Source organism: Chenopodium quinoa, unplaced genomic scaffold (genome assembly GCF_001683475.1).
Source record: "Chenopodium quinoa cultivar QQ74 unplaced genomic scaffold, ASM168347v1, whole genome shotgun sequence".
In the NCBI taxonomy this organism is placed as follows: Eukaryota; Viridiplantae; Streptophyta; class Magnoliopsida; order Caryophyllales; family Amaranthaceae; genus Chenopodium; species Chenopodium quinoa.
In genome coordinates this window covers 1415934-1538901 of record NW_018743946.1, presented here as the reverse complement: position 1 = coordinate 1538901, position 122968 = coordinate 1415934, and the positions used below count along the sequence as shown (strand labels likewise).

Here is a 122968-nt window from a genome sequence, read left to right as displayed (position 1 = left end):
GAACAAATCAAGGTATTTAACTTGAAAAAAAAAATTTGATGAACAAACAATAACATCTTCATTTTTATTTACAATTGAAATGTTTGGTTATATAATATTAAAGGTACATTCTTTTTTCCATTTTATATATAGTCTCTTTATATTACTCTTATATTTTAAATGTTCATTTTTATATAATTCAATGTTCAGAAATAAATGTTCTTTTTTTTTGTAAATGTTTTTTTTCTAGTAAATGTTCATTTGCTGGTCACGACCTCAACTTGCGCTGGCTGAGCGCGATCTCAACTAAAACTTGCGTCGGATTTGGGTTATAATACATCGTTAGAAAGCTCTTTTCAAGCCCCATCCAATTAAATAATAATTTGAACAGGATTATGGAACAAAATTATTAGGTTTGGACGTTAATAATGTTTGGACACGAAATGAATGATTTTAATAAAAGACACAAAATGAATGATTTTGGGTTTAAGGACACGAAATGAATGATTTGGCTTAAAACATTTTAGGTAAGGTTAGAAGTGGTCAACGTTTAAGGAAAATTCACAAGACTCTTCAACTCTTCATCGAATTCGATAATCAAAGACGTTAAAGGTACTCATCACTTGGTTTATTTTGAGGGAGACACAATCAGGTGTCTATAGAAGCCCCCACTTTGACTGAGTTTGGAGAAATTTAGGTTTTGAAAACGATAGTCAAAGTATATCGGTAGGGACGGAGAATGATTCATAACGTCCTGCGATCCTAAATCATTCTTTATACGCGGATACTTATAGAAAAACATTAGTTCTACATATAAATAGTCAAGAAGCGCGTATCTAGGGGTGATGACACTCTACTTTAGGAAAAGTTATCAACAAAACTCTTGAATGATGAGCGACAATCCGATTCAGGTAAAGTTGTCAATGCCACGTAACAATCCATCCTAGGAAATGTTGTCATGATGAAACGACAATCCGCATCTCAAAAAATAAATCAAATTTGGCAAAAGTTACATGCCAATGCTGTGCAACAATCAGTCATGAGAACTTTGCTACGATTGACAATCCATGCCTAGGAATATAACTCTTGAAAAAAATCCACCTTCGAATTTTTCCAATGTTATGCGACAATCCTTTTAGGAAAATATTGCCACAATTGACAATCCATGTCTTGTTGGAACATTTACAAAAAAAGAGTCGATCGAAAATCCGTCTCGAGAAAATTTTCCACTACTAAAATGAATGAATATCCGCGTTGGGGAACCTTTGCCGAAATATTAAGGTTAAATTAAGACCGACGAAAATCCTTTGGAAAATTTTTCCATAGGGAACTGGGTGTATGACAACCCAATCTCAGAAAAATTGCAAAGGATTTGATGAATGTATGACAATCCGAACTTTGAAAAAAATTCCAAACGGAAAAGGATTACGACAATCCACTCTTGGAATCATTGCCAGAGGTGACAATCCAATCTTGGAAAAATTGTCAGTAAAAGAAGATGCGTGACAATCCACTCTTGGAAACATAGATAAAGGAGATGACAATCCAATCTTGGAAAAATAACCAGATGAAGAAGGTGCTTGACAATCCACTCGTGGAAACATTGTCAAATTGAGATGACAATCCAATCTTGGAAAATTGACGTATAGGCGATATGGTTTAGCCCTGCAAAAAAAAGATCAAATTTTGTCAAAGGACCTTGACAGTTGGTTTGCTTGAGGTTGACTTAAGGCTTGGTGTTACTGGACTTATTGTGTAAGACATAATGTACTTAGATCGTCTTGATATGTAACTCAACGTACTCAAATCAACTCGATGTAGTGTATGTTGTGTGTACGACTTGCATGTATAAAGTGTTGACTCAACTTGACTTAGTGACACGACATGACTCAATGTACATGACTCGTATATGCATTGTGTTGTGATTGTGCTCATGTAATTTGAAAATGCAGACAAACAAAAATATTGTGTCATTTTTGTGGAGGGTACCGACCTTCTCCCGAAAAGAAATACGTGAAAATTAATGAAGGTAGAGTGTCGGTGAAAAATGAAAAATCAAAACTTCCTCACAAGGAAAAGAGAAGAAAAGAATTAATCAAGTTATGGTGCATGTTGAATGAGCTTAATCAAGTTCATACGTTGATGTTGTATCTCATGGTGCAGGGATTGTAGCATCCTAGGCTATCTCGGTTGATGACTTGATAATGAAAGTATTTGGTAACTTAGGCGCAAAGGCTAAATACTATATACTTTGTGATGCGATGACGATTATGAGTGATGAATTATTCTAAGATGACAAGGCATGCTCCAAGATTGTATCAAAATTTCATGACATACGGTTCCTAAGGTAAGGATTATTTGGATATGTATTTGTGACGTGTGTGAAAGTGACACTAAGGTTAGGTCGTAAAGGCTAAGGGTGTGGAAAAGAAATTCTAGAAGAGTCAAATGATGGTGACTCTTAGGCTGGGTGGCTAATGATGTAGGGATCAATCTCCCAAGTCTAGCTCTAAATGGATAGGGATGAATATTAGAGATCTCTTGATATGATCGTGATGTGAGTATGTGATGAATATAAGTGAATGAATTTTTATTACGGTTGCAACCCAATGTGAGGTTGCCTACGTATCCGTTAGAAATCAAGTCAAACGTAGCTCTAGCCGAACCGCACACAAGTATATGTATACCTCAAGGATGTGTTTTAAGGGTTGTAACGGGTTTAGGCTAAAGCCCCCAATGTGTGTAATCTTGCATTATTTGAATCTTTGTATTTGTATGCTTGAGGTTTTCCCACTTTTGAACTCTCTTTTATTTGTTTTTTGCATTTGACATTTGTATTTGAGTTTTCTTTTGTATAAGTGTGGGAAATCCCGATCATGCGGTATATCACTCATTTGGCATTCATGTTTCTCAGGCACAGTACGGAGCACTCGATAAGAGACACAATCTGAGACGTGTTCATAACAAAGACATTGGAACACTTGCCCTTTTGCGCACTTCTATTGCTTTTAAACTTTTAAAACTTTCTATGGTAAAAATCACTCAAACTTTTGTATTTGGTTTTGAAAATTACATAAGTTGCACACAATCCCATCCCAAGGTTAGGTAAATGTGGGTGGAAAGAATGAAAGGTCTATTGTTAGACAAGACTCCAAGTGGTTCATCAGAAAGGATTGTATATTTGAAAGGGGTGAAGGTGATATAATATGGCTTCAAGGGGTGCCTCAAATCATTAGCATACCTTGTACTTAGTTTAGAGTTTTTTTTTAATGTAATGTAATGCAATGATCATGCAAAAAAAATTACATTTTATTAAAATGGAAAGGATAAAATCAAACTCTAATAAATCTAATGAAAGTGAAAGGTGCCTATGCTAAACTTATTAAGGGGAAAGGAAACCAAAAATAAGAGAAGAAATCATGAAATCTTATCATTGAAGCTTGCCTTTTCCTTTGTGCTTATCAACACTTAGTCTTCTTGCCAGCTGGAGGGAATGGAAGCTTGTTTGCATCTACGAGGTTTTGTAACCTATAACATTCATTTGTGGAATAACCATTGCCTCAATGGTACTTGAAATATGAGTTGGGATTCCATCTTAAAGATCGCTTTTCTGGCGTTGGATCTTCAGTGGGACTAATAGGTTTTATTAAACCTTGACCATAGAGACGATCAAAAGCGACATCATAAAGTATTCCAATATGTTTAAATTCGCTTTAGGGTTTCTAGAATTTTGAAGTGTCTTTATCAAGGGCCTAAATTTCATCATTGATGTTGTTAATATAGTTGCTATGGGAAGAAGCAAAAGAAATATTGTCGTTCTTCCTGCCCTTGCCATTGTTTTCATTATGACTAGCCTTCAAGAGGTCATTTTAGATGTTAATGTCTATGTCATAGACAACTTTGAAAGTGCTTAAAGGTTGATATTTTAAATGTTTTTGATATTTGTCTTGAATATTTTTTATGAACATCCTCACGAATTCCTTCTCTTTTGGGACAGTGATCATCTTGGTAAAAACTTTAATTTCTTCGTTCTACTATAGAATTTGGTGAAGCCTTCATTGTCTTTTTGCCTCAAGATTTCTAGTTCTCTATAGTAAGTTTCAACTTGAATATTACACTTGTATCTATCAATGAAAGCATGTGTGATACCATCCCAAGTAGTAGTTTTCTCGGGGTCCACATAGAAGTACCACTTTTGGCACACTAAAGAAAGAGAGAAAAGTAGGAGGAAGGCCTTCTTATTAACCCCTTGATTCCCATGATTGTCTGAAAAGCTCTTAGGTGAAAATAGATATTGTTTGTAGCCTTGAATTTAGGTATGTCATTGGCATCGAACTTGTGCAGAAGAAGTTGACTCGAGTGGTGAGTTCCTTGAGTATATCAGCAAGTCCATTGAAAGCTTGTTTAAGTTGGTCAACTTCTTCTTGACTGGCAATTATTTTGAACTTTCTTCTTTTGAATCGGTCTATCAAAGAGTAGTACTTGTATAAAGGTGTTTTCCTTGATTAACCGCCCTTCTCTCCTTAACCAAACGCTGTAAAATTAAACAATTGACTCTCGTTATCAACTACTTTACCCAAAATTGATTCAACATTCATAGAGGAAATATCAAAGTGTATGAGGGGAATGATGTGTATGGGAAAAGCATATGAGACGAAAGTGTGTGAATAGGGAAAGTGTAAGAAGGAAAGTGTGAGATATGTAATGTATGGAAAGGCGATGTAGATGAAAAGATATGGAAGAATTCGAAAATAGAATAGACCCTCACCTCCATTAACGGAAAGTACGAATCATGCAAAAAAGTTTCAGTTGTAGATGTGGGTGAAGAAAAGAAAAATAGTGGAGAATGCAGGGTGTGTCTTGTGTGGTGCACATGAAGAAACCCCGGAACATCTATTTTGGGATTGTGACTTGCTTAGAAAAGTGTGGTTCGTGGCCCATTAGGAATCCAGGTAGAGGGAAATCCTCTAACTGATGCCTGGACAAAAAAGTTGTTGCAGTACCTCATAAACTACGACAAAGAGATCAACACTTTTGACAATTGCTACTTTTTAGGCAATCTAGGTTCATAGAAATGACTTTTTCAGGGAGGGGGCGATACCAAACCTGAAGAATATAATGGCAATCTTGGAATACTCTCTGAAAAGGGTTACGGTGAAAAAAGACGATGATCTAAAGGGTACACCAAAGAAAAGCAAGTCTACGATCCAACTTGAGTTCAGGAGTAGAGGAAATGTACCAAGGATTATACCTACAATGCTAATAATGGAAAAAACAATGATTAGAGACTGAAATTTTGAAAAGAGGAGATAAGCTGATTAACGCGATAAGCGCTTCATGTAAAATTAGAAGCAATTTTGTAGGTATTAGCAAAGCAGTAAGGTATAATTCTAATGTGGAAGTGTGGCAATGAAGTAATCACAACAATCAAGAATCCAGCAAGTTCATCCTAAGAGCTTAGGAATCTAGCTTTGAACATTAATGAGTTTATTAGTGAGTTTGTCTTTTTTTTTCTTTTTTTTTTTTGGCATCTATAATGTCCTTGGAGTCAAGTGGAAATTCTTCATGACCTATAAGTCAAAGCTAAGAGGAAGCAGTTCCAGAGTTTATTCTTGTTTACTCATCCGAATATAAAACAAATTAATCGTTATAATTTTATTTCTTCTTTTCACTGCTAGAGGTGTTAAAACACCATTGCCTCTAACAAAAAATCACCAATGTTGTAATTTTTTTTTATCCACAACCAATAATCAATGAAAATATATTAACTATATAAAAGTCTAAACTTAAGACATTATTTCTTATGAACAAGTCATTCGTCTTTTGCCCTTATTGCATCACTTTTACACATGTGCCCTTGCTTTACCACTTGTGAAAAGGATGTCATCTAGAGATGGAAATGAATGCTTATTGGCCAGGCCCAAAAAAAAGTGTTAATGTTTTAATAATCATTAGAGTAGTTAAGGTTCATACATATAAAAGTGTTTTTGATACTTGTAGGCATCGTTCAAAGTGCGCCTAAATTAAGCATGTTGTGAATATGCTTGGAACTCATAGGAAGTGGGAATTAACATTATACAATTAGGGACAAGGAATGTAGGGAGCCACCAACAAGTTTTTAAGGAACTTGTAAACCGTTTACGGATCATTTAAGGCAACCACGTTAAGGGACAATAATGTAACAACGATTGACCCGTGAAGGTTACACCCCCATTCATAATACATGAGAATACTAACTCCATATGGTTTGGAACCACGAAAGGATGATCGGGGGTGATGGTACGATGTAAGGCATGGAGTCAAATGCATTCGACTATATTGGCCTCTACTCGATTCTTAATTTCTTATTATAAAAAGTATTTCCTGCGATCTCAAAGACACACAAACAAATATTAGATTTGCTCCAAACTATAATTATGCTAAATTGGTTGAATATATTAATGCACACATAATTCTAAAATATTCGTGGTCACTTGATTAAACAATAAAATTTAAAAGGAACCTAAACCGGTCGTCCAAATTATCTTATTAGGTATGCTTTCAAATTACAGGTTCCCTTTAAACATGCAATATGGTGATCAACAATAAACAATAGAAAAAAATCAAAATTGGAAGCAATTTAACAATAATATCATTAGTCAAATCAAATCATAATAATAACCCTAATCATGATACTAGCAATAACGAATAAAAACAAGAGTACTTTAGTGATTAATTACTCACTTTTCGCTTTTCCTTGAATAGCTACATCATGAATAAATTATTAGTAACTTCAATAAAAATATAAATCAAATTGAAATTAAATTAAATAAAAGTAGAGTTGATATGGTCCAAACACTTAGTTAACTCTACCTTTCACACCTTGGTTTAAGGACGGAACCTCAAGTCAAGTATAGACTCCTTGGAGTGTTTAAGGGAAGTGTTGTGGAAGAATAGGGTAAGCTAGTGTTTATGCTAGGGCATAGAAGAGAAAAAAGAGAATGCTTTCATTATCCGAACTGAAAAAATCAGCAGGTTATTTATAGAGGAAATGAATAGGAGATTCCACGAAACCCTAGAAGTGATAAGTGCCGCGAAAAAACCCTAATTGAGCACCCCTTCACGGTTTGTGTACTGTGACACGGTATTGGGCACCGTCACGCGGTATTGTCCACCGTGGCACGGTATAGCGCACCGTGACACGGTGTACACTTTTGCCTTAAAAACGTCCAAATTCATTTTTTAAACCTAATTCTTAATAATTAAGTACGGTTTTTTCAGGAGTCCTTTTAGAGTTTCAGGCTTATTTAAGTTTATTATTTATTAATCGGGCTCAATTGATAATAATACAAAATGAATTTAAAAGGTTCGGGCCAAAATATGAATTAGACTATGCTTTGACTAAACATTATTACTGGTCTGTTGGCTATATTGTGAGCTTTGTTTGATTAAACATGTACTTTAAGCACACTCGAAAATAAATACACGACATGTCCAATAACGGCGGTGAAATGTTGTTCATCATCGGGTTTGGTTTTAAAGAGACATTTTTAGATGTCTACAATATTCCGCGAGCCAAAATAAAATTTACTACATGATCACATATTCTCACTTATTATCTAAGTGTAATTATTAATACAGTTATGTAACTGAAATATCGAACAACATTTGGGGTTCATAAATATAAAGTTACATAACAAATAAATATATCGTTTAAAAGTATAAAGTAAAATATTTCACTTTATGGAAAAATTCTTCCCGGCTTATTGTGTTCATCGTCAGAAGCACAAATTTAACATTAGGGGGGCCACCATCTTTTTTTTTTTTAAGTAATCAAATATCTTTTTTTATTTTTATTTTTTATTTATAACACTTTAAATTTATTATTAGACAATATATTAAAAAAAAAAAAAATAACGTGATTGGAACCTCATTTCCTAAACTAACTGGGTTGTCAAACATATGCTAACATAACAAGCGAAATTAATTTTTATAAGGAATTGGCCTACGCCAGCCTTCCTTGATTCTGCCCCGTACAACGTTTTTATCTAGTTGTTGGATTCCTTTGTTGGTGGTTGTCAATTCTTCCTCCACCTTCAAAAATGTAAAATGTAAACTTCATCTAACCAACTATTAATAGACATACTTTTCCTTATGAGCTAAAATTTGGTTTATGAGCTAAAAACCTAGATACTTGGTACTCCCCCCGTTCCTTAATTAGATGTCTACTTATGAAATTACACGGGAGTTAAGGAACTTGGAGCCCCTTAAAATCCATGATTTAGGAGCACAAAGGGAATATAAAGACATTTATTGCCGCCTTTGGATAAAATAAAATAGAATGAAATTAAATGCTTGCACATGTCAGCAATCCTTTAAAAAAAAAAAGAACCAATGACATTTGTTTATGAAAAATAAAAGGATCAATCAAATTCATCTAATATGCTCCACATTGATTGCAATTGTTCAAATGGGAGAATGAAAAAGAGATAGAATAAAATGTTTCTGTACAACAATAAAATGTTTCTGTACAACCACTAAATGCCAAAAAAAAAAAAAGTCAGATCACACTCATTTGAGAACAATTTGGGGTCATTTTCGAGAATAAATTTGGATAATTTGGTAAAATAAATCACTTACTATAAAAGGAAATATTCATCTAATTTTGAAATCCTTAAAAAGGAAATTAGACATCTAATTAAGGTATGAAGGACGTATAAATTATCATTTAAAAACTAAGTTTAAATCATCTTGTTTTACGTAATATGATATTTGTAATTTTTATCGAAACACTTTGTTTATATTTATATGAGGTAATTAGTAAAATATAATATAGTCTGATTAATATCTTACAAAAAATAAAAAAACTTAAAGGTTGAGTTAAATTTAATTTTTTCAATGCGTAATAAATGTTTGATATTAGTGATTGGAAATATCAACTCTAATGATAAATTTTAAACGTTTTGAGTTAATCAAATTAGAGTTTAATATTGTTAATTCAATTCACATGAAAATGACTTAAAAGTGTTAAAAATATTAGTATTATATACTTATTTCATTATCGACCTAGAAACTAAGAGCCAATAAGTCTAAAATTAAATGAACTGAAAATTAACATGATTTATTATATGTAATTTATTAATTTGTAATGATTTCATGTAATTTGTTATTGCACATATATTCCACATTTATGTGTATATTATTTGACAGATATAACTATATATATGTATTTTCAATGCAAAACCACATGATCGATCTAATTAAGTAAGATTTTACGATTCTATTTTGACTAATATATATATTTGTAGTTGACATCTTAATAAGATTTTATAATTCAATTATTGTATTCAACATATATATTGATAATGTTATTGTTATTTGTATGCATGTAACAAAATGAATAGCATATATTTCACTTGAATATATATCTTATAAATAAACCTTAAATTAATTGCTTAATATGCAATTTTTGGCTTCATATAATAAAATTATACATTATTTATGTTAATCTGAGTTTAGTGAAAAATAAGATCGCAAACTTTCTGAATTATTTCTTCGGAAATATTCAACCCTATTTCTTTGGTGCGTAAAGAAATGTTGGAGCGTCACATTAATTCGGATGTTGTTGACGAGATATCAACTGAGAATTATGATGATAAAATTCATGCACTAAATAAGTGTCATTCTCCCTCTGCCCACTTTATCACTTCTCTTTCCCACTTTTTCTCATGAATATTTTATTTTTTTAACTTTTCACACACTCATGGGCTTAAAAAAAAACAACACCACTTTCTCTCATACACGTGGCAGTGCCTTATTGGGTGTGTTGACTATTCTTAGTTATCTATACACTTCAACTACTCTTTTTTTCAAAAATAAATAAATAAATAAATAAAACCTAAATATCAAGTTTTTCCTTTTTTTTTAATTTTAGTTGCATGACCCTCATTAACTACAACAAATTACTTTGTAATTGCTATGGGCATTTGAAAACTTCCTCATAGGCTTTTTTTACAAGCTCATGAATGGAAAGCCATTATTTCAATTTTTACCATAAAGTTTATGAGTGAGAGTGCTCATAGTTCCTCTCTATTGCAATAAAATTAAAAAAGTTAGCATTCAGAATTGAAACAAATAAATTATCGATATTGGTAATTACAAGTGAAGCCTATAATTTTGAAAGGGTTAAAGTAAATCATTACATACAATATAGGTGGTGGTTGAGAAGATATTGATAGAGTCATTATTCTGTATTTTCACCACACTACTTTGAATAAGTTGGCTTTTTTATTTTGCAATTTCACTGCTAGAAAAGTGTTTGAAACATGGTGAATGTCAATTTTGAATGTTTACTTACTAATTTTTTACTACGTATATTCTTATGAGTTTGATTGTAGTAATACCTATTTGTGATTATAGGTATCGTTTATTTCAAAGTTGATTCATGCTTAATCAATGTGTCCATATGGGTCAAAATCAAAAACAGATTTTTTTTCAAGTCAGCTCGGGTCAATTTTTGACACCTCTATATGTGATAGTCATTGCAAAAAAAAAATGTATCTATGTTTCTAGGAATCTTCATGGCTTTCAACCATTAGTGGGGATGGTCTAACGCGAATCCAAGCCAAAGTAACGGGTAAATGCAAGCTTCTCTTATTAATTAATAAGAGATATATCTTAAGAGGATATATTTGAAATTTCAACCAACTAATTAGGTTTAATATTGTAATTTGGCTAAGAAATTGAAGAACTGAAAAAGGAGGATAGAAGCTCACGAATATCTTCAATTGAGAAGGATGACAACACTTCCTTTTGGGGTTAACCTACCCTTTTTTCTCTACTGTTTGCTTAGGATTTTCGTTTAATTCGCCGCCAGAAATATGGTGGTGAAAAGATGGTTCGAGATCTACTTCAATGGAGGAACAATGTATGAAAAAATGGTGGAGGAGACCAGCTTCAATGGTGATTCACAAAGTAGGACAACAAAGTTGAAGGGAGGGGAAGAAGAATAGGCAAAAAATTAATTACAAAATATAGCAAAAAAAATTAAATAAAACAATTTGTTTTATTTTCAATTGTGTAGTTTTAAGAAACAATTTTGTTTATCAATAAGAGAAATTGGGGTTGCCGCAAAGTAACATTGATCCAATTATCGTTGTAAGAAATGGAACATAGAGTGAACGAAAATGACGAAGCCTTTAAAGTAGCATGTGAATCATTTATCCATAAGTAGAAACAATCGAATTACATATTCAAGCTAAGGTTACACAGATAATCAATGCAAGTGCTTGTCCAGAGCATGTAATCTCAAAACTTCAAGGCATCTTGGGAAACATTAGGACATTCTTCACTACTTTAATCGAAAAAAAATATCAATTTGCTGAAATCAGATTCACACCATCAAGCCGCACCACTCTACATCATCGTATTCCAGCATCAAGTCACATTGGGTTCCGTGTCAGGGTCTCCTACACAACACTAACAAAGACTAGTACACACGCCATCAAGTCACCACTCTACACTCGTTTGTTCCAACACCAAGTTATGTTGGGTTATGTGTAAAGTTCTCCCACACAACACTCGCTTGTTCCAACACCAAGTTATGTTGGGTTATGCGTAAATTTCTCCTACACAACACTACCAAATATTGGTACAGAGGTATCAAATGCGTTTTTGCTAAAGATTTTTTTGCTAACTTTGGGAACCACACGCCTTTATGATTTGTTTCACAAAAAAACCGAATTCGCGAGCAAATAAGCAATCAAATACTTTATTAAATTTGCAAAACTATATGGAACGAGTAAGAATGGGAGTGAAGGGAACTAAGGGATCAAATTGAAAATGACTATAAAATTTGTAAAACCGTAAAAGATGCGATAATGTCGTAGAAAAAAGATGCATTGTCAATTTATCATGCAATTCTTGTTTATACAGCCACATTAGTATTCTTAGATATACACATTTAATCAACCAACTATATTAGAATTTAACTTTACTATTCAAAGACCTATAACTTATAATTATATTCTAATAGCCATGCATCAAAAACGTTTTTTACTGATTACTTTTTACTAAATAGGGAGCGCGGGCATAGCACGTGCACCTACGACTAGATACAAAAAAGCACATCTTCGACCATCATGGCTTGGTTTGTTGTAAGAAAAAAGGAAGATATGAAGTAGACGAATTTTTGGTGGGGCATGAATGGGATGGAAAGAACTCCATATGGTAGGATTTTATCCGTAATATTGTTAATTCTTAATACCTACAAACACCCCCCCTAGGAAAACTTGCCTAACCCCCCCCCCCCCCCCCCTAAACTAAATTACCATTATAGCCCTTCTAGATACTAGCTTTTTCCATTTACTGCATTTTTCTTCATCCTCCATTTTCTCCATTTTTCTTCATCCTCCATTTTCTCCGTCATATATATTTGGAAATTGCACAATTATGAAAAAAAACCTTTAAATTTGTTACAATAATCAACAATATACGAGATGAAATTGCACTATCGAAAGGAAAATGTCAAAAAAAAAAATTGTAAGTTTATTTGTTCATCATTATTATTTTTATTTTACGATTAAACCCTAAGTTTTTTAAATTTTTTTTATGATTTTTGTTTATCATAACTAATTAAGTGCAAAATACAAAATATTGTTAAAAAAATAAACAAAGTAGTAATATGAAATTTCAATAGTAATTCATGATTTCTTATTATTTTTATTATAATAATGATTTCTTATAATTATAGTAGAATGATGTTGGTATACTCTATTGTAAGTTGAATTAACTTGTGGTGTGTGTTATTAGATTATAAAATTGAATGATTTTCGTAAAAATTGTTTAAAGGTAAATTTATTCCCTATATACATCGGTTTAAAAACTTATTTCCACGATGTTGTCCACGTGGGATTGGATAGAGCTTCTTAACTTTTTTCTGTTTCAACATAGAACCGCTAACTGTAATAGCGGTTCTATACATTAAAACTGCTATCATCGTTAGCGGTTCTAATAGACAAGAGGAAGTGGAAAAGAAATTATATTGTGATGTTATTTAATTATTGGAACCACTAACAATGTTAGCGATTTTAATGTATAGAACCGCTATCCCCGTTAGCGGTTCTATGTTTAAATAGAAAAAAAATTACGAAGCTCTAACCAATCCTACGTGGACAATATTGTGGGAATAAGTTTTTAAACCGATGCATATGGGAAATAAATTTAAGTTTGAGAAATTTTTAGGGAAATTGTTCTTATAAAATTACTAGACAAAAAAAATAAAGAGAGTTTAATTGCTGTAATGTTATAGAAAATTTGATTTATTTCGTAGGATTAGAAATATATATTTAGTTTGTAGCGATTTTTTTTTAAATGTTCATTTTATTTTGATAATGTTCATTTATATATTAGTATATGCTATATGGTCAATCACATATTAATTGATAATCATTAGAATTCTTCTCAAATTAAATATAATAAGAAATTTCAATTTAAATGGACTCCATGTTCATTTGTAGTAGGATTAATATTAAGAATTTAATTGCCAAAAAAAAATTAAATAATAATAACTGAAAATAAAGACAAATTATCAATTTTATTTATGAAATTGAAGCATCAATGTTCAATTAATATTACTTATTTTAAAAATTGTTATTGGACGAATTTTGGCTAATGTAAATGTAAATTTTCGTTTTAGATGGAAAAAAGATCACTTTAGATGGAATTCATGTTCACTTTTATCATTTTCAAATTAAAATATATTTATTCTCTTTGCGTTATACGTTCATTCTCAACGTGAAAGATGTTCATTTACATTCTAATATAATATTTATTTTTATATCTAAACATATTCATTAAATAATTTTAAACCTTTTCATTCTTTTTTTTTTTTTTTTTATGCGAATGAGGGAAAAAACCAAACAAAGAAAATAAAACACAACACCACCACCATCCATGGCAAGGCCACCCCAACTTATTCCTCTCAAAGAGTGAGCTTTATTTCGATGGGGGGTCATCGAAATAGACCACTCTCTCTTGAAGGCTAACCCCCAAATTAGCAAGCTTATCTGCCACTTTATTCTCCTCCCTATAACAATGAACAAAAGAAAAAGAAGAAAACAGATTACAAAGACTACGACAATTATTGGCGATGTGCATACATTCTCCATGTTGCTGATTTGCATTGTAAATAGATTCCACGCAAGCTTTGTTATCCATCGGAATAATGAGCTTCCGGATGCCTTGTTTATTTGCCATTTGCAATCCTTATATTTTTTCATACTCACATTAAGGGTCCGCCTGGAATGAGGTTAATTAATTAGCTCAGTAAAAATTCCTCCCATTTTAAGGGTTAATACATTACCCACACCCCATAGGGTAACAACTCACCTAGGAAAGCCCAACCTATGTTTCATCTCTCTCTTCCACCTGTAATTGTTAGGGCGTTTATCACTTCCATGGAAGTTTACTCCAACCTTGTTTCCTTCACATTAATCTGCATGCAACTTTTAAAATCTAAGTAAATTATAAAATTGTTCATTATTCTTTAATTAGGCATTTGACTTTATTTTTAATTTCAATTATACTTCTTTTTTTTATGAAAATATTCAATCATTATCTGATCTTTGACTTGATATCATAGTGTTTTTTCCTTCTAGTTTTCGTTTTTGTATTTTTTTTTTCAATGATAAAATAATATCTTAAATCCATTTTTTTTCTTGGATCTTAAATTCAATTTTGATATTATTTAATTTATGAGATATTTTTTGTAAATATATTAAATTATTGTAATTTTATATATTTTATTTTTTCAAAAAAATGATTTGTTGTATGATTTGGGATTAAATTCAATTTTTTCCACTGTATAATTCTAGCGATTTTAATGTTTTTTCGGTAAAAAAATAAAATAAAAAATTTCTTTAATATTTTTTTAGCAAAGTGAATTACGAGTGATTTATTACCCTCCTGTCAAACATATGAAAAAATAGATTTCCAAAATATTTCCCCCTTAATCAGATTCTTGGTAATGTGTTCCCATTAAAATCTACCCCTATAATTTTTACACCATATCTAGGCGGGCCCAAACAAATATTTATTTCAATTTTTAATACGGCCTGTTTGTTATCATGTTAAAAAATTGATCAATAAACTTTTATGTTTGTTCATTCTAGTATTGAAGATGTTTATTTAAAATATCAATATATGTTCATTTTCATGTTGAAAGATAGTTCATTCATATTTTAATACTTGTTCATTCTTGTATTAAACATATTTATTTTTTTGACAATGTTCAGATTTGTTTTTGCAATTGTTTATTTCATTATCATGTTTTGTTTATAGTGTATTTTGATTGTTACTAATATTTTACTTTATTATATCTTGATCTCTTATTACACAAGATAATGAAATAAAATAAAATAAATTAAACAAAAAAAATTTGAAGAGAATTATGTATATATTGAGAAAAAAGATATGTATCAAGAAAAGCTGGAAAACGCACAAACATCAAGAAGTCAAAAGGGGTTGTACAGCCGCATAGCAAGGGGCCAAGGGCAATTATTCTATGTACTTTTTTTTATATCAATGTTAAATTAAAAGACAATATCATTTTGTAAGACACGTATATGTAATATTTACATGGAAAAATTGCCTGCAATAATCCGACCTTTTGCCCGTCCGCTGAAAATAATCCCACCTTTGGATTATTTTTTAATAATTCCACCTTTACCCCCAGTTTTTTTTATTGGTCCCTACAGGTTACCTTACCTATTGTAGTCGGTTTTGGGATGACGTTGCTTCCAATGGTTATAATCCTATTAATTTCCCTTTTTAAAATTGCCAGCTCCTCAATTTCATTTCTCTTCCTTCTTCGTTCTCTGTTCTAAAAAAAGCTCTCCTCTTTATACTCTGAATTTCATCTTCGAATTCAATTTCTTCTCATCTAAATCTGTCACAAATGGCTAGTAGGAGGCATAATGGTTCAAGTAGTTCTACGTCGTCAAGAAATTTTGGCTTGGTTTCCCCAAAATTGAAGTGCAGGTGTGGTTTGGAAGCAATTACTCGTACGGTTAAGAATGGTGAGAACGTGGGGTTGAAGTTCCATGGATGCCCTAGATGGCATGTAAGTTCAATGTGTTGTGCGAAATTATATGCATTTGATTAATTAAGATAAATTTAGATAATTGAATTGGGCATTTGAAACTAGGGTTTTTATTCTAATTGAATTGGGGATTTATCATTTTTTTCAGGAGGATGATTGTGGCTTCTTTAAGTGGGTTAATGTTAACCTCAAAGATATTGATGACCTACGATTACAAGTGTTTGAAAGAGATACGCAAGTAGCTGAAAAGGAAATGGAGATGGATTTACTTAAAGAACAATTGAAGAGGGTTGAGAAGAAATTGGGAAATAAGGAGGATGAGTTGGATGACACAAAAATGGAGCTTTGCCACACTCGAATCGAACAGATGAAGGCTACAAGGAATGAAAAGAATTTTTCACTTTCTCTGTTTGTTTCATGGATTTTCTTTGCTTTCATGATAGTGATTTTAAAGGCATGACGGTGATGTATTTAATGATTGTAGGTAGTTTAAGTAAGTTAAGTTAGTTTAGTTTGGTTAAGTAATGCTTTTTGGTCATTTGAGACATGTATTGAGCAAAGACCTAGTTGTTATGTAATGAACTATACATTGATGAGTTAATGAAATTTGTTTTGAAAATGAATTTCACAATACTTGAATTTCTGACTAAATGCATCATCATATAGTTGAATAAGTTTAACAAAAGAGGGTGAAACTGTTTCCCAGCCATACAGAAAATAAACCTTGATAAGGTTCCTGACTTAACAATGTATACTTGCTGTTGGACTTCACACATCCAACATGATGAAAAGAAAATATCCAAAAGTTTTACATAAACATAATTAAGTCTAATATAGTAGCCATAAAAGTGACATGAAACTATTCATTGACTTGATGTAAAGTGGAGGTTTGGCTTGATTGACTGCATTGAAACCAGGACATAGATGATCTTGTCCTTCTTTAATTGCCAAGGGTCTGCAAACACATAGAGAACATAGAGCTTTATTAGGTTTTAGTCTTATTAACATTGAACCATGTTATTTTGACAATGAAGAACAACTCACATTAGAGTGGGCTGATCCATCAGGTGCAATGTACACACCTACACCTTGTGGAACCTACAACAAACACATACAGTTCAGGCACATAAGCACACAACATAAACAGGTTTAGGGTCTAATTGAGGTGTTTATAAGAAGAAAAAAGGACCTGGTTCCTTCCCCTGCCCCTTGAGCCACCCCTAGCCCTTCCTGATACCCTTGTGCCACCTCCAGCACCCCTACTCCCACTTGCACCACCTCTGCTAGAACCTGCAGCACCTGAAACACCTCTCTTAGTAGGAGCTCCTCGACCAGCAGCAGAGCCTCTCCCAGAAGCAGCCCCTCTCCCAGTAGCAACAGAACCTCTCCCAACACCATCTCTTGTACCCCTTCCACCCCTAGAGCCTCTACCCATTGCTATCATTCTTCCTCCTCTACCAAGTATGGTAGGTTGAGCAGTTTGGTTGTAGTGACTTGTATTTGGTTGTTGGGGTGCTGATGGCATGGCCTGACTACCTTGTGTAGGTGGCGCATCCTGACTAGTTGTTGGGGGTTGAGTTGATGGTGTAGCTTGAGCATCTTTGCGAGGCCTTCCTCTAGCCCTTTTTGGAGCAGGTTCAGCTGGCTACACATTGTCCTTGTTGGGGCATTTTATTTTATTATGCCCCTTAAGCTGGCAGAGTGAGAAAGTCATTTCAATCCCTGTTCTTGTCATTGTACCATATTTCTTAGGGTTCTCATGAGGGTCTTTGATATGATTTTTCCTTGGCCTCCCTTGACCAATTTTGATTGGTGGTGGAGCAATACATTGGGACTCTTTTGACCAGTGTCTTTCACCTTGAATTGGTGGAATTGAGCCTGCCAAACACAAGTAACATGTAACAAGTCTGCATACATGTTGTTTTAACTACAGAAATGGGGAAATGAATTAGTTGTTATACTTGCATAAACTGACATGTAAGTGTCCTTGAAATATGATGAATCTACATACAACTCAGGCTCTTTTCCCACAAAATAAATGTAGGCAACTGCAAGACAGCATGGGATGCCAGTCATGTCCCATTTTCTACAAGTGCAGCTCTGACAGGGTAAAGTCGTATCCCCTAATCAAAAGTAAATACCTAAATCCTCTAACTAAAGTATATAGGGAAGTAGGGTCGATCTCCACAGGGAAACAAGTCTTTTTACTCCTAATTAATTATTATAATCTAAATTATCTAAGTAACCAATATTTATATTTGAGTATGAGACTAAACTACAAAGAATAGGAATAGGGAGAAAACAATATATAAAAGGATCTAGGGCATAGGTTCACCAATAAATAATACTCCAGGGTAAAACATAGTAATCAATCATTGACATTGCATAAATAACATGATTAACAAGCTCTTGCAATTTATTAACCAACATAGATCTAACAGGCTCTCGCAATTTACTAGATCTAAGTTCTTATTGAAAATAGCCTTTAATATCAAATTAACATCTGCTCGATTCATCAATTCAATATTGCTATACTTTTACAAGCCGCAATTGTAAAACGTTAAAACAAAATATAAGAAATTATCTCGCAATACCAACAATAAATAATAGTCAATCGTCAATGCATCAATTAACCAGATTGTAAAGGGCTTTCGCTACGTATTACAATTACAGAATTAATCTACCGGTATTAAATCTCATCTCTCGAATCTCGACTTAACCATTTATAAATTAATCTGCCTATTGAAACAAGACCTAAACATCAATTCTCATCTCTCGAATCTTGAATTAATATTGTCAAACTCATGCATAAAAGATAGGCCTAATCTAGTCACAGAGCATTAAATCAATCAATAGGAAATTAATCTAGCATTGATAATCAACAACAATAATTTACCCCTTCATATTATTTATTAGACCCCCATAAACCCTAGAAATAAAACTACTCACAAATCATCATGGAATTAATGGAAGAATTAAGGACAAAAGTTTAGAGAAAGAATTCTAAGAGAATAATTAAGAGAGTAAAGAAAGAGTAAAGAGGAGAAGAAGAAGAAGTAGAAGATATATATCCTAAAATCGTATTACGGAGGAGTATTTATACTCCGTACAAATCCTAAACTAAAACAAACTAAAACGACGTTAATCGTCAACTAATAAATACACGCGCCCGATCGGGCGCACCTTTTTATCCCTAATACTAATCTCGCGCCCGGCCGGGCGCGTCACCGGGCGCCAGCCTTAGCTTCTCCCGCCTGGCCGGGCGCGCCTCCGGGTGCCAGCCTTTTTGGCCGGGAGGCTCTCTTGGGCCACTATTTGGACTTCGATTGGGCTCCAATTTTTCGGGCCAATCTGGATTTCCTCTTTGGGTCTTGAATACTCGGTCCAAATGCCCCGGTATCACCTATACTGAGCCCTTAATCATCGGTTTGATGGCTCTAACCGGCCTTGGGCTATAAAATCTGGTCGTGCTTCTCCAATGCTCGTGTTTGCTCCAAAATATCTCGGGAAAATACTCTAAAAGCATAAATCCCTGCAAAAGTCAACCAAATCTACGAAGACACTAGAATACACCAATTAGTAATAAAAGTGGCTCTAAAGAGCCAAAAACACTACCAATTATGACCAAGGGACGGGGGTAAAATACTATATAAAATAGACACATCAAACTCCCCCAAGCCAAACCTTTGCTTGTCCCTAAGCAAAGATCTCATCAATGAATCAATAAATATACTTCACCCCAAAAAGTAAAAATCAATCACAAACGATTCAGGGTAAATCAAATAAAAATGCTTCAGAGCCAACCAATCTAGTCCATCCAATTACCTTTATTCCCTAACAATTGTCAAGCAGAGCAAACCACGAGAGCATATAGAATTCAAGACTAGTGCTCACACACTCAACTCTCATTTTTGTGGCGAGTAAAAGATGTACTCAATCGCTCTCCATCCAACCCCTTTATGTGAACGATGCCCTCCCAACTCACACTCTCGTGTGTATAAAAACAATATACGCTTAATCCTACTAGTCGACTCGAAATATGTCAAATCATAACTTGCATTGATAAGCAACACTTTCACATTCATACAATTCTATGCACAAAGGTTGGAAGGTCTTTAAAGCTTGTAATGTAAGGCTAGGGTAAAGGGTAGGATAAATTTGGAAATAAGTGAGAGAAAAGCTATGCTTAAAAGAGCCATATCCTAATAAAACCCATGATCAAAATAAATAATGATCATACATCTCCTACATAACCAACTCTAACATCAACCAAATATACTTCAATCATAATAAACAATCCCAACACTTACAATTTCACTCATAAAAATATAATAATGAAGAAATAGAGTGAATAAACAAACTTTATTTTCCAAACTTGAATTTTTTTCATTGAGGCTCAAAATGATTTTTCTTTTGATCAACCTCCAACTGGAACATTTGAACATTTTTTTTTCGAAGTTCACTTAATTTTTTTCATATCTTTTTTTCTTTGAACTTCTCTTTTTTTTTCATAATATCATGCTTTAAGTTGTGCAAATAATAAGCACACTACAAGCTCCCTCACCTCACTCACTAATAGCTCCCCCAAGCCAAGCTTGGGACTAGTAACCAATGGGGCAAAATAGGCTTGTAATATGGCTAATAAAACAACAAAAAGTCAAGGCAACAACATGGGTAGCAAGAAGGGAACAAATGTATCTACAATATCTGGAGGCTACCTAAAAGAACAAATGCCTTCGTCCTCCACAATGTGCATAATAATGAATCATATAAACATTACTTATAGTTGCAAACCAATAATCAAATTCATTTACATACCAGGAACTATGGAACTATCACACATTCCTTACCAAATCAACTAGTCAAGCACTATATTCACAAGTAGTTGGACAAAATTGACGCATGTTAAGGTTTCAAGGCAATCAAACATCAAATCATGATCAACTAATCCACAATGTCTATCATCAAATACCAAGAATCAAAACAATTTTCTCAAGTAAGGGGCACAGGGAAGCATAATTTATAATTCATTGGAATGTATTTTTGGATTTTTTTTATTTTTCAATTTTTTAGTATTTTTATATATCAGAAAGCAATAAAAACTAACCTAGAAAGAAAGAAAACTAACCTAAGAAAACACACCAAAAAAAAAATAAAAAAAAAAAAGAAAAATACCAAACCAAATCTCCCCCAAGCCAGAATCAGACAATGTCCTCATTGGCTCGGAAACTAGGCCAGCATAGCTAGTCCTCGGCATCCTCATCCATCAAGCCGAAGCCCGCACCTCCACTGCCACCTGCACCACCTGCACAACCTGCACCAGAAGAGCTACCACCAAAATAGTCAGCGTGAAAAGTCCCCCCGCCGGTCCCCCGAAAGGAATGTCCTGCCCGTACCCGAAGAAAGAAGAATAGTCAGTGTAAATACCACGGGCAGTGGGATCCCTATCGTATCCCTGGGGTGGAGGCTGAAACCAGTCAGGGTGAATAGCGTCGTCGGGAATGTTGCCCCGACGAGCATAATCATCGTACATAGGGTAGAGAGCTCTACCCTAGTTCCTCTCTAGATACCCTAACCTCTGGTCTAAGGAGCCTACCATCCTCCTAAGGTCAGTATGTGAATGCTCGATACGTCCTAGGGCCTGACCTATACTCTAAAGATCCCAAACTGGGTCAGAGTCAACATGAGGGACGGAATGGGACATACGAGGTGGAGAGAAAGCCACCTCGGGCTGAGGCTGGGGTGGTGGAACTGGTGGTGGCTGCCCCCTAGCGTTGGAAACTAAAGCATCGTAAGTGTAAGAAAGTTGCCCTGGGGGAAAGGCGGTCAAGTCTGGACTGGGTAGGGGAAAAATGAGCAAAGGTTACTCGTTCCCAGTCCGGATACACCAAAAGGGTGTATGCTCGCTATCCGGTCTAACCCACCCCACATCCTCAAAATACCTAGCAGTCATGTAGGTATTCGGTCCGCAGTTGGTCAGCTGGTGGGGTCCGTCTACTACAAAACCGGTCTTTTTCACCGCTATTCGAGTGATAAGGCCACCTAAACGGATAGGAGACTTGGAAGTGGTGTTGGCTGTGGCATGCCTACTCAAATGGTGAACTATAAACCTGCCTATGTTCAATTTCCCAAACCCGTACACATAATGTCCTATAATAGCTAGTTTGTTAGTTTGAGCGTTATGAGGCTCGGCCCTACCTAAAAAACACAAACCCGCAAATCTTTGCCAGATTTTTGGGACAGGGTGGTGAAAAGGTTTGGTACTAGCATGCTGGGGGTCGGGGGCAGGTAAACCAGTCAAAGCATAATATAAGTCACCCATTTTATAGTCTGCATGCCACTGGTGAGATAATTCAGAATTTAATTCAAAAATTTTACAAAATTCAACAAAAGTTAAACTAATATTTCTATTATTTAACCTGAAAAATAAATTAGGCCCATTCCTACTACTAACAACATGAAAAGTGGACAGGAATTCACAGGTAAGTTCTCGGTATGTAGGATAGTGCATGTCAACGAACTTTCTCATGCCAATATCATTCAAAAATCGTTTAACAAAATCATACAAACCAAATGATTCTAAGGTAGGGCGGTGTAACCACCGAGAAGGAATTACCTCACGAACGACCAAATAATTAAGCCGTTCCTTTTGTTCCCGGTTCATAATCCGGATCGTCGGCCAATACGGGAGTTGCAAGTCCGGGTCGTATTCCTCCCTCAAACTGGAGCTCCTACCAAAAATGAACCTAGCCTTCTTTGAAGCCATGTTGAAGAAAAGGGTTGAAAATTTATTGAATTAAAACTGAAAGATTTTTATATGAAAGTGAAGAGGGTGAAGAGAGGATCACAAATATGTAAAGAGTTTTAAATTTGGGTAAGAAATGGAGGAGAAATCTTAGAGAGAAGGTAGAGAGAATTTGAGTTTTTAGAGAGAGAAAGTAATGGAAGAAAGAAGAAATGGAGAAAGAAAGAAGAAAAGAAGGAAGAAGAAGACGCGGATGTGCTCGCGCCCGGTCGGGCGGTGGGTCGCCTGGTCGGGCGATCTGGGTTATTTTCAAGTTAGTTCTCGCGCCCGATCGGGCGGCCTTCGCCCGGTCGGGCGATCTAAAACGCTCGAATGCCATAACCCTTCGCGCCCGGTCGGGCGCCACTCGCCTGGTCGGGCGATCTAATAACTTTAATTCTTCTTGCTCTGGCGCCCGGTCGAGCGCCAGTCGCCCGATCGGGCGATTTTTAGTCCAAAATTTTCACCCTTCTCGCGCCCGGTCGGGCGAGGCTTGCCCGATCGGGCGGACGAATTAGTCCGTATACGACAAATTTCGCGCCCGATCGGGCGCCTCTCGCCCGGTCGGGCGAAATTACTTTATTTTTGAACCTTTCTCTCACGCCCGGTCGGGCGAGCTTTGCCTGGTCGGGCCCGAGACTAAATCAGGGATTGTTAATTTTCTTCTTTTCTCCAAAAATTAGCTTACTCTTTTCCTTCAAACATGTTCAAACACTCATAAAACTCATTAAATTCCCTCATCTCTCCTCTCATAGGAAAAAAAAAAGGAAAAGAAAAACTAGTCTAAAAAGCATTAAAAATACGGGTTGCTTCCCGCAAAGCGCTGGTTTATCTAGGTCCCGCACGACCTTCTTACCAAGTACAATTTCTAGAAACCTTGGCCTAACGCTTGATCGGGTGGTTTCTCACCCGGTCTAGCGATGTTTAGGCTGCGATGCGGCTTCCTGACATAACCTGTGGGACGCCAAGTCGCCTTATCTGGTGGATCCTCCTTGACTTGGATTGGGGAATCTTCAATGCTACGCACTAGAAACCCTTCTTCGATCGAATGTTGCTTCAAATTGTCATTGCGTTCAACACTTGCAACTCGATCTGGCGGAACACTTACCATAGGCTCGCTTCGCACAACTTGCTCGATCGGTTCCACTTGTTCATCCTTGAAACCAAGACCAACATTGTAGAGTGCTCTTTCTATTGCATCGACTTCCTTCTGCCATTTGTTTATCTCATCTGAAAAGGATGAAACGCAAGATACCGCCTCCAAGGGATCTTTTTCAAGAGCTTGGGGCTTGTTAAAATAATTTACAACCACATTAACACTGAAAAATTTCTCCTCGGTCATGGAGCTTTTAGGGGCATTATTCAGATTAAAAACAACTTTATCATCCCCTACTGATAGTGTTAACTTACCACTTCTTACATCTATGACTGCTCCTGCAGTGTTAAGTAATGGTCTACCCAAAATAATTGGGGTTTGCATATCCTTAGCCATATCAAGAACAACAAAATCTACAGGTATATAAAATTTACCTACTCTAACGGGGACATCCTCTAAAACACCTAAGGGGTATTTGAAAGAACGGTCGGCCATTTGTAGAGTTATATTGGTAGCTTTTAATTTACCCATATTCAACTTAGAACACACAGATAATTGCATGACGCTAACACTAGCACCCAAATCACATATTGCATTATCAATCAAGAGATTGCCAATATGACAAGGGATAGAAAAACTACCCAGATCTTTTAATTTCGGTAGAGACTTATTTTGAAGTACGGCACTAGACTCTGCAGTGAAAGCTACTGTCTCTACCTCACTAATAGACATTTTTCTCGTCAAAATTTCTTTCATAAATTTTGCATATGAGGGGATTTGTGTGATCAATTCAGTAAAGGGAACTGTTACCTTCAAATCTTTAACCACCTCCAGGAACTTACCAAACTGCTTATCCAAGTTTGTCTTCAATTGACGATTGGGGAAAGGAAGTTTGATGATTGGCTTTGGAGCATTCTTATTCTTGTCTGGAGTAGCCACCTTCTCTAAGTTGTACCTTGTAATGTAGAGTTAGATATGTTAGTATTATCCTTGAGCCCTGCAAGGCTATCAACTACATTGTTTGGTTTAATGGAATCAAGATTAGCATTATTTGGTAAAACAGGTTCATCAACTCTGGGCATAGAGGGCCCTTCATAGTTCAAACCACTCCTTAGAGTAATTGCAAATGCTTGATCCGTAGGCCTTGTAGGCTGTGCCGGCAAGGCTTCCTGTTGGCGGGCTTGTAGAGTAGCGGAGAGTTGCGCAATTTGATTATCTACAATTTTATTATGCACTAAAATTTGATCAATTGTCGCATCTCTGCTCTCCATGTGCTTTTGCATATTGACCAACATTGCTCTAATTTCCGCCAGAGAAGGGTCGGAAGATGAGGAGGGTTGTTGTGATTGATTCTTCTGGCTAGCATTGGGATGATAATATTTCTGTTGTTGTTGCTGTGGCGCCTGTGGTTCTTGTGGTGGTGGATTTTGAATATTAGTGCTCCGGTAGGAAAGGTATGGATGATTCCGATACCCAACATTGTAAGTGTTGAAGTATGGGTTATTCTGCCTATAAGCTTGGAAGGCATTAACTTGCTCCACGGAACTCCTGCAATCCTGCTCCTAATGACCTACAATACCACAATTTTCACAGAAAGCCTCATTAGAATTATTATTAATCGCAGAAACATTAGCTACATTAGCAGTGCTCAGGTTATCTAATTTTTGGCAAATAGACGTTAGTTGAGCTTGCAAAAAGGATACAGATTCGACACTATGCTTCCCCTTGTTAGCAAATCCTCTGGGATTCCCATATTGGGAATTGTGTATCGCCATATCTTCAATAACCTGACCTGCATTATCAACATTGAGATTCATAAATCTCCCACTAGCTGCAGAGTCTAAAATTATTCTAGAGGAATTTCCAATGTCGTTATAAAAGGCTTGGATTAACTGCCATTGTGCTAAATTATGGTGAGGGAATTCTCTTTGTAAGTCCTTGAACCTCTCCCAAGCCTCATATAAAGACTCATCGGCTTCTTGGGCAAAGTTCTAAATCGCACTCCGTAGTACTGTTGTTCTCTCTGCAAGATAATACTTGTTATAGAAATTCAAAACAAGAGTTTCCCAGTCATTTATACCAAGTGTAAACCACAATTTAGCTTTTCCAGTTAAAGAGAAAGGAAAGAGAATCTCCCTGATTTGATCTTGAGTGACCCCGGCTTGCCTGATGGTGTTGCAATATTGACAATAGTCGGCAATGTGAAGATTCGGGTCTTCACCCTTGGCTCCACTGAATTGCTTCCTCTCTATCATCGTTATAAATTGAGTTTTAATTTCAAATTGAATCCCATCAAGAGCCGGAGTAGGGGTGAGATGTGGAAAATCCATAAGCTTTGGTTGTGAATAGTCACTAAGCTTCTTTGGAGCCGTCATCTCTGATTCAGCGTCTGATGAAGCCTCTAAATCGCTGGAATCAATTAGAGGGTCGCGGTGATTATTGTTATTATCACCAGAATCCGCCAGGATTTGCTTGTAGAAATTTTTCTGTCTATGAAAGGAACGTTCGATCTCAGGATCGAATGGGATGTAACCTGATCTGGAACACCTGGGCATAAAAAAAAAAAAAAAAAAAAAAAAAAAAAAAAAAAAAAAAACTAGAAGCAAATGTGAGATTTGTCTCAGAGAACTAACGCTCTCTGAGACAAAGAGGGAAATAATCTAGACTACAAAAACAATCAGAAATAAAAATAAAACCGTTTCCCCGGCAACGGCGCCAAATTTTGACAGGATAAAGTCGTATCCCCTAATCAAAAGTAAATACCTAAATCCTCTAACTAAAGTAGATAGGGAAGTAGGGTCGATCTCCACAGGAAAACAAGTCTTTTTACTCCTAATTAATTATTATAATCTAAATTATCTAAGTAACCAATATTTATATTTGAGTATGAGACTAAACTACAAAGAATAGGAATAGGGAGAAAACAATATATAAAAGGATCTAGGGTATAGGTTCACCAATAAATAATACTCCAGGGTAAATAATAGTAATCAATCATTGACATTGCATAAATAACATGATTAACAGGCTCTTGCAATTTATTAATCAACATAGATCTTATAGGCTCTCACAATTTACTAGATCTAAGTTCTTATTGAAAATAGCCTTTAATATCAAATTAACATCTGCTCGATTCATCAATTCAATATTGCTATACTTTTACAAGCCGCAATTGTAAAACGTTAAAACAATTCAATAAGAAATTATCTCGCAATACCAACAATCAATAATAGTCAATCATCAATGCATCAATTAACCAGATTGTAAAGGGCTTTCGCTACGTATTACAATCACAGAATTAATCTACCGGTATTAAATCTCATCTCTCTAATCTCGACTTAACCATTTATAAATTAATCTGCCTATTGAAACTAGACCTAAACATCAATTCTCATCTCTCAAATCTTGAATTAATATTGTCAAACTCATGCATAAAAGATAGGCCTAATCTATTCACAGAGCATTAAATCAACCAATAGAAAATTAATCTAGCATTGATAATCAACAACAATAATTTACCCCTTCATATTATTTATTAGATCCCCATAAACCCTAGAAATAAAACTACTCACAAATCATCATGACTAAACTAATCAAATAAATAAATAAAAGGATAATCAAGGGAGTAAATAAAACAACTGAAATTAAGGGGGAAGAAATTGTTACCAAAAGTAATCTGGAATTAATGGAAGAATTAAGGAAAAAAGTTTAGAGAAAGAATTCTAAGATAATAATTAAGAGAGTAAAGAAAGAGTAAAGAGGAGAAGAAGAAGAAGAAGTAGAAGATAGATATCCTAAAATCGTATTATGGAGGAGTATTTATACTCCATACAAATCCTAAACTAAAACAAACTAAAACGACGTTAATCATCAACTAATAAATACACGCGCCCGATCGGGCGAGGCATCGCCCGATCAGGCGCGCCTGTTTATCCCTAATACTAATCTCGCGCCCGGCCGGACGCGCCTTCGGGCGCCAGCCTTTTTGGCCGGGCGGCTCTCTTGGGCCACTATTTGGACTTCGATTGGGCTCCAATTCTTCGGGCCAATCTGGATTTCCTCTTTGGGTCTTGAATACTCGGTCCAAATGCCCCGGTATCACCTATACTGAGCCCTTAATCATCGGTTTGATGGCTCTAACCGGCCTTGGGCTATAAAATCTGGTCGTGCTTCTCCAATGCTCATGTTTGCACCAAAATATCTCGGGAAAATACTCTAAAAGCATAAATCCCTGCAAAAGTCAACCAAATCTACGAAGACACTAGAATACACCAATTAGTAATAAAAGTGGCTCTAAAGAGCCAAAAACACTACCAATTATGACCAAGGGACGGGGGTAAAATACTATATAAAATAGACACATCAAACTCCCCCAAGCCAAACCTTTGCTTGTCCCTAAGCAAAGATCTCATCAATGAATCAATAAATATACTTCACCCCAAAAAGTAAAAATCAATCACAAACGATTCAGGGTAAATCAAATAAAAATGCTTCAGAGCCAACCAATCTAGTCCATCCAATTACCTTTATTCCCTAACAATTGTCAAGCAGAGCAAACCACGAGAGCATATAGAATTCAAGACTAGTGCTCACACACTCAACTCTCATTTTTGTGGCGAGTAAAAGATGTACTCAATCGCTCTCCATCCAACCCCTTTATGTGAACGATGCCCTTCCAACTCACACTCTCGTGTGTATAAAAACAATATACGCTTAATCCTACTAGTCGACTCGAAATATGTCAAATCATAACTTGCATTGATAAGCAACACTTTCACATTCATACAATTCTATGCACAAAGGTTGGAAGGTCTTTAAAGCTTGTAATGTAAGGCTAGGGTAAAGGGTAGGATAAATTTGGAAATAAGTGAGAGAAAAGCTATGCTTAAAAGAGCCATATCCTAATAAAACCCATGATCAAAATAAATAATGATCAAACATCTCCTACATAACCAACTCTAACATCAACCAAATATACTCCAATCATAATAAACAATCCCAACACTTACAATTTCACTCATAAAATATAATAATGAAGAAATAGAGTGAATAAACAAACTTTATTTTCCAAACTTGAATTTTTTTCATTGAGGCTCAAAATGATTTTTCTTTTGATCAACCTCCAACTGGAACATTTGAACATTTTTTTTTTCGAAGTTCACTTAATTTTTTTCATATCTTTTTTTCTTTGAACTTCTCTTTTTTTCATAATATCATGCTTTAAGTTGTGCAAATAATAAGCACACTACAAGCTCCCTCACCTCACTCACTAATAGCTCCCCCAAGCCAAGCTTGGGACTAGTAACCAATGGGGAAAAATGGGCTTGTAATATGGCTAATAAAACAACAAAAAGTCAAGGCAACAATATGGGTAGCAAGAAGGGAACAAATGTATCTACAATATCTGGAGGCTACCTAAAAGAACAAATGCCTTCGTCCTCCACAATATGCATAATAATGAATCATATAAACATTACTTATAGTTGCAAACCAATACTCAAATTCATTTACATACCAGGAACTATGGAACTATCACACATTCCTTACCAAATCAACTAGTCAAGCACTATATTCACAAGTAGTTGGACAAAATTGACGCATGTTAAGGTTTCAAGGCAATCAAACATCAAATCATGATCAACTAATCCACAATGTCTATCATCAAATACCAAGAATCAAAACAATTTTCTCAAGTAAGGGGCATAGGGAAGCATAATTTATAATTCATTGGAATGTATTTTTGGATTTTTTTTATTTTTCAATTTTTTAGTATTTTTATATATCAGAAAGCAATAAAAACTAACCTAGAAAGAAAGAAAACTAACCTAAGAAAACACACCAAAAAAAAATAAAAAAAAAAAGAAAAATACCAAACCAAATCTCCCCCAAGCCAGAATCAGACAATGTCCTCATTGGCTCGGAAACTAGGCCAGCATAGCTAGTCCTCGGCATCCTCATCCATCAAGCCGAAGCCCGCACCTCCACTGCCACCTGCACCACCTGCACAACCTGCACCAGAAGAGCTACCACCAAAATAGTCAGCGTGAAAAGTCCCCCCCGCCGGTCCCCCGAAAGGAATGTCCTGCCCGTACCCGAAGAAAGAAGAATAGTCAGTGTAAATACCACGGGCAGTGGGATCCCTATCGTATCCCTGGGGTGGAGGCTGAAACCAGTCAGGGTGAATAGCGTCGTCGGGAATGTTGCCCCGACGAGCATAATCATCGTACATAGGGTAGAGAGATCTACCCTAGTTCCTCTCTAGATACCCTAACCTCTGGTCTAAGGAGCCTACCATCCTCCTAAGGTCAGTATGTGAATGCTCGATACGTCCTAGGGCCTGACCTATACTCTAAAGATCCCAAACTGGGTCAGAGTCAACATGAGGGACGGAATGGGACATACGAGGTGGAGAGAAAGCCACCTCGGGCTGAGGCTGGGGTGGTGGAACTGGTGGTGGCTGCCCCCTAGCGTTGGCAACTAAAGCATCGTAAGTGTAAGAAAGTTGCCCTGGGGGAAAGGCGGTCAAGTCTGGACTGGGTAGGGGAAAAATGAGCAAAGGTTACTCGTTCCCAGTCCGGATACACCAAAAGGGTGTATGCTCGCTATCCGGTCTAACCCACCCCAAATCCTCAAAATACCTAGCAGTCATGTAGGTATTCGGTCCGCAGTTGGTCAGCTGGTGGGGTCCGTCTACTACAAAACCGGCCTTTTTCACCGCTATTCGAGTGATAAGGCCACCTAAACGGATAGGAGACTTGGAAGTGGTGCTGGCTGTGGCATGCCTACTCAAATGGTGAACTATAAACCTGCCTATGTTCAATTTCCCAAACCCGTACACATAATGTCCTATAATAGCTAGTTTGTTAGTTTGAGCGTTATGAGGCTCGGCCCTACCTAAAAAACACAAACCCGCAAATCTTTGCCAGATTTTTGGGACAGGGTGGTGAAAAGGTTTGGTACTAGCATGCTGGGGGTCGGGGGCAAGTAAACCAGTCAAAGCATAATATAAGTCACCCATTTTATAGTCTGCATGCCACTGGTGAGATAATTCAGAATTTAATTCAAAAAATTTTCAAAATTCAACAAAAGTTAAACTAATATTTCTATTATTTAACCTGAAAAATAAATTAGGCCCATTCCTACTACTAACAACATTAAAAGTGGACAGGAATTCACAGGTAAGTTCTCGGTATGTAGGATAGTGCATGTCAACGAATTTTCTCATGCCAATATCATTCAAAAATCGTTTAACAAAATCATACAAACCAAATGATTCTAAGGTAGGGCGGTGTAACCACCGAGAAGGAATTACCTCACGACCGACCAAATAATTAAGCCGTTCCTTTTGTTCCCGGCTCATAATCCGGATCGTCGGCCAATACGGGAGTTGCAAGTCTGGGTCGTATTCCTCCCTCAAACTGGAGCTCCTACCAAAAATGGACCTAGCCCTCTTTGAAGCCATGTTGAAGAAAAGGGTTGAAAATTTATTGAATTAAAACTGAAAGATTTTTATATGAAAGTGAAGAGGGTGAAGAGAGGATCAAAAATATGTAAAGAGTTTTGAATTTGGGTAATAAATGGAGGAGAAATCTTAGAGAGAAGGTAAAGAGAATTTGAGTTTTTAGAGAGAGAAAGTAATGGAAGAAAGAAGAAATGGAGAAAGAAAGAAGAAAAGAAGGAAGAAGAAGACGCGGATGTGCTCGTGCCGGGTCGGGCGGTGGGTCGCCCGATCGGGCGATCTGGGTTATTTTCAAGTTAGTTCTCGCGCCCGATCGGGCGGCCTTCGCCCGGTCGGGCGATCTAAAACGCTTTTTGGCCAAGCGGCTCTCTTAGGCCAATATTTGGACTTCGATTGGGCTCCAATTCTTCGGGCCAATCTGGGTTTCCTCTTTGGGTCTTGAACACTCGGTCCAAATGCCCCAGTATCACCTATACCGAGCCCTTAATCACCGGTTTGATGGCTCTAATCGGCCTTGGGCTATAAAATCTGGTCGTGCTTCTCCAATGCTCGTGATTGCTCCAAAATATCTCGGGAAAATACTCTAAAAGCATTATTCCCTGCAAAATTCAACCAAATCTACGAAGACAACACCAATTAGTAATAAAAGTGGCTCTAAAGAGCCAAAAACACTATTAATTATAACCAAGGGATGGGGGTAAAATACTATATAAAATAGACACATCAAGCTCCTATCATCCAAGTTCACCTCTAACTGATCCAATACGTAACTAACATTGAAATGAATTTCAGAAGAAGAATGCACTTCACACTCAGCAGCTTTTGTCTTTTCAAATTCTAACTTGGATTGAATTCATGGCTTGCCTTTTGACTAACAACCTTTGCATCAAAGAAGTTTTGATATCTTCCAACATGTATAGCAAGTGTTTGGTCCTTGCTTAAATGATGAAACCATTGAAGGTTTCTGCAATGTTGGAAGTTATTGCATCTGTTTTTATTGCAGGACTGAGGAAAGCTCTGCAAAACAACTCTGGCCTATGCAACTTGAAGTCATTGGCAGCATCCACATTGATTGATGCAAGCTTAGCCAGGTTCTCTTCATAATCAGCCTCATTGTAGCTCTTTGCAATACTCCAAAACAACAATTTCATCTCATCTCCTCTGTATTTTTTTTTGCTAGTGAGCAAATATATGTCTAGCACAGTGTCTATGTTCTGCCCTAGGTAGGACAGTTGAGACACTACTCACAATACTCTGAATTTAAGAAGAAAAAAAAATGCATGAACAAGTAAATCATCACAAATCAAACCATATAAACACTATACCAAATGTAGACACCCATTTGTGTCTCCCCAAAACCAAACCCAGTGATGAGTACCTTTCACGCCGAATCATAATCGAATGAAGTGAAAGTGTGGAAAGTTTAGTGTTGCGGATAGTTTTAATTTCTTTTCTCTCCTCTCTGTTTTTGAAAACTTATTTTAAAGAAAACAGCCAATCCAATTTGGTTGGTCCATTATATGGGTCCAATAGTAGTGTAGTTGGATAAGGCTTGACAAGACCTTTCCAACGATATATTATAAGCCCAATTCCGATGAATATTGAGGAAGTTATGGCCAATTTACCAAACTGGGCCCGGTTTGAGCTTTATGTGCGGCCCAATGATCTAGGGGAGGGCCTAATATGATTTATCATTCCTAATGCAATTAGGAATGTTTTTAGCCTTCTAGATTCTTCTAGAAGGTTCTTTTCATTCCTAATTCAATTAGCATTGATAAATTGGCTTTTGTTGACTTTTCAGAGTTTTAATTAAAATCAAATAGCATTTTTGAGGAAAATATACAATTTTATCCTCCAGTACGACAAACTTATCTAATTTTCGAAAACGCGTCAAAAACAGGTATGGCGCCTGACTTCAGGCATTGGCGCCTGGAACCTGGCGCCTGGCGCCAGCCATTGGCGACTGGCGCTAGTGTTGGCGCCTGGCGCCAGTTAGCAAGGGTTGGCGCTAGCTCTGTTTCAGTTGCGCCAGGACTCTGTTCTGTTAATTTATCTTTTTGGCTGATTTTCTCTATAAATAACGACGTAAAAACTCTGTTTTCATTCATCTACAATCAGTTTTCATTCATCAATTCTCTCTCATTCTCTTCTATAATCATTCACCATCTCTCTTTCTTTTCAACTTGCTTTCACATACAAAATTCCTCATTCACAAGATCTAGAAACACCTAGCCAAGTTCGAAGTTGCCTTCGCCCTAGACGTGAAAGGTTTAATTTCTGAGGGTTTGGTCCCAAATCTCTATTTCAATTATTTAATTTAATTGTTTGTTTATTATTTTCCTTGAAATTACTAACGTGTATATTTTGTTATTAGAAATAGGTACGGGGCATCAAAGTAAGTACTTTTAATGGTTTTTATTGATGTTATAATCATGTTTATATTGTTATTTTGATATTCCTAGTATCATGTCTAGGGTAATTTTAATATTAAATATGATTGTTACGATGCTTCCTATTTTCTTCCTAATATTTATGATTGTTAGTATCATGTTAGGGTTAAAGATTTGATTTTTATTGCTTAGTGACATGCTAGGATTTGTTATTAACCTTGTTAGTATCATGCCTAGGATCTTGCTATTATCATTATGCTTTAATATTAACATGAACATGATTATGATTATAATTGTTATAATTTATGATGATTATGAATATTATGATTATTATTATTATTTTGATGATGATTATAATTTTATTGTCATGATTATTGTTTATTATTATGTTGCTTGATTATATTTTATTTATTGCTTGATCACACCTTTTATGCATGTTTAAAGGGAATCTATGCTTGTAATCACGCTTAATAAGATAATTAATAATCTTGTTTAGGGTTAATTTGATTATAATTCAAGTGATCGCCAATAATAGTTTATTCGTGCATTAATATTCAACCAACATAGATAAACAGGTTTAGGGTTAATCTTATTGATTGTATGTTAATTAGAAAGCGCACATGAATACGATCAGAATAAAGTAGAGGCCTATTATTAGGGCAGATTCAATCTCTTTTAGGTTGGATTTGTATCTTCATCCCCGAACCCTTATTTGGTTCTAGACCTTATGGAGTTGACGATCTCTTGGATCGTTAAGGGGTGTACCCTTCACCCTGTGAACGGTTTACAAGTTCCTAAGGGTTTACAAGTTCCTAAAACTTGTTGGCGACTCTTTTGCTCTATCTTCTTCCCTTTTGGACGCCAACGTACTTTAGTGTATGATCACAGTAGGGTTCAAGCTAGGGGTTAATGCTTGAATTTATTCCCTACAGTTTTTGGCGAATCCACTGGGGAGGATTTCTATTTTAATTCCTGAATTTGTTTCGGCAATGATTTAGAATGAGTGGATGAGACTCGAAACGTTCTAAGTATTTCATGTGCGTAATTTTGATTAACATTATCGTCATATGCATAAAAAAGATCCTATTGGAAAGACCATCCGTAATGAGTTACAAACATAGGATTTTACACGTAGGAAATTTGAGAAATATCTTTCACAACTAGGACCGAAATAACACCGCGTGAAACTGGAAAATTTTATCGAGCACAGAAAGCTGCTGAGGCATGTGGGAAGTAGCCCCAATGACCATAGCATTGGCGCCAGCATTTTAGTCGTACCGTCAGACGCCAGCATTGGCGCCAGGCGCTACAACTAAAAGATGGCGCCAGTCTCTGATTGTTGGCGCCAACCTCCCCCAATACCGAGCCAGAAATATGCGTTCTAATTTCGACCGGTTTTTCGTATTGTTTGCTCGATCCTACTTCCTGATTGAATTTTTTCTCACTTTTCTGAAACCCATATGTGTTCTACATATGGACATAACCCTTTGGGAATTCATGCTCCATCTACCCGATTGAACGCTCCGTGCAACAAAAGGTACATCCGAGATGTTGAATTCACCAAACCATGGAAGCGTGTTTTTTCTAAAGCTCGCGGTGTCCCATCCACTCGCGCCAACCCTTCACGGTTAGGCTTCCGCGCGGTGCATTCGGACAATTAACCATGGACCCTCTTTGACTAAACCATATCCCGAACATTAGAGAACTAGAGCCATGGTTAGGTTGCGAACTCATTGCATCATATTGTGCCTACTTGACTAATTGTGCATTATTTGTTGTGCATATATTCTATGTTTCTCTTAACCGTTTGTTGACTTGAGTTGAGATTAAATAAATTAATGACTTAAAGAACTTTGCCTAATTATTTAATTAATTTGAGTCAATAAAGTCTAATATTTTAATCGGAATTGACCTAGTACGACTTTAGGCATACTCCAGTTGATTAATAACACCGAAAACAGTCCCAGACTAAAGCTCCAATATTGGCGCCAAAGTCTGAGCTGTAGCGCCACACTGTGGAGTGTGGCGCCTGGCGACAGCTCTGTCGTCTGACGCCAAGCTGCACAGTGTGACGCCAGTTCTGTCGTTTGGCCGACAGTTCGGATGGTCGAGTCGTCACCTAGCATATAATTAATCAGTTTGCTAATTAATTCAGTTAAGTTTCGTTGTCAATAGTACTTGTTTGAGTCGTTAATCGATTTTAGGCACTAAGTCCCATTGTCTTACACAAGAGTCCAAACATGTCACTTACACTCAACGCACACGCCGATACACATACTTTGACCATGTCTAAGAGGGTCTTGTGTGCTCGTTTTTTCCGTCATTTTTTTAGGGGGGTAAGTCGGATATTAATTCTCCAATTTAAAAAACAAAACTATATTTAGTTCCCTAAAAATATGTACATCATTTTTGCCAAAAATATGCACCCATTTTTTTTATTTTTTCCTCTTTAAAAATAAACCTTAAAGTCAAGTTGATTCGAGTCAAGTAATTAAAACGCAAAATGGTTTAATTTACAGCGCGTGGTCAAGAAATGAAGGACGGTTAATCAAAGACAACCTTTTCGTACAAGTCCAACTTTTCGACAAACTCATAGCTCGTAAGAGGAAAGCTAAGACCATAATGGCAACACAAGAAGAAGTCAACGAGCTTAGGAACCAAATGGTTACCGTGACAGAGACACTGAAGCTCCTAGCACTCAAGATCGATGATCCCGTGAAGCAACAACAGATGGACCTCATGCAAGAGAGTCTAAGCAAGCTGTCTAGCGACTACAAGTTTCAAGGGCTTACATCACAAGGGGTCTCGGTGGACAAAGATCTTCTTCAGAGCAATTGATAACCCTTATTTTCACTTAAGATCATTTGAAACAATAATGAGTATTAAGGGTATCGATAAGAAGGTTTTCCCTTCTCTGTTCTCACTATCTCTCGAGACCGTTTGCCAACAATGGTTCTTTTCTCTCGAGAAAGAAAAGACCTCTACTTGGGAGTCCATAGCAAACGCTTTCGTTGATAGGTACAAGTGCAATATTCAAGTTGAGACTGACCATAGGGAACTTGAAATCCTCAAACAGAAAGAGAACGAAGGCTTCACCTCTTTCTTTAACAAATGGAGAGAAACCTCAGCTAAGATGATTGAGGTGCCAAGTGAAAAAGAGTTTGTGAGGTTGTTCATCAAGAACCTTCAAGAAAAATATTCCAAGCATCTCAAGTATCAAAATAATCTCCATACCTTCAAGGCCGTCTATGACATTGGAATCAACATTGAAGACGACCTGGCTAAGTTAAAAGCTGCCAACAATAACTCCAACAGTGGCTGGAAAGGAAAGAAGAACGACAATCCTTCTTCTTCCAAAACCACCCACTCAAACAATGTTAGCACTTTTAATTTAGGAGAAGTCCTTGCTATGAATAATTAAGGACAAAAGAAACCATTTAGGAGAAACTTTACTCCTATTGGCATGAGTTATGACACCGCATTTGATCGATTAAATGCAAAAGGTCTTATAACTCCTATTGGACCGTTTAGGGACCCACTAGTCGAAAAGAGGTCGGCTAATTGGAACCCCAATGCACACTGCAAGTATCACCAAGGTAGGGGCCATCTAACCGAAAACTGTTGGAAGCTTAAGGAAGCTATCCAAGACTTAATCGACAACAACAAGCTGCCGTTGCCCCCTGCCAGTTGAAGCCAAGCATTGATAATGCACCTCTCGCTCATGCCCTGGCCATCTCTGATGAGGAAAACGAGGTTGACCCCTCGTCTCTCATTAGACCTGTCAAAGAAATCTATGCCACAGAAAAGGAGGAGGAAACCTTCTTCGATGTCAAGGATAACCTTCCAGAACCGGCAAGTAAAGAAGATATACAATTGCTCACATTGTCTATGATGGAGGTATCGCATTTACTACGTGAAGCCCTCAAAGCTATAAAGGAACCCCAAGAGAAACATGACGAGGTTCCACTTATGAAAGATGAACCCAAGAGAGAATTCACACCCATGAGAACGAATTATGAGGCAAAGCGTTTTCCCTTACAAGTCACTGAAAAACCCAAGAAGAGTAATAGAATATACACTCCAATTAGGATCCCATATGCACAAATGTTCGAAATGCTCTCCGAGAGTGACGAGATCAAACCTCTCGAACCGAGACCATACGATTTATTGAAAAGGACAGATAGGTATTACTATCAGTATCATCAATCAGGAGGTCATACCATCGAAAACTGTTTTAAATTCAACGATTTAGTTCAGAAAATGATTGATGAAAAGAAACTAGTCTAAGTGCAACAAGAAGATGATGCAACCATCAATGGAGTTTGGGACAGTGATGAAGATGTCTATCTAAAGGACATAGTAGGACCTCCACCTTCTGTGTCATACACCACAGATGACTTTTGGGCTGAAGAAGACTCATCGATAGACGTCCTCACAAGATCCGGGAGAATGCAACCTCCCATTTCAACACAGCCTATGCCAACCACACAACAAGTTCCCATACCTATCATTGAAGACAATGATATTGTTAAGCAGTTTAAGAAGTAAAAAGTTGAGATGAATGTATGGAAAATCTTGGCAACATCTCGAGAACATAGGTTGGCTGTAATGAATGCCTTGGACAAAATTGGGATAGATTCTGACACTACCCCTGAGGGATTAGCCAACTTCCTCACAAGTGATCTTCTTAGTCCAATTAATTTGATCACCTTTTCTGACAAGGATTTACCCCCAGAAGGTGACAAACATTACAAGGCATTAAACCTCATAGTAGTTTGCAAGAGGATGAACGTTCCTATGACTCTTGTAGACAATGGATCGGCCATCAATGTCTGTCCACTTAGAACTGCAAGGATTCTAGGCATAAGGGACGAAGATTTAACTCCATCTACACAAGGAATAAGGGCCTATGACAACACTCGTCGTCAAGCTCTTGGCAAAATTACCCTCAATGTAACGGCAGGACCAATAGAACATGCTACTACTTTCCAAGTAGTAGACGTTAAGGCTTCGTTCAATTTCTTGTTGGGACGCCCTTGGCTTCATGACCTAAAGGTCGTCCCTTCATCTCTCCACCAACAAGTAAAGCTATAGTTGGCGGAATTCCTAACACCATCGATGCTTCGCCTATGAGGATCAAATCTATAGAGAATCCAATCATTAATGTGGAGCACGACGAGGATGATGAAGATCTATGGGGCTTTAACGAATAAGTCTCCTTAATCCAGGAGGATGAAAGGACCCCTTTTTGCCATGACCCCCATTCCAACATAATTGTAAATGCCATGCTGAAGAAACAAGGAAACTTTCTTGGGATGACCCTAGGAAAGAAGAAAGGAATGGCAAAACCGCTGGAGTCACCTGGCCTCCCTAAGTTAGACACTTTCGGACTTGATTTTGAACCGACTCGGAAAGATCTCAAGCGAGCCCAGGAAAAGTCAAAGGCACGTAGGGACGCTCGCATTCAAAAGAAAGCAATCCCAATGGATCAGTACCCTCTTAGGCTTAATGGTCAGTTTATAAAAGAAGGAGAGGACTATCCATGCCATGAATTTCCCGAGCCATTTGTTGTAAACGGCATAAGACAACCGGGATTCGAGATTTTCTTGGATTGCTACTTCACTGATGAAATCCCAAAACCTGTCCACAAGGAGAAAGAACCCCCATGCTTTGACTTTAATGTCATGGGATTACTATTTGGGCGAGAAAAGAATGAGCCAACTTACAGAGAAGATAACTCCTCGCTCATTCAAACAGTCCTACAAAGCGAAAGCTTTGATCCCACGAAGCTAATCACTCCAGCCGAAGGATCACTACAAGGGTGGCGCAAGACTATCAAAGTGACTACTCCAAGTGGAAGGAAGATATCCATCAGGACAGGGCAAGGGTCGATGTTAGAAGAGTCGTCTGAGTCTGAGTCAGAGTCTTTCCTCCTAGAGTCTTCTAAGTCTTTAGTAGTAGCACCTCCCCCTCTTATTTTTTCTCCTAGGATAGTTAGTGATCAAGTCCCTGAGGACTTATCACTCTTTGATGTAATGATCTCATAGCATAATAATATTTCTCCTTCTCCTTATTTCTCGTGTTCTTCTCTAACCCAAGAAGACGAGCATTGCTTAAATAACAATGAAAAAGACAAAGAAATTATTAAAGCAACGGAAACACTCGAAAAGAAAACACCGGTAATCGAAGAAACTGAAACAGTTGATATCTCAAATGATTCAACCCATAAAAGAGAAGTTAAAATCGGATTAACACTGAATAAACAAGAAAGAACCGATTTAATTAACTTACTTAAATAATTTATCGATGTATTTGCTTGGTCATACGAAGATATGCCAGGCATTAATAGAGAAATAGCTCAACACACTATACCACTAATTCCAGGAATGAAACCCGAAAAACAAAAGTTACGTCGAATGAAACCCGACGTAGCTCTTAAAATAAAAGAAGAAGTTCAAAAACAAATAACTGCAGGTTTCATCAAGGTATCCAAATACCCCGAATGGGTCGCCAACGTCGTCCCAGTTCCGTAGAAAGACGGAAGTGTAAGAATGTGTGTCGACTATAAAGATCTAAATAAGGCAAGTCCAAAGGACGACTTCCCTTTTCCACACATCGATATTCTGGTAGATAACACGGCAAATCATACGCTCCTCTCGTTCATGGATGGGTACGCAGGTTACAACCAGATTCTCATGGCAGAAGAAGACATGGAGAAAACAACTTTTATAACACCATGGGGCACTTACTGCTACACGGTAATGCCATTCGGGTTGAAAAACGCGGGTGCTACTTACCAACGTGCAACGACTGCCTTACTCCATGACATGATGCATAAAGAAGTCGAGGTATATGTCGACGACATGATTGTAAAATCAAAAGACCGTCCAGGCCATCAAGTAGCCTTAAGGAAATTTTTCGAAAGGCTAAGGAAATACAATATGAGGTTGAATCCATCTAAGTGCGCTTTTAGAGTCACCTCAGGCAAGCTTTTGGGTTATGTCATAAACTCTAGAGGAATAGAGGTAGACCCAACCAATCAAAGCAATCATGTATCATTTCGATGCCACCGCCCAAGACAGAGAAACAGATTCGAGGATTTATTGGCCGGTTGCAATACATAAGCAGGTTCATATCAAAATTGACGACAATATGTGAACCAATCTTCAAAAAGCTTAAGAAGAATGTACCAGTAATATGGGATGACGAGTGTCAAAAATCCTTTGAAAAGATCAAAGCCTATCTTGCAAATCCTCCCGTATTAGCACCAGCACTTCCCGGAATACCTCTTAGGTTATATTTGACGGTTACCAAAAAGACAATGGGAGCTATGCTAGCACAAGAAGTAGAAGGAAAAGAAAATGCAATCTACTACCTAAGCAAGAAGATGCTCGAATACGAGGAAAACTATACACCGCTCGAGAAGTTGTGCCTCTCCTTGGTGTGGGCCACAACCAAGTTAAGACATTACATGCTAGTGCATACCGTCTTCGTAGTCTCTCGATTAGATCCACTCAAGTATCTATTTGAGAAATCTACACTCAATAGATGCATATCGAGATGGATAGTCAATCTAGCCTAGTTTGATGTAAGGTTCATGACACAAAAAGCTATCAAAGGATCCGTGGTGTCAGACTTTCTAGCAGACTTCCCAATAGAAGACTCAACGCCAATACAAGATAATGAATTTCCAGATGAAGACTTAATGGTTACCGAAGATGATACTTGGACCTTATACTTCGACGGAGCCTCGAACCAAAAGGGATGTGGCGTTGGAGTATTACTAGTATCACCTAAAGAAGAGCATGTCCCAATCTCCATAAAGCTTGATTTCAACGTTACCAACAATGCTGCTGAATATGAAGCATGTGTGGTAGGCCTTGAAAGAGCTTTGGCATTGGGAGTAAAAAAGTTAAGGATATTTGGAGACTCTTCTTTGATCATCAATCAGATATCTAAAAGGTGGAAAGTAAGGAGTGAAAGCCTAGCCCCTTACCAAACCTATCTGGAAAACCCTTACCGATCAATTAGAGAAGGTAGAATACACATATCTACCTAGGGAAGAAAATCAATTTGCTGATGCCTTGGCAAGACCAGCCTCTATGGTTAGGATTCCCACGGAAATCGAGCAAATGCCTCTAACCATAGAAAAAAGGCACAAACCGGCATAAATCCAGGCTATAGAAGACGACGAAGTAGTCCAAGGAAAAGAAGAAGAGGAAGAAGAACCGTGGTACATGGATATACTCAATTATGTCACCAAAGGAGAATACCCTCCCCATGCTGACAAAAGAGCAAAACGAGCGTTAAGGCTTTTGGCTTCCCAATATGTACTAATAGACAACGAGCTACATAAAAGGGTACCTAAGGGTCGAGCTCTCTTATGTGTAGGGAAGAAGGATGCACAAAGTGCAATGAGGATAGTCCACGAAGGAATCTGTGGCACTCATATAAACGGCAAAATGCTAGTCCGAAAATTAATGCGAGAAGGATATTATTGGACTACAATGAATAGGGATTGCCATCAGTATGTAAATAGATGCCCTAAGTGCCAAATTTATGCTAATTTACAACATTTTCCTACATCCTTGCTCTACACCTACACATCGCCATGGCCATTCTCTACATGGGGAATTGACATCATCGGCAAAATCACTCCCCCAGGAACAGGAGGCCACGAATATATTTTAGTAGCGATTGATTACTTCACAAAGTGGGTCGAAGCGCAATCATACGCTAAACTCACTGCAAAAACATGTAGCACTCTTTATCGAGAGAAATATTATTTGTCAATACGGAGTCCCACATGAAATGATAAGTGACAATGGAACTCACTTTCAAGCCGAATGTGAAGAATTGCTACAAAAATACGGCATTCAACATCATCATTCTTCCCCTTATAGGCCTCAAGCAAATGGAGCAGTTGAGGCAGCTAACAAAAATTTAAAGACTATCATCGAGAAAATGACGGAAAACTATAAGGATTGGCCTGACAAACTTCACTTCGTATTGTGGGGTTACCGTACGTCAATTCGCACATCAACAGGAAATATGCCATTTTCCTTGGTATACGGAATGGATGTCGTACAACCTGTCGAACTAGAAATACCATCTCTACGCATTGCGTTAGAGAGTAAACTCGATGAAGTTGAATGGACTAGGGCAAGATATGAGGAATTAATTCTACTCGATGAGAAACGACTAGAAGCTCTACACCACACTCAGTGTTATCAGACTTGCATGGCTAGGCATTTTAATAAGAAGGTCAAGACAAGAAACATCAAAGTAGGAGACTTGGTGTTAAAAGCACTAAGGAAAAATGTTTTAGATCCAAGGGGAAAATTTAGGCCTAATTGGTCTGGACCCTACATTGTCAAAACAATCCTGTCAGGAGGTGTAGCAAAACTAACTGATATGGATGGCAATGAGTTCTCAAACATGAAAAATCTTGACCAACTTAAGAAGTACTACCCATAATTACTTGAGTAGGATACTCAAGAGAGCTACGTTTGGCATGATTCCTTAAGAAAGGATACGTAAGCAACCCTTTACGGGTGCGGCCACCTTATTTTTCGACCTTCTCGCGTCCCAGAGTTAATTAAAAATTTAGCAGAAGATCGGCGAAATATCGGCGTCGCAGAGAAGAACCTGGCGCCAACCAACAACCATCAGCGTCAGCCGATGAAATTGGCGCCTGGCGCCAGACTTCCCTGGCAGGCGCCAATAGCAAGTAAGCGGCGCCAATTTGCAGATAAATTCTGGGCAATTTCGGTGTTTTTTCGGAAAATTTTTGACTTCCGTACTCGAAGAATTTCTGGAAAATTAATTTTTTTTCGATTTTCATTGCTTTAATAAAATAAATTTAAAGTAATTAATTTAAATAAAAGCTGAAATTTCATTAATAAAATAAAATTACATTATTGATGGAATTTTAATAAAGCTGAAATAAATTACCTTTAAATGAAAAATATAAACTAAGTCAAATAATTTGAAATTAAGCAATGTTCCTAATCTTTCTTTTCTTTCCTAGCTCTTTTCCAATTTTTTTCTGCTTCTTCCTCGTCATCCATAACCTTAGCTAGTAGGCATCCTTTAGAGGACCTACATTCAATCTTTGAATAGATGGTTTCCCCTTCAGCTAGGACTCCATGCTTCTTTTCTACCCAAGCTTTTTTCTCTGTGGTGTCAGCTTTCCTTTTTCCTTTATATTTTGTAGTACTTTTCTTCTTAGGCATTGTAGGCGTTTTGAATTCAAATCTTGCACCTAAACGCTCCTTGGCAGGAATCACCCTGTCACCTAGACGACTCTTCACATCAGTTTTACCCTGATCTTTCTTCGAATCCTTCGAAGGTTTCTTCAGCAACCACTTCTTCACATCATTGGGCAAAGAAGGAGGAACCTTTTGGGTAATTAATTGCCATAAAGGTATGGCACTCCAATAAGCATCAAATATGTCTACTTCCTGAGAGACAGGGTAATCATAGGGAGGACGAAGATCCCCGAAAGGAATATTCTGAAGCAAGTCGTATTGTCTTTTTACCCTGCAGGGATAGTAATAAGTCATATGAGACAAACTGGGAAGACGGCAGAAAGGTTGTTTGTTCACACCAACCATCCTTTCTATTTTCCACCATGGGACGACCCACTTGATAGCAAAATTGCGAGATTCGAAGACCTTTCTCCACCCATGACGCCCAATTTTAGGGAAGCGTTTCTTCCTCCTCACGAAGGGCTAATTAATTCTAGCCTTTCCATTAGCCATATCTGTAAAAAAATTGCAATGCAAATAAATTATTATTACAATACAAAAATATATATTTTTTTATTTCTGTAATTAAAAATATTATTTTTCTACCAGTAATAAAACTGGAGAGCCGCGAAAAGGTGCTTTTGGGTTCCTTTTCAATTCATCAAGACTAATCATAGTCTCTCCAACTATCAATGGCATTGGATTTCTCCCTGACTCAATTTGTTCTAGTACGATGGTTATAATTGATTGGCCTTCATTATTTTTACCACTACTAAGAAAAAATTGATTAAGCATGCAAAATAAGAAAGCCCTTCTTCTATATATATGAAAAGATTCAGAAAGAGGTTTATTAAAATAATGGCGTGCAAATTCTTTCAAATTAACTATGTTGTCATCTACTATTTTTGACAAATCCCTTTCTTTTAAATTAAAGAAGCGCTCAAAATCCTTATAATAATATGCATCTACTCTAGGGATTACTATGAAGTCTATTGCAGGGAAGCCTAAAATAGCACCAAATTCTTCTAGTAGAGGGCTAATCTCATCATACCCTATTCTAAAGCAATGAGTATCAACATTCCAATATTCTAGAGCGGTATGAATGAAATCTAAGTCAAGATCTACCCCTTTGATGCCATAAATTCCCCCCAAGTGAAACAAATCTAATTCTTTTCTGTCTCTAGCATTAAGGGATCGACACCATTCATGGGTGTATTGGGTGAAAATTTTGGTGACTAGAGACATGATATTATTTTTCTAAGGCCAAGAATTATTTTATTCGCTAGAATTATGAAAGAATCGGCTGGGGCAGGGGGCTATTTATGCACGATTTACGAGCATTTTTAATCAGGATAAAATACGAAGACAACACTAATTGGCGTCAGACTCCACAATTGGCTCCAGACGCCAAGTCTTGGCGCCACACGCCAAGTGTAGCGCCTGGCTCTACACCCAATTGCATGGCGCCAGCTGGCGCCGATTTGCCACGTCATCCGTGCTTCCTTAAACAGTTTTTTTGCTTTAATCCGAGTCTGCTAATGACTTTACGGCTTTTTTATCTTTTTTCTAAAACATCTTTTCATTCTTCTTTTTAATTAATATAACTATTATATTAATTATATTATTCTTTTTTGGATTTTTAGCTTAATTTCCAAGTTTTTATAAACCCAACATTTTATTTGCCTTTTCCTTTTTTTTCATTTTTTCTTTTGGGGGAGAGAGTCGGATACCCTCCATCAATAATAAAAATGATGGAATTTTTGAATTTTTGCGCAAAATTGTTTGTCACACTTTTTCTTGCACACAAAAACATGCACATAAAAATAATAATAGCAAACACAAATAAATTCATAATAAGTATGTATATACAAAATATGTCTAAAAGTAAGTTTAACTAAAAGGCAAAGTTCTATACAAAGTCAAATAATAAAAAGAACAGGTATAAACCACCCCGCGCGAGAGCAAATAAAGAAATAAGTCAGTAAACATGTGGAAAAAATTTGCAAATAAATAAGCTTACTCAAGTCTGGTGGTGAGGAATCGACCACTTTACAAAGCACGGCCGGAGGAATCATCTCCTCAATCAACCCGTATGCACGAACTCAGCAGCATCGCAAAACCAAGTATGTGAAGCATTACTTGGGGGCTACTTAACGAGAGATAAGAGCTGAAAAATCATACCGCCACATCCTCAGCCGGTACAGGAACTGGAGCTAACAACGGCAGTAGTTCCTCTGCATAGCATCGCCCAGGGATCGTGCAAGATCACCAAGGGGGACTAGTTCCCTCTGACATGCTCAAACAACCTCGCGGCACCAGAACACTCAGCCACTCGGTGAGGTTGTTCTATCTTCTTGCAACATATTTTCGGGTTCCTTGGTACGCTAGTTAGCCCCTCTAAGCAATTTGACATGATTTTTAGAAATCGGCTTGATTGCATAAATTGATCGACCTAATGAAAGATCGTCTCACTTAGCTTAAAGCGCCTAAGCATTGGCTCATTAACAAAAGGCACCGACATACAGGTTCAAAAGCAGAAAAGGCACCGATATAATGGTTCATTCTATCAGCAAAAGGAACCGACGTACAGGTTCAAAGCAACGGAAGCACCGACGTACAGGCATAGCGGAAGCAAAGTTCAGGCGAACTTTATCTTTGGTAATCTCCTTTGGAAGATTATCGCATCAGATGAGGATGGCTTCAAGCGAGGATATCTTCGACGGCATTCCCTAGCTTGTGGAGAGTTGTCACAAACAACTGAAGGTAATTTCAGACGAAGTTGTCTTCGATCGTGTTCCCTTAGGCATGGAAGATGGTCATAATGCGGAAGGAGATTGTTTCGAGAGAAATAATCTTCGATAGTATTCCCTTGGACGTGGAATATTATCAATGCGGATGAGGATTGTTTCGAGAGAAATAATCTTCGATGGTATTCCCTTGGACGTGGAATACTATCATAGCGGAGGAGGATTGTTTCAGGCGAAGCAATCTTCTAATTTGGAAGCAGTTGCGGGCGTAGCGGTTTTCAAGCGGGATGGCGTTCTCTAGCTTGCAGTAGGTCATCAAAAAAACAGTAAAGCGGCAACAACCGGTTACTTTCAGAGACGTGTGCTCGACGGTGCAAGATACGTGTTTCTTAACTCTTTTATCTATTTAACTAACGCTAGTTTTGCAGGTATCGGCGTTACAAGAGTGGTTTAGGATCGCAGAACGTTCTGAATCATTCTCCGTCCCTATCGCTACTTTGACTTTTGTTTTCGAAACTTGCGTTTCTCCAAACTCAGTCAAAGTGGGGGCTTCTGTAGACACCCATTTGTGTCTCCCCAAAACCAAACCCAGTGATGAGTACCTTTCACGTCGAATCATAATCGAATGAAACAAAAATGTGGAAAGTTTAGTGTTGCGGATAGTTTTAATTTCTTTTCTCTTCTCTCTGTTTTTGAAAATTTATTTTAAATAAAACAGCCAATCCAATTTAGTTGGTCCATGATATGGGTCCAATAGTAGTGTATTTGGATGGGGCTTGACAAGACCTTGCCAACGATATATTATAAGCCCAATTCTGATGAATATTGAGGAAGTTATGGCCAATTTACCAAACTAGGCCCGGTTTAAGCTTTATGTGCGGTCCTATGATCTAGGGGAGGGCCTAATATGATTTATCATTCCTAATGCAATTAGGAATGGTTTTAGTCTTCTAGATTCTTCTAGAAGGTTCTTTTCATTCCTAATTCAATTAGCATTGATAAATTGACTTTTGTTGACTTTTCAGAGTTTTAATTAAAATCAAATAGCATTTTGAGGAAAATATACGATTTTATCCTCCAGTACGGAAAACTTATCTGATTTTTGAAAACGCGTCAAAAACAGGCCTGGCGCTTGGCGCTAGTGTTGGCGCCTGGCGCCAGCTCTGTTTCAGTTGCGCCAGAACTCTGTTCTGTTAATTTATCTTTTTGGCTGATTTTCTCTATAAATAACGACGTAAAAACTCTGTTTTCATTCATCTACAATCAGTTTTCATTCATCAATTCTCTCTCATTCTCTTCTATAATCATTCACCATCCTCTCTCTTTTCAACTTGCTTTCACATACAAAATTCCGCATTCACAAGATCTAGAAACACCTAGCCAAGTCGAAGTTACCTTCGCCCTAGACGTGAAAGGTTTAATTTCTGAGGGTTTGGTCCCAAATCTCTATTTCAATTATTTAATTTAATTGTTTGTTTATTATTTTCCTTGAAGTTACTAACGTGTGTATTTTGTTATTAGAAAGAGGTACGAGGCATCAAAGTAAGTACTTTTAATGGTTTTTATTGATGTTGTAATCATGTTTATGTTGTTATTATGATATTCTTAGCATCATGTCTAGGGTAACTTTAATATTAAATATGATTGTTACGATGCTTCCTACGTTCTTCCTAATATTTATGATTGTTAGTATCATGTTAGGGTTAAAGATTTGATTTTTATTGCTTAGTGACATGCTAGGGTTTGTTATTAATCTTGTTAGTATCATGCCTAGGATCTTGCTATTATTATTATGCTTTAATATGAACATGAACATGATTATGATTATAATTTTTATAATTTATGATGATTATGAATATTATGAATATTATCATTATGATTATTATTATTATTCTGATGATGATTATAATTTTATTGTCATGATTATTGTTTATTATTATGTTGCTTGATTATATTTTATTTATTGCTTGATCACACCTTTTATGCATGTTTAAAGGGAATCTATACTTGTAATCACGCTTAATAAGATAATTAATAATCTTGTTTAGGGTTAATTTGATTATAATTCAATTGATCGCCAATAATAGTTTATTTGTGCATTAATATTCAACTAATATAGATAAACAGGTTTAGGGTTAATCCTATTGATTGTATGTTAATTAGAAAGCGCACATGAATACGATCAGAATAAAGTAGAGGCCTATTATTAGGGCAGGTTCAATCTCTTTTAGGTTGGATTTGTATCTTTATCCCCGAACCCTTATTTGGTTCTAGACCTTATGGAGTTGACGATCTTTTGGATCGTTAAGGGGTGTAACCTTCACCCTATGAACGGTTTACAAGTTCCTAAAATTTGTTGGCGACTCTTTTTCTCTATCTTCTTCCCTTTTGGACGCCACCGTACTTTAGTGTATGATCACAGTGGGGTTCAAGCTAGGGGTTAACGCTTGAATTTATTCCCTACACCAAATAATTTGTTTAAAGTTAAGGCACATACCACATGCTCATCAGAAATGATTGAGATGCCTTCCCCATCTCCAAGACTTAGGCAATTTGCTAGCTTCCTAAAGAACCATTCCCAAGAGGAGTTATTCTCTCCTTCAACAACTGCCCAACAGACAGGGAACATTTGGTCATTATTGATGTCCCTTCCCACAGCAACCAACAACTGACCCCCTAAAAAAGCCTTCAGGAAGCATGCATCTACTACCAAGACCTTCCTACAACCTTCCATCCACCCATTCTTTAACCCCTCAAAACAAATGAATAACCTTTGGAATACAGGTTTGTCAGCTTGTTTTACTGAGTCAGTTACAAGCTCAATTTCTGTCCCAGGGCTGCAATTCTCTCTTTCTTTTAAGTACCTTGCAAGCTTGTTGTAGTGGTCATGCATTGACCCATGTAAAAGCCTATGAGCATTGTACTTTACCTTATAGGCAAAGTCTCTGGTCACCAACATCTTATAAGCCTTCCTTATACACTCCTGAAACTCTTTTGCAGGCCAATGTGGCCTGGATTTGAAGACGTCCAGGAATTGCTTTGCCACCCAACTTGATTTCAACTGCCTGTTTCTTTTCATATTTCTCTGACAAGTGTGTTCACCTTTGACTGTCTTGACAACAATTGTAGCCCTCCTTGTGTCCCAAGAAGCATACACATAAAAAGGACACTTCTCTATGCACCTAACACCCAATCTTTAGGACCTTTTTTTGTTGCTCACAACAAAAGAAACATCCCTGCCCTGCAAAATACCACACTTAGCAACTGCATCCTGAAGTCCTCTCTGTTGGCAAACTTCTGGCCAACCTTCCATACAAAAGAACTGAAGTCTGTATGCTTAGACACAAACAGCTAGGGTTTATAACATATTTAACTCTAAAAGAACTTTGGTTGGATAAGGTAGTGGTGGGTTGAGTGGAAACATATTCAGTGGGAGCATCTTTTTTTAAAGTATCAGTGAGGGCATCTTTTTTTGGCTCATCTTTTTTTGGCTTTAGTGAGCTGTCATGGGTTTTTTGGGAAGGTTCAACAATATTCAAAGGCTGACTTTTCTTTCTTGGACTAGATCTAACCTGTGGTCCCCTTTGAATTGGAAGTATTTTAGGTTTCACTGTTTTGGGCTGGTTTTTTTTTTTTTTTTTTTTTTTTGCAGAAGCTTGTAGCTCTGAGGGGAAAGCTATTGGGTCATTGTCATCATGCATGGCATATACCTTTACCCCCCTGTACTTCTCTGCCACTTGTATCATATCCCTCATACTTTCATCATCTGTCACCTTCCTCAAACCATCCACCAAACTCAACCCAGGAACCAAGTATAAAAACCCCTTTATTCTTCCATCATATCTAGCACACTTCATAACCAACTCAACCAAGTAAAAAGAACACAGTTCATCAGGGTCTACATTAAAGGTTTTCCCCATCCCATTCCTATAACACAACCCACCATTGTTAACTGTCTCAAATACCCCTCCATGCCACATTTTCAAGGAAATATTACCCATACCTAAATTAACAACAACTAAATTACAATCAACATAAAACAACCAAAATTACTCAATGAAAACAGAATCAAACATCAATTAACATATTAACATAAAAATAAAAAAATAAAAAAGCGCAAATTTTTACTAGATAAATACGACAATTCACAACCAAACTGAACAAATACATATTAATTACACAAACAAAATAATCTAATTCCAGTTGAATTGATTTAGGGTTCGAAATTCGCATCCAATTACAGAAGGATTAATGGGGAAATTTAGGGATAGCAACTTACCTAAAATGGCACAAATTAGGGTTTAGCTGTTGAAATTCCCCCAAAAATGGAAGCTTGGGACTTTACTGCAACGTACGAAGGTGGTTGAAGCTTCAATTATGGCTATCGATCTACTTTCTAAGCTATATTCAATTGCTCTGCTGTAGAAGTTATGAGGGAGGGAGAAAGTTCAGATATTACAGAGGGTGGTTGGGAGGGAGAGATGACATGTCAAGAATAAGAGAGGGAAAATTAAATCCCCTAGTCCACGTCACAAGTCTTTACCTTCTTAACCGGTTTCATGTAAACTGGGACCAATAAAAAAGATCGGGGGGTAAAGGTGGGATTATTAAAAATAATCCAAAGGTGAGATTATTTTCAGCGGACTGGCAAAAAGTCGAATTATTGCGGGCAATTTTTCCTATTTACATAGTCCATCTTTAAAGTTTAAGATTTGCAGTTTTTTTTATTTTATTGTTTTTAAGTTTATTTTTAAATTAAACATGCGTACATTAGAAAGTTAAAAGAGTTTCCTTTTATGCTTAAGAATTTAGTATGTAATAATTTAAAATGATGTTATAATTATAATTGAATCAATCAATATCTATATTGTAAGATATTTTTTCAAACAAAACCTATTAATTTGACTAAACATTAAGTCAAATTGATTTAAAACAACTTTTTAAAAATAAAAAAAGAAATAAAAAATACTAATTTGGGTACAGTAAGTTGTATTATAATAATACAAAATTGAACATTTACATATAAAAATGAACAATTTATATGTGATCTAAAACCGAAAAATTATAAGATAACATCATTATGAAGGAAATGAGGTGCATGCAGTGCTACCTGCATAGGGGTAACGGTAAAAAATTGTATGCAGAACAAATCCATATAGCTAATAACTATAACAATATACTTGCATTTCATTTCCAATAGTTTCTAACCATGATCACTAATGTAGTAATGTTGCATAAGCAGCAAAAACCTATCAATAAATACACATATATATTAGGCTAAACTAGTATGAACATAAATTTATCATTACCGAGTGTACAATTTACAAGCATGTTTATATGACGTTTAATACATTAGCCTTCAGTAACCAATAAATATCGCCGCATTCATAAATCAGCCAACCTTATGCAACGACATTATGATTTGTTCCAAATTCCGAACCGCTCCATCCTTCAGGCAGCCTTTTGACAAACCGCAAAACTACCAGGGTTAATTGTTATGCTCTTTGTGCAATTATCAGTTTTATAAATACCAACAAGCCGGTCAGCCAACTCGAACATGTTATTTCTAAGGCTGCAGGATACATAAGAATGAACAGATAAGATTGTAAGGTCAGGAAAATATATAACAATTTGACATAAGAGATTATAAAAATATCAACCTTATGATTACAAACTGTGCATTTTTTGTACGATCCTTTACGTAGTGCCCAACGATTGAAACGTTCTTGAAATCTGCCAAGACGAGATACAGCAAACTCACTTCAGCACTATGTTACTTGGACTCGGATGAAGTGTCCAATTAAACACAGGTGTCCAAGTATCGGACTCGCCCATTTTCTTGAAAAAAATTGTATTTTTAGTTAAAAATGAAGTGTCCAAGTGTCGGTGTCGGTGTCCGACACGAGTCGTGTCGACACGGACACATGAGGTAAATGAAAGAGTCCGAGTGACATTCAGCAGGAATTCACAAATTTAAGGATTTAAAAAAAAAAAAGTTGAATAATAAAAGAAGACTTGAATGATTTAAGAAGATACCAAGTGCAGCATCAATTTCATCCATCACATAAAGTGGGGTAGGTTTGTAGTGATGAAGAGCAAAAATAAGCGCTAAAGAGCTGAGAGTCTGAAAGAAAAAAGGTAAACCAGTAAAGGTTAAGACCAGTATCAAGGAAATTAAGAGAGCAGTGTTTGAAACGAAACTGAATAACATTTAGCAATTTACCTTTTCACCACCTGACAAATTTGCAATATTCTTCCAGCTCTTTTTCGGTGGTCTCACGCTGAAGACCACCCCTTCCGAAAAAGGATCTAAAGAATCCACTAACTCCAGCTCTGCATCTCCGCCAAGTGTAATCATCTGCATCTCAGTCATAAAATCAAAATCACTTTATGATGCACAAATACACTGGCGCTTTATTTGGATAGGAAATAGGAAGGAAAGGAAGGGGAGAGAAACAAGAGGAAGGAAGGGAAAAGAAAGAAAGGGATAGGTGGGTTTCATTTTCCCTCCAGATCTTTACAATTTTGGAGGGATTATGGTTATTAATGAGAGGGAAAATGGATCCCTCCTTTCCCTTCCTTCCCCCAATCCTTTCACCCAAACAAGAGAGTTTGTTCCCCTCCCTTTCTCTGCCTTCTATTTCCTACTATCCAAACAAAGTGTGGAAGAGGATGCATGTAGGAGATGCACGATAAAAACTTAACATGTGCCAACTTCCTTAAGAATTTGATCCATGTTATCATCTACTAGGTGCATTAGCATGACAGGGTGGCTCACAATTATTAAGTATATGAGCATTATAGCTACACAAATGTGGTACCGATGTACCATAGATATCATTCAAAGAAACAAGCATACACTTTCTAAATTTAAATAAGTACATCATTTTAACTAATTACACTATAATTCTATAAACATGCTAACATTAACTACATATTATTATTGAGAAACAAAGGAAGCAGCACCCTAAAAGATAGATAAAACAGTCAAGCTGAAAAGACAGAAGGCAACTAATATATTCAATACGAAAATCACTCATAAGCATTTAGCAATTTCAGATATCACTCTACTTCATATTCCTTTCCTAAACTATTCCAAACAAGCAAAAATAAATAAACATAGATAATGAAGAAATATTTACAACCATCAATTACAGACCTGATACATTTCCTTCAACTTCAGAGAAATGGTATTAAATCCAGCCATGAACTCGTCTAACCTGAAAACAAGTGTTTCCACATTAGTTCAAAAGCATAAAATTATGCCAAGGTAAAGACAGGATAAACGAGGAAAGAATAAACTAACCTTTTCTTTCTCCATTCATCATACTGTTTCTTAATGTCATCACGCTCTTGAGTAACTTCATTAAGCTCATCTACCCGTTCATTGTATGATGCCACCTTTTTACGATATCTAAAATGTTGGACAATAAATTAGTAACCTGTATGCAGCGGCATAAATTCAAAGAATTTGAGTCAATAGGGAGAAAAGTACTCAGAGATTGAATCAAGATTGGGATTCATTTCTTTCAGTTGTGCTTCCAGCAAAGCTACCATCTCGAAGGCCTTTTTAAGGTTACAAGGCATGGAAAGAGTCTCGTCTTCCAGTGTTGATTTTAGTTTTTCTTGATCTACAGAGTCTTTTGCTATTCTGAAAACATCAGATTATACATAATGTAATATGTTCAGAATAAGTCTTTGCAAACAAATACAGTACAAATAAGTGAGTTCATACTGCTCCATATGCTTCATGATAGCATTCTGCAAGTCATCAAGCTTTTTATTGTATCCCCTCTCCTTAACTTCCATCTCTTTGTGAAGTTTCTTCATATCTTTAAGTTTGAAATCAACATCAACCTATACCAGCATCACCTGTTACTAAATACAGGAAGATAAAATGAAATTTAAACTAGAAACACTTAAAACAAAAGATTCTACCTCAGTTGCCCGCAGTTCATCCATTTTCCTCTTCAGGCTCTCATAGTCAGATTTTGCTTTGTCCAGAACTTCTCTATGTTCATCAAGCAGCTGATAGTGTAAATTAGCAAGGATTAAAGAGTCTCAATTAGCAACACAAATTATTAACTGAAGTTGAACTCTAATTAACAAGATTGACTGAGAAAAACCTTCTCTGTCTTTTTGTAATTCTCTTGAACAGCGAATGCCTTCTGTTCTATTGCCTTAAATGTTGACTGCATCTTTTCCCTCTCTTGATGAAGAAATTCCTGTTCTTTCTTTGAATCCCCTATCCCTTTAGTCAGCTTTTTTATCATTTTTTCACTAGTCTCTATTTGAACTTTGTGACGATTTATCTCTGTCCCGTGTTTGTCAATATCCTAATGACACAATAGAGCTATTAGTGGCAAATTCTTATTTGGAAATCCTCTTTAAAAATGAATGCAGTCAGCACCATGTCAGATACTTACAGACTGGAGTTTGTCGACCTTTGCTTTTTGGTTTTTAAGTATTTCACAGCCAGCATTCTCTATCTTATTTTGAAGCTCTGATGCCTTGAATTCAATGAAAAAAAAAAAAACTTTGTACAATTAGTTGCTAAGCACTCACATTTCAATTATCAGCCAGTCAACAAACTTCAAGATGAAAATGAAGGTAGAAGAAATATTACTTCAAGTGCAATTATCATACCTTCTCCTTCAATTTCTTAGAGCCCTGTGTAAGTTTGGCAATCTCCTTCTCTTCTGCATTTATTATATTTTGGAGCGCAGCAAGCCTGGATACCTCTTCCTTTTTTGGTTTTGCAGCAGACTTCAGAGACTCAAGTTGATTCTTTAGATAATCATTTTGAGTATTCATACTGTCAATCTGTCAAGTCAAAAGTCAACCTGTTATTAGCGGGAACAATGAAAAAAAAAGGTACTTTCATAAAGCTTGTACAAAATTTCAATCGCAGGATTCACCTCTTTCTGACTCTTGGCTAATTCCATCTCTAAGTGTTGGATAGCTTTGTCTAAAGACTGATAACTCTGAACAGAATCAGCAATTTTTCTCCGAATTGCATTTAGTTTATCAACCAACATAGAAAGCTCCTTTTCAGCATCAGCAACAGCTTCTTTAGAAACAGTGTCAGCACGAATAGATGTTCCCATTTTCCCTCCACGTGGTTTATTCCCACCTCCACTCATAGTCCCGGATTTTTCAAAGAGAGCACCTTCCAGTGTAACCACTCTCCTGAAGTCTCTGCTCTGACCATATGCTATGCGTGATGCCTACAAAAAGACAGTTAGATAAATCATCATAGGAGCCTCCACAAGCAAGTTAACACTTAAAACAGATTTCACAACAGATTGTTGCTAAGAACTTTCTAATATCTTATTGGGAGTTCCATTAAACAATGAGTTTTGATCTTATTGAACCACCATCAAGCAACTGACATAGAAACAGTGTAACGCTGTAAATTATACTCCAGCTTTCATCACCTCAGCCTTTTAGGTAGACATTTCACTAGTAAAAAAGGATAAGAACATGCACCAGCCTAATAAAAATGATTAATCTCTCCCTTAGTCATTCTATGGTAAGATATTATCAAACAAAGTATAACTTAAGATAGCATCATCCAGTTACTGATTTGGGACAATCTATTTTATATACTTCCTATTAATCGATAAGCACATTCCATCTAGAAGTACACATCATTTCCTCTTTTACAATTTTCTGCCTAAATTGCTTTTCTACTCTAAAATATGAAAATTACCATTTTCCTATAGAATAATGAAACAAAAAAGGATTTAACTACTATAGGGGGCAACATGGATCTACATAAACACAGACAAATAAGGTTGTCGATAAAAGATAAGCTCAACAATTAACATGTTTTTCTCTTATACAATTTTAGAAATTAAAATTATGATATAGAAAGCACGAACTTATTGTAATGTTTCCCAATTGTTACTTGCAGTTAGTTATTTATGTATCTATCTTGATAAGAGTTATGTACAGATATTACTTTAGGAGTATCACTGGAAAGTACAGTATATAGAAGATAAAAATAATAGAAAACAGACCGACTAATTTCTGAGATTTCTTTTAGATAGACTAATTTTGTTCAAATCTGTATAAGGATATTAAACTTCAGATGTGCAAATTTAAATCAAAAGTATAAAAAATTTAAAGCTAATACTAAAATAAAAATAAACAATATAAGTGCTTAGCTCAGGTCAAAGAATAGTACTTAAATTTAAACTAATCAACGCTTTCAAATAACTCAATATGTATAACCTATTCAACACATATCAACATTTTTCTTGCTAAGTGCAACATTGACAACCGATAACAATGTATAATTGGCAGATTGTCAATTATATTAGATGGTTCGACTTAGGAGGCAGAACAACAGAAAACTCTTCACACCAATGAGGACATCTGTTTTGTAAAGGTCATCTCTTAATATCATGCAATTCAACGAGTGTAAATTTTTAACTGTAGTCCAACTTATAATCAAGATAGATCCATCAAAGCTACTTGTAGTAATGTCAGGCATCACCAATGGAAATATCTTCTCGTAGTAGTCAGAGAAAAATTAAAGAGCAAAAATATGGGGTCAAAGTAACATACTAAGATGCTTTTGATGAAAACATTACCTGCTCAAGGTCTTTCGCCACAACAGTGTTTTTAAGCAACTCAAAAAATGCAAGTTTTAATCTTTCATTCTTGACTGTTATCAAGTCAAAAAGCCGAGGAACACCCTCCGGGGTATTTACTTTTCTCTTCAACTGATCACCGTGTCTCTCTTGTTTCTCCTGCAAAAAGGAAGAACTAAATTCAATGTTTGTCAACGTAAAACTTGTCTTATGGAATTCAAACAGCATATCTTGCAGAAACACAGGAATACAGTTGTTAATATATAAACCTGAATGCTGTACCACAAATCCAAGAAATGCTAATACAAAAGGAATACAAGAAATGTGTTCAACAAAATTCATTTCTTTCAAGAATCAAGAGTATGCTATGCGGTCATACCAGTCAAAATCCCAATTAAAGCAAGCATTGAACAGTAATAATCCATACAGACTGCTAGAGTGTAGTTTCCCATTTTGAAAGTTTCCAGCTCTTCTTCTTCCATAAGAGAGACCCTTAACATGCTAGAATGATGTCTTATGTCAATTACTTCCTTTGATTTTTGTTTAATTGCACCATTTTCTTTTTTTTGGAAATTACTACATTTTATTTGCACCATTTCCCTTTATGTTCTGCTTTCATAAACCTTTTTTTCATGTGTTCACACACCTCTTTATACCCTTGTATAAATTTGATGATATCCTTGAGTAAATTTAATAATATCCATTATTACCCACCTTATTTCTCTTTCCTTTGATTGTAGTTACATGGGCATTCTTGGTATCTTCTCCCAGTGTTTTTCACACCTCCTTAACAAGACAATCCCAACTTACAAGTTGTTTTTCATTCTATTTTTTGGGTACAAAAACACAATGGATGAAATTTCTCTCAACAATAGTGCAAGCCTAATGGTCCCATTAGATATTATAACCATCACATGTCATGCCCACCAATATGCTGATTTTATATATCTATCAACCCAATTTTCAAAACAAAAATATGAATCGGAAAGAACAGTCACACAAACTTTTAAAAATAAATACACAAGTTAAAACAATTTTCTATTGAAAAGCTTAATTTGCTAAAGCTGTTCCTAATTTAAGGAATCAACTTCAATGAAAGTTGATAAGCTCAAATTTCTTTTGGCGACTATATAGCCTGAACCTCACTTTGTTACTTTAACTTATTATTTCATTTCTTTAAAAGGATGAGATACATAACTTAGATGTGCTAGCAATTATCATCCTTGGAAATTTTGGACTACTTCTGAGATATAACCGCGTCAACAATAGAACTAGTGATTTCGATGAAAGAATGTTTAAAGTGTACCAGTATCATGAAGGTCGCAACACCAAGGTTTTTCTCACGTAGCAAATCTACACATTTTTGGGCTGCTTCAGCTGTCTCTACAAGAATATAGTCAAGGCCAGGGCATGCTGTTGACACAGCAACATCATATTTAGCTGCATTGGAAACAAAAACAAGTGAATAAAGTCAATAAGATAGGAATATAAGGAGCCAAAAGTAGACCATGACATTACACTATGATATATTTTACTATAAAGATATAGGACATGACAGAATCGAACACAGAAAATAATCCCAATAACTTATTCATACATCATAAAACAGTGTTATAACTATGATCAACTGTTTTTGCATCTACAGACTCACCATCTATAGCACCCAAATCACCCATTCGCCCATGTATTCCCTTTATCTTATCTGTTTCCTTCGCTCTTAGGATCTCTTTCAGCACAGATCCTTGGCTCCTCTCAGATTCCATAACAGATACAAGCTCAGCAACCTTTTGTCTTGCAGCTTGCTCAAGAGGAATCAAAGATTCTTGTTCCTTGACACATTCCTGTCCAGTCACAAAAGGTCAGTCTTCTAGCTGGCTCTGATAAAATAATACGCAAGTTTTGACAAAGTAACAATCATAAACAAAAAGTTGAACCAATAATACACTTACTTGCTCTACTTTACGAGCATTAACGGCCTCAGACTTTTTTTTCTCCAAATCATTTTTAATGCTTGTGATTGCAGCAGATTTAGAGTTAATCTTATCACTTATATCTTCCAGCTGCTTTCTAGCATCCTCAAAAGCCTTTTGTGCACCTTCATGCTGAAGTAAACAAATAAAACACTTTTAACAAATAAAGATCATACTCATGAAAGGCAAGTACATGAGCTCATCATAACAAAACAGAACAGAAAAGCATCATAATTCTTCCAGCAATCCAACCAAATATATTAAAACAACTTTCCAGTTGAGTTATAACCTGTGAATAATCAAATACGTAGTATATGAAATTTATGCACATTAAATCAAGAATTTAGCATAAGAACGCATCAGTCTACCTATTCCAAAACCAGAATACTACCAATCTACCATACCAAGTATTTCAAAGTCACAGGGTGTCCAGCACACTTGAAGCAGATGCATAAGACGAGAACCATCTCAAAAGCAAGCCACATATTTCTAGGGTCAATAGCTAGGCATTTATTTTCTAAAAAAATAATACAAAAAATCAAGCTAATGAGCTTCAAACATGTTGCATCAGAATACATTATTGCATCCAAAAAAATATTTCATTTCTCACCAAAACTTTGTTCCTAACTAAAAGTCTCATTTTACCTTTATTATTTTGTATTTCACATTTAATTAACCAAACTACACTCTCTTGTTTTACTTATTCCCTTTTAACCAACCAAACCCTACTACCATATTTTCTATTTATCATCCTAAAAACTTGTGAAAAAAGAAAATGGGACTTTAAATTGAGAACGGAGGGAGTACAAAAAACAAGGACTTTTGTAATTTATCAGGCACTACGCAGCACATAACAACTGCAGTAAACCATCTCTCGCAAAAGCTTAACTACTGTAATTACATCAAGCTCTACAAGGCACGCGCACGCCTCACCTACAGCTCAATAAATTATCTTCCCCACAGCCATGTAGGCACTGCATTTGGTTCACTGATCACATAAGCAATATAGCAATTCAACAATTCAGTTCAAAAATTATAGTACATTTTATCAAATGCATGCATAGCTGAGTGACGCCGACATCAAAGTTGCTTATGTTTTTTGAATCACCTTATCATTTAAAAGCTTCCGCTCTGTAGATGCAACTTCCAGTTTCCCTTTATGTTCCATCAATTGATTCTCCCAAGGTTCCAACTCTGCGCGAACCTTGGCCAATTCAGAACGATGAATCTCAGTTTCACCTAATTTCATTTTCAAAGAAAAATGATTCATCAAGATTGACATTTTTCACAAAAGATGTATAGAATATTAGAATCTGAGATCAAGTTCAGGTTCAAGTTGGAATATAGTTTCTAACTGAATTTTATGATGAAGACAATACAACCATTGTCCATCACAAAAAATATTCTCAGTACTATAACAAATATAGTTGGCATAAAAAATAGAACAGATTACGCTGTAAAATAATAACAATTTATCAAAGATATTTAGCATGCAGGTTTACCAAAAACCAGCTAACACAACTACACAAGTCTGTGAAACATGAACGAAGAAATTTTAAGCAAAAACAAAACTCTAATGATCCAATGCACCTTGCTATATTTGGAATAGTGACTGCTCAAAGATTTCAAAATATTTAGACATTAAAATTTGAAAGCTTAAATTTCCAAAGCAATGGAAATAGGTATTTCAGAGATTCAAACTACAAAACTTGCACAAGAATCAAGGCAACAAAGACGAGCAGTATATTCTGACAAACATTTTTCGTAAACTCCTCTATAGACCTCGAAGGTTGGGCAGTCCTTTGAGAAATTAGAACATATAGCATAAAAAAGTACAGCAAGAACATTAATAAATCACTCAGGCAGCAGAAAATGACAATGCATCATAAACTTATATAAAAGTGAAAATCCACCTTTAGATTTCTCTTTTATTTCTTCCAAAACCTTCTCTTCTTCCACCAAGCGCTTTTGCAGCTTAGGAATATCTCCCTCTAATTTCGGAATTGCTTGTGTGGCATTCTCACACTCCTTTGTAAAGTCATTGATCTTCGACGAATCCTATTTTGAAACCGATGGTTAGAAATTTGCCAAAATAGTGGTATGTTCAATCAATGACATTAATCCAACCTTATCAATTTTATCTTCAAGCTTTTTTATCTTTTGCTTCATGTGCTTATAATCTTCACGATATTTCACATCTTGCCTTTCAAACTCTTTAAACTCCTCTTTGCAACTCCTGAGGTCATTATCAAGTTCCTGGGATTTACAACATGCATAACACACAATTGACAAAGCAATCAAGATTTAGCGGAAGAGCTAATATCAGCTTCAACACCTAAAATGTGCAACTATATACGAAATATAAAAGGTTGAAATCAAATGATGCAAACCTCTTGTCTCTTGAGATATTTATTGTGCAAAGTCTCAAGCTCCTTCAAAGTAGATTTATTTCCCTTGATCTCCTCTCTGAGACAAGTGTTTAAAATGACATTAGCAAATACACTCATATAAGAGGAAAATTGTGTTAATCACATATTTCCAAGAACACCTTTTCGACTTCAAATTCTCTTCCAAGCTGGACAAGTTATTTTGCAGCTCAGCCATTTTCGCATTGTTGTCCTCAGCAGCAAGTTTTGTAGCTTTCTCTTGCCATTTAAACAGTGAAAGTTCCTTCAGCATATACGATTCTGCCTCGTTCTTCACATCCTGTTAATCATGAGAATACAGATTCAGTAAAAGACTTTCATTTGCCTCTTCAAAGTCCATAACACGCACAAAGGCTATAATGAAATATATAATAGTTAATACCTCTAAGCTGTCTCTTTCTTTCTCGGCCAACTTGACCATCTGCACAACTCCAGACCTCTTCTCGTTTAGATCTTCTAACCTGATGACACAGATTTTATTAAACAAAGTTAATGAATGTGTTGCTGTAATCTTAAACCTGACAGGAGTACAGCACAATGCAAAAGCAGCTCACAGCTAATATGCTTATACAAGAATACAACCATGAAAGGTCCAATTGCTCTATAAATTGTATTTAAAGATTTTTGTTTTAACCGCCTAAATCTATTCAGTTCCTCCATGGTACACAACTTCAAATGTCCTGAGATCAAAAAAAAATTGAACCAACTTCACAAAGATTAAATAGCATTACCAAAAATACAAAGAAAATTACTTATCATCTTGCAATACTAAAAGCTGAATATAGAAAACTCACTGCTTAGAAGACTCTTCTATCTTCTCCACATATTTATTAGTCCCAATTATATCCTCAAAGTATTCAAGAAACCCTTCATCATGAGGTCCTTGAGCTTTCGGCTTCATTAGTGAAATTTGTTCAACTTCACCCTAGTTAACAACCCAACAACAACAGCATCCAACCAACATGAGTTACTTTGTATGAAATACACTGAAACAAACAGAAGAAAATTGAACCAAAAAATTAAATTTCAAAAAAAACTAATAGACCTGAAGGATCAAAAATCGATTATTATCCAAGTCGACTCCTTTTGCCTTCAATTTAGTTGTAACTTCCGTGAAGTTACTTGTTCTATCATTAATGTAATACTTCGAAGAGTTGTCTCGAAATGCAACCCTTGTAATGACAAATTCACTCCCATCAACAACTTCATATTCTCCATCATCCTACATGACACAATACATCAGAAACCACAAATCCCCCAACATATAACCCCTATTCAGAAACTACTGCAACAGCAAATCGGCGAAAAATAAAATTACCAGATCAATAATCTCTTGAAAATGGACTGATACACCTGCACTTTCTAAATTCAGATGATTTGTCGAGTTGTGAATAAGCTCAGAAACTTTGTTCAATCTCATCTGTAAAATTCAAAATCAAAATCATTTCACTTGGACTAATCTAAATTCAATTTAACCAAAAATGAATCACATTTTTTGTACAAACAGCATTAATTTATTGTTTATTTTATCAAAATTAAGTTCAATAAACAAGAATTACTCATAAAAATTGGAAATTAAAATCACCTGTTTTGCCCTTTTTCCGAACACAAAGAGCATAGCATCAATCACATTACTTTTTCCACTTCCATTTGGTCCAACAACAGCCGAAAAACTCTACCAAAATTCAACAACATCTAAAAAACTTAGCAATTTTTTGAATAAGAAATCAATTGAAGTGAATTTGATGATATATTATAAACCCTAACCTTGTGAAAAGGGCCAACACGTTGTTCACCAGCATAAGATTTGAAATTTCTCATGACCATTTCTTTAATGAAGAGTCTCGGAGTTCTAGACCCGGACTCAGTCGACTCGTACGCTGTCGTCGTTGTTGTTGTCGCCGAATCGGCGCCGCGGTCCATCTTTTTCCCCATTTCTTTTAAAAGGGAGGGAATTTGTAGATGGAATTTGTGATTTGAGTTGTTGTGATTGAAATGAAAGTGAGATTTGTAGATGGAATGAGATTAGAGTGAGTCACGAGTTGCGACTCTAGGTGTGATTTCAGTGACGTTTGGTTATTGTTCTTGAGTTTGAAAATAGAGAGTGAGAAGTGGAAACTTTTTGAAAAAGGAATAAATGGAGAATGTGTAGAAGGTTGACTGGTGAGCATTTAGGCGGGAAAACCAAAAATTGAATCGTTATGGGGCTTGAAATCGGACTGTGTGTTGTTGGTCCATCTTTAGGCCTTAATTGCTAAGAGCGCATATACGTCACCTCCAAACGCAGTACATAGTTGATGAAAAGTAGTAATTTTGTAACAAAATACAAGCTTAACTTATCCTCCTCCTTTCTTCCTCTAACATTTTTCTTTGAGTTTCTTTGTTAACATTATTTTTCCCGTGTAAAATTTCTTCGTTTATATAAATTTTTGAGTTAGTGATTCGTGTTTTGATGGGTATATTCTTTTCTTCCTAAATCTACGAGTTTCAGATTCAATTAATTGGCTTTTTCAAAAGGAAAGAAAAAAAATGGAGGAGAGAGAAAGTTGAAGGTCAAAAAAAACAATGGAGGTTACATTTTATCAATTTGTAATTGTAATTTGTATGATTTTGTTGATCATGCATGATGATTTATTGTTTGATTATTTGAAATTATTATGAATTTCTGATGAATATCAATTAAATTGCTTAATTGTTAATGAATATCCTTAATTGTAGTCATTTTTTCTCTCCTCTCTCTCTATTTTTCTTTTGATTATTTTTTCTTTTGATTTCTAATCATGTTACAAATCAATAATTATTTTCTCTATGATGAATCAAGATTATATTTAAGGTGTATATTCAATTTTTTAGAGTTTGAATAATTACAATCGATCTTGACTATAATTTCTGTTAAAAAAATAAACACGTAGGAGTTTAAAAACGAACATCTACTACAAAATGAGCATTTTGTACACCGAAAACGAACAATTAATACACAAAAAATGAACATATTTCAATAATTCATTTTATCTTTATTTTTCATTAATAATTATATACAATGAATTCAACCTTTATGAAAATCATGTTCATTATTAATATCCTAAATGTTCATAACTTTTCGTTACATATTCATTTTTTATGTGTTCATTTTTTAATACTAAATGTTCATTTTTTAAAGTGTTCATAGATTTTTTTATGAAATGTTCATTTTTATTCGGTTGAAAGTGGAATATAATACGTTGAAAGTTAAATTATCTGAACATTTAGTATTGAAAATGTAAACAATTTATTATGAATATGTATGTTTCGTTATTTATTATGAACATATTTGTTATTGATTATGAACATATATGACATATAGATTGATAGTTATTTATATTTTTAACTACTGCATTGATGATTATATTATGAGCATTCTAAATAATTATTATGAACCTATGTTGTGATCATTATGAAAATTCTAATTATTTGTTGTTGTTTGTTATATTTTAGTGAGTATAGATTATTGTATTTGTGAAAGACAAACTTGGAATTAGTGAAGAAACAAGTAAGAAGTGATGAAGAAGTATATGATATGTACGGAGAATTTCTGAAGTATATGATCTAGAGGTGATCAAAAATCGGGTCGGGCCGGGCCTTAACACAATTTCTCGTGCCCAAACTCGTAAAAAAGTAGCGGGCTTATCGGGCCAAAACGGGCTTTTTGGGCTGGGTTCGGGCTTTTAAACTAAAAATGCATTTTTATGCTTACCCAAACCCGCCCTATTTTGGGCCGCGTCGGGCCAATGTTGATCACCTCTAATATGATCCCAAATTTATGGTTGTATGATAAAGGTTCGTTACTAATATACTAAATGTTTTTTTTTTGACATGTTCACTTTTTAATACTGAATGTTCATTTTTTACGTGTTCACTTTTTATTACTGAATATTCTTTTTTTTTTTATATGTGTTCATTTTTCTAAGTAAATGTTCAATTTAAGGTCGTGGTCTAGCAAATTTATGATTATATGATAATCATGTTCATTTTTAATAAATGATCATTTTCTTATAACATGTTCACTTTTTAGTATTAAATGTTCATTTTTTTACGTGTTCATTTTTTGTTATTAAATGTTCAATTTTTCATGTTCATATTATTCAAACTAAATGTTCATTTTATAGAGCGTAGTGTTGATTTGGGCGGATCGCAAACATGTTGTTTGGATTATTTGATTTGGACCTTGCGGTTTGGGCCTTCCCTTGTTGTAGTTATCTTAGCTGCACTAGAATGCAGCTAAGACCTATTGTGCTAAGAGTAGCTCCAAATGAAAGATCAGTGGGTCTTAGCTACATTATAGCTGCAACAAGAAAAAAAGGCCCAAACGCTTGGCTCAAATTAAATAACCCAGATAATATATTCGCGATTCGCCTAAATCAACTCCACGCTCTTTAAAATAAACATTTAGTTAAAATATATTAAAAATTAAAAAAAATACTATATCCAAATAATACCTCAATTTTGGTTTGACAATGACAATTGCAGTTTTAGAAAGCCTTTTAAAAAATTATTGATTGTACGTCTGCAACAATAGCAACCCGGGGCAACGTCTGGGGTCACTCACTAGTCTAATACTAAAAAGTGAATAAGTTATAAAAAATTGACAATTTATTAAAAATGAACATGATTATCATATAATCATATATTTGCTAGACCACAACTTTAAAAACGAACATTTAATTAAATAAAATGAACACGTAAAGAAGGAATATTCAGTAATAAAAACTGAACGCGTAAAAAAACGAACTTTTAGTAATAAAAAGCAAACATGTAAAAAAAATGAACATTTATCATACAATCATAAAATAGCTAGACCATGCCAAATAAAATGAACATTTCGTATAAATATATGAACACATTAAATAAATGATAATTTATTATAAAAAAAGCGTAAAAAAATGAACAGGCCGCGTCAAATAATATTATGAATATTTAATACATTAAAATGAACATGATTTCATATTTTCATATAGGTTTAAATTCGTTGTATATAATAATTTTACGAAGAATAAAGCTAAAATAAATCGTTAAAATATGTTCATTTTTATGTACTGAATGTTCATTTTTAGTGTACTAAATATTCAATTTGTACAAAAATTGTTCAATTTTAAAAAACTCGTGTTCATTTTTAATTTAACACAAGTTCAATTGAAATTATTTTAACTCAAAAAATTTGAATTTCCACCTTAAATCTAATCTTGATTCATCATAGAGACAATAATTATTTATCAATAACATAATTGATAGAAATCAACAATTTTACAACATTCATATGCATATTCATAAACACAAAAAAAAATGTATATATTAAATTAAATTACCTCAAGATTCATGATCGCGATGAAGATGATGACGATGGAGAATGCTACAGTGGTGACGAATTAAAGAATATCCGGAGTAGGACAAAGAAGTTTAAAGATTGAAGGGAAGTAATAAAGTAAACTTTTAAGGAAAAGGAAAAAATAGGAGAGAGAAAATCTTGAATTGAGAATAAACCAGAAGAGAGAGAAAATTAATAGAACTAAGAAAGAAGAAGAGAGATAGAGTTAAATATAAGGAAGAGAAAAACACGTATGTTCATTTTTTATGTAATATATGTTCATATTTAAATTTGTTGCAGCTAGTTTAGCTACACTAGTGTGTAGTTAAGAATTTGTGATTAAAGATATGAGTAAAACGACATGTTTACAGATTTTGTGAGTAAAAATACAGTATACTCGTACTAGCCTTTCTATATATAAAAAAAGGGTCTATATCATATTATTATTAGTTTTAAATAATATTTAAGTATAAAATTTATATGTATAAGTCCGCCAATGGATGCATCTAATATGATACTTTCATATTATGTATAGAAAGTAATGCATATAAAAATAACAGAGGCGGATTAGTATGATTACATATAAATATGAAAATAAAAATAAAAATAACGACATAAACCCTCCACAAACTTATGCAATCTCAATAATTGATGCATACATTAAGGACTTGTTCTCTTCAACTAATTAGATACTTATTACTTATTCCATAATAATTTCGTATCAGATCAGACCAAATCAGATCACACCAGACCAGATCAAAACCTTTGATTATCATTTTATTTAATGTTAAATATCGTTAATTTCCTATAATTTTTTTTATGAAAATTACATGTTTAAAAAGTTTATGATGAGGCGAATCTAAAAAGTTCCATTTTGATAATGTTTTTCTTTATAGATTAGTATTAAAATGCTGTCAAATTTTAGTCAAATTGTTAAATCATACCAAATTAGATCAGAAAAATTTAGATCATACCAGATCAGACCTTAAAAAATTCAGACCGGATCTTGTTTCAGGTGAAGAGAACAAGTCCAAAAATGTAGCGAGTACTAGCTAGCGAATGATATAGCTCATTGGCTCAACAGATCAGATTGAGCTACTAGTAGATTTAACAAAAAAAAAAAAAGTTCATGCAAGTTACAAATCATATAACTAATATATAAAGCTAAACTTTTAGCCAGGTCACGAGGCAGCGACACTTGACGTTCCATTTTTTCGCCAAGTGTCACGCCACGTTGGATAGATTTAAATAGACTTCTTAAGATAAAAAAAGTTAGTTTAAAATTCTATTTGAATAGAATTTTAGGATAAAATTGTTAGTTTAGAGTTTTATTTTCGATAAAATACCTATATTTTAGACGTACAAAAAATTGAATTATAATTTTATTCAAAAGAAATGTTAGATTATAATTCAACGAACAATCCGGGCATCGCACGGGGCACCAAACTAGTTTATTATAAAGTTTAGCCAACCATTAGAGATTTTTTATTTGCTACGAAGCAACAGTAATGATTCAAATTTTATATGATACCAATGGTTGAGGCGCACAAGAATATGTTACATAATAATGTCACATAACAATATGGCTAAACTAATTGAGACAAACTATTGCTGATGCTTACAAAATGGTTCTAACATTACTTTAAGGTCGAAGATAAAAACAAGAATTAAATAAACTTGTATAAACACTCAAAACTGAAGCTTACAAAATGGTGTCCTTCCAAGAACAATACGCTAGAAGATCACTCTTATGCAACTCTAATTAAGTGAAATAGAAATAGCATGCAGCACTTAACAAGTGACAATTTGCTTACAAAATTAGAAATTTCTTAAACATTAAACCATGCAAATAAACCACAACAAAACATAATATACGAAAGTCAAGGATTTTTATCCTTACTTCGGCAATGATACAAAAGCCATGAATTCTTGGTCTGATTTAAGAGCATTCATCGAATCAGGTGGCAAACATATCTCGAGATCGACAGCTCCGCCCCCTTCGTGTCCTGGACAAGCATATATCACCCCAATAGCTTTGTTCGCATACCCACTACGAGCAGCTACTGCTTTCCCTAGACCAAATTCGTTGCCATACATGTCAAATCTTGGCGATCTCTCTACTGTTATCGTGCTACAATCATGGAGGTCTGCATGATGGAAACAACAACGAGATTCCATCCATTCATTCACAAAGTCACGCACAAGTTTATCATTGAGATTCGCCACTGAGTGGTGCAACAATGATGCAACCGAGCCTAGACTGTTTTCAAGTAATTCACCGGATGTAGTACTCGTGTCGAGTGCTTTGATAGAGTTTCCAAAATAGAATTCGGGCAAGGGTGGATCTATCCTATGCCTGGTATAAGCTAGTAAGTAGTTATGGATAACTTGATCATTAGGTAAGCGGTTTGCTCGAACCATAGACTTCCAAACAAGTGCACACAACGCTTGAAAGGAAGAGATTTTGGTGTTGTTACTTTCCTCGATGGCTTTGGTTTTTAGTTTTGCTATAGATTCCGATGAGAAATGGAAGATCCGATCTCTAAGTTGAGGAGCTTCAAATCGTCTTATGAATTCGTCTGGATGGGTAAAGGGGAGGGCAATTGGCGGAGTATAATCACTAGGGAACCAGCGGTTGTGGATTGGTAGACTACTTGAATTATCATAATTTTGATTATTTTGAATTATTGCTCTATGTATCTCGGACCATTTGTTCCAAAAATGCCAATATGAACACTAGTACAAAATTGGGCTTAAGTAACACCCATTGGTAACACTTTAAAAAATTTAGGATTATTTGATTTTTACGTAACACTTTTGTAACATTGTCGTATTAATTAACATATTTTGTAACACATTAATATTATGTAACACTTTACGGTAACACTTTTATATTAGGTATCACTACTATGTAACACTTAGGGTGTGTTCTATTCACCTGATTTTTACTTATCTGAACTTAACTGAACTTATCTAAACTTATCAACCCTTATCTGAACTTATCTGAACTTATTACACCTTATTAACACTTATTTTCACTTATTTGACCTTATTAAACCTTATTAACACTTATAAGACTTTAGTAGACATTATTTGTCATTCTTGAAACATATTGTGTAACATATTGGTAATATGAGTATATATATAACAATATATTAAAATAAAAGCAATAAAATATGAAAATATTAGCATTTTGATAATTTCAAATATTAAAAAAAATAAACACTGAAACAAGCAAAAGTGTATGTTGCAATAACACCAAATAAAATTTTAATCTTCTAATGCTTCATCATCATCATTCTCATCATCTCCTTCTTCTGTATCATCCTCTACTATTTTATAGTTTAGAAATAATAAAAATTCTCTTTTGGTTTTGTTGTTGATCTGACTTTCATTCTCATTAATTTCCCTTTGTTTTATTCACAAAAATAATAAACTTGTTGATTTGCTTAACTTTTATATAAGCAAAATTTATCTAGTCTTACCATAACTTATGAGTATAACGTTACTTTAATTTTATTTTTTATGCAAATGTTACTTTATTCTTATATGAAATCATGATAATAAAACACATAAAATTTTACAAAAAAAAAAAAAAAAAAAAAAAAGTGAAAAGCAATCTTGATTAGTAATAACTCTATATAAATATAATAAGTGGAAATAAGGTGAGGAGAACGTTAATTTAGAACTTATTAACCCTGAACTTATCTGAACTTATTAACCCTTATCCGAACTTAACTGAACTTAAAATAAGTGAAAATAAAGTGAACAGAACAAACCCTTAATTTATGCTCAATCCTTTTTATTTTTTTTCCTTATTAAATATTTTTTTTCTTCTAATCTCATTGTAGAAAAAAAATGAGCGGTACCCTTTATTTTTCATTTTTTTTAACATCTCATTCTAATCCATCTCCTCCTCTCATTCTTGCTCAAATACCCATTCTCTCTCTGAATGAGTTTAGATTATACAATCAATGGAGTCGCCTTCATTATTAACAGCGTCATCCTCTGAATCAATCATCATCATCGATAAATACCATCATCTGAATCACAAGCAACATCATCAAATGAATCGAGAGTTCGAGAGCGAAGGAATAATAGCATACGGTACTACTACGGTGTTCATTACTTCATTATATCTTTGGTTATACAGTTCATCAATTCGTTGTTGCCTTGCGAAATTCATCACAAAATCAGTATTTTTCGTTCAATTTGCCATCTAGGGTTTCATTCGTCACAAATTCGCCATCTGGGGTTTCAATTGTCACAAAATCACAAATACAGTTGAATTAGTCATCTCTGATTTCATCTAATTCGCGCTTCCAATCAGGTATTTTGTTAATTTGGTGGATTTTCCACGTTTTTGGTTATGTTATCAATAATTTTCATGTGAATTATATTATTACAATCTAGTTTATAGGGTTTATATTGTTGGTTGGATTCTATTTAACTAATTAAAATTGAAATTTACATCTATTGTTATTCACGATTTTATGCATTTTGTTTTTGTATATTAATGAACTTTTCTTGTTTAAACGATGTTATATGTATCTTATTATTGATCTTAAATTTTAATGCTTTTCCTATAAAGCATCAAATATTCATTAAGAATGATGTGAAGTTGTTAATTTTAACAGAAATAGTTGATTTAATTCCTAAATATATGTGAACTAGATGAATTCAGCAGTCTTGGCGAGGCAGCAGCTGCAAGCTTAAATCCCCACCCTAGCTATAGCTAGCATTTGAATGAAGTAGAACTAGGGAAGAGGTGAATCAGATTCTAGCCAACATTGGTGTTTCAGATTGGTATTCTTATCAATGTGCCTACTATTTGAAATTACTTTTACAATCTACTACAGATGTGATAACATAATTTTCTTGTACTTGTTAAAAATATATATTCTGATAAAGTTCGAACAAAATTTCAATAAGACTTTTCCAGATTTTAAACAATGGGAATGTCTTGGTGGTAGTGGCCTTTCTCTTCCAGAATTCCATGGACTCATAAAGAAACTTTAAGTTATTGAGAGGAAGATATAACAGGAAAAAGTATACAGATAAAATATCACAATACTAGCTACTACACACCTTACAAACATGATTAGAAATTTTGGCCATATATTAAGAAAGTAATAAAACAATGCAATTCAATAATAAGCTAAAAAGTGCAGTGTCACCTGATTGTGTAATGCTCAACGACTTACTCTCTAGCATTTGACTTTCTTTCACCCTTCAGGTTTGGCCACTAAGGTTGTACTCATTCAGATCAACTCCTTTCTTACCTACATTGATAGGCAGTGGCGGAGCCACTATAGGAACATGGGGGGACAGCTGTCCCCCATATTTAAAAAAAAAATAAAAAAATTATTTTTGTAAGCATAAAAGGCTTCAGTAAATAACAATATATATATATATTATATGTGCAACTTGTACCATAAAGGCTAAATATGGTCTGGTGGTTGTTGGGCTTAGAATAGGGCTTGTTTCTTCCTTCATTTCTAGGATCGAGTCTTCACAAATATATATTTTTATTTAATTTTAATTCCTTTTTCCTCTTTTAAGATTTTTTTATTTCATTTTATAGTTTATACATAGTGCTCCCATTTAACTTCTTTTTCTTGATTTTGGATTTTTCCCTTTTATTTACTTCTATTTGGATTTCGTTATATAGTGTATAATATATACTTCGTATATTTAAAGTACAGTATTATAAATCTTTAAACCTCTAACTACTCTCATTTAGCTATTTAATCAAGTACCGGCGTACTGCCTTGTTGATAATGATTACTAATGTGTTATTCGACTATATATGATCTTTTGATGAATACATATTTTCGTAATTTTTTCATCTCTTTAATTATGTGCGCTTAAATTCTATTTTATTATTATTTTTTTTAATTATTTGGAACTAATTTTACTTTATAGATTACATTGTAATAATTTCAATAGTCAAACAAAGTTGTGTTTATTTTTTTCGAATATAACCCAAATCTCTTTATATCTATTATCAATTTATTTAAATGCTTGTTATTTGATTAATCATATTTATTACATAACTTAAAATTGGGGTTTACCAACAAAAAATTATTTTTTTGGTTGATAATTTTCTTAATATATATGCAATGAATCTTTTAATCACTCCTCTTTTGTCATATAAGAATACTTGTCATATTTCATATGCGATTTTAATTGCATATTAAGCAATTATGTTATCAAAAAAATTTTGTCGATTTATTAAACATTTGAAATTTGTCCCCCCGGATTACAAATCCTGGCTCCGCCACTGTTGATAGGATACCATTACCATTTTCTAGCATGTTCATTTAACTGCCGAGGGGCAATCTGAACTATTATATAAGTGCTTTTTTTCTTTTTCTTTTTTTTTTCTATTTGAACTTGTTATGTTATGATTTTTGTAAGTTAGTGGTTAAGTGTAGTGTAACAAAATTTACTCTGACCTCTATTTTGCAAGTCAAATTTTCAAGGTCTGATATTTTATATAGTGACAAAGTTTACATTTGGCAGTTTTGAGCTGAGTGGTTTTAAGTGCTTGGGCAGCAGGCGACTTATACGTGCCGGCTTCAATTCACTAAGGTAAATTTCTACCATTGGCACAATTTCAATGCACTTTTATCTTTGCATTGCGTGATTATAGCTGATCAGACTTTAGTATTGGCAAGAATAAAACCATCAGGCTGGGATGTACGTAGTCTAGAAGCTTTTTACATATCTGTTGAGTTTAGAATTGCGTGATAACCCCTTACTTTATTGATCTGATTGTAATGAGAGTTTACAATCTTGGTTTGCTCAATTATATCAGTCTTTATTTGTCTGATGGTAATGACAATTCACTATTGTTGTTTTGCTCAGTTGTATCAGAATAAGATTGCTTTGTGTTACCCTTTTTTTTGTTTTTTTTTTTGTGTTACCTGATATGTATGTGTCTTTCTAAGTGGTTGAGACCATATTTAATTATATAAACCTTTCTGCCTTTGTAAATTTTATAAGTTGGTTCAGTACTCTTGGATAACCTGATACCTGAATTTGGGCCTGCTTCTCATGTTATAAAAGATATGAATACTCTGAAGCTACATTTTGACACTTTAGATCAGATCAAGACCTTGTGTATCTTAATATATGTACATTGTTCATCTGTTGGGTAAATTATAGAATTTGATGGTACTTCCTTGCATAAATTTGATGAGCCCATGAATTATGGACTATGCTTTGAAATATGGATAATGCTGAATGATTGATGATATCTGATCATCTTTGTAATCAAAGTGGCACTTGCTGGATCAGGGATGATGTTGATTGATGAGAGCATATCTATCATATTTTATATATCCATATATCTGTAGGTATGTGTAGGACAGTAGGAGAGTTCTTTAAGATGGAAAATTGTTGCTGCAATCAAAGAAAGACATCTGCTGTTGATACTATAAAAAAAATACTACCAACATAATGAGTGTCATATGGCATTATGATGTCCTTTAACAATGAATTAATCAGATATTTTGCTCCTGTACTCTGCAGGATCTGGAGAAAATCAGGGGGAAGGAAGTGCTAGCTGCAAACACAGAAGAAATTGTTCGCGTAGAGTCTAGTTCAGCTGTTCAATCCCAGTTTGTGGACACGAAAATGGTCTCTTATCCCAGAATAGCTGTTGAAACTCAGCAAAATAGATTTTCCACTGTGATAAGTGCCGCACTTGCAACTACGGCTGCAGTTAGCACAAGTACTCCCAATGTTTTTTCTAGCTAGCTAGCTGCTGCTATGTGCTATTGTTACTACTGTTTGCTGCAACCGCGCTGACTGTTTTTTAGAGATTAAAGGTCTAAAAGAGACTGAAGTTCACTTTCTTTTTATTTTGATTATTAGATTAAAAAAATTGGTGTTTATGGATGTTTTTTGTAAGAACTATGAAATTAATTTCAATTCAAATTATTGACTATTACATGTGATAATTTCAAATTTTTTGTTGCTGTACATATTAAAGTTATTTTAATAATAATAATAATAACAATAATAATGATAATAATAATAATAATAATAAATGTTACCTATTCATTAATATGGTGTTACATTAGTTTGCAAAAAGTGATACATAATGTCAAATAAAGTGTTATTAAATGTCAAAAGAAGATCGAAAAATGTTACCTAATAATGAACATAGTGTTACATTAGTTTGACAAAGTGATACATAATGTTGAAAAAGTGACACTATATGATTGAAAAATGTTACTAAAGATAAGTAAGTGTTACTTAAGAAATAAGAAGTAACACTTTAAAAATGATACAAATGATATAATACGTGATACATAAGAGGGTTTATGGTAACACTTCTGAAAGTGTAACCATACGTTACTCAAAGTGTTACATAAGACCTTAGGTAACATGGGCGGAAGTATCACCTAATAAACTGTTACCTATTGTCTATAGTAACACTTTTAACACTTTATGGGTGTTACTTGAGGTTAGTTTTGTACTAGTGGAAGTTCCATCCGCGATACAATGATTTACAGAACACGAAATAAACACCCCATCTAAGAGCTCAGTAACTTGTACCGATAACAAAGGTTTTGTGTGACCGTCATAGTTCACAACCTCTTCATAAAGGTTTAAAAATGACCGTACAACCAAAGGTACGTCCTTTGGAAAAAGAATGTCATGATTAACCATGCCTAGGGATGGCAATGGATCTGGACCCGACCCGGATCCGTGGATCCAGATCCGTTTTTCACGGATCTGGGTCTTCAAATTTTGGACCCGACGGATCCGAGTCTTGCTGACAAAAACGGATCTGGATCTGGGCCCTAGACCCGGATCCAGATCCGTGGACCCGTTTTTTAATTTTTCCTATTAAAAAAAACTAAAATTGTTTGTTTCTTTATTAAAAATGTTGATAATGTTAGTAATGATAAAGATTAACCCTTTCAAGAGATGAATTTTGGATGCTCATATTATATACAACATCATTGTTTTTTCGCTAGCTCATATGTAACATCGTATTTTTTTTAATGTTTATAATTTTAATTCAAAATATGAGTGTATAAGTTGGTTAATTTGGGGTTGAACTTAATTAATAACCAACAACGTAAGTTTGAAATAATTTTTTTGACCCGAACATTACATTTATTGCAAAAAATTAGGCAAAATATATTGGACCTGTTTTGGACCCGGATCCGTTGGACCCGATGGATCCAGGTCCAGGTCTTCATTTTCTAGACCCGACGGATCCGGGTCGGATCTGGATCCTATATACAAAAACGGATCTGGATCCGGGTCCATCCGGACCCGATCCAGATCCGACCCGTTACCATCCCTAACCATGCCTAAGGCGGCATGGATGAATCTGACCCAGGGCCCTTGTTACAATCTACATAGACGCGACATTGGTGGTTATCCTCATCTACCTCCGAGACAAGTTGACCTGCTAATGGGTAGAAATGGACGAGGGTGATAGAGAGTGATTCCTTAAGTCCGTCGAGGAACGAAAGGATTGAAAACTCTTGATGATCACTTAGATGGGAAGGTTTGGTGAACAAGAGACCGGCTTGGATGTGATGAAAAGAAAGCATGCTTAAATCCGTGGGAGAAAGGTGGTATGGCAATTTTGATTCTTCAACCACATATTTTGGCTTCACAAAGCATTCGGAGATTTGCTTAATGGCAGATGAATTCATCATTCAATTTGGTATGTTTGACTTTTAGTGGTTTTAAGTTTCAAACGTTTAAGGTTTAATGGTACATTGACCAATATTATTAGGGAGTATGGCTGATTTATATTATCATGCATTGAGCTTATAAGGGGTTTTATAGTTTACTTGGTTTATTTAATGACATGCCACCGGCCTTAAAATCTTAATATTGTTACAAAATAATAATGTATGCTCATTATAGCTTGTAATTATCTCTTTTATGACTACCTTAAGTATGGTTTTAATAGCATCGTTGTAACCCTTCTTTGTCATTAGTCCACATTAACCCTCTCATGAATGGACTCTTCATTGTCCATATAAGTTACAATGTTCACATCTTGTATATATATATAGATGGTCATGAAATGGATGAATATAGACAATATAATTACCATCTACATCTCTCTCTAATCTTCTCCCTTTTCCCCTTATTTTATAATACGTTATCAGCACCATACTTTAAACGAAAACTATTACATTATCACTCCGTAAGTATACTAGCCAAGAAGAATAAAAAGTCCAAAGGTATTTATTTTAATTATAATATTAGTTAACACGTATCAAATATTGATGCAAGATATTATATTGTCCGTAAGTATGCTAGCAATTTATATTTTATAGCAAATGCTTTCCACCTTCACGTTACAGTATGTCAGGTTACAATATGCTTCGATTTTGTTTTTTTTTTTGGGTTTTTCTAGTTTATAACCCTTTAACTTTTCGTTTTCTAGAATATGCCCCCTCTTTTTGAGAAATCTACACTATAACCTCAAAATGAATTTAGTTTCCACACGATAACCTTGCCGTTAACAAATTCCGTTAGTGGGGCCCACTCATCACTAAATAGTATTTTTTTATCGATTTGTGTTGAAAATGGTTCCGTTAAAGATTTTGGGGGATATTTTGGTCCTTAAAGGATCCAAATTGAGCTCAAATCTAGCCAAAAAAAACATAAATGTCTCGATTTGCGTGTTTACGTATTTAATACGCAAAACGAGACATTTATGTTATTTTTTTGCTAAATCTGAGCTCAATTTGGTCCCTTAAGATCTAAAATAGCCCCCAAAACTTTCAACGGAACTATTTTCAACACGCAAAGCGATAAAAAAATATTATTTAGCGGTGAGTGGACCCCACTAACGGAATTTGTTAACGACAAGATAACGGCAAAATTACCGTGTAGAAACTAAATGTATTTTGAGGTTATAGTGTAGATTTCTCAAAAGAGGAGGGCACATCGTAGAAAACGAAAAGTTGGAGGGTTATAATGTAGAAAAACCCTTTTTTTTTTTTTTTTTACTAAGGTGTTATATGTCAGGTTACAATATGCTTTCCACCTTAATTTTGCACCTTCACCTTATATGCCTTCACTCTCGTTTTGCACCTTCACCTTAATTTTGCTTGTGACATGTTCCTAACCATTTTAGTTTGATGACTATTTTGCTTAGACTACTAATATGTCTTGTAAATATGTTAAGAATTGTATAACTCATGATATCCCCTTAGATTAAATCATTAACAGTAGTATTATTGTTTTCATATGGTATATGTTTATTGTATGCTATTTAATCTTGTCTTGTTATTTGGTATAGTGAAATATGTCGAACCTTACCAAGCTTGAATATGTGGCCCTTGATATTACTGGAAAGAATTATCTATCATGAGTGTTAGATGCTGAAATACACCCAGATGCTAAAGGTCTTGGTGAAATCATTAAGGAGGGTAATGAAGCAACACTCCAAGATAAGGCAAAGGCCATGATATTCCTTTGCCATCACCTCCATGAAGGACTTAAGAATGAATATTTAATTGTGAAAGACCCACAAATCCTTTGGAGTAATTTAAAGGAAAGGTATGACCACCAAAAAAACAGTGATACTCCCTAGAGCTCGTTATGAATGGTTGAATTTGAGATTGCAAGATTTTAAATCTGTTAGTGAATATAACTCAGCTATGTTTAAAATAACTTCTCAATTGAAATTATGTGGATAAAATATTACTGATGCAGAAATGCTTGAAAAGACATACTCCACTTTCCATGCAAATAATATTGTCCTGCAAACACAATATAGAGAAAAAGGGTTTAAAAAAAAATATTCTGAATTAATATCTTGTCTTCTTGTGGCTGAGCAAAATAACGAGTTGTTAATGAAAAATCATGAATCACGTCCTACTGGCTCTACTCCATTCCCTGAAGCGAATGTGACAACCCATAATGGGAAAGAAACTAAAAATAGAGACCACTCCGACAGTAGTAGTTGAGGTAGAGGTCGCGGTCGTGGCCAATGGCGCGGCCGGGGTCGTGGACGAGGATATGGTAGAGGTCGAGGAAGTCATTTCACAAACTCACATTTCCACCAGAAGTGGGAACGTAGGGATGATAAAGAGAAAGGTGATACCAATATATGTTACCGTTGTGGAGGAAAAGGTCATTGGTCTCGGGTTTGTAGAACTCCGATCCAAAGCATCTTGTTGAATTTTACCAAGAATCATTGAAGAAAGGAAAGAAAGTTGAGGCAAACCTTGTTCTTGAAGATGGTGAAGGTAATTTTGATTTTGGTAATGCAAATCATTTCGATGTTGCTAATTTCCTTACTTCCTCGGAAGGGAATAATTTTGATTTTGGCAATGCAACTCATTTAGAATTGAAGTTGGTGATTTCTTCAATGCCCTAGAAGGGAATAATTAAATTTATATTATTTTGTGTCAACTTTAAGTATTAGACTTTATCTAGTTATTTACTTATGTTAATTTCTATGGTTGTAATAAGGACTTTATATGCTTTATGAATTTATGAATTATTTGAGTGTTTTATTGATTTATTTATTTTATCATCATTATTTTTATGCTTAATATTTTGACATATATTTTATTTCATGAAGAACATGGATATTACTCAAGTTCAATTTGCTATGAATGGTGAAGAATTATGCCTTGCTGACAGTGCAACTACTCATACAATACTTAAAAATAAAAAATATTTCTCTCATTTGATAATGAAAAGGATTAATGTGAGTACCATATTGAGTAGTACAAATATCATTGAGGGCTCCGGATGAGCCACTATATTATAATATTGCCTTGGGGAACTGAAATTAAAATAATTGATGCTTTATACTCCCCATTGTCTCAAAGAAATTTATTAAGTTTTAATGATATTCGCAACAATGGTTATCATATTGAGACAATCAATGAAGATAATAACGAATTCCTTCAAATCACAAATATAAATCAAGGCTCAAAACATGTTTTGGAGAAACTACCTACATTCTCCAGTGGTTTGTACTACACAAAAATCAATGCTATTGAAGCTCATGCTATAGTAAACTAGAAGTTTACTAATAATTTTGTTGTTTGGCATGACCGGTTAGGCCATCCCGGTTCAATAATGATGCTAAAAATAATTACGAATTCATGTGGACATTCTTTGAAGAGCCAACAGATTCTTCATAATAATTTTTCATGTGCTTCTTGCTCAGAAGGCAAGTTAATAGTTCGCCCATCACCAACTAAAATTAATTTTGAATCAGTTAGTTTTCTGGAACGTATACAAGGAGATATTTGTGGGCCCATACATCCCCCATGTGGACCATTTAGATATTTTATGGTTTTAATTGATGCATCAACTAGATGGTCACATTTGTCTTTGTTATCAACTCGTAACCTGGCGTTTGCGAGATTACTTGCGCAATTGATTAAGTTACGGGCACATTTTCCAGATACTCCCATTAAGACTATTCGGCTTGATAATGCTGGTGAATTTACATCTCAAGCTTTCAATGATTATTGCATGTCCATTGGGATAAATGTTGAACATCCTGTAGCTCATGTTCATACACAAAACGGTCTGGCAAAGTCATTAATTAAACGTATTCAGTTAATTTCTAGACCATTGCTTATGAAATCCAATTTCCCAATTTCTGCTTGGGGACATGCTATATTACGTGCAGCAGCACGAATTCGTATTAGGCCAACAAGTTATCACAAGTTCTCCCCATTACAATTGGTTTATTTCCCATCTAAGAATTTTTGGATGTGCGGTTTATGTTCCAATAGCTCCACCACAACGCTCTAAGATGGGTCCTCAAAGGAGGTTGGGAATATATGTTGGGTTTGAATCCCCGTCAATAATTAAATATCTTGAGCCTACAACAGGGGATTTATTTACGGCTCGTTTTGCAGATTGTCATTTTAATGAGTCACTTTTCCCAACATTAGGGGGAGAAAAGAAAGAGCTGGAAAAAGAAATTAAATGGAATGAATTATCATTATCTTATCTTGATCCTCGAACTAAACAATGTGAACTGGAAGTTCAAAAGATAATTCATTTACAAAGTTTAGCAAATCAATTGCCAGACTCGTTTGCTGACCCAAAAAGAGTGACCAAGTCACATATTCCAGCTGTAAACGCTCCATTTAAAATAGATGTCCCGGAAGGACAAATTTTTTTGCTAATGAGTCTAAACCACGTCAGAAATGTGGAAGACCAATAGGTTTCAAAGATAAGAATCCTCGGAAAAGAAAATGAGCATTGATTGATGATGGTCAAATTGAAGAAACAATTTTCGAAGGATCTCCAGAAGAGACTTTAGACATGATACAAGAAGAAATTCAGGTACCTGATGATGAAGAAATTTCAACAAATTATATCATGTCTGGAATTACATGGAACCGAAATCAAATCGATGTCGATGATGTTTTTGCATGCAATGTAGCATTAGATGTTATGGATAATAATGAGGATCATGAACCAAAATCCATTGAAGAATGTATACAAAGAAATGATTGGCCAAAATGGAAAGAAGCAATTGAAGAAGAATTAAAATCTCTTGGAAAAAGAGAAGTATTTGGACCTGTACTATAGTCCGTACACCTGAAGGTGTAAAGCCAATAGGATATAAATGGGTCTTTGTGCAAAAGAGAAATGAAAAGGGTGAAGTTGTAAGATATAAGGCATGCTTAGTTGCACAAGGATTCTCACAAAGACCTGGTATTGATTATGAGGAGACATATTCTCCTGTGGTGAATGCAACTACTTTTAGATTTCTGATTAGTCTGGAAATAAGAGAAGGACTTGACTTACGTTTGATAGATGTACTCACAACTTATTTATATGGCCCACTGGATAATGACATTTACGTGAAGCTCCCAGAAGGATTCAAGCTGCCAGAAGCAGCAAAATCTAGTTCTTGAGAACATTTTTGTATTAAATTGAACAGATCTCTTTATGGATTGAAACAATCTGGGCGTATGTGGTATAACCGTCTAAGTGAGTATTTGTTGAAAGAAGGTTATAAGAATGATCCTATCAGCCCATGTATTTTCATAAAGAAATTTGGATCGGGATTTGTTATAATTGCAGTGTATGTTGATGATTTGAATATCATTGGAACTCCTGTAGAGATCTCAGTGACTATCAATTATTTAAAGAAAGAGTTCGTAAATGAAAGATCTAGGAAAGACAAAATTCTTCTTGGGGTTACAAATAGAGCACCTAGAGAATGGAATCCTTGTGCATCAATCAACATACATAGAAAAGGTTCTTAAAAGATTTTCTATGGATACAGCACATCCATTGAGCAGGCCTATGGTTGTAAGATCACTTGAAGCACAGAAAGATCCATTCTGACCTCGGGAAAATGATGAAGAAATTCTTGGTCCTGAAGTACCATATCTTAGTGCAATTGGAGCACTAATGTACCTTGCAAGTCATACACGACCAGACATATCATTTTCAGTTAATTTATTAGCAAGGTTTAGTTCATGTCCAACCCGAAGGCATTGGAATGGGATTAAACATTTACTTCGTTACCTTCAAGATACGAAGGATACGGGTTTATTTTTCCCAAAGTTGTCCAAAGAAAATTTGATTGGTTTTGCAGATGCAGGTTATTTATTTGATCCTCATAATGGTCGATCACAAACTGGATATGTGTTCACGTATGGTGGTACTGCCATTTCTTGACGTTCCATGAAACAAACCATTGCAGCTACTTCTTCCATTCATTCTGAGATTTTAGCAATTCACGAGGCTAGTCGTGAATGTGTATGGTTAAGGTTGGTTGTTCAACATATAAAACAAGTTTATGGTTTATCATCTGGGAAAGAGGCACCGACAACTTTATATGAGGATAATGCAGCTTGTATTGCTCAACTAAAGGAAGGATACATCAAAGGTGACAGAACAAAGCACATCTTACCCAAATTTTTCTTCACTCATGATCTTCAGAAGAATGAAGATATAAAGTATTGCAGATTCGTTCAAGTGAAAATTTAGCAGACTTATTCACTAAGGCTCTTCCGACGGCAACATTTAAAAAGTTAGTTTATCGTATTGGATTGCGCCGTCTCAAAGATCTTCAGTGATATAATAATGAGGGGGAGTAATTGCGCGCTGCACTCTTTTTCCCTTATCCATGGTTTTTTCCCACTGGGTTTTTCCTGGAAAGGTTTTTAATGAGGCAGCATATAAGCGCATTAAACCTCTCTTAGATAATGGGCATCCAAGGGGGAATGTTACAAAATAATAATGTATGCCCATTATAGCTAAGTATGGTTTTAATAGCATCCTTGTAACCCTCCTTTGTCATTAGTCCACATTAACCCTCTCATGAATGGACTCTTCATTGTCCATATAAGTTACAATGTTCACATCTTGTATATATATAGATGGTCATGAAAAGGATGAATATAGACAATACAATTACCATCTACATCACTCTCTAATCTTCTCCCTTTCCCCCTTATTTTATAATAAATATGATGTTTAGATTCTTAGTAATTTATTTCCAAACCTAATATATTTTGGAATCGGATTGAATTTGCTATCTAATATGTCATATGTGTATATTTTATACTTTTATTTTTTTAAAAAAAAGTGTTACACTTTAATCAGACACTCATATCAGGACACGACTTTAACTATCAATTAGTTAAACTATATGCTAATGGAGTTGTAAGAAATTTGATGTTATGAATTTATACATTATGATAGATGAATCGAACAATGTATTATATATTAATATTTTTTTTTGAATTAGTGATATAGTCAAAATCATTATGTTGATAGTAATAAATTCAAAGTATAGCACTTTTTTTTTAAAAAAAAAGGAGTAAACATCCTTATAAAGCGAATTCATAATGAAAAACTACATCACATTTGTTAATTATTCCATAATAATTGATAAATACACAATCACAAATGTTGATGTTTTGCGAAAGTTTTGAAGGAAATGTGTCTTCAACCATTTGTGTGGTTAATAACTACTATGGAGATATTTGAGTATAACATAGATTATATAGGGATAATAAGTTCGTTTAAATTAGTGAAACAGAAGTTTTACAATTGACCAATAATGAGAAGTGGAGCCAGCCAATAATGTCACAATATAAGTACTCATATTGCATCAAATAAAAAAATATACTACCTCCGTTTCATATTCACTATAAGATATTATATCAAAGAGGACGATTTAAATAAATTCGCCCTGTTTGCTTTGAAATACAAAGACGAAAGTAAAATTCGCCCTCTTTGCTTTGTAATAAAAGGGCAATTATAATTTCGCCCTCCTTGATAGAAACTAACAAGAAAGTACAACTCGCCCTCTTTGATCGATTTATGTCGCCCTCTTTGACCTTTTTTCTTGTAGTGATTATTTACAATGATTAGACATTTTCCTTCTCTACTTTATGTCAAATCGTTGCAAATAATATGAAACGAAGGTAGTACATAAGTACTTATAGTGGATCGAAGGCCCTAGCCCATATTTTATCAAACTAGTGCCCCTCTCCCCAGATTGAGGAAAAATCAACATTCTTTCTGTTGGAAGTTCTTGATATAAGATTAAGAGAGTTGGGGAAAAAACAAGAGAGAGAGAAAACAAATGAAAGGGGAAAATCCCACATTGGTTGGGGGGAAAAGGTTTTTCCTTGTTTTTATTTTGTAGTGTCTTAACACTACTTAGTTGAGTGAGTGGGAGGTAAGTGTTACTCCACACACGCGCGCGCGCCGGGCCGGGTCGGGCTTGGGACTTGGGTCTTGGGGAATGCGATGCGTGGGCGTGGGTCCTTGTTATTTTTTTTTGGAGAAATTTTATTTCCTTTTATTTGTTAAACAAAATATTCTTTTTTGTCTGTTGTTTTATGTTTTCATAGCCAAATTCGTCCCTTGTTTTCTTAGCCAGATTTGTCCATCGTTTTATGTTTCACGTCTCCCTTCTACTGCCTATATATATTCGTTATTTTTCCCAGTAAAAAACACAACTCAATCACTCTTCTCTAAACAATTATCTAAACACGATTTCTTTCTGTTCTGTTTTCTGGGCAAATATTCTGAGTTCCATTCGGGTTTGTGATTGCACATAAACTCCGGCACCATGCTTATCCTAGAGGGCGACCGCTTCTAGTCTACTGCACCGAGAGGTAGCGCGGAATCGTCTTTTAGGTCAGTGGTTTTCCACGACGCGGCTATTGTCAGTTTGGTTCACGCATCAAGAGATAAGTAATTTTTGTTTTATTGCTTAGTAGTTTAACACTTTCTTCCGAACCAACATTCATGGAGATTCAATCCAAGATTGTGGACCAACACTAGAGGATCAACGTTTGATTCAGGTTTCGTTTTCCAAGCAAGAAATCGATGGTAGCATTGGAATCACACGTTAAATGTCTTAAAATGACTTTTCAAGTCGAACAATATTCTACACGCAAATCGAAATATTGGATGTTTAAGAGGATAATTTAATATTTTCCTTAATTAGGTATACCAACGAAAAGACAAAAATTCAACAACGTACCAATGGTAAAAAACCAATTCTTGAATACTGTTTTTTTTACAAGCAGCCACATGATATGGCCAACTGAACACTGGTCAACTGCACACAAAACACACAGAAAATATAATGCACTCTAATTTTGTTTTTATTAAAGTGCCCTATTTTGACTTGATAGCATTTACGTGCACTATTTTGACCAAAGTTTTTGCTTTATAAACAAGATTTAATATAATCATGTGGGTCGAGGTGGCAATTCAGGTCAATGGGTCGGATTTGGTTGGTTTCGAGTTGTGCTTAAAAACTATCAAAACTAATGTAAAACTTAATGTTATTAAAAAAAATATGATATTTGGGTCAAATCAGGTTGATTCTGGTTGTTTGGGCTTGGGTTTCTCTCATTAACTTCGGGTCGGGTTAGGGAATGTTAGTCCATCATGTGGATACTTGTAAGAATCGTCGAAATGCGTACTTTTCAAATACTCCATGAAAAGGAAGGATTTGTGATATGGAAGAAATAGGTGAAATTGTTGTTGCGAAGAAAATTTTGTTTGTAACAAAAAATTCTGATGATGAGCCTGTCAGTGAGACTTTGAGTAAGCAGGTGGAGGAGCCTATTTCGAAGACTTTAATGGGGACTGAAGGTGTGAACAATGGGGAGCTAATAGTGCACACAACACCTGATGGGGATAGGACTGAAGAGCATGACAATGCGGTGGGCAATTTTACTGGAACACCAGGGAGTGATGAGAGTGGATCGGGAAGAAATAAAATATGGAAGAAGGTGGAGAGGGCAACAAGGGAATATGATAGTGTGATGACAGAAGCTTATAATACTGTGGAGTTAGGGAAGCGTGCTAGGGAAGGGGGTAAGGTGGAGAAGGCAGTAGCAAAAAATCAAAAAGTGAAGGAGGGTAGTATTTCTTCTGGATGGCGGGAGGCCTAGCTCAATGAGTATACTAAGTCTTAACTGTAGAGGGCTGGGCAATCCCTCTACAGTTAGTTGTCTCCGAGACCTTATTCGGAGAGAGGCCCCGTCTGTGATATTTTTATCGGAGACGAAGTTGAGTGCAACAGAGTTTAATAAGGTTCGAACGAGGATTGGTGATTTTGAGGGTCTTGTGGTGGATTCTATGTGGAGGTCTAGTGGTCTGGCTATGTTGTGGCGCAAGGGGATTGACATTGTTCTTCGATCGATGTCGGTTCACCATATTGACGTGGAAGTTAGGGATGGTCTGGGAGATATGGTATGGAGACTTACGGGTTTCTATGGTTGGCCGGAGATTCAAAATCGTGTTTTTTCATGGAAGCTGCTTGAGGATCTTGCATCTCAATCACAATTGTCGTGGGTTTGTTTGGGGGACTTCAATGAAATTTTATTTTCGGCAGAAAAATTGGGGAAAAATGACAGAGCAGAGTGGCAAATGGAGAATTTCTGGAGGGATTTGGCAGTATGTAGGCTTCGAGATGTCCCTTACTCGGGGTATAAGTATACATATGATAATGGTAGAGAAGGGGGTGAAAATACGCAATGCCGGCTTGATAGAGCACTTGTTATTGAGGATTGGATGACTTGCTTCCCGGATGCTCATTTATTTCACCTCGATAGGGATTGGTCGGATCATGCACCAATCAAACTTGAGCTTGGTACGAGAATGAAAGAAAGGCCGAGAGAAAAACCATTTCGTTTCGAACAGATATGGCAATCTGATGAAACTTGTGAGAATGTCATTGAAAACGCTTGGCTGGGAGGCTTTAATCTAGAGTCAAAGTTGGAAATGTGTGCAGCCGACTTGAAAGAGTGGAGTATGAAGAAGTTTGGGGAGGTGTTTAAAGAGCTAAGCAAAAAAAGGAAGCAACTTAATAAGCTCAACAAAGGAGGCTTAACTGTTGCCCAATCAGAGAAGAGGCGTCGGCTTGTGCGTGATATCGCAAACCTGGTGCAACACGAAGAAATTTATTGGCGGCAAAGGTCTCGGGTTTTATGGTTGGATCGGGGGACAAAAATACCAGATTTTTCCATCAAAGGACATCAGGTAGAAAAGATAAAAACACAGTCCGAAAGTTGGTGGATGATGAAGGGGTAGTTCAACTCGGGGAAGATAATATTAGCAAGGTGGCAGTGAGTTATTTTAAAAATATGTTCTCTACCTCTAACCCTCCCCTGATAATGCAAGCAGTACAAGATTTTCAGAGCCGAGTCACAGTTGATATGAATAAGATTTTACAAGCTGAGTATACGGAGGACGAGGTAAAATGTGCTCTTGATCAGATGCATCCAATTAAAGCCCCGGGGCCTGATGGGATGTGCCCGCTGTTCTTCCAATCTTACTGGAATATTGTTGGCCCATCGATTTTGAGTACTGTATTGCCCATCTTAAGAGGTATGCCTATGCCTTCGTATTTGAACAAAACTTTTATTGCACTTATTCCTAAGAAGAAGAATGCGGAGAGTATGGCGGATTTTAGGCCGATTTCCTTGTGCAATGTGGCTTATAAACTTGTGTCGAAGGTTCTAGCAAACAGATTAAAAGTGTTTCTTGATAAAATTACTTCGGTTAATCAAAGTGCTTTTACCCCGGGGAGATTGATTACCGATAACATTTTGGTTGCGTTTGAATTGTTTCATCATATGAAAAATTCGACACAGGTTGAAGGGAGTATGGCGATGAAACTTGATATGTCGAAGGCCTATGATCGGATTGAGTGGAGTTTTTTGGAAGTGGTTTTGGAGAGGTTTGGCTTCGATCAAAGATGGCGGGAATGTGTTATGGATTTTGTTAAATCCGTATCTTTCTCCATATTGGTCAATGGGAAACCGATGGAGGAATTAATTCCGAGTAGGGGGATTCGTCAGGGTGATCCAATATCACCGTACTTATTTATTCTGTGTGCGGAGATTTTTTCTCATCTGTTGAGACAAGCTGAGGAGAGAGGTAGCTTGAGGGGGGGGGGGGGGGTGAGAATTGCTCCGTTGGCTCCATCGATTAATCACTTATTATTTGCCGATGATTGTATTATTTTCTCTAGAGCTTCGGAGATAGATGTGTCTGCAATCCAAGATGTGCTTAGCCTGTATGAAGGGTCGTCAAGGCAAAAGGTGAATTTTGATAAGACTACCTTTTCGTTTAGTAAGGGGGTGGCTCAAGGGAGGCGTGTGGAGTTGGCGAGTAAACTTGATGTCAAGCTTGTTGATATACATGAACGGTATTTGGGTCTTCCAACAGTGGTGGGAAGGTCAAAGAAAGTGATTACGAAGGGAGTAAAAGAGAAGCTGTGGAAAAAGCTTCAGGGGTGGAAGGGGATGGTTCTATCTAAGGCAGGTAGGGAGGTTATGATAAAGGCGGTGGCCCAATCTCTCCCTACTTATGAGATGAGTGTGTTTAATTTTCCATTCTCTTTTTGTGATGAGATTCGTTTGCTAGTAGCACAGTTTTGGTGGGGTCAAAAGCAAGGTGAAAGGAAGATCCACTGGTTAGCATGGAGGAAATTATGTAGGCCAAAGAGTGAAGGCGAGTTAGGATTTCGTGATTTTAAAATGTTCAATTGGGCCCTTCTTGGAAAGCAAGCATGGAGATTGATTATGAAGCCGAATAGCCTACTTGAACAAGTGCTTAAAGGGAAATATTATCCGTCGTCTTCTTTTATGGAGGCTGAATTGGGGAATTGTCCAAGTTATACTTGGAGAGGGATTTGGGAGGCAAGATGGGTAGTGAAGAGGGGTCTTCTCTGGAGAGTGGGTAATGGAGACTCGATCCGTGTGTGGGATGATCCATGGATACCTCACACACAATCATTACGGGTGTTGTCTTCGAAGGGGTTGAACAACTCGAATCTGGTTGTTAGTGATCTAATTGACCCTGTGAGAAAGTGTTGGGATGCAACAACAATTTCAGCTACTTTTCTGCCGATTGACCAAGACAAAATCTTGAGTATACCACTGAGTGATAGGCTGCCAGAAGATACCCTCTGTTGGGATTTGGAGAAAGATGGCACTTATTTGGTTTGATCTGCCTATAGGACTCTTTTTGATGATGAATTCGTCCCCTAGAGTGATATGGAAGAAAATTTGGAATACTAATGTACTGCCAAGAGTAAAAGTTTTTATGTGGAGAGCGTGTCAAAATGCTCTTCCCACTCGCAAAGGCATTGGTTCCCGAATTTCTGGCTATGATACTACATGCTACGTGTGTCACCAAGAAGTAGAAGATGTCCTCCACGCTATCAAGGAGTGTGCGCTTGCTCGTGATGTGTGGAGGTGCAGCAATTACAAGTTTGTGCTTTCCTTAAAATTTCGAGATGTTGTGGATTGGTGGGAGTATTTGTTGAAGGAAGTGGATGAGGTTGATGTGGAGATTATGTTTACGATTTGCTGGGCTATTTGGGGAGCTCGAAATTCCTTTGTAATTGAAGGCACACAACCGGACTCAATGAGTATTATTGCCTATGCGCTGAAGGTGTGTGGGGAGGTCAGGGACGTGAGAGCTAATGGAGGAAAAGGGGCAATATTGAAGGTTGTGCAATATGCTGAGAGGTGGAGTAAGCCAAGTGAGGGGTGGGTTAAAATGAACGTGGATGTGGGGGTGTTAGGAGAGGCAGGGACTGGTCTTGGGGCTATTGCCAGAGATAGTAATGGAGTAGTATTGTGCGCCGCTGTGCATCATGTTAAGGAGAGGTGGGGGGTGAAGGAAGCAGAGGCTAAGGCAGTATGGTGTGGGCTTCAGTTGGCAAGGGATAGGGGGATTAAGAGGGTCGTGTTGGAGAGTGATAGCCTGCTGGTGGTCCAAGCTTTGCGAGGAGCTAGTGCAGGGCGTAGTACTTTTCACTTGCTTATAGAGGATATTACAAATGTTGCTGCTAGTTTTGATGATGTTAAATGGTCTTTTGTAAGGCGTAATGGTAATCGTGTTGCTCACTATTTGGCTCATTTCCAACCCTGGGATTTGGGACAAAGAATGTGGGTTGATCACTTACCAAATGATGTAATTGCTCTTGTTGCTAATGATATAATATAATCCCCAATGTGAGGGGCTTTTCAAAAAAAAAAAAAAAACTCCATCAACTTTTTATAATTTAAACTTATCGATAATTAAAGATATTATTACTCAAAGTTATGATTTGACAAATATACCGATTAAATTGAGGCATTTAAATAAAAATAGAGGGAGTAATAATTGAAATTATAGATAAATAAGACGGAATGCTTGTATAATTGTATGCTTCTTTTTAATCATATATCGTTGCCAGTACAAACTACAAAGGATTGTTTTGTTCTTTCATAACTTGACTTTGAGTTTAATAATTAGTCTTTCTGCTGGTGGTTTTTTTGTTTTGTTTTTTTTTTTTTTTTTTGAAAGGGTCTTTCTCCTGGTATTGTTCCTCGTATAAAATACTCATTCAATGATAGATCCACTAATTAAGTTTTTTTTTTTGTTAAGGAATTGGTGTTTAGCATCAACTACCAAGGCAGAGGCAAGCATTTCCTCACGTTGTGACCTATGAAACTAGACAAGTGCATATCACGTTTACAATTTTTTTTTTCTTTGAGAAGAACATTATTGTTACTTTAATTGTAATCAAAACTCAAAAGTATCAAATTTTTGAGGCATTTAACGAGATAATTGTTATCCACTAACAATTGCATAATGAGAGGCAAGGGTGTAATTACACGTAAATGTATATTCTAAATTTAGGGTACTACTATTGGGTGATCAAATAGTTTCACAGAATATTCAGTGTTATTATATATGTATGTTGTGATACTATATATACATATAGTAGTACTGACTACGTTCTGATATAATATCACTAAATAACTAACGTCGATGTCCATCTCTTTCCCCTCATTAGAAAGGAAGGAATTTCTAATTTGAATTGTTGTGATTTAATTGAGGAATTTGAATTGAAATGAAAAGTGAGATTTGATGATGGGAGGAGAGTGCGACTCGGTATGATTTCGGTGGCGTTTGGTTCGTTAATGTTCTTCTATTTGGAAAACGAAGAAATTGAGAATGTGTAGAAGGTTGTCTGGTGAGCGTTTTGGTAGAAAACACAAAAATTAAATCGTTTTGGCCCTTGATGCTTGGGGCTTTGGGCTTGCTGCTTTGGGCCAGACAAATTGAGATATGGCAATTGGTATTACATGCACCATGGTGCACCAAGCCCAATCTGCTGCCCAGCCCAAAGGTATCTGCGCCCAACACAAGCCTGCGCTAGAGCTGTCAAAAGCTGACCCGACCCGAAATACCGACCCTAACCCTAACCCATCTGAACCCGAAAAAAATGATGACCCGAACCCGACCTGAAACCAACCCTAGACCCGAGTTGACCCGAGTATTTGAGACCCGAACCCGACCATAACCCGACCTAGAGAGGACCCGACTCGAATGTGACCCGTAAATTATTGACCTGAACCGAACCTGACTCGAACCCGAGAATGACCCAAATCCGATTTAACCCGTCAAAACCCGAATTCAACTCGACCTGTTACTGACCCGACCCAAGGTCAACCCGGCCCGTTCCTAACCCGACTCGAATTTAAACCCGACCTGTTACAAACTCGACCCGAAATCAACCCGACTTGTTTTTGATCCGACCCAAATTCTACCCGACTTGTTATTGCCCCGACCCGAATTTAAACTCGACTTATTACTAACCCGAATTTAAACTCGACCTATTACTAACCCGAATTTAAACGTATTTGAGGCTATATGAGGTGAGTGAGGTGAATCGATGATAGTGATTTTGTCTAATTAAATCAGCCAAATGATTTTTTTTTTTTCTAAATTTATCTTCAAAATAAACTTCCATATAACTACTTATAGTGGTTAGAGCTTCTCTCCCGGTTCCAGAAAGGCTTGGGATCGATTCTCACCCCCCGCCCTTGTGGCTCTCTGTACACCAAAAAAAAAAACTTATAATCCTTTTATTGATCCTTTTTTTTTTCAAATTTTAGTATTCACTTGTTTATTTTAATATTTTTTTAAATGTTTTAAATTATGCAATTTGATTTGGAGCTTTAAATAAAAATTTTAAAAAAAAATTATTGACTTGAACCGAACTCGACTCGAACCCGAGAATGACCCGACTAGTAAATGACCTGACGTGATTATAACCTGCAAATTATTGACTTGAATCGAACCCGACTCGAACCCGATAATGACCCGACCTGATTATAACCCGCAAATAATTGACTTGAACCGAACCCGACTCGAACCCGAACAGGACCCTAACTCGTTTAAACCCGTAAAAACCCGAATGTAACCCGACCTGTTTTTCACTCGACCCGAATGTAACCCGACCTTTTATTGACCCGACCTAAACCCGACCCAAACCCGATAAGATTTATGACCCGACGTGACCCGACTCAAGCATGACCCAACCCGAACCCGACCCGCATAGGTCCCGACATTAACCCGTACTAACCCGACCCGAGATGACCCGACCCACACTAACCCGGCTCAAACCCGACCCATTTACCTGAATTGACAGCTCTAGTCTGCGCCCAATAGAAAGAAGCCCAGCCATTTTTTTCACCATTGAATTTTGATATTCTCTTTATTATTTGAAAATCTAAATTAAAACTATAAACAACTATTTTCGATTTTAATCTCTCCTTTTTTTTTTGGATATTATTTTTTGTTTTCCTCATTAATAATTTTGGTTTTTTTTTAACCTCTAAATTACTGGAAGCTCTAAAATTTTCAACAAAAAATGGGAAAAAACTCTACTTTCTCTATCCACTTTAATATAAATTTTCCTGTATTTTGTTAAAAAATGAAAATTTGCTTCTTTGTTTTTTTGGAGCTTTTTAACCAATTTTGGTGGATTGTGCAATAAAATTTGCAAATCAGATGTTAATCGTTCCATATCCCTCATATTTTTGTTCATATATTTCTTGTTTGATGTTCATATAAGTTGTCTTTTATGTCCATATATATGTGCTGTATGAAGAAATAATTTGTGTATAAATTTTATCAAGTATTTGGTATGAATAATAATTTATTTGGATGTTGTGTATTTCCTCTTTTGTTGTTTAATATTTATTTATAGACGAACTACTGAACACCTTAAAGAAACTTTTGATCGAATATCCCCCAAAAGCCCCAATAAATTTATGATAAGCCCCCAGAATTTTCTGATAAGCCACTAGAAAACACTGAACCAACCTGAAAAACCTCTGAACCCCCTAGAAAAATTTCTGAACCCCAATTACAAACCACAGAACACTCTTCAAAAACATTTTAACCACCTTGAAAAACCTTTGAACTCTAACCACAAACCATTGAACACCTTACCAAAACTTATGAACCTCCTACAAAAAATTTTGAACCCCAACCACAAACAACTGAACAACCTACAAAAACTTTTGAACCCCAACCACAAACCACTAAACACCCTACAAAAACCTCTAAACCCCCTACAAAAATTTTTGAGCCCCAACCAAAAACCACTGAATACCCTACAAAAACTTCTAAACCCTAACCACAAACCACTGAACACCCTACAAAAAATTATGAGCTCCAACCACAAACCACTGAACACCTATAAAAACTTTTGAACCCCAACCACAAACCACTAAACACCCTACCAAAACCTCTGAACCCCCTACAAAAACTTCTGAACCCCAATCATAAACCACTGAACACCATACAAAAACCTCTGAACCCAGCATAAAAACTTCTGAACCCCAATCACAATCCACTGAATACCCTACAAAAATCTCTGAACCCCCTACAAAAATTTCTGAACCCCAACCACAAACTACTAAACATCCTTCAAAAACTTCTGCACGTGAAAATACTGCTCAGAATGTTGCTCAGCCTTTAGACTTTCCTTACAAACAACTTCATATATTATAACTGCAATAAACAAACACAATTCATAATAACCATTGCTAGAGTTCAAAACACTGACGGAAAAATTCCGTCGAAAATACCTTGAAATCCGTCGGAAATAGGGTTTCCGTCGGAAAAGGTTGTCGGAAAAGCAGTTGTAGGAAAAGTGAACTTTCCCGACAAAAATTCCGTCGAAAAAATATTTTCAGACACTGCAACAGTCCGTCGGAAATTCCGACGGATTCAATTCGGTCAGAATTTTCTGACGGAAAATTCCGTTGAAAATTGCTTTCTGAAATTTAAATAAAATACGCCTCGCCACCACCGACACGGCTTATCACCACCTCAACCACCAAAATACCCAACATCAGACAACGCCACAACCACAAGCCGCTAACTCGTATCAATAGTCCCGAACCACCCCACAACCCACAACCACCAAATCTACCACCCCACCCACAACCACCAGATCTATCACCCCACCCATAACCATCAGATCTACCACCAAACCCGAAAAAATTAACAAAAAACAAAGATAAAAACTTAAAACCCGAACGAAAAATTAAAACACAACGAAAAAAAATTAACAAAAAATGAAAACAGACCACCGCCGCCACCTATCTAAAACCACCGCTGAAACCCAACATCAGACAACCGCCAAAACCCGAAAAAATTAACAAAAAAAGAAGAAAAAAAATTAAAATCCCAACACCCTAAACCCGAACTTCAACAGCCACCATAACCACATATTTTCGATCGAGTAAACTTGAAACCCGAAAAAAAATGAAAACAGAACAAAATAAGTTGAAATCCAGACCAAAAAACTTACCACAACGATTCAAAGTCTTGAAATTGGTCTTAAAATTGGTTATATAAGGCCAAATTCGACCATGGAAATGCTAGATCTAGCATTTCCATGGTCGAACTTGACCTTAAAACCACAACATGCCGGGAACTTGGTCAGGAAATACATCGGGGTGCTTTGTGGGCTAGCTTCGGAATTCAACAATGGAGGAGAGATAAAGAGAAGAGAGGAAAGGTTCATTAAAGTAACCTAAATGTTCATAAAAATAGAAACAATGTTCATAATATGATACTGCTAATAACAATTTTGATAATATATACAATGAAAAGTGCGTTACTCGAATTATATGAACAAATTGTTCAAAAACATGATATAAAAAAAATATATTCGATCATAAAATCCAAATTAAAACATCAATTCACCAATTAAATAATAAATGAAACTGAAAATCATCAAAAAAAAAATTGCAATCAAGAATCAAATTCAGCACACACTTTCAGTAGCTTAATTGACATTAATTATCAAATTAATCAATTGAATAATTTATATGAATATCTTTGAAATTGATCACATAAATTCTGCACTAAGTAATCATATGAACCGAATGTTTAGAATCATATTAAACAAAATCTGCAGTAAGTAATCAAAATCTCATCACTAATTTAAGCAACTTAATTAAAATTAATCAAACATTTGATCAATTCATCAATTAATCAATTGAATAATATGAAATTAAAACTAATTAAACCTAAAAATTATACGATCAGTTCAAATCATCACTCAAAAATCAATAACAAAATGAAAAATCAATAACTAGCATCAACAACAAAAAACCTAATTAGTGATAATTATCAAATAAAATAAGAAATCTAACTTACAGTGTCGAGGTTGGCGATGAACAGCTGTGATGAACAAATATAATAAGGAAACAGAGGAATCAACAATGGAGAAACATTGAGGAGAAAGAAATTATGGATGGTGATTAAAAAAAAAGAAGAAGAAAATAATTGAAGAGAGGGAATTGAGAAATTAGGAAATAATTGAAAGAGGGAAGATTAGTGAAATCAAATAGCAGAAGAAGAACATTGAGAATTTGAAAGAAGAAAACTACAGCTAGCAAACACGTGGCGTTAATCTAATGATGGACCAAATAGAGTAAGGTGTCCACCTTATAATTTGCGGATATATGGTGTTGTTGTGGTCTATCTTTGAGCTGCCAGCTAGAATGCTAAGAGGTCAGAACAATTGAACAAGTCCAATGACAAATTTTTAAATATTATTATATAGACTAGGATACACGTTGTAATTAAGGTTTTTTTTATGATAAAAAAATTTGATGAATATCATCAAATGCGCAAAAAATAATCATGATTTATCTTTTACTTGGGTGTATATAAAAATTTTCAATACTCTTAAAAATTGATAATTCATTATTTAAAAAGTATAGCTATCTTTTTTTTTTTTTTTTTTTTTTGACAATGAGAACTTCATAAATAAAGGCAAAGTACAACCTAAAAACAACAAAACCCACTTAACTAAACCAGCAGAGGGAAAGAGAAATGAATGAATACACCCATTTTCATCATACCAAACATCTCGGAGCCCGGATAACCAAAAGGTAAAAATCTCGGTGGAAGTAGTGTAGAGACAATACACCCGAAAGTCAAAAACACCATGTTGCTGAAAAAAGGACCCAACACCCGACTCCACTCCTAGGGATTTATCTCCTAAGAGTCCGAGAGCCAAACGATGAGAGTCGAATTTTTTCACGACTCTACCAAGAGAAACCTTACACTAAAATGTAGGTTTCTTTCCTGCAATTCTACCTCTATAGAATGCAAGAAAATGGAGGACTTTGCTTACCCTAAACACTAAAGATGGGGAGCCTCCTTCAAGATTGAAATTTTTAATGATGATTGTCTTTGTCATCATCAACACCATGACACTGACACTGGGATGATAGTTGTTGAATGAAGACCTATATCATCCAGCAACCAATAAGCAACAGGACTAATGTACAACCCTCTCCCCTCAAACTTATCTACCCCCTGCAAACTCCAAATGCAAGGAATACTTTCTACTTGCATAAATATTGCTAGCCTCTGGAAAACAGCACAAACATTGAGGACATCGCCCAAACTGACAATGGGGGAAGCCACACATGCAACATGACAACCTCCCATAACACAATCCCACACCGAACAAGCAACTAAAAGGACCGCCAACCAAACTAGTAAGGGATTGTTGAACCTTGCAACCCCTAAAACCAACCGACAAGGCGCCGAGAACAACGAGCACACTTCATAACCTCTATAACTTGAACTACTTTATTTAAATAAAACAACTTAACCAACCAAACCAGAAGCTTACACAAAAACAACATAATAAAACCAAACAAAACAAAACAACAATTAAAATAAAACAAGAACACAAAGAAACAAAAGAACACAGTAAGGAACAACAAGAACGGGAAAGACCTCACTGGCAACAACCAACTCAACACAAAGGACAATCGTCAACGACAATGGAAAAAGAACCCCTCACTGAATCTAACTTTAGATATGCGAGGAAACCTGTTAGACATATGATTTGAGATATCGGAAAATATATGTGTGATATATTTTTCGTAGATATCATTTAAAAGATTAATATATTTAGGTTTATTTTATGTAAAGATATTATTTAGAAAATATATCATTAGGATATATGGTATATCTTCTAGGAATATTGTTTCTTATCTTATGTTCCTAGGTTTTGTATAAATATTCTACTTATTGATGAATAATAAACAAGCCATTCTGTTCTATTTCCTCTCTAATTTGTCATGGTATCAAGAGCAGGTTAAATCTTGGGACCGCTCACAAAAATTTTCCCCCCTGCCGGTGGGTTAGAAAGTTAAACCCACCGGTGGAATTCAAAATTTTGCTTCCACTATGCAATATTAATACTCTTTAAATTTTTATTTATTTGGGTTGGTACACGTATCATATATGTGTATGTGAATTTTTTTTTGGGAGAATTATTTTTTTGGGAGTATGTGAGTGGGCTTGCTCCACTATAACACATCTTTGGAGATGAAGAAATTAAATAGCGTTATGCTTGACGCAATATTAAAAAAAAAATCGGCTCTCTTGTGTCGTGAGACAAGATATATTTGGTTCTCCTTGTGCCGTGAGACAAGGTTTGTGAGTTGATTCGAGCATGATTTTGCTCCTTTGAATATGAGTGTGGTTTACTCTAAAAGACCATTAAGAGATTTGAGTGTGGTTTACTCTGAAAGACCAATAAGAAATTTGAGTGTGGTTTACTCTGACAAACCAATATTTGATTGGAGCTCGGTTTTGCTCTGGAAAAACCAAAATTGTTATATTTGCAGGTTCGAAATGAATGACGTTTCTGTTTGATTGATGACTGATGAGTTCAAAAAAGATAAACGTTGTCATCATTGAAGAAAGAAATTTTTGAAGGCGACATCACAAGAGTGCATCTCGGTTTCAACAAAAGAAGAATTTCCAATCGCAACGTTCGTATTACTGCTGTTACGATTGCGGGAGGGAGTTAGACATATGATCTGAGATATCGGAAAATATATGTGTGATATATTTTCCGTAGATTTCATTTAAAAGAATAATATATTTAGGTTTATTTTATGTTAAGATATTATTTAGAAAATATATCATTAGGATATATGGTATATCTTATAGGAATATTGTTTCCTATATTATGTTCGTAGGTTTTGTATAAATACTCTACCTATTGATGAATAATAAACAAGCCATTCTGTTCTATTTCCTCTCTAATTTGTCAAAACCCTAGCCTTAACTTCACCTTTACCGTCGGGAAATTAGATTAATCCTTTCAACGACGGTGTTAAGGGTAGCCTTTGGCTCTTTAGTCCTTGAAACTAGCCGCAAAACACTTGACGATATGCCGAAACCCCTTGATGATATACCAAAACCCATGAACTACCGAAGAGGATCGGAGCTCCCTGTATTCTTCGCCAAACAGATCAGAAAACTAAATTTAAAATAGCAAAAAGGGAAATTAATAGGAGGACTTGGCTCGCCGGCGACGACTAGGCGAAACTCCAATCGCCGGCGAGCAGGGCTGAAGAAAGAAGGAGGGGCGGTGGAAGATAAGGATGAGGTTAGAGAGAGAATTCTTATATTATATTGGAGTTATATTAGAGTCATTTATTTCACTTTCTTAAGTGTACAATTTTGTCTAATCTATAGCTATCCCTCTTGTTCTAACTTAAGTGCACAACTTGGTTTATACGGTCACTAGTTCACTACAATTTGGCTGTTGAAGTATATATGCATGGCTTTTTAGACCTTGGTTGCTCATTATTGATGAAATGATGAGAAAATGGTTGATAAGCGTCATAAAACAATTTTAAGAATTTATTGCATTAGTTTGTTCTAGATTTATATTAACTGTTTGTACAAAAGTGATCTAATAACTTGTGGTTATATTGCGTAAAATTAATCGGTTGAAGGAGAAATGTGTCTTGCTAAATTCAATTGTATGGGATATTAGATATTCTTGTTCTCCCATTTTTCTTTCATTAATACTTAATTCATCAATATATCGTGATAGATATTATATTTATAATAATATTTGTCGCAGATTAGGATATATATATATATATATATATATATATATATATATATATATATATATATATATATGTAGTGGATCACGTGAAAACAAGATTAAAACTGAAAACTGAAAACATGCAATCTCCACCGTAGATTATGATCTATCACTCACCCCTCATCTTACGGTTCAGATTTTTCCCCCAAATTCAAGCAAAATGATAGCAATTTCTCTCTCCTCCTTCATTTTCACGTAACTTTTTCCTCCTCTATTTTCTCTCTCCTACTTTCTCTCTCTTACTTTCCCAATTCTTCTACCAATTTTATGCTACTAATTCAAATCTAGCTTCAATTACTTTGATTTTCAGCAATTTTTTAGCTCTACAATCTATTATCAAGTAAGTTATTTGTGTTAATTTCGTTATTTTGCTTGATTTGAGTACTTAATTTTGTAATTTTTGTTTCACTTTTTTCAACCTAATTTAACTCGTTTTTGCTAGATTTTGATTCATTTCATTGATTTTGAGTTTTTTTTTTGGATTGAAATTGCAGTAAATCGTTGATTAAGCAGACGAGAACTCGAATCAAAGTTGTCCGACGAATGAAACGTGACGGAGAAGTTTTTGAGGAAAGACATTGCTGATCTGCTTGCTAATGGCCTCGAGAAGAACGCTTATGGAAGAGTGAGTGTGTTTTTCCCTTATTTTTTTAGCTTAACGATTTGAATTTTGATAATTGATGAATTTTTTTAATGTTTATTTGAATTTTTCCATTGTACATATGATGAAAAATGTTGGTGCATCAGATTATTGTATTGTCTTTGTTTATATTTTTATTTTGTCGATTAATTTTGACTGAAAAGCATGTTTGCTTGAATTTTTCGAGAGTTGAATTATTCATTTCTATTGAATTTGTAATTTGACTGTCAACATTTGAGGTGTTACTTAGGTCTAAAATTAATCTTCTAATGAGTAAATTAGGTTTGAGTAAATTAGAAAATCATAGGAGTACATGTTTTTATTTTCTTAGTCATAGTAGTATATGTTTAGAACTAATGGCAGAAGCTCCATTAGAAGCTTTGCCTTATAATATGATGTTGTTCGTCTCGTCGTCATACTCGTAAATTTTCATGGCTTTGCTCAACAATTGTACTATCTCTTGGTCATTGTATATTTTAATTTGTAATAATTCTGAATGATTTTCTCACTTTTGTTAATTTTTTATTCAATTTTGATTAGATTATGTTAATATGGTGAGAACTAGAGGTGGTGCGACTTTTAAAAAAAGGAGAGGCCTTCGAAGCTCAACTGGAGTTACTTTGCAAGATATAGGAGGTATGATGAATGTTTAATTTTTGGATTATTATACCTTAATATTCAATTTTTGGTATTATATGATGTTAATGTATTGGATTATACTACATTACTGTCTGTCAACTTTTTATTTAGTGATAGTACTAAATTTCATTTAAAAAAAAGTGTTGAAAAACGTGTAATTCTTGATTCGTATATAGGGTTTGAATTGGAGCTAACTAGTAACACTTGTTAATATAATGTTTGAAAAACAAATTTTGAGCAATACTAAAAGCTAACTATGAGTGACTAGAATAGACCTATATTGGAGGCAGCTAATTTTTGAGCAATACTAACTAGTAACACATGTCAATATATCTAGTTGCTTCTGTTATGATAGTCTCCAAATACTATAGAATATAGGTTCCAATATCAATATAAAGGTTACTATATTAATAGTTTCCTATGTACATGAAAAAGGTCACTATATCAATGACAATGATTATTATTTAAATTATTAGTTTACTATATTATAATTGTTTGATAGATAAAGATGAAGATAGGTGTATATATAATTATATGCTTGTGTATTTTTGGTATGCTTATTCTTATTTATCTTATTTGTTTTGTTAATTTTATAGCATGTGTCAATCTCGATGATGAAGAGGAAGAACATATGGATGCTAATACTAACAGAGATAAAGGAAAACAAAGAGAGATTGTTAAAGATGTTGAGTTTGATAAATATGCTTGGATTAGTAAGTGGCCAGTGAGGCCAAAAAAAGGATTGAAAAAGAAAACTATCACTAAGAAAAAGAATCCTTCTATTGTTGAGAATGCAAATGAAACAATTGATGGGAATGCAAAGGATGCCCAACCTGCTATAGCGGCTTTGTCTGCTGTTATGGAAGGAAATAAGGGGAATGAGGCTTCTTCTTCACATAAGAAGAGAAAGTTGGATGAAAATGAAGGTCGTAAAGTGAAAAAAGTGAAGACAAACAAGGATAAGAACATTGTGATTCATAGGCAAGAACCTGCAATCATAGATAGTGATGTACATATGTAAGTGCATTTTTGATTTTTTTTTTTTTTTTTGAAGTTTTGTTTAAAACAAAGGTCACTATGCTGTAAAAAGAGGCAACCACATAAAAATAGTCTTTATAAACATATGAAGTTATGTTTTATTAATATCAATCATAGATAGTATATTTAAATATAATACTAGTGACATGCATTCATTTTTACTTCTTTTGTTATACCTTTTAAGCTTGGCAATTCTTTTAATAAATACTTTGGTTTCTTATTCTCTCCTCGTTTTTTTTCTTTTTTTTTATTATTCTGTTATTAGGTATTATGTAACTTTCTTAATATGATTCTTTCTATGATACTAATTGTTTTTGTTTTTGTATATCTGATCTTATTACAGAGTGCCACGAGGATTTAAAATACGTAGTAAGCCTTTTCATTTAGTAGAGATGATGAACAATTTTTCTGACCATCAAATCAAGGCTGTGAAAGAAATTGGCTTTGGAGGTTTGTTATCTTTGAAGGTGAAACGAACTGCAACTGACATTTTATCATGGTTGGTAGATTGTTTTGATCATGGTAGCTGCATGTTTACTATTGATAGTAAAAAGGATTTTGTCGTGACTGAATTTGATGTGTATGATGTTTTTTGCCTTCCTTGCAAAACATCTAAGAAAGTTGGAAGAAATTTCTCGTTGTGCCAATGTCATCAACCCTGATTATGATTTAAAGGTTAAATGGAGGTCTCATTTTGGTCTCATGGGTGAGAATGATCAGATTCCTTTAGGTTTTTTGGAATCTAAGATTCCTTTACTAATAGATGGCGGGGAAGAATTCAGACAACTTTTTGTTATGCATGCTTTTTCAAGTTTTTTAGCACCTACGTCCAATAGAACTGTGGATTTGAGGATTGTAAAATGTTTGGTTGATGTTAATCAAATAAGAACTTATGATTGGTCAAAATATGTCTTAGATAGACTTTGTGAAGCTGTGAAGAGCTACAAAGAAGGAAATATATAATGGTTTTGTGGTTGTGTTTTGATGTTAGAGATTATCTATTTTCATCGGTTGAGGTTTAGGAATGTTGTGTTAAATTCTACAATACCTTTAATTCAACATTGGACCGATGTGGATATAAGAGATAGAATTACAAAAGAAAAGTTGTCCAAGGGTTTTGGGTGTGGCATTCTTGAGTTTGATACATATCCAGTAAGTGAGAAGTTGCAATTTGAGGATGGACAAGTTGTTAATAATCAATTCAAGGAAGCTCCTATGAATCAAACTTCTGGAAAATAATTTGTTGTTAATGAAGGTGTTCGTAGCAAGGGTGTTATTCAGTTTGAGCTACCTGCTAGTTCAATGTCTAATGAGGAAATCCATTCAATCGCAATTGATGTAAGTATTTTGCCCTTTAATTCTTTCTATTTTTTTTTTTTGCAAATAACTTTACTAAATCTAAGTGCTACTTTTTTTTTTAATGGGAAGTTTATGAAAAGTTTTTGCTCATGAAAAGAGATTTAGAAGCGGTGTCCAACTTTTACATGGAACAATTGAAAGTCTTATTTCAGAAATGTAAACCTCATGATTCTCCCACTTCGATACTTCTAATGTCCCAAAGCGATTTATTCTTTATGTATCCTCGTGTTCATGAGATTGTTGATGAGATTGTATCTCTTGTAACTTAGGTAAGGAAAGTGCCTAATGGTTGGGATGATGTTGGTATTGATATTGATGATAATGGTGCACCTGCAAAAGAGATTAATGTTGTAGTTGGTGAAGTTCCAAGGATAGGTTTTGAGCATGTTTTGAGTAATGGAAAATCTAAATGTTTCATTGCTATGGATGTTAGTCTCATTGGTAATAAAGTTGCATATGTATCTCAATACATGAAGTCTAGTAACAAGGATATGAAGATTTTGGATGCAATCGTCCAGAAACTTGTTGACTACTGCATTAGTGATTACCATGTTTTTGATCTCAAGTAAGTCATGTCATGGTTCATTGTGTTATTTATTTTTCAAATTTTGATAATAAGTGACTAGTGCCAATATACATGTGTATTTTTATTTCCTTGTACAGTGAGGTGTTGGTATCTTTTGGAAAACCATTTGAGATTACAAGGAATGAATTCCTTTCATTAGGTGAACCGACTATTGCTATATCTTGTGGGATTATTGATTGTTGGGCTTTGTTGCTTAATGAAAACCAGAAGAGTAGTGCACATGGACCTCAAAAACTATATTTTGGTGCTTCTCAAAGTGTAAGTATCTTCCGGCTATTCAGTTACTATATCATTTTAAAGGTAGTTGTTCATTATAAAAGATACATAATTAATTTCACTAAGTAATAAACGGTCGCTATGTAATTCAAGTAATCACATGTAAAAATAATAACTCTACCTTTTATTTTTAATGTTTACTAATGTTTGATTGATATTTTTTTAGGCTTTTTTATTGGAAGTTGCGAACAAAGATAATAACACACAAGACATTGACAAGCTATTTGACATTTGGTCAAGATGGATGTTCATTCCTTGCAATGATTTTGATCTTGCAAATGTCGAGTTGGTAATACATTGCAAATGTTGACAATCATTTTTCAACTAAGAATTTTTATATTAAGTTTTCCAAGCTTAATAGTTGTTTATTGCAGATTTTTGTTCCTATACTCTTGAGTGAGCACTTCTTCCTAATTGTTGTGAATTTGAAGGAAGAAAAGCTTCAGTTCATTGATAATATGAGTTATGATACTAAGTACATGAGCGAGGTTGAGAAGTTCTCTGATGTTCTGGTAAAAATATGATGTTTTGGATTTTGTTTGTATTTTTCTATTTAAGATATGTCGTATGGAATCTAAAGTATTATTATATTTTTCCTAGAGTGATATGTTGAGTACTTTTCTTGATCAACGCATTCCTCAAAGTAATGACTCGATGAAGAACATGGTTGAGTACACTTTGGAGTCACCTTCTCTAAATTGGAAGTCCGGAAAACAGACTAATGATTGCGGCATTTATACTATGGTCAGCATGCTTCACTTTGATGGAGCTGATGTGTTCAACTGCGATGTTTTGAGAACGGTTATTATTCTCTCTTTTTTTTTGGCTTTCAATTTTTATTATATTAACTATTTCCTCCATGAAATTTAACTAGTTTTTTATTCTAATTTTAGGTTGCAATTAGACGGGTATTGAGAGCTCAGATTGTTGATACTCTGGTATTGTCTGATATGAACATTGTCAGAGATGAAGTTCTTAAAAAGCTATATGAATTCAGATTAATAAGGAGTCAAGTTGCAAGAGATGTTGTTAATGGGAGGTAGAAGAAAACAAAGCAAGGTAAAAAGTTAAAGAATGTGTAGGCAGACTAACAAATACATGGATGAAGTTTTTTGCACAAAAGTAGGAAATCTAATGTAATGATCTAGTTTGCATCAACTACTAGAAACAAATTTGTATAAGTACTAATGTAGAACAATACGATATGATTCCAGTTCATACAAAGGTTTTGAATTGGTGGTATTGGTAGTTTATTTTTGGTTATGTAATCCTTAATTGACATTCAAGAAGTTTAGTGAAATATATATTAGTTATAAACTTGGTGCCTATCTTATAAAAAAAAAAAGGTATCTATGTTATTTAAAAGGTTTCTATATTATAAGGTCACTATTTAATTAAAAAGGTATCTATGTCATTTAAAAAGTTTCTATATTATAAGGTCACTATGTCTTTAAAAAGGTATCTATGATATTTGAAAGATTTACATATTTGTTTAAAAAGGAAAAAAGATTAATATGACTTTATATGAGTTAAAATGTTATGGAAACCATATCATTATAACGATAACTATGTCATTATGTAATGTTTAAAAAACAAAGGTCTCTATGTGATGAAAAGGGTTACTATATCAATTTGTACTTTAACTTGACCATAATTTTTTTATTTGGTAACTATGTAAGCAAAATGGTATCAATATATTCATTATCCTATTTTGGGTTCATTTAACTAATTGCCAATTTCTATGCGATTCGAAAGGGTCACTCTAAGATGCAAGAGGGTTGCTATTTGAATAAAAAGGTCACTATATAATTAAAGAGGGTTATTATTTGATTAAAAAAGATTTTTACAATAATCTTTCTCTATAGGATTACTATTTGATTAAAAAGGTCACTATATAATTAAAGAGGGTTACAATTAAAAAGATTTCTACAATAATATGTCTCTATTTAAATAAAAAGGTCCTTATGAGTGTCGTAATTATATTAATATATTCTTAAGCTATTCAATTAGTAAATCAATTAAAAGAACGAGCCTCTCCTTTCCTAACTTTTTATTGGCTTAATCTATGTGGGTTGGGGGAACTGAAAGCGGCTTTAGAAGAATTGTGAAAATGTGATTTTTTTCTTTTTTTTTTTTAACAATTCCTATGTCATAATAAAAGTCATTATATCACTAAAAAGGTCTCTACGGAACAAGGTCATAATGCGATGAAAGGAAGTTACTATGAAATTAAAAATAGATGCTATAATATAATACAAGTTATTATGCCAATATGCCACTACATCAAAATAAAAATATGAAGGTCCTCCTATCAATAAAATTTTAATAATAAAAGGTCCTCCTTATCAATAAAATTTTAACAATAAAAAAGTCCCTGTTTAATATATGTGTAACAATAATAGTCACTGTATCAATAAAAAGGGCACTATAGCAATATAAAGTGTATTATCATGTGTCACTATGTTCTTTCTCTCCTCCCATCTCCTCCATTTCAGTACTAGGTCATCATGTTTCTACTCTTCTTTGAAATCCTGAAATAATGTACATGAACATATATAAATTGAAAATCTAGTAGGAAGTAAACATAGTACAAAATTTATTTATTTATATATTTTTTTAAAAAATACCTCATTCAATTTGGATTTTTTTTTGCGGACAATTCCGACTATCATGGTTTGTTCTCTGACCACAAGTTCTACAAAGTCTATCTTTCTTTTGGCTTTCCTCAATAGCAATCTCTTTGTCTGATTTTTTCCTTTTTCCACTACCGCTACCTTTGTTGGAAGACTTGTTTGGAGGAAGAATATCAACAACAATGTCATTAGATCCAACAAATAATTCGATGTGCTTATTTTTTGCTTCACGTTTATCAACTGGACCTTCAGATTCCAAGTCTTTCATCTCAATTTCAAAAGATATTAGCTTAGACAACAATGATTCAAGACATTCAACTTTCTCCTCACAAAGACTTACACATGAAAAAAACCTGTACCATAAATCACCAACTAGCTTTTGCTTCTTATCCTTCTGTGCCCCATCAAGCAAGTTGTTGTTTAAGCCAAATATTGGTTTCTTCATAGCTTCTTTAGTCCAACGATGCAAAACATATTGCCTTGGAATTTCAAATAAGAACTTTCCTTTCATGACAAAGAGAATGTGACGACATAATATTCCAACAGATTCAAACATTCTACAGGAGCAAGAAGCATCATTAGAACACAAAACATATGTGAAATGATAGCTCTTTTTCCTAGTGTTGTCAACAATTCTATATTGCTCAATCCCTTCTTCTTCTTTGATGGTAACACTACCTATACCACAATTGTACAAAGCATGCTTGAATTCCTTTTGGAATATGTAAAATAAATTATGAGTGTAAACTAGTGCAGCATGCTTTTCCAAGTGCAGGGGGGTGACAAGTTGGGGATGTGTAGTTTTCGAAGTAGCATTCAACTTGTCTTGTGTGTGCCTTTGAGCATCAATTGCGGATTCATAGCGAAACCACAACTCAATCAATAACAAATGCTGATTGGTGAAGTTAGTGAAAAAGCTATTTTCACTCTCACATCTTTATGTTGACTTTAAAATCCCACCCATAAAAAGGTCACGAAAGTAGGAAGGAATCCACATATTCCTTATATTAAACATATTCTTAAACCAATCATCATTCACTAAATAAAATTAAGACATCACAGAGTGCCAACCAATTTCAAATTCTTCTGGTTCAAGGTCTCTATTCCACACAACAGAGTTTAGTTTATGAAGAAAGTCAGTTTCTAAGCATAATTTGGGCCCAACCTTTTGTGGCATTTTTTTCATAATGTGCCACATACAAAACCTATGTTTTGCCTTATCAAGAACATTTTTTAATTGCCACTTTCATCGCCGGGTTTTGATCTGTCATGATACAGGCAGGCTGACAGTTATTCATTGCTTTTAAGAAAGTTTCAAATAACCATTCAAAGGATTCAATATCCTCCTTTTCAAGCAAGCCTATCCCAAAAGTCACACACTTACCATGGTTATCAACACCCGTAAATGGGGCAAAAACCATAGAGTATTTGTTGGTGTCAAATGTTGTATCAAATGTAATCATATCACAGAACAACGAATATTTTTTTCTACTAATTGCATCTGCCCAAAATACTCTTGTCAAGCGTTGATGTTCATCCATACAATGGTCAAAGAAAAAGACACATTCACTGTTTTCAGCTTTTTCTTTCAAATTGTTTATAAACATCGAAGCATCTTTCTCTTGTATGTAAGCTTTCAAATCTCAATTAAAGTTCTTGAAATCATTCAATGTTGCACCTATAGTATCATAGCTACCAAGATGTTCCATCATCAACTTATAAGACTTGTTTGGACCAATGTTCAATTTAGAGTTGTCAAAAATAAAATTTTTTTGGCCAAGATTAAGGTTTCCAACATTTGCCAAAAAATTCATTGTGTTGGGAGAAGCAAGATTGTGGCTATGAGATTCATGAAAGGCATAAACCATCCATTTTCCATCTGAACGTTCCCTAATCCCAATCATTGCATTACATCCAACACGATTTATGGTTCTTTTTCTAGCTTTAGGCTTTCCCTTTTTCTTAGCAACTCTACCTTTTGTTTCACCATCCTTCGTAAACCCTTGTTTATTACAATATAAATATTTCAAGTATACTTCATCAGTAGCCTGAGTTCTCTTTTCAGTACCTAGTCTTACCACAAACCCACAAAATCTAGCATATTGCTTATAAAACTCAACACCTTTAAGTAAGGAATCAAAAGGCATACCAATTGTAGGCTTTAGTTCAGGGGGACAACATTTTATGAACTCTTTTGTTCCTCCAGGAGTGTAACACACACTTGGGCCCTTTAGTGACGGCAAGTTTTCAGCAACATTGGTAGTTGTAGATGTATTTGAGCAACTACCTTCTTCTGATTCCTTTTCCATTATCTGCATATAATATCAAATATTATGGTTAAAAATGGGTACTGTAATAAAATAATTATGATCCATTTCATGGTGCAACTAACTGAGCACAAACAAAACAATCTACAATATATGGTTATGGTATCATAAAAAAGGGTAACTATATAGTATTGAGCAAGGTGATAGTCATTCAAGCAAATACACAAACACCTTAAGTGCAACAATTTCTCCTAGTAATTAATGTCATATATCCAAGTTAAAAAACTTCAATACATGAAAAAAAATATTTATATTGCAAATTATATTGGTTGAATTGTTACAAAAAAAAAAAAAAAAAAAGAGCATGTTAGAAACTAAAGAAAGTTTTCCTCCCAAAAAAAAAGAAACTAAAAACAGAGCAAATAAAGTCATTCAAGCAAAATCACAAACACCTTATGTGCAACAATAGAAACCTTCACAGATAAAATGATTGAAACTTGTAACCAGAAAAATCAAGGAAATAATATCAAAATAGAATATTTATATGAAAAAAAGAACATGACACAAACTTAAATTCATGAAAAACGAAAAAAATCAAACATGATACAGTGATAGTGATTTTTTCAATTGATATAGAATTGAAAAGAAACGAACTGGATGAAAAAAAATACCTCAAAATCCATTCGTCAATGTGATTTAACGGTTCGTGAATTGAAAATTTTTCGTGGAAATTTTGATAATTAATCAATTAATTTTTCACAAAAATAAATTGGAGGAAAAGGTCATGTTAGCTGCTCAAGAGAATAAGCTTAGGTAAATCCCTTTGAAATTTCTTGGTTGTGTTTCAACCGTCAGATTATTTCATTAATCATCAACGATTGAGATTTGTTGTTTTCAGTTTTCAGCTTAGGCCCTGTTTTCAGCGGAACCCCCCCGTATATATATATTGATGATCAATCGCACACACTTCAATTTGAGTAGTTTTCTCAAAATCTAACATGGTATCATAACTTTAGATTTTATGTATATTTTGTATCTTTATCGTACTAGGTTTCCTACTCTATATATATTGATTAATGTTATACACTCCAATTTGAGGGGTTTTCCCAATATCTAACATATCTAATATTTAAAATGAGTTAGCTAGGTGAAATCATAACAACTCAATTCTTAAAGGGTTAATACAAGTTAATCTTCATGATTGACAAAATGTGTTAATCATAAGGGTAAAATTGACATTTTCATGAATTATTTGGGATAATTTTGTAAATTCACTAGGATGTCCGTTAGTTTTAACATTTTCCTTCGTCTTTCCTACTGCTTTCTCCTCTCTCCCCTCACTCCCCTAACTCAATAATGGAGCTTCAACAATAAAGTTTTCATCCTCACTTCTTCACCACGACAACCATTATCACAATCACTGTCATTTGTTATCTCTTCCCCTTTGCCACTGACATCACTTCTTTTATCATTTTCGGAAATCAAGCTCAATTGAGGGAGCTTCAATGGAAGACATGGTCACCCCTACCCTTTGGAGTTGACCATGCCCTTAATTTTACCTTTCATTCATAAGTTTTCATTTAAGTCCGGGGAAGGTGGGTAGACATCGGGGAATATCATGTTGGTGTCAAGGAAGCTTCATTGGTGTTGGTGTCGGGGAAGCTTTTCAATAGTGAGAGTTTTAATGGTGGTGTCGGTGGAGTAATGGCAAAGCATCTGTTAAATTAGTGTTATCTTCGCTCATGAGGTGGCATCAATTATTGTTCTCTATTATTACAATAGTGCCATTAGATTGACAAATTTCGTCAATCATACAGATTAAATGGGAATGGCTCATGATTAAACCAATTTATATGTAATTGACGATGACTTACCATAAAACTGTTAGGAAGATTAATTTGGTTTTAAGAAAAGTGTGCAACCGCTTATTAATATATATATGTATATATGTTTGTACATATACAAAAATTGTTGAATACCAAGCAAGGTTTGATGTAATTGGTGAGGAATTCACCTTGTAATTTTGAGGTTATAAGGTTAAATCCTCCTAATTGTGGTACTTGGGGATGAATCACTTACCCTTCCCCCCTTAATTCCTTCTCATGTACTAAGGATATGTTCTCTTCAACTTTAATTTCATTTCATTTCAGTTCAGTTTATTTTCTAATTTTCTTCTCTCATAAATAATTTAGTTCAATTCAGTAAATCAAAACAGGTCCTAATCCTGCAGATACTGATTTAAAAAACCAGGTTGAGGTATGATAAGAGTGGTAAAATTGGTTGTTGCAAAATATTTGCCGAGTGACCTTAAGATCCCAATTCACATAATGGCGAAGGTATATATAAAGGTCTCCTCTGTTATCAGTTACTCCAACCGGTCCCTCATACTTTGATAAAGAGCGTGGATATACTCATACAGTCATACTTATTCATTGTTGCTAATTAATGATTTTCTTCCTCCATTTTTTGGGGCATAAGATATCTGATTTCATCCCCTGCTTCACGCTGATTTTTCAACCTTTGTGCACAGTGCAATGCACTCATTGTTGCTTGTTAAAGAGCCTTCTCAAATAGTAGTAACATTAGCATATTATACAAGAACATTTGTCAAAGTGTCAATGGCAAATCACATTAAATATTGAATCTCGTTTATATTATTATCCTCTTAAATTATATCTATACAACAATCTGGAGTCTTGAACAATCACAAAAGGTGTCAAATGAACTATACTTTTGTCCATTTTGTGTTGGATTAACATATTATACATGTCCGGCCATAAAATATCATCTCAATCTTTATAAATCTAGGCCGTGTTTGGGGAAAAGTTGAAAGTTGAAATTGACGTGTTCACTGATTTTAACTAACTGGTTGTATTAACTAATTTGAATAACTTATTTTATTAGTTTATTGTTTAAAGCTGATTGATGTGAAATGACCAATAAGCTAATTATGGGTAGGTATTCATATAGGATTTTTAATTAAATGGGGGTATAAGTGTTATTTCACTATAAGAATTGAATAAGCTAATTGAAAAAACTCTTAAAAGGAGCTTTTTGAAAAAGAACTTTTTGTAAAAGAGCTTATTTAGTGAAATAAGCTCTTTAAATAAGCTTTCCACCCAACACCTTGAATAAGGCCCTGTTTGGGAGAAAGCTGAAAGCTGAAACTGATTAAATTAGCTGATTTTATTAACTAATTTGACTAACTTACTTGGCCCTGTTTGGTAGTAAGCTTATTGGGGGTATATTAGCTTATTTGACTAACTTTAGCTGATTGACTAGTCAAACAAGCTAATACAAGTGTTTGGTAGTAAGCTTATTGAAAGGGCTTATTCCACTAAATAAGCTCTTTTTGAAAAAGCTCATTTTAGGAGCTTTTTCAATTAGCTTATTCATTAATTATTGTGAAATGACACTTATAACCTCATTTAATTTAAAATCCTATCTAAACTACCTACCCCACAATTAGCTTATTGGTCATTTCACATACTCAATCACCTTTAAGCTATCAGCTATTTACCAAACACTTTTATAGTTTTATATAATCAGTTAATACAATAAGTTAGTCAAATCAGTTAATAAAATCAGCTAGTCAAAATTAGCTAACTCAATCAGCTTCAGCTTTCAGCTTTCTTCCAAACAGGGCCATTGTATTAACTAATTATATAAAAGTGTTTGGTAAATAGCTGATAGCTTAAAGGTGATTGAGTATGTGAAATGACCAATAAGCTAATTGTGGGGTAGGTAGTTTAGATAGGATTTTAAAATAAATGAGGTTATAAGTGTAATTTCACAATAATTAATGAATAAGCTCCTAAAATGAGCTTTTTCAAAAAGAGCTTATTTAATGGAATAAGTTCTTTCAATAAGCTATCTCAAGAAAATGAAAAGCTAAAAGATCAGGTCGGACACAACAATCTTCTTCTTAAAGCACTTGTTGGACAATTTTCAAAGATTGTAGGTACAGTTCGTCAAGGGAATAGATCTCCAGTTCTTCTAAAGAAAACATCTGAATTCTTAGAAATGGAAAACCATCAGGTAATAACAAAGTCGCATTTCTCTTTATAACATGTGTTGTGTTTAGATGCTAGAGTCCCTATTTTTGTGGACCAAAAGTCTTATAATTGCATGGCTCATATTAATGGTTATATTATCTTGGATTACAAATCATAAGAAAATTGGTTAAGAAAATATTAAAAGTGCCACAAACATGTTAAGCACCTACTAAGAGCTTAAATCCATAACTGAATCCAGCTCTAAATTTCAGAACTAAATTCAGAGCTGAATTTCATAACTGGATTTAGAACTGAATTCAGAGTTAAATTTCATATCTAAACTTCAGAACTGAAAATCAGATTTGAAATCAGAGCTGAAATCCAGAACTGAATTCAGAGTTGAATTTCATAATTGAATTCAGAATTGAATTCAAAGCTGAATTTCAGATCTGAAGATCAGAACTGAAAATCAGATAATTAGGATTTGATAGTATTTGAAAATCAGAACTGAATTTGATAGTATTTGATTTTAAGATAATATTTTCTAGTATCCTAATCAAATAGTTTGATAGAGCTGAAATTTGATAATATTTGATAGAATTGAATTTGATAGGATACTAGCAAATCCAGAACTAAATCCTTATCATTTCATAGTATTTTCAAATCATACTAGCAAATATGTGAACTTTACTTAAAATGTTCAGTTTGAATTTGATAGCAAATATAGCAACTATCCTAATAATGCTAGTATTTTCAAATCATACTAGAAAATATGTGAATTTGATAGTATCTTAAAATCATATGATAGTATCCTAATCAAATAGTATCCTAATCAAAGCACTCAACAAACCAGAACTGATTTGATAGTATCCTATCTCGTTCGATGATTAGGATTCTCTTCTAATATTTCTTCAAGGACTAGTATAATTACTAAGCAAATATGTGAAACTTTACTTAAAATGTTGAGTATTTTTCCTGTGTTTTGATAAAAAGTGTTGAAATCATAAGTAGCATGAGAAAATACATTATCAGGCGCATATCAAGGCTCGCCTGCAATAAAGGGGAACAATCCTCTTGTCAACTCCATCTCTTGTAGTATAGTAAGTATGGTTTGTTGTATCATTAGACAAAACAGACCTAGACTCAGTGAGACGCAAGATATAGACTGGCTTCCCATTTGCATCGAATAATCCCCAATTCTTTTCTGAGATGGCCGCATCCTTTGTATCCTCGTTATATAGTTCATAGATTTAAGTACTACCACCGATTTCTGGATGTTTTGGTGTTCCTGTATTGCTGAGAATGTGCTTTATAAGATTGCTATTGTAAGTGTTGGCATTCTCGAGAGGGGCATCAACCTCTTTGGCATCCCCCTTAGACTGCCAGCTTGACGTTTGTGTAATGCTTGTACGTGTGTGTGTAAGAATGCTGTTATAAGACTGCCAACCTGACGTTTATAAGATTGTTGTTATAAGATTGTTGTTGTAAGTGTTGGCATTCTCAAAGATGTTTGTGTAATGCTTGTGTGTGTGTGTGTGTGTGTGTGTGAAATTCAAAATGCTTGTGTGTATGTGTGTGTGTGAAATTCAGAGCTTCTGAGTGTGTGTGTGTGTGTGTGTGTGTGTGTTGTGTATAAGCATATATTGTGTAATGTACTAATTTATACGTTGTATTTGTTTTTTTGAAGATTGGAAAAGGCAATGTAGGTGCAACAAGAGAATAGGCTGGGACACTTCAGCATCAAAATAAGCGACTATATCGTCTATAACGCCATCATCTATCTATTTTGGTTTTTAGTCTTAATTATATTAGTGATGTATTTATTTAGGGACAAGCTACTATAATATGCAACTTTTTTATATATATATTTTTATTAAGTGTGTTGATGTTTTCTTTTATAAATTTGGTAATTAACTACGTACTCTTATTATTGTTGATTAATTATTGTTTTTTTTAATCTGATCTAGTTATATTAAATATTTGTTTATTTTAATTTTAATGTTATTAATTTAATTTATGATAAATTTAAATAACTATAATGTATGTATGATGGTAATAATTTAATAAAAGAAAAAAAAAGAAAAAAAAACTTTTTTAAAAAATCTAAACACTTTTAAATGTCTACATATTTTGCACATTTTCATATTTCAAGAGTTTCCCGCCATACCATACGCTGACAGAAATAAACACAAGACAACAAAAAGCATCGCTAAATTTGAGTATGTGGACATGTAAAAGCGTCGCTAAAAAACTACACAAATTTGGAATAATTCGCGAAATAAGTATTTTCCGACACTTTGTATATTAGTTAGGACACATAAATGCGTCGATATTCTCAACGCTTTTATGTGTCCCTCAAAATTCTCGACTCACGCATTCTCAACGCTTTTTAGCAGCGTCGAGAAATATTTTTTGACGCTTTTTAGCGTCGAAAAAAGGCCTATAAAGTGTCCAAAAAACACGCTTTTGTAGTGGTGCTAATTAATAACTTGTATTAATCAATTTAGGCCTAAAGTCCAAAGCTTTATCTTCAAGCTTATCAAGTTATCATAATCAATATACCCAGTTTGAAAATTCACTTTGTAAGGCAAACTCTCAAAGTAAATCGAAGTTGAAAAGATCTTCTTTCCACCAGTGGTATAATACCCATGAGGACATGAGTCAAATGCCCACCTGAAGGAAGATCAAGCCCCATAATCCTGTCGTGCGGATTCAACACAGCCGTGTAAGCCGCAAAATTCGTCGGACTCCCAGAATATGGCTGAACATTAACACTCCATTTTCTTGGTTTAGCCTGTAACATTCAAGTGCCCTTGATCGGCAAAGATTCTCGATCACATAGATATGCTCGTTGCCACCATAGTAGCGGTTTCCGGGCATACCCTCTGAGTATTTGTTGGTTAAAGCAGATCCAAGAGCTTCAATGACGGCAAATGAGGTGAAATTTCCAGATGCGATGAAATTTTCGGAGGAGAGAAGGTGGGCGTGGTCGAGAGGAGGGATGGGAAAAGGGGTTGAAGGGTGGGGATTGTAAGGGAGTAGATCTTCCATTGATGGAGGTTGTTGAAGGTGGAGAGAGAAAGAGAGAACCCTAAGAAAGTAAAAACAGAGAGAAGCAGGAAGAGAGAGAGGCATGAAAGCGTTTGAGAGAGAGAACCTTAACTGACAAACTGAATGACTACACTCTACATGGGTTGGGCTTAGGTTGAGGGATGGTTTTTTTTTTGTTTTTTTAGATATTAATTTATTAGCGTGAAATCGGGTACTCGATAATTAAAAAATGCGGCCTATGTCCCGACCTGAATAATAGTCATTTTTCTCGGGTCGGGTACGCAACCCGAAAAACGGTTTTTTTTCTCCCAAATTTCCCATCAGATATTTACCGGGTCATCGGGTAATCGGGTTGGGACAATCAGGTCGGGTTTTTTTTAACACCCCTTACTTTGTGCCATGTATAAACAATATTAATCCTTAGGCTTAATTAATTTTATTCTCTATAAATAGTCCATAAAAAAAATTAGATGTAGATGGACTAATGCATTAGATATTTACTGTTTAATAAAATGAAGAAAAAAAATACTCCACTCCATATGTTCTCGAATAATTAACGGAATTGACTTTACTTTCTCAACTTCATTTTTTTCAACTTTGAATTTTTTTTAACAATCTAATAAAATAAACGGAAGTATTAGTTCCTCCGTTTTTTATTAGGTGTATCACTTTCGAAATAGAAAAGTTGCATCACTTTCCCTTGCTTTTAGTTAATAAATTTTTTCTCTCTCTCTCTAGCAGCTTTAATGGTAAAATTAGCTTGTCATGCCACATATGATTCAAGATAACTTTCTTTATAGCTACTTTGTGCCCCAATGGTTAGCTATTAGCTAGCTAATTAAATAAAATTGACTTTCTCAATTAGCCCTAGAAATTTAATTATTTTAATTTATTATTCTCCAATATTTGGAAACTTGTTTGTCAAGTTAATGGCTTAGATGCCAAGCTAATTGTATTTTTTGCTCCAATGGTCAAACTAGTAGCTAGAGACTTTTGAAAATTGCAAGGCCAAACTAATTGTATTTTTTAGCTCGAACGGTCACACTAATAGCAAGAGATTTTTGAAAATTACAAGGCCAAACTAATTGTATTTTTTAGCTTTAATGGTCAAACTAGTAGCTACTAGCTAGAGACTTTTGAATATTGCAAACATATTCGCTACAACTATTGGAGTTGCTCTAAAAGTGATGCAATTAAATAAATGGAGGAAGCATTATTGCATTACTCGTAAGATAAATAAGATTCATCCAAAAAGGAAAATCCTCTCTAGAAAGAGAAAGTTTTAGTGAGAGAAAATCCTCTCTGTTTTTTTTAGCTCAACTTCAGTTCCTTGTTTAATTGTTCCTCTTTTCTTTCTCTGTTATTTGCATTAGTTTCTAGCTTCCTAGTTCTCTAGTTCTTAGTAAGTTGCTGCGATATTTGCTCAAGATGAGTGATTATGAATTTCCTAATACTTTTGTCTATCCTCATAGGGTAGGCGAATTTGGAGAACCTCTTCCTTTCCATGAAACTAGCTTTTTGGATTGGAGTTTCTGTATAATTGGTCGGTTTTGGGACGACCGTGAGTTTTCACTTTCGTTAGTACAACGTTTAGTCTCGCGTTTCTGGCATCTTCGTGCTCCGATGATAGTTTGCCCTTATGGTACTGATTTTATTTTCTTTTGTGGCACGGAGGAAGATGCGTTGCAACTGGATATGAGGGGTTGGGTACACTTTAAGGGCAGTCTCATGGTGCTCCAACGTCTTCGCGGTTATTCGGTTCCTGATAATTTAAATCTACACTTGGTTGATATGTGGGTGACGGTTGAAGGCCTCCCGATTCAACACTCTACTCCTATGGTGGCTGAATCTGTTCTTGCTCGTGTAGGTGAGGTAACAGACAGGGAAGAGCTTCAAGGTCAGTTTCCTATACCTCGACCGCGTGTTAAATTACTTGTTAATCTTTATGTTCCTATTATTCCTGGTTGTTATTTTCCGACCTATGGAAATCGTGCTACGTGGGTTTGATTTAAATACGAAAGAATAATGAGATTCTGCAAAAATTGTGGTTTTGTCAGACACGGTCGGACAACGTGTCATAGGGAACAAGATGAAGTCAATTTTCACTTGGAACGTCGCTATCGTCACCTCCACGAAAGCGGCGCACGTGTTTTATTTGGTCCTACGGATGTTCCTTTATATTCAAATTCAGTTCGTAGTCTTCGACCGACTCTGGAGGTTTGGACTACTCAATTATGGTACGGAGGCCATAATGATGATAATGATTCAAATAGCTCAGGGGATTCAAACCCTTCGGACTCAGCGTTCAATTTTGATGATCTTGGGGATTCTCCGCCTCCACCTTTTTACCCAGCCAGATCATTGCCTGGTTTGTTTCCAAATCCCACTCCTGGCGGCTTCCGGGGGGTGGAGGATGAGGTGTGGAAGCGGAAGCAAGGTGTTCTCAGGGCGGAGCAACCTCCCCTAGAGGTTCCAATGCCACGTCAACAGGGTCCACGTGCACCTCACAGATTTTCCTTTTCTCTTGCGCAATGTTAGGAATATAGGAAAATATATTATTGTGATATATTTTCCATATAGATCTTATGATATTATATTTAGGATAATAATATATCTTAGTGATATTCTAATATAGATTTATGGAAGTTTATATGATAGAGTTTATATTGTGTAGGTTATCTTATATAGGCTATAAATATTAGCCAAGATCATCAATACAATTAAAGCTATTCTCTCATAAATAATTTGTCATAGTATCAAGAGCAGGTTAAATCTTGCGACCCACCGGTGGGATTCATAAATTTGCTTCCGCTATGCAATAGTATTGCTCTTTGAAATTTCTATTTTTGGTTTAATCTTTTTTTTTTTTATGGAATAACCATGTGATACATGGGTTATTATTGGTGTATGTGATCAATATGAATGATCATATGTGATTTGGTTAGGTTGAAGTGTTTGAGTGTGCTTCCTCCATTATTGCATCTCCATGGAGATGAAGAAAAGCCACGTTTGGCGTTTGTTTTTTATTCAAAAAAAAAAAAATTGCAAAAGACCACGGACACCAGCAAAGGGCCTGGCAAAGAAGATCACGGACACCAGCAAAGGGCCGTGGCAAAGAAGATTACGGACACCAGCAAAGGGCCGTGGCAAAGAAGACCACGGACACCAGCAAAGGGTCGTGACAAAAGACCACGGACACCAGCAAAGGGCCGTGACAGAAGACCATGGACACCAGCAAAGGGCCGTGGTAGAAAAAGTTCTTTTTTTTTAAATAAAAAAAAATTGAAGGCGACATCAACAGAGTAGTGCAACTCGATTAACTTCAACAAAGTGCGAATTTCCAATCGTAACGTTCGTGTTACTGCCGTTACGATTGCAGGAGGGTGTTAGGAATATAGGAAAATATATTATTGTGATATATTTTCCATATAGATCTTATGATATTATATTTAGGATAATAATATATCTTAGTGATATTCTAATATAGATTTATGGAAGTTTATATGATAGAGTTTATATTGTGTAGGTTATCTTATATAGGCTATAAATAATAGCCAAGATCATCAATACAATTCAAGCTATTCATTCTCTCTTCTCCCTAATTTGTCACGCAAGGATTTCAAGGTACCTGTCAAGGTACTCCTTTAACTAATAGAAAGCTTCAATGTAATCACTTGGGTCACGTGGGTCAAATTCATCCATTTGCACATGAAGCAGTGCGGCTGCCTCATCAAATATTTCATGGTCATCCTTCTAATGTTAATGAAGTCATGACACCTCATGATTCGACAGTTAATACATCAGCAGCTGCTTTGGAGTCTTTTTCGTCTTCGAATAATTCCTCAGTTAGCCAACAACATCATGTGCTTATTAACAACTCTACTATTGTGACCCAATATCCTATTCTCTCTCAAGTTGGGCCTCTTCATTTAAACAACCCCGTCACTCAAGTGGATCCACCTCTGACCGAATTTGGGCTTAACTCTGGGCCTAATATAATGGACCTAAGGTTTGCCCCTTTGCAACAACAGCAGACTGATTCACATGTTCAATCAGAAGACTTGGAAAGAATACTTGTTTGACAATATGCTCCAGTGGGAAACCCGAGCCAAGGTTTTATCTCCGGTTCCGGTGAACCGGATCCTTATGCCAGGTATGGCCGGAATTTCCCCAAGGTGAATATTCCGGCTGGAGTTCAGTTTTCTCCACCGCCGATAGGGCCCTCGGGGCCTTTGTTCAAGGAGTTTGGATCTCTTATCCCTTGGAGATTGAGAATCTTTTAACTCATCATTTTTCAGACTTGTATAATTGTCAGAAGATTCCTAGCACTTCCGTTCTTGGATTTTGGGATGACCTAGACATTCCCTCTTTATTTGTTCTACAACAGCAGCAGCTCATGGTTCCGTTTTTGAATGATGAGATTAAAATGCAATTTTTCATATTGGTAATGATAAATCTCCAGGACCGGATGGTTTCTCTGCTACTTTTTTTAAATCTCATTGGTCGGTGGTTGATTGGTAATCAAGTTACATCTGCTATCCAGTATTTCTTTGCTCGAGGTTATATGCTTAAAGATTGGAATCGTACCTTTCTGGTTCTTTTACCAAAGGTTGAACATCCGGATTCTCCTACTCAGTTTCGGCCGATAGGCTTGTGTAATGTTTTGTATAAATGTATTGCTAAATGCATGACGGCTCGATTACGGAAGGTGATGCCTCTCTTAATATTAGAGGCTCAATCCGGTTTTGTTCCTGGTTGTTTGATGTCAAATAATAGTCTTATTGCGCATGAAATCCTTACCTATATGAATTCCTCCACTTCCAGATTGTGTTCTGCGACTTTGAAATTAGATATGAATAAGGCTTATGATAGGGTTAACTGGGATTTTCTTTGGGATGTGCTTAAGGCTTTTGGATTTCCGCCTTACTGGATACAGTTATTTAAGCAATGTGTTTCAACGGTCTCGTATCAGATACTTATTAATGGCAAAACTTCTTCTATTCTTCAGCCGGCTTGTGGTTTACGACAGGGGGATCCCTTATCTCCCTATTTATTTGTTCTATGCATGGAGGTGTTTTCGTTCATGCTACGAAAGGCTGAGGATTCTGGTTTGTTTCATGGTTTACGTATTTCCAGACGTGTTCCTTCAGTCTCCCATTGTTCTTTGCAGATGATGCGCTCCTTTTCTTTCGGGTAACTCTATATGCCTGTTCAAAGCTCTTAGGTGTGATTGATCGTTTTTGCACTATTTCTGGTCAGATGGTTAATATTCAAAAATCTTTTGTTAAATTTAGTTCGAATACTCTGGAGGATTACCGTGAATTCTTAAGTTCGGCCTTGCATATGCAAGTTAAATCTTCACTTGGAACTTATTTGGGTCTCCCGGTGGATTTGGGTCGTGCTAAGTGTGTCCAATTTCAGCCTTTGGTTGACAAGGTGATGCAACGGTTGTCTGCTTTTAGCTCACGCCATTTGTTGGCAGCAGCTAAATTAGTTCTTATTAATACGGTGGTCATTGCGTCTCTAAATCATGTGTTATCGGTTTTCAAGCTGCCTGGGACTATCGCCGACCGTATTGATCATCTTATAACTAGGTTTTGGTGGAAGACTAACAAGTCTTCTAGAGGTTTGGCCTTATCTTCTTCTTCAACCCTCCATCTTCCTAGAGGTTTAGGGGGTTTGGGAATTCGCCATGTTCCCTCCTTTAATTCTGCTTTGCTTGCTAAGCAAATATGGCGTTTAATTCATCATCCCCACAGCTTTTAGTTTCAAGGATTTACCATGCTCGGTATCAATCTGTTATAAACTACAAAGCTTCTACTTCTCCTCCCCGTCCTTCTTGGGGTTGTCGAAGTTTATTAGATGGAGCCCGCACTCTCTCTCAGGGGACGATGTGGAAAGTGGGCTCTGGTAAACGGGTCCAAATTCTGGGTCATAACTAGCTTCTGGGGGCTACTGTTCGTTTTAAGGATTCTGTTTCCCAAGTTGGGCTTCCTTCTTTGGTTTTGCAGCTTATTGATCCTATTTCGCAAGCCAGGGATAGTACTCGTATCCGTCAGCTTTTTCCTCCTCCTGTGGCGGATTCTATTCTTGCCTTAGAACGACCGCCGGAAGAAATGGATGATTTCGTGTATTGGAAATTCACTCGGGATGGGTTATTTTCCACTAAATCTGCTTATGCTCATTTGGTTACTCAAACCTGGGCTCATAATAATCTGTTACCTAATGTAATACCAGGTTGGTGGAAGAAATTTTGGGGTCTTCCTATTTTTCCAAAGTGGAAGATCTTCATTTGGAAAATTCTACATAATGGTCTTCCTACGACGACAGTTTTAGCTCTGAAAGACGTTCCTGTTAATGTTACTTGTAGCTTTTGTCATCTCCACACTGAAACGGTTGCTCATATTTTCCAACAATGTGATTTTATTTGCTTGGTTCGAGCTTCTTATCATTTGGAGGCGATTCGAACGTTGTCTGTGGTTCAAGATTTTCTGTACTTGGTTAACAACTACTATTTCTGAGTTGGCAGTGGCCAAGGACTGGAATGGTTTGGATGAGCTCATGGCTTTTTTCTGGGCAGTTTGGTTAACTCGAAATAA

The 122968-nt window shown here is 35.2% G+C and overlaps 4 protein-coding genes, 1 long non-coding RNA gene and 1 pseudogene across 6 annotated transcripts; 3 read left to right on the top strand and 3 right to left on the bottom strand.

The window, feature by feature from the left end:
* Positions 1-51913: 51913 nt before the first annotated feature.
* LOC110688970 (structural maintenance of chromosomes protein 4-like) lies at positions 51914-63896 on the bottom strand. The gene is made up of 28 exons (XM_021865715.1): positions 63545-63896; positions 63363-63452; positions 63096-63197; positions 62823-62999; positions 62572-62702; positions 62160-62238; positions 61900-62057; positions 61742-61817; positions 61479-61607; positions 61265-61409; positions 60460-60590; positions 59331-59483; positions 59033-59222; positions 58688-58821; positions 57382-57540; positions 55702-56010; positions 55430-55606; positions 55210-55293; positions 54910-55119; positions 54722-54811; positions 54519-54640; positions 54279-54434; positions 54090-54197; positions 53943-54003; positions 53007-53141; positions 52820-52907; positions 52444-52516; positions 51914-52355 (listed from the first exon to the last, which is right to left on the bottom strand). Exons 1-28 carry the CDS (start codon positions 63710-63712, stop codon positions 52235-52237), a joined length of 3756 nt encoding a protein of 1251 aa, XP_021721407.1. The 5' UTR covers positions 63713-63896; the 3' UTR covers positions 51914-52234.
* A 5118-nt stretch (positions 63897-69014) lies between these two features.
* Positions 69015-76807, bottom strand: LOC110689044 (annotated as a pseudogene).
* LOC110688969 lies at positions 70967-75075 on the top strand. 2 transcript variants are annotated; one of them, XR_002504746.1, is made up of 4 exons: positions 70967-71225; positions 71342-71448; positions 73644-73712; positions 74655-75075. It is a non-coding gene; the product is annotated as an uncharacterized LOC110688969 (long non-coding RNA). The 2 variants fall into 2 exon arrangements; XR_002504745.1 differs by having other exon boundaries at positions 70967-71448.
* A 12814-nt stretch (positions 76808-89621) lies between the features above and the next one.
* Positions 89622-90602, top strand: LOC110689043. Its single transcript, XM_021865790.1, has one exon. It carries the CDS (start codon positions 89622-89624, stop codon positions 90600-90602), a length of 981 nt encoding a protein of 326 aa, XP_021721482.1.
* Positions 90603-102980: 12378 nt separating this feature from the next.
* Positions 102981-105325, top strand: LOC110688968. The gene is made up of 5 exons (XM_021865714.1): positions 102981-104126; positions 104225-104405; positions 104590-104712; positions 104798-104935; positions 105024-105325. Exons 1-5 carry the CDS (start codon positions 103984-103986, stop codon positions 105291-105293), a joined length of 855 nt encoding a protein of 284 aa, XP_021721406.1. The 5' UTR covers positions 102981-103983; the 3' UTR covers positions 105294-105325.
* A 1726-nt stretch (positions 105326-107051) lies between these two features.
* LOC110689042 (protein FAR-RED IMPAIRED RESPONSE 1-like) lies at positions 107052-108663 on the bottom strand. The gene is made up of 2 exons (XM_021865789.1): positions 108298-108663; positions 107052-107948 (listed from the first exon to the last, which is right to left on the bottom strand). Exons 1-2 carry the CDS (start codon positions 108661-108663, stop codon positions 107052-107054), a joined length of 1263 nt encoding a protein of 420 aa, XP_021721481.1.
* Between the last annotated feature and the right edge of the window lie 14305 nt (positions 108664-122968).

Excerpts from the sequence above, each read along its gene's own strand:
- LOC110688970 (XM_021865715.1), bottom strand. The coding sequence starts at position 63,712 with ATGGGGAAAAAGATGGACCGCGGCGCCGATTCGGCGACAACAACAACG. Across the intron at positions 55,607-55,701 it reads TAGCCAAGAGTCAGAAAGAG|ATTGACAGTATGAATACTCA; the intron begins GTGAATCCTGCG and ends TTGACTTGACAG. Across the intron at positions 55,294-55,429 it reads CTAAGAAATTGAAGGAGAAG|GCATCAGAGCTTCAAAATAA; the intron begins GTATGATAATTG and ends ATTGAATTCAAG.
- LOC110689043 (XM_021865790.1), top strand. The coding sequence starts at position 89,622 with ATGAATTCGTCCCCTAGAGTGATATGGAAGAAAATTTGGAATACTAAT.
- LOC110688968 (XM_021865714.1), top strand. The coding sequence starts at position 103,984 with ATGGATGTTAGTCTCATTGGTAATAAAGTTGCATATGTATCTCAATAC. Across the intron at positions 104,406-104,589 it reads ATTTTGGTGCTTCTCAAAGT|GCTTTTTTATTGGAAGTTGC; the intron begins GTAAGTATCTTC and ends ATATTTTTTTAG. Across the intron at positions 104,936-105,023 it reads AGAAGTTCTCTGATGTTCTG|AGTGATATGTTGAGTACTTT; the intron begins GTAAAAATATGA and ends TATTTTTCCTAG.
- LOC110689042 (XM_021865789.1), bottom strand. The coding sequence starts at position 108,663 with ATGTTTATAAACAATTTGAAAGAAAAAGCTGAAAACAGTGAATGTGTC. Across the intron at positions 107,949-108,297 it reads AAAACCCGGCGATGAAAGTG|CATTTGTTATTGATTGAGTT; the intron begins GCAATTAAAAAA and ends TTCACCAATCAG.